The following is a 144,179-nucleotide window of genomic DNA, read 5'->3' as shown; positions in this document are numbered from 1 at the left end:
ACTAATGCTATGGAATGCCGTTGGCGTTGTGCGTTCATTCCAACCATAGACCGTGAATTCCAACGTAACAGTCTGGCCCTGTGCCTCATGCCAACATGTGGAATTCAGTTTCATGACAATTTCTTTGCACTGAAATTAAATTGGCCTGCCACATCTCCAGTACCACATTGTATGATTGATTATATTAGTTTTGCCCATAATTACTCTATACAGTGAGCATAAGCAATATTTGTAACTGTAGTAACCCTCTTAAAAGAGTGAAAATCAACTTATCAGCTTGTTTATAAACCTTGGTGAATGAATATGGCCCACATTCCACTGAAGACCAAAGCTTGTCATCTCATCCTGCACATTCCCCTAGACTTGTGAATGTTTGAACTCCCTCCAAGACACTTGTATGGAGAGAAAAACAGCAATAACAGCAAATAGGGGCAGTAATCTTTTATCAAAGTGGGTCTCCACATTTCTGGAATGGGAATGCTCTTTGACATAATGTGATCCAGCTTTGGGAAACAAGTGGAAAATGACTGGAGGCTAAAAACAACTAATGAATACTTACACTGAGACTGAGAGGTCTGGTGCAACACATGTTTGTAGTGGGCAGCTACTGAGTGAGCAGGGTGAGAGAGAAGCACTTCTGAAGAGTTCATCATGCTCTGTGATTGATCCATGCATGCATGCATGCATGTGTGTGCAATGTGCATGCACACAGGCAACAGGCATGGCATGTGTCATAGAGTATGCACGTGACGTATACAAGCCACCATGCCATTAGCCTGGCTAATAAGGCTATAGTATGTTGAGGAGTGTATTTAATTAAAGTGTAATTAATTAAATCAGGCACCAACAACACAACATACATTGTCATATCGAGGTGGTGCTTTTTAAATTATAACAGCATAATTAAAAAAAAAATAGATACAAGGAAATAACACTAGTGGTGACTATAGTCTGTGATTAAAATTTCAGACCGTGGTTTTCAGTCAGTCAGTTATGATTTTGAAGTCCTACTCCCCGCCCCTAGAGGTCGACAGTCCAGCCTTGGCGACAGTCGTGATCACGGATGCCCTGTGACCGTGTAGATTTGTTGTTAAAGGAAGTGGCCCTTGTTGGCGAACAGAAAAACAGTTGTGTGTTTTTCATGTCAACAACATGAAAGATAGATAGGGCCGCGGGCGTGCTGTCTTGCGGTATATCTAACTCCAGCGGTTCTACCTATATAACAATCGGGTTGGTTTGTCACTTTGTCTGATCCGGGCGGACATTATATTCAAAGCAGCGAATGCTGTTGTCCTCCTCCTGACCGAGTCGCAGCGAACGACGGGACAAAACGACGATCAAAGTCATGAACGAGAATTTCGACAGGGCTCCAGGAGCGGGACGATCCCGAACCCCACAGCCCGTGATGAACCCTGCAGATGGAGACCGGTTCAACCCCAGGGAGCCGCTCAGACAGCCCAGGACCACGCCGCCCTTACTGGACAACAACATCAACACCAGCAGCAGCAGCAGCGACTTGTTAGCTGGAGGAGGTAACACGGTGCTGCTGTTGTATGTGTGCCTGCCAAACATGTGTCTTGTTTATTTATGGTCGCGGACGACTTATAAATACGCATTTCCAAATGATAAGACACTAGAAACCCGTGCACGTTGTTGTCATTTGAAATGTCATGTTTTGGTCCTTAAATGGACAATTCGTAATTTTCTCTCTCGAACGACGTGAGGTTATAGTTAAGTAAGTTCACTACACACAGGCCACTCCTGTTTATATTTATCAGAATAAACGCATCATTTTGTAATTGTTGTATTTAGCTATTCAAAGTTCTATCCATATGTAGGCCTACTATCTAACGTAGCCCAGGCAGTGGTTCTCAATCTCAACCCTTTCACTTCAGGCCTCGACCACCCAAATTAATCATCATTTGAACTGGGGGACCCCCTTCCCCCATCATGACAAGCATTTGGAATGTAAGTTGTAAGAATGAGTTGGGCCATTACATTTTGTTTGACTCGGTTCCACAGTCCTATTGTGAAAATAGCAGATCTACAAGCTGACAACGCCTCCCAACGAGGAACTGTGAGCTTGTAGAATATTAATTTTGCAGTTTGCTTTTTGCCCTCCTCTGGGGGTCCACTCCAGAGTCCCGACCCACATGTTGAGAACCACTGACCTAGCCTACCGTGCCTTTAGCCATATCAGCTAATGAGAGATATAACGTTGGCTAATGTTAATGTTAGCATGATGGTGACACAGTACACCTGTTGGGTCTGCCACAGCAACTAAATAAAGCTCTCAGTCTCACAAATAGTGTCTGTCACATGGTTAGTGTTTGCTTCATATCTGATAAATATAGACCTACTCTAACTTGGCCAAGTGGCATTCACTCAGTGATGCGCTGCATAGGAGCTAACACATTAACTTGCTTTAGTAGTTACTAGTTAGTCATTATGTCATGATCTGGTTGGGCCAAAATTAAGCAAAAAATGTCCCCCTGCTTTTAGACACTAGAAGACAGACGAAACCCCAACCTAACACATACAATAGCAGCACTGCTCCATCCAAAGGATGTAATGTGGACAGCCTGGTGGAGTCATCTAACCTGTCAGCCACCGCTCCCGAGTTTGTACCAGCAGGATTTGGCTATTATGAGGTAAATGGGATCATGCAAAACCATCACTGACCTACACAACCATATTAAATTAATAATACATGTGTGCCACCATTTTAGCTGTTGTTGGGTTGTTGCCTGTAGTTGCACATACTGTACCTGGAAACCTGTCCTCATAATAATAATAAGTCATAACCCATCCTCCTAACTATTAGAAGCAGTGGGCACATATTGAACTGTGCATGGGGAGCTGTTTGGGGTTCAGTGTCTTTCTCAAGCAAGGACAACACTAAAGCCCTGCTCTGAATAAACTAATTCAAGAAAATCATACATGCCTGATGTAGAACCCACTGAGCGTTCAGAGGACTAACCATGTTGATCTTGGCAATGGCATATGCACTTTTATGTATTTATTGTGAACTGATTTACAATGCTTCATTCAGTGTCTTACATTTAACTGATCACCACCAACCCCTTTCATAGGAGCCTAATTCTTATGATGATGCTGACAGCGAAGGCTATTACAACATGCCAGCTATTACGCTGTCTGACATGGTGGAAGACATCCTGGGCCACCTTAGCTCCTCGCCAGGCTCCTTTGAGTCGGACATTGACGATATTGCCAGTACACTCAACTCCTGGGTTACCACTGAAGACATGCTGAAGGAGCTGGTGGAACTCATCTACACTCAGGTGAGCTGATGCTTAGGCATAGGCATTGACTGTCCTCCACTAGTGGTCCGGTCTCTCGAGACAGAATGTTGTCTCACAGAAATTTCAAATGCTTTCAGAAGCCACCACCTAACGGTCTGTACAGGATGTGCTGAACAGTCTGCAGCCGATCTCCGGCCTCCCCCACTTCCAATTTGTCTTTGCAAACGCATATACAAGTCCTACTGTAAATAAAGTCAAAGCGTATCTAGCTTGCTGCTTAGCAGACATGAAAATGCAAAAATATATAGTAAAGATCACTTTAAAGTTTAAAGTATATTTTCATGAACGGAAATGACAGATGACAGCTTCCGTTCACAACTTTAAGAAGGTGGAGTTACAGACTTAATGTAACATTCAAACAATCTTTTTTTCTTCCCTTGCAGTCGACTGCCATCCCAAACTTTGCTTACACGGGTGCCAGGCTTTGTAACTACCTGTCCCATCACCTTACTATCAGTCCACCAAGTGGTAACTTTCGTCAGCTCCTCCTAAAAAGGTGAACTTCCTATCAACTCTCACATTTATAGTTGTGTTCATATGCGGTATATTTTGTTTTACATTCATCCCCTCCTCATTCAGTTTCTCCCCCTTTTAATCGGCTGTAGGTGTCAAAGAGAGTATGAGCAGCGGGATGTGGCTGTGAAAGGAGACAAGGAGAGACAGAAGCAGTTTCACTCTTATGTGCTTTTCCTGGGAGAGCTCTATCTAAATCTGGAGGTTAGGTCTCATGTTGTTGTGTTGACTCTTGACTGTCATGGACTGTCAGATATATATGCTGCTTAAGTGGTTAAATTCAAGATTATTTTGCTGTGTTGTTTTTGTTGCACTTGTTCAGGTGAAGAGTGGGAAAGGGCCTCCGACTCGAGCTGTGATCCTCCTTGCTGCTCTGAGAGAATTGATGAACTGTCTTCTCTCCAACCCTGTAGATGCAAACCTCATCTGTGCTGTCAAATTGCTCAAGGTTAAAAACATCCCCCCAGTCCAAGCTTGTAGCCACAGTTAAAATGTTACTCTCAATGTGTCAATGGATGAGCAGGAATTACAACGCATTTTCACGTTTGCAGTTGACAGGCTCTGTGTTGGAGGATGTATGGAAGGAAAGTGGGAAACCACATATGGAAGAGCTTATCCAGAGAATAGAAACCGTTGTACTAGATGCCGACTGCAGCAGGTAATGTAATGTCTACTGCTCTCATGGTTTTTTGCACAACTAATTTTGTCAAGTGAATAACATTAGGTACTGTATAGCACGGACGGACACACAACACAACACACCACACACACACACAAAATTCACAGTTCAATACACTATTTTGGTGTCACAGTTTGGTACTTTTTCAATACAGAAAAAAAGTAGAACAAATGGTAACAATTGGTTTTGTTTTTTTGAAGTTGAAAGCTGCAGCTAGCCTTTTAGGAGGAGCTGCTGAGATTACTAAAGAGAATCGCGACCATGTTGGCCCATTACATTAGCCCGTTATCTCTGTGACATTGTCTCTGTGGGATTATGTTGATTTTAACCAGATACAAACAGCCCATGGATATAATAGATTTGTGCCCGTGAATGAGTCTCAAACCACAGTAGGAGCATGTGTTCACTGACATACTCAACCCTCACTTCTTTATTTTTTATTTGACCTATTTTACCTGTCTCAACACGTTGAGACAGTTTTCAAAGTCACACGCTCACTGTCTCTTGCCTGCATCATTGCAATTGATTGATTGCATTGTTAATGTTCTCATGTCCATGAAAAATGAAATACATTTATTACAAGATGTATTTATATCAGCGAGGTCTAAACAAAAAACTCCATAGCAGTCCATAGCAAAAAAAGAAAAAAAGGCTTCTGTCACAGGCTTGCCACATGAAGTCCGAGATCTACACTGGAGCCATGTCTGAGATCAGGATTTTGTATGCTTTATTGTAAAATCATTAAAAAACTTTGACTCATTGCCTGCCACGCGCATGCACAGTCTAATGGAGTTCCCTGATGCCTGACTTACATTATTGCACAGTTTAACAGGTCACAATAATTGTGGACTCTTTCAATGTATAACATTACAAAACGTCTGTTTCTCATCAGGGATGTAAGACAGATGCTTTTAAAATTAGTGGAGCTGAGGTCCAGTAACTGGGGCAGAGTCCTTGCTGCTGCAGCGGTCAGCAATGCCACTCCAGACAATGACCCCAACTACTTCATGGTAAGTTTAAGTACTACTCACACCTTTTTGTGTAATAATTATACTGTACGGACTGAGTTTCTTGGTAGTAATTGTTGTTTTGTTTGTGTTTTATCTGTGCATTCCCCTCTCAGAATGAACCCACATTCTACACAGCGGATGGCACTCCTTTTACAGCAGCAGATCCAGGTGAGCATAATTAACAGTTATCGCGCCATTCGCGTAGATCTACAGCAATTAATAAATGCTACGCTCCACGCCATTGCCGTTGCTCTTTCATATTGGGTTTTTTTTTTTTTTTTTTTTGCATTCGCTTTCGCCTTTATTTTATATATTTCTTATAGAGGGACAGACAGTAAGTTGGCTGACAGGAAATGGGGGAGAGAGATGGGGGAGTGACATGCAGTAAAGGCGGTCGGGATCGGGAGTTGAACCCGCGGCACACTGCCAGCCTCGGGCTACTGGCCAAGGTGCCTGGACCGCTGAGCCACGGCCCAGCTTATTGGTGTTTTATAAATTATAGTGCTTTTGATTGATCAAGTCATAATGCTACTCACGTTAGCATCGGATTGCTACCTGGTGTTGTCAATAACACAGGATCGCACCATCATGATCGTCGGGCCCATAAACATCCACTCTTATCTGTTTCTTTCAATCGCCTATTCCTTGTCCCAGATGGCATTTTTGGTAAAGAAGGTTTATTCCACGGCCCAGAGCAGACTCTGTGTGGCCTTCTATTAGACTCTGTTATCTCCGCCTGATAAACAGCACGTGATCATTCAACTTCCTAATATATGATCAACACCGGAAGTCTGGAAATGTGTTTTCAAAATAAGAGCTGAACAGGGAAAAATTCTGGCGTGAATTAGCCCTTCACTAAATCCCACCCCAAAAAGCGATTGTCCAATGCCAATCCAAATAGTTTAGCAACGGTTGCTAACTTGCTATGCAGGTCAAGCTTTCTTCGCTGCTAACGTGCCAAGGATGGGTTGGGGAGGGACTTAGTGAAGGGCTAATTATATCACAGTTATCAATAAATGCTGGCGTAGTTTGTGTTAAATGACCATAGCGATGTTTTTGAATGATTTATCACATTTACTGTTTATTGTAAAGCTTAATACATTTGATATCACACACGCCATACGCACTTTCACCAGCATTTCTTCTTTAAATAATTGAAAGAATATAAAAGAAATTGGCTCAACCCAGTTGTATGCATCATACTATGTTAATACTGTTATAACAAATGTAGTGTTCGTGTCTTTGAGTCAGGCTGACTGAATTGCTAGATCCGCAACATATTACTACAACTAGCAGAATAATTTGATCTCCCTCCCAACTTGGAGGTGACCGACTGCTTGACGAGCAGTGCCATGGAGTGCTCCCTCCATGCCTCTCGCCACTAAATCGCATTGACTTTATTTTATCGCTATTATCGCTTACACAAATACTTACTCCAGTATTTCAAGAGGGAGAGATCACACACAGCAGTAGACATCCTTAGCCGCCTTCTTCCGCACTGGGAGGAGAAGGAAAACTGCAGCTATAGGTTTGATAGGATACATTTTCATTATGTGAGTGAGTGACGTGACTCCTTTTACACTGCGTCTTATGAGCGGCCAGCCTGTGCCCTTTCATACGTCACAGATTGCGTGGGAAAGGGGAGTTCCAATACACAAAATCACAAGAAACCCAAACCATAATCATGTTTAGTATGTCCTCAACTGCACGATGACAGTTTTGGTGCCCCTTTATTATGAAGTTAACCGACATGTTTATGTCATGCATGCTTAATTTTGATTGTGGCTTAGTCATGGCTTTTACTGAGTCTGCTTTGCACTGGTTCCTCAAGGTCAAGGACATGGTAAGGTAAGGTAATTTTATTTATAAAGTGCCTTTCAAAACAGTTGTTACAAGGTGCTGTACAATAAAATAATAGGAATAAAACAAGAACATCACAATCAGAGATAAACCAATGATGAAATAAGAGACGGCAGCAAAAACAGTACATAGAAATGGAATGGATACATGAAACAGAACAGTACTTAGAAATCAACATAAAATAGAAATAATCACTAAAGCAAACCAAAATGTTTGCGGTACAAATGAGTTTTTTTCTTAACAGACACAGCATTTCTCAAGTAAAGTGGTAAGTCATTCCACAGCGTAGGTGCAACAAATGCGTAAGCTCGATCTCCTTTGGTTCGCAGCTTAGTAGTGGGCATAGTGAGAAGACCTTTGTCTGAAGACCTAAGGTGTCTCATATGGTAGATATTCTGCCCACAGAATGAACTTTTACTTAAATATGCCGGTGTGTATCATAGACTGTAAAAAATATGGACAAAGCGTTCCCCGGGTCTAACATGGGCATAAAATGAAGCCTGTAATTCCTTGCACTGTAATTCGCCATATTTCTAGATCCGTTTGGGCCAGCTGGCCATTGGCTGGCTCCGTTTTGGCCCAGCTGGCCATTGGCTGGCCCAGACAACGAGGCGGGACTTCCCCCCCTTACTCTTCATTGGTTTTTATTTTGACTGAACGGGGGGTGGCTCCCGTTCATAGACTGTAACGGTAGCCACGCCCCTCAGAACATACGTGACTTTATGGTCATTTTTTAAATAAATGGGACCATAATTTTCCAAAAAGAATATTACCGGTATGTCATGAGAAATGAGACTTTAAACTAGTGACTGAAAGCAGAAAGTATTCATGACCATGTTTATTAAGGTAATACAGTCTAGGTGAAGTTGGGCCCAAATATATGGGCCTCTATGGAGCTATGGGATTTTTTGGGCCCAATGACAGCGCCACAACAGGCCCATGGAACTTTCAGGAAGTCCCGATTTCCTTAGTGGCTTCACGAAATATCTGTCTGACTGCCCCCCTGGTGTGTATTCATCACTCTTCTTTTGCAGAATATTCTGAGAAGTACCAAGAGATTCTCGACCGGGAGGACGACTATTTCCCTGACCCGTATGACGAAAACGGAGATGACTCGTAAGCACTTTTACTAATACAGCTGTATTGAAGTGGTGTGATGATACTTGTACTGTGGATCGTTTTTCAGTGGCCCCTCCCCTTCCGTGGGCCTCTGAATTTCACTTATAGTTCTAGAATGTTTCCCTACAGAGACAGCCAGGTAGTGGCTTCCAGGTCACTAAGGTCACCTAACTGAATGCAGTTGTTGTATACAATTGAAACTCCAGCATATGTGGCAGGCATGGCTTTCATCCAAAGGTTAAAGTTAAATGCTACAAACCACCTCCCTGTATGATTTGACGTAAAATATGACTTGATAACAGCACTTGATTATTGGTTTATAATCATACACCACTTTATAAAATAACACATTGACATCACAGAGAACACCCTTTTGACCGTAAAACCCCTTTAGATACCCCGTCACTCTGGCCATATATTTCTAGTCATGTGACAGGGTAGCAGCTTCACCCAGGTCACCTGACTACTATGTCTGCAAACGGTCATTGACCTGTGGGCCCCTCAAAACCTGGTGGATGTGATTGTCTGGCCTATAATGCACCGGGGGTAACCAGGGCCTCAGATTCAGTGTAGTCAGCAGATGGCTATGAAAGAGGGCTAAGCTTGCTTCTACTCTCCACTCGTGTAGAATTGTGTGTGTGTGTGTGTGTGTAACTTTTACCTGCATACACTAGGTTTTAATTTACGCCACTGTGACTGTTCATATAGGTTAGGGTTACACAATGAATTGAAACTCAAAGGTAATCGAAAGGCATTTTAAGTATCCCAAAATAACATTATTTGGTCAGATGTTTCATCTTGCATTGCATTGGCTTCTCGGCATTACACAAGCAATAACGACCATTGTACAAGCTATCTCGCCATCCATCAGGCACAATACAATTATTACACATGTTCCTGTTCCCTGGAGGTTGAAAGCTAAACGTATCAGTGAACCTATAGTGCCACCTGCAGGCCAAAAGGTCATGGGGTGGATGGTAGCCAAAGCTATAGCTGATTGGGTAGAGAGGCTGTCTGGGAAACGAGATCCCTAGTTTGTGTCCCGGTCCTCACTATTTGTCGAAGTGTCCCTGAGCAAAACTCTTAACCCCTAACTGCTCTGTGGGTGCTGCCCCTGGAAGCTACAAGTAGGATGGTTTAAATGCAGAGAACATGGCAAAAATCCATGAATCAATTCCTCTCCTTTTTTTTGTTCACAGTTTAGTCTATGACTCAAAGCGGCTCCTTTTTTGTGTTCACAGTTATGATGATGAGATGGACCCCGAGATCGAAGAGGCTTTTGAAAGTTTCTGTTTGGATGCGGAGAAAAAACGACAAACGAAATGACACATATATATATATATATATATATATATATATATATACATATATATATGGGGAAACAATTGCGAGAGACTGAACAAGGCACATACAGAACTTTGGTAACAAGACTACTCGCCCCGTTTCTGTTTTCCTCCCAGAATTTTCCCCAGTGAGGGGTGGGAGAGGCTGGATGTTTTCCTTTAGCATCCAAGCATTTTAGCAAAAAATAAATAAAACCTGGCACGTCAGGTTTAGTTGTTTTCCTGATGGAGATTTGTGTTTGTCACTATCGGGGACAATCAACTGGATCCGTAAGCCTGATTTATGCTAACTCACAATGTGTGTCAAGATTGTAGATTGGCCAAAGCAAAACACTGGGACACAACAAAGTATAAATCAGGCTTTATTCTGAGCATTTTCTCTGCTGCTGTTTTATGATGAAAGTTATGTTGCTTTTTCTTATTTTGGAAACACTTCTTCCCTCACTTCTCACTTCTTTCCCTCACTCCTAAAGTTAATGCCATGAGGGAAACTGTGTGCTGTGGATATTTTTTGTGAATGGCAGTATCATGTGTGGAGAATACTAATGTGATTTATATTTTTTAAGCTGGAATCATTTTGGAGTTGTGCAAAACATTGAGGTGTGTCAGGGATAGGAACAAAATGTTGGGGACAGAGGAATTGTTAGATTGCATCTCCTGTGTTCTGAATGTTTGTCTTAAGTATTCTGCCCTCTTTTTATTTATTGTACATCTGTTAGTGGCCTGGAGCTATCTTCAGTCCTGAACCACTATGCATCTGAAAAAGCAGTCATGAAAACGGAGGGTCACAAAAATAAATGGCCAGTAAGTGGTCAAACATACACATTTTAAATTTTAATTTGTATTTAGTTATTTGACAGAATTGTTGAACTATATATTATTTCACCATTCTGTTTGTCTCTTAAATGTAGCTTTAAAGTCCCACTGTGTAACATCCATTTTAGTAGTCTATATGGCGACACCTCCGGTAGCTCCCTGTCTGTTAGAACTGCGATTCCCAGAATTCAGTTTGAAACTGGAAAAAGTGCTCGTTGGAGCACAGGTCTCTGCCAGGTCATGTGTCGTTGATATTATGACAAATCTTAACAGATCCATCTTGATCACATGACTTTAGAGATCTGTGTAGTGTGTACCGATTTGTCCACAGATGTACCACTCCAAGACTTGGAGGTTATTTTGAACTCGACAGCATTCTCAGAATTGGTATGTTATATCTTTAAAATGCGTAAATACATTTCAGGCACATTTTGATGCCCGTTTCATTTTGGCACCATTTTGGACACCCGCTACTAGAAGTTGTCAAAAAACACATTTAGCTGGAATGGTTATTGTGAGAAATATACAAGTGAAAGATTGTATAAACAAATAACTTAACTTAATTGAAAAGGTTACACAGTATGACTTTAAGCATTTCCCACCTTGCTAGCCTGATATCGGACTGAATTGTCAACTTGTTTGCAGTCGGCCCAGTGGAGTGGGTGGCATCTATGGTCTGGACCTACAGTAGGCAACCGCCTTGCCGTTTTCTCAAGAACGCATTCAGTTGAAGCTAAGTTCAGTTTACAGAATGTTGTTAATATAGTTTGTAAATATTCTTTTTAGCATTGTTTGCTTGCAATAAATTCTTTTGGTAAATGCAGGAGATTTACAGTGAGTGTTTTTAGACCGAGTGACTTGACATAACTTATATTGTCCCAATACACTTCTTTCGTTCCCGATTCCGATACAGATACCAGTGTTGTGATGATCTCGTGTTGTGTATATAGCTATATATCTTGTGTTGCGTTTATAGCTATTTAGCTATATATCTCGTGTTGTGTTTTGTTTATAGCTATCTATTCTATATTGGAGAAGTTGTACCCAACACATGGCAAGAAACCCAAAGCCACAACAGCTACGTCGCTATTGCAACACCCACAACACCATCTTACACACTACACCCACACACACACACACACACGGCAGTGACGTCACACACTTACCTTCGCAGTGTTCGGGACCTATCTCCTCCTATCGCGCCGAACGCCAAAACTCGACACCACCCGCCTGGCACTGGCACTGCCACCAAAAATGCCTCCCTTCCACACTCACGCCGCCAATGCATTTGTTTACTACAAACATTATCGCCCGAAGCACCCACACCCCCGGAACACTGTTGCCCTTTCACCATGCTAAATTCGCCAGGTCTATGCAAGTGAGCAGTGCACAAATGACATGTGAGAAAATTCATTCACAAGCCCACAAATGCCATTCAAATGCCATTCAACACACACTACGACTCGCTTACAATTAGCAAACCTGGCAACACTGCCCTGTCTTCTAATAGTCCCACACTAGCTCTCAGAATCTGATTCTGATCTCCCGCAGGAGAAGAGAAACAAGGAAGGGGAGAGGAATTGTAGCCTCACGATTTTGCTTATTCCTTCTAAATCTCTGTATATAAAATTTAAATCACTCAGCGAATCTCTTAGTTACATCAACATTGTTCTTTGTCAGAAGTTGGTTTGTGCTAAGTATTCACGATTACACAGATCGCATTGGGCTATTTTGCCTGCAAGCCATACTGCAGAGTACTTTTGATTGCGCACACGCACGCCTGGCTTGCACACACACACACACACACACACACACGCACACACACACACAGGAATAGGGCTGTCAGAACGAATTTCATAATATGAAAGAAATTCGAATATAAAAAAATATATATATATTCGAAAGCTAAAATTGTAAAATTGCCATTCGAATGGAGCTTTTATCATTTATTAATTCTATTTAATATTTTTATTTTGTTTTATGTTATTTTATCCGCTCACTAAATGTATTGAGTAACGAATCTACCGCTGTGAAATCTCCCCGGCCGCTTCCACTGCATGTGAAGAGCGAATGTGGGCCGGGTTCCGGACCCCGTGGCCTCGCGACAGTAATAGAGACGGCTTAGTGGCCCGGTGATAAATGAGCGGAGACTAGCCAGCTACACGAAGGTGACAAGGGCACCGATTGCAAAGGCTGAGCACGCGGTCAAAAACATCGAAATGTCTCGAAAATATTTTCGGAGGCTCGATTTTCGTGCGTTCAAGGCCCCGTGGCCTCGCGGTACCGCCGCTGACAAGCCCGCGGTTCCGTGGGTCCTGAGCGGGCCGACGAGGGCTACTCCGCATGGTCAAGCCCGTCGCGCAGAACCCAGGCGGTACCCCCGAAAAGTTCCGAAATGTCCGGAGGAGCGGCGGCGCTTAGTGACCGCAATGACATGACATAATGTCCGTGGAAACACAAGCATTCGGTGGGTCTCGCGCTAGGCCTGTCGTTTTACGTTTCACGTTCACTGTAAAATGCATTTGCACTATAGACAGACAACAATCTTACCGTGCTGAGTGCACTGTGCTCAATAAAACAGTTTAAACGCTATTTTGTGCCGTGAAAACCATTATTGCTGTGTGCTGAAACTGAAAGTACTGCTTTGACGTTTGGAAGGGGGGGCCCTCTAGTGGACAGAACGTGCATCGTATTATATTCTGTGTATTATTATAGGCTAAATATGAGCTAAAATAAACAATGTAAATATTCGAATATTTTCGAAAATTACAAATAATGAAGCAATGAAATTCGAATTGGATTATAGATGTGAACTGACAGCCCTACACAGGAATAGCCATGCAGGCTATACGCGGCGCCAGCAAGACAGGACGTTATAATCTTGAGTTTCATTAAATAACTGTCTTTCTCCGCACGTGCGCACACAACATTATTCAAGTCAAATTAAAATTATATATATATTTTAGGGCCATGTCATGTGCTCTACCAAAGCCTTTGTGATCTATAACTTTTGGGCACCGCTTGACGTCAGATCAGGGGTTTTGTCGGCCAGCGCCAAAAATGCTCCCCGACAGCATAATCGGAGCAAATAACGGGCAGTGTGTATGAGCCATAACGTGTTGACTACACTACACTACACTAATAAGGACACATAATAATAACTAATAACCCATCCGTTACTACATGTGGAGTCAACTCCCGCAATTTCCTTCCCATAGTGCGCGGCAACGTAACTCTGGGATGAGCGGCCGCGAAATTCTAGTTTAGCTATATATCTCGTGTTGTGTTTATAGCAGACTCCTCACTCGTGCACTTTCAGCTTGGGCAACTCGAAAGCAAACTCCACATGCCCCAACTTTGTATTTACCTGCCATGGTGTCTACCCTTGCCCCTGTGTCAGATCGGTGGTTAGACTGGCATTTTCGCAGATACCGATATGACCCGATATGACAAATAAGAGCCGATACTTTTCCGATATCGATATAGTATCGGGACATCTCTACTTGGCATACATGACTTGGATTCATACTCTCATTGGGGGTACCAATGTGGTTCAAAAGTCCACTATCTGCTTTAATTTTGCAGTTTTATGATAATTTTGTAAATGTTTTCAAAAGCGTTAAGGTAAATTAAGTTTATACTATAGTATATGGGTAACCACTACTAACCAGAGTAAAGTTGTGGTCTGACAACCCACGAACAGACTTTAGTGTCTGACTTTCAGGGATTCTCTCTAGCTTTCTTTTGCCCCATCAGTGTACCTATATAATTCAGAGCAATCTATTTACTTTTAGCTGAAAAATGATATAATCTGTACTTGTGTGTGTGTGTGTGTGTCGCACAGTAAAGGATATATTAAATCTAAGATTCATGCCTAATCTCAGGAGTGCTACTAGGAATTCTGGGCCCCAAACAGAGAATATATCATAGTGCTGCAAAATAACCCCATTAACCCTGAGGTATGGGGGGTTTCCTCCAGCTTTGACACCCCTGACCTAATCTCATCAAACAATATGAACTGACATGTAAATGGTTTTCAAACACTTGGACCCACAATTTCGAACTTTGAACTGACTTTTGTCTTGACAGTTTTGACAAAGCCCTGTTTTTCAGGCCGCTAACATACAAGCCTTTAGTGTCCCTATTGCAGGGAGCTAAATTATAAGCAACATAATCTCTACGTTTACATACAATTAGTATAGAGGGCGACAATGTGTGTTATCTCTTGAATAATTTGCAGACTCATTTAAAACATCCTATAATACATCTGTTGTATCACCAAAGTTTAAATCCCAGCAAATAATTGTCAATCATACACCATCATACTGTATCAGTCTAAAAGCAGACATCGTCACAGTTTGAAAAAAGAAATGGATCATCATCATCATAAATGGACATCATGGATGGAGATCCCTGATGTCATAAATATTAAGCCCATATATGGAGATCCCTGATGTCATCAATATTGGCATCTCTACATCTGAGATCTGACCTCAAAATCTTAGATCTTCATATATGGAGCTGACCTGTTCTGACATTCCATATGTTGATCCTTCCCCATCCATCCTTCCTCTATCCTTCGATGTCTCCCTTTTGACTGATACCTGTCCATTTAAACTCTAGACGGGCCAGCCCCAAAGTTATTAGCGCAGCCGTGCCCGGCAGCCGGCGAAAATAGAGTTCTTAACAGGCTCGAAAATAAAGATCTTACCCCCCACATGCCAAAGCGCCAGCCACAAATGGTATATCTTCAGGCTCACAACTAAGCATATTATATTAGACTTTAGTTGTTGCATGTTGAAGTTTACAGTGGCTATATAATAACTTGGTCAAGTTGAATAGCCTACTGTATTATTAGTGTACAAGACAAGTACATTTTAACCAAAGATAGCTCCGTTGGATTATCACCTGTTTAGGGGGAAGGGTCATTTCCTCTCCCTTGGCCTGCTGAAAGATAGATTTTCAGGCCTGTCTGGCTACCAGTGATCATCATCGGTAGGACTATTATAGGCTGGTTTTGCAAGAACAATCGCATAGATAGATGATCACAGCATGCTAATTTTCCAGGAAGATGACATGACTGTTAATAAATATAACGTGTTGTTTCTATTAGCTTGGAACCCCATTGATGATGTCACTGGACCAATTATGAAGATAAGTTTGGAAATGTGAAGTGCTCGCAAGTAAGTGTAGGCTAGAAAACTATTTGCAACTGTGCATTGATAATTAATTAAAGTTATATTTCGAAAGTAAACCCCAAACCGTGCTCGGCTCCATAAATCTTATTTTGTGGATGAAAATAATTCAAAATTTGACAAACTCTGCCACCATCTGCACGGTGACATCTGGTCTGCAGCTCTAATAGGCCTATACATATAAATGCTTGGCTGTTCAGTGGTTATGTTAGGTATATTTTTATTTGGATTACCCTTAACTTTAGCCAGGTTAACCACTCCTCAACATTTCATATGTTTGTCAGTACTTAAACAATGGTGTGTGTTAGCCTACTGTGTAACCTATGTTAATATGGTAGTAACACATGGTGATTTCTCAGATTTCACCGCTTGGTGGTGCACTTATACAACAAAGTAGCTTTTGTCCTGACTCACTTGGCGAGAGATGGCGTTCTACGTAAATTACCCACTGGATTAATTAAATATTTATATATATTTACATTAGCTTAACAGTTTACATTTAACTTAGATTCTTCTATTTTGGAGTGGACAGTTTAAAAAAAGGGGAGTTGAAAAATCTGATTTTATGAATCAGGACAGTCCTTGTTCAAAGCTGTAAGTAAGCCTATGTTGATGTCACACTCTAGCTTATACCACCATCTGCTGACCAATATAGGATATGGCAAACCGTTTGCCATTCACCACACCATTTATATTAAAATATATTTAACCTGCAGGTTTTCTTTTCTGTGAATTGTATTTCGTAAATCTGTTTTATTTTTTAAATAAAATTGAGAAAACAAGAAAATATCATGTTTTATTTTTAAACATGAAACAGAACACAGGCCTGTTTTTCGTTATTCTGAATGTCTGTAAACCTTAGAGTATAAATACTATAAGCTGTAAGGTCAGGGTACTAAAGGGTTTCCTGCATGAGGTGCACACATCAGAAAAGGAGAAAACCACTCAATTTTTTGTTTTCTGCATTATGTCCACAGTGGCAAAAACCAGAAAACCACTCTATTTCTAAAACGAGAAAACAATCCATTATTTCCTTTCCCCTTACAAAACAAAAAACGAGAAAACAAACCCTTTACTCCATTTCTACTTTTCTTTTTAAACCAGAAAACCACTCGATTTCTCCTTTTCTTTATAGGGACCAAATGAAAATAGAGAAAGTTAGACTTAATAGAAAAAAACAATCCATTATCTCTTTTCCCCTTACAATACAAAAAACGAGAAAACAAACCCTTTAATTCCATTTTCTACTTTCTCTTGCAAAACAAAAAGAATCACACCCGTGTGAACCGAGTGGTACAACTCCCCTCTCTCTCCCCCCCCCCCCTCCTCCTCTCTCTCTCTCTCTCTCTCTCTCATTAGCAGGCAACAGCGCCCCTACTGGTACTCATTATATGACGCTCGTATACATAGGTGAACGTTACATACATACATACATAGGTGAACGTCACATACATAGGTGAACACGGACAAAGCTGTTCCTTGGAGTGGTTGCACCACTCAAAAAGGGAAAACGGACCATTGTCATTTTCTCCTTTCTGACCGCAAAAGGAAAAAACGGATTTGATTGGTTATTCCAACGGGCGGGCTTGCTCCTGATTGGTTAATGCCCTCCTTCAAAATAACAGTTCCCCCATTTCCCTGTAATATCCTACATATTACTAATATTTATATTTATTTAAATTAATTAATTAATTAATTCATTATGAAAATGTATTACATTATTTTGTATAAATAATTAATTAATTGTAATCAATAAATAAAAAACACTGGGCTTTCAAATGTTTTATATATAATTGAATGTCACCCCTAGGATACTGTATACACAAGTAGAGACCTCCGTCACCCTATTATTGTCCAACACTCACATTCTGTGCTGTCATTTATATACATTAAAGTGCTGTATGTTTTCAAAACACTGGACGTTATGTTAAAATCCAGTCCCTGCTTATGAAATATTGAAAATGAACATAGATTGTATGCTTTGATGTGGTGGACATACCATTACAATACTAAATAGGATGTTATTTCAGTATCACTGTTGTTTTACTGTGCCTCAATTATAATCTCACGGCGTATGATTAGCTTAGGAATGGTTGTTACTCTTAGTGATTTTCTAATACCAAAATTATGCATCAGTTTAGCATGACGATTATTTATCACAAATACTTCCCATCAAGCCATTGGTGACAGCGTAAGGGATATTTACTTTTGAATTGAATTTTACAAGATAATAAAAGATCATTGTATAAAGACAATTATGTCAAATCCCTTTTCCTATGAGGAATCCTTTTTCATAACCAGTGTTAAAGAGATATTTCACTTTCATGTTGTTTCATGTTTCAAAGTGAAATATCCCTTTAAGCATGCTCTGTCAAGTGTAGGAAGTTAATTGGCACATCTCCTAAAGGTTACAAAATAAGTACAGATGTTTCATTCATCCGTGATTCATAAAATGCATCAAAGCATCTTTCCCATGTCTTGAGGATCAGAATACATTTTAATGATATCATTCTATAATTCCAATTATTGTTACGCATTTTCCTTCAATCATAAATTGTTTTATTTCACAGCTAACTTGAAGAAATTACGATGCCATTCAGTGGTGTGCCATACTGTTTACCATTTATCCATGTACAGTAGATGCCTATGAAGGCTGCAAACGCTGTTGTTTCAGCTCTTTAGTTGAGATTTAAAAAAACAACATCCTGGGATCAAAAGTTGGATCTTCATGCCCAGTCATGTAGAATGCAGCTGGATAGTGAAATGAAGTGTTCTGTAGAAAAACATTGACACTACTATGATATGATGATCAATGTCCCTGTTTTTCATCAGTTACTCCTGTTTTTCAGTTACTGGACTGAATTTCACCATACATGAAGGTCAGAGGTTATTCAGAATTGATATACCAGAGTGACAGCAGACTGCTGGGAAAGCGCTGGTGCTTTGGCATGGGGGGGTCAGATCAACATCTGGAATGAATTCTGTACTGGCCATATATGGAGTGTGTCTTGAGTGTACAGGGTTTGATGAGGTCGGATCAACATATGGAATGTCAGAACAGGTCAGCTCCATATATGGAGATCTAAGGGTGGCAGCGGGGGCAGTGTCTTGAGTGTACAGTGTTTGATGGGGTCTGGCCATATATGGAGTGTGTCTTGAGTGTACAGGGTTTGATGAGGTCGGATCAACATATGGAATGTCAGAACAGGTCAGCTCCATATATGCAGATCTAAGGGTGGCAGCGGGGGCCACTCGCCCTTAGGCATCTTACTGGTTCTATATTTCTGATGTATGTGGCATGTGTATATTGAACATTGTTATCAAAAATGTACAGTAGTTTGTGGCTATTTATAAAATAGCTCATAGCTCTGATACTGGTTGTCTGGGTTAGGACCCGCTGCAGTGGTGTCCAACTAGGACTTAAACCAGGATGGAAGGCCTTCTCCCTTCTCCCTGGAGCAGACCCTTGTTATATATTCTCCGACTATGCTTGTCACGATGACTAAGCCAGTTAGATCTATCCATATATGGGTTCTACCACATCTATCTGATAGATCGGCTAGGTCGGCTCGGGCCAAATACTGTGGTCTTGTTGTCAGTAGTATACAGTGTGTTTGTATACTATAAGTATAAGAGATGATATGCTCTGAGTCTGCACCAATTTCACCAGGACAAATTCATTTGCAATAGTACAGGTACACGGAAACTCACTTTGATCATTTTTCTTTGTCAGATTAGTCTATTTGTAGTTGCTGTATGTTTTAGCAGATTATTGCAATACAAAGAATATAAAGTTGTTGGCAGAATTTGTCAAAAGATCGGTTGTTGGAAGGAGTTGCGACTACTGTAGTTGCATTGGTGTGGTCTGACCTTTAAAGGTCAGTGCAGTCTGCCATGCCATTGCCTGAACTTGTATCATTACACAATCCACAAGAAATTACACAAGAAAAAAGGTACGTCTCATAAAGAGCTGTGGATATCTTACATTTGTCGCTTAAACTGATACCACGTAAAAATAACCTACAAGATCATTTGGATGTGCTAATCTCAACAAAAGATAAAGAGCTAGGATAGAGCTAGGTTACCGGTAATTCTCACAAACAACAAACATTTGTTTAGTGCACCATTCAAATCAAATAGCAGCACCAATATAGAAATTCAGATTGGCTGTTCAACATTATGCCATATAAACTGTTACCGGTATTTCATAAGTCAAGTCATTGTGCGTGCGGGCGTGCGTGCGTCCGTGTCTGTGAGTGTTTGTATTATGTGCATATATGCATGTCTATGTGTACATGTGTGTATGCGTGTGTATGGAGGAGTGGAGCTATAATTCAACAATGTCATAGTTTTTCACCAAAACAGATTTGTGGGACAGTCAACATATTTCACCTACAATATTTGCACTTTATTGCAAAAATACAGCATTATTAATTAGAAATCAGAAATGTGTTTAATTCAATCGTTGTCAGCTCAGAGTACGTCACTCACAATGCTAAGAGTACTCAGCCGTACACATAACCCATGGCTGTCTGAACATATCAGTCAGTGTGACTATTGAGTCAGCAATTCAGTAGCTGAGTCAGACTGCTCATTGTTTCATTCTGAGCACCCATACCTACTCAATCACTACACTACAGGGCCCGAGAATGAGAAGTAAATCTGGTGTCCCTATTTTGGGCATGTATATAGACAAAGATCACAAATAACATGCTACAAATGTATGGAGATGGAGATTAACAAACTGCTCTCAAAATCTGTTGTGCTATTTCATGTTGATGTGGCACTGAAAATGCAGTGATGAAGCTTTTGTCAAGCTACCCAGCTATATGGTGAAACATATAGCTTACGGTACTTGAAAGCTACATCTTTCTGAAGCTACCCAAGCTACTATGTTAAACTACTGAACACTGGTCACTGGTATTTGGTAATCTCAACAAAAACATAATGAATCTCACCTCTTCATAAATCATTTTCACAGTAAAGATCTTGACACAGCTGAAGATAAATAATAACAATGATAACCATATCATTGACAGTGAATGTTGTTCATTTAATTGATTACTGTCTGTGTGGCAGCAGTAAATCTACAAGCTCACAATGAGTCGCTATTTCTGAAACTTTTATAAAGTATAAAATAGGCCTATGGTTTAGTTGTTAAACTTTTTATTTTGGCATTAATAATACAAATAAGGGTGCCCCAGTGGAAGTTGTGGGTTCAAATCGGTTCAAATCCTACATGGTGGTGCCCCTGGTTTTGTTGAGCGTCTATATGAACACAATTGGCCCGTGTTTGGGTGAGGGAAGCCGGGAGGGGAGGTTGAAAATTGTCACTCCAAGTTATAGGGGCTGGGGCGGCACCTGTCAGCAGGGAGGATGTAGTAGCCTACGGCCTCCCGGTGGGGGCTCCTCACTGGCAGGTTAGTCAGTAGGATACAACAGCAGTGACAACACAGAAATCTTTGTGGGGAGGCATACATTGGTATAATGACTACATTGGAGAGAAAAAAGCTGTAAAAAGTAATAATAATAAATTAATAATACAAATACAAATTTTTTATTTATTTTCTTCAATAATAGAACTTCCTACTGACCATAGGGGGTGCATGAGATATTTTTACATTTTATTACAGCCAGAGAAATCTCAATTACTTCTGTCACTCAAACAATGATATGCCCCGAGGCCACAGCTGATTACACAGTCTTCTCCTCTACATCTTTCTTGTTGAGGTTAATAGACAACAGAGTCGAGATTCAGCATTGTTATCTCTCCCTGACTCCCCATCTTCAAATAGTCCAGTGGCAGTGACGGAATAGTTCTGTGCTGGACATGTACTATATACTATGACCTTTTGACTCTTTGCCAATAGGCAATTTCTACAAATAGCCTGATGTAAATATTATATGTAAATATTATATTATATATTCACTGATCGTTATACTATGTATTCAAAAGACAATAAATGGAATGAATTGGACTTAAAACCATTGTTTAAATTTGATGGCATTTGGTCTCCATGTGTCCTCAAACACCAAAGGTCAAGTGGCCTTGCCCCTAAATCGGTGAAATTCCAGGCCTGACCCTGATGGTCACACGGCTAGACGCAAAGACGAATGGGACGAATATCATTTGGAGCAGATACATGCATCATTGTGTCTTTGCATCGTCGCTGGCTTCCATTGACAATAAATGGTAGACTGCGTCGTTGCATCTGCCCGTGTGAATGCAACATTAGAAACAAGATAATGTAGTTACCAGATTATTGATCACAAAAGGTTGTATCATGAAGTTGTATCACAGAAGGCTGTGTGTTTGTTTGCCGAGTGGGACTGGTGTTCGATCCCAGCTCGGTGCAAATCATTACATGGAGGAGGTTCTCGCGTCCGGGAAATGAAAGTGCCTTGTTGAGCGTGTATTGTGAACGGTGTAGCTGTGTGAAGCGCGAGGACACGCTCCCAAAAACCGAGGGGGTAGATGTAGTTACTAGTTCCCCACACAAGACCCGTGCCACAACTCTGCCAATCGGGCTCAGCTCTATTGGCACAGAAGGTTGTGTGTTGGTTTGAGGAGTTTGATCCCAGCTCGGCGCAAATCACTATAAATGCATTTGTGATGATCTGAACTAGGGTGTTCTATTCTGTGGGCTTTGGAACACATACTCATACTGTATTATGAGTGTACACTGTACATCTATCGTATAATGAAAATGCTCACCTTTGTTTGTCCCAGCCAGCTTGTTCACGAGGTAGGACTATCCGGTTCAGCACAGACCCACTACTGACACCACAACCACTTTCTGCTCAATTGTAAAATCCTCAGAGCACTGGGAACCACGCGCAGTCTCCCTTTACTGTCACGCTCTATCAGACATACTGGCTCCTTCATTGATGCCACGATGGGCACTGCTAGTGGAGAAAACACACACAAAACACAGAGAGACACGAGGATATTATGTACACGGCTACCTAAACGATTATGGTATTAATGCTTTCTTTTAAAGAGAAACATCAAATATATTACTGCAAGTGTGGTTGCCACAACACAAGCCATGGGTTGTGGCTGTCAGGACTCAAGGAATTTCAAAATACAAAAACATAAATAGCCATGAAACACGAAACAATATAGAAGTAGCAAAAGACACCGTTTTCACATTAGTACCCTACGACTATGTGACCTTGTCGGGAGATGGCCCGGATATGGGCATTTCCCTATACTTTCTACTTTTGATACTTTAAGATTTCTTTTATACCAATACTTTAATTATGGGGCTTTCGAATTGCAGCCTTCCGGTGCCCTTTGGGAGTGCATGGTTTTGAAGGAGTCAAGGGATTGATTACATCACATGTCTTAATGGCTGTTGGTAGGGCGTTCCACATTTTAGTGGAACTTTGAATTTAATTGATATGCTTAACCTTTACACCCCGCCATCAGACACAGGAGCTCAATACAATTGTAGCCTCATCTTAACCCATATGGATCATTTCGACAATCTAGTCCCAAACATTCTTTTCAGATAACTCAATTTTCACTGGAAGCATCGATATCCTATAAGTAGAAAAGTATAATATAAGTCCAGTAAGTCCACTGTTGCTTCACCAGCATACTGTACGTCAAGTAGGCTACAGACCACCGGGACGCTGTAACTCCCACCCACCCACCAGTCTGATGTGAACGGTAGGCTACGGTCACTCAACACTGTCACACAGTAGGCTACACAACCTGGAGTGGGGCGCTTGGAACAAGTGCAGCGACTTTTATCAATCAATCACGCACACATGGAATAACGCAAGAATGGAACACGTCGTGGGGAATATGTTCGTTATCTTTTTCTTCATACGTAAGTATTCATCTTCGAACAAAGAATGTTACTGTCTACTACAGCATGCGCAATTTTTCAAAGTTTTCCCCGATCGAGTAGCCCATGCTCCATGAACGGACTATTTTAATTGATGTTGTCATGTTCTCTCAACTTGAGACTTCAAGATAATGTTCCAAAATCTATGTGTTTCAGTTACGCTGACGCCGACACACAATATGTTCATTGTTGGCTTAGGGAGGCTATAGTTTTGCTCGTGCCGTTTACGTTATTGTCATAGCCTGCTAATTCTTTAAATGGCAATTTCTCGTTGCACCTCGATCGTATCGCCTTAGCCTTGGATCAAGATTATGATTTATAGGCCCTACAGCCTACATAACTACATTTGATCGATTTTGACATGTGCATATACGAAAACTATCTCCCCAGGTAGGTTTACCTTTTTACCTAATGAAGTGGAAAGATGGAAATATCTATAAAGAAATAGCCTATGTATTTTTACATTGCTAGAAATGTACTAGCAATGTAGGCTACAGTTCTTATGCTCTCAATTTGTCTTAAACATTTCACAACTCAGACACTAGTCTAATTCATTTGATTTTAGCCTAATTGAATTAACTACCATTTATTTAGGCTATCTTACTGCATGTTACAGTATGGCCACAAATCGCAAGATTTGTTACAGTACATGTAGAGAGGCTTGCAATAAGAAACAGTAGTAGGCCTATCTGTCTGAGGGTATTATGCATTTCATTGCACAGTTTCAGAGACAAAACCCTACCATTTATTATGCCACACCCTGATGATACTGCCAGGTAATGGCATAACAGGACAGGAAGTGGTGCCAATGCCAAGGTCTTCTTGGTCAAGTAACCATCCACAACACATTCCTCTGACTGCAGAGCACAGTTAATTTGCAGCTGAGCTTTGACATGCATGGACTTGTGGATACAACACAGATAAGAGGGCTAAATTCCATGCCCTGAAACTGTTCATCATTGCTGTCTTTGTGACTTTTAGATCGTGTCTAGAGACCATGCTAGAGACACACAACCTCAAAAGACAGCTCTTCATGCAAACTATAGGACTTGATAGAGGGCTTATAGGCCTATTTTATGTGAGGATAATTTGGTATGTTGTCCTCTCTCCATGTTGACTCAGACTGATGTGGCCGTCTGTAAGATGATTCAGAAAAAAAATCCCATTGACTCAAAGGGGAAGTCGAGGTGCATCGTTGCTCTCTTGTGGAGAACTATATTTTTATTGGATTTTAACAAAATGAATTAATAACATAATAATATTTATTTAGTCCTGGCAACTTTTTGATTGATTAACAATGAATAGAGAACTACAAGTGTCTGCGCTTATGCAGTAAATTCTCTCCAGTTGACAGGATCTGCTACTCTCAGTCTTTCAACGTGGGCACTGCCGATGCCAAGATCTTCACAGGACCACCAGGTGAAGAGTTCGGCTACACTGTCCAACAAGTGACAAATCATCAGGGCAAATGGTATGATCATCCGCCAAATCACAGTTTGATGAAAGAAGCCATGATTTATGCATTCAGTGGGAACGTCCTTTCATAGTGCTTGCATGTCAGTAGCAAGTACAGTGGTCAAAATGGCCTGTTAATCATACTAGCTCAATGCAATTCAATTTTATTACAGTGTCGAAACAAATTGACTCAAGATATTTTATGTATAGCGCAAAGCCCCCCCCCCCCCCCCCACACACACTTTTTTTATGAATATATTTTTTATTTTGACAAATCTGTATGTTAATATGATATAACTGACACAACATATTACAACTGTGGTGGTTGTATTTGGTCTTCCTGCTGTTCTAAGATTAGATACTGTGGTAGGTTATGGCCATTACTGTTGTCCCCCTCCCCACCCCCTTTCTGCCTGTGGTTTGCTAAATCTTTGAACGCTTCGCCACAAATAACCTTGAAAAATGTTAAGACAATACATGCAGGCAACGCCTGATGAATAACTATTCCTTATTCACCAATTATTTGCAACGCAAATTAATTGACAGGGGTCTCTATACTGTACTAGGTCCCGTCCTTTTCCCCTCTGCACCAAATCCTTTTGCGGAAAATAGCTCATCTACTATCTTTCTCCAAATTTTCACAGAATGCTCGCCAATAATCACGGAATGTTCGCCTACTATGACATGCCCAGAATAGGGATGCTAGGGTTCATGTGGTTAACAAGCATCTTACTGGATGCAATTGACTGGATGTACCCATAGAGCTAATGTATAATATGCTTGTACTTTCTACAGGCTGTTGGTCGGTGCCCCTTGGAGTGGTTTCCGTCAAAACAGAAAAGGGGATGTTTATAAGTGTCCTGTCTTAGGACCAGTCACCAGCTGTGACAAACTCAATCTTCAGGGTAAGTCACCTCTGACCCTCTCCTTCAAACATTAGTGGAGGAATTCGTAGAAACGGATAACTTCAAATGTTCCCAAATGTTGAAACACTGTCACCCCGCTATACACTGTAAAAATCCTGAGTGATTTTGTGGGTTAATTTAAATCTGAGATGGTATCCTCCATGTGGTTCCATTTGTAGACTCAAATTAACACTGAGGATTTGTATTGTGTATACTAGCTTTGTTTATATTTTGATTCATTGAAGTTGTTTTACATTACTCTCTTAAGGTGAACTGACAATGACACGAAACAAGGAATGACATTGTGTGATAGATACAGAATCCAAAAGTGAAGCACGCACATCTCAAAAGATTCTACGGGTGCTGAACAAAAATACGGACAATTTAGGACTTAAAAGTTAATTACTTCCTTCCTTCTAAATTGTGTGATAGCCATGAATGTTACACCTACTGTAGCAGCTTAATTTACGGTTTTATGTTTTATGTGAAACAGAACAACAGATACTAGTTTTTTTTTTTTAAGTTAAAAACGCTTTACGGGCTTGCGGGGTGACTAAACTAAAAATGTGGAACAAACAAGACTGTGGAAGGAAACAACCTGTATATGCACACACCATGAATAGCAGACCACATACCACAACGAATATATACAATATCTTTCCAGATTTCCATGTGGTATTTAATCTGCTATTCATGGTGTCTATAGATATGATTTGGGGAATTGTCCTCGTGGGTTATTTTCAAATTTCTATTATTATTCCACCTGCTCGCCTATTATGTCACTTGCTATCCTTGTTTTTTCACGATTGGTTTTTATAGACCTCATACTTAGTTTGGATTTCTTTACTCATCTGTCAGAAAGACGCACTCCTTCTTACTAGTTTAATAATGTTGCATGTATAACATGCAATGCAACTTGCAACTACTTGTAAATTGCAACCATTATCCCCAATGGAACTTGCAAGGAGTTGCATTGGTGTGTACTGGGCTTAAGTTAAAACTGTTTTGTTGCAAGGAGTTGCGACTAGTTGCATTGGTGCAGACCTTTAACAAACACAGTTCATTGCAATGGAGCAACCACATTCAACAGCATTGTCATTGTCCTTACAGACTCTATTAGTATCCCAGATGTGAGAAACATCAACATTAACATGAGTCTGGGTTTGACTCTCACCCGGATGCCCACAATTAACGGTTTAATGGTAAGTCTAGTGTACTGAGTGCTATGAGTGAGTGAGTGAGTGAGTGAGTGAAAAACACTGTAACGTCATGTTCATAATAGTAAGATTTGCACAATAAAATCCTCAGTGTTACAAGATTATCCAAGTGTACAAATGGAACCAAATGGACCATTAGGTTTAATCTGTACACTCTTTTTTTTTCTTTTTTTTTTTTTTTGCGGCTTACGCCTTTATTGATTTTTTAAGGGATAGAAAGTAGGCTGACAGGAAACGGGAGAGAGATGGGGGGATGACATGCGGTAAAGGCCGTGTCGGGTCCGGGAGTCGAACCCGCGGCACACCGCGACTGGATCACCAGTCCGGTGCCCAGACCGTTACGCTACGGCCTGGGCCAATCTGTACACTCTTAAGACCCGTACACACTGGAAGCGTTTATTTTGTGAAACAAATTCACATAAACTGCTGTTTGTGTACATATAGCTCATCAATGCAATTTTCTTTTTTTTTAAATGACGTATTTCCAGATGGTATTATTCCGGTGTGTACAGGCCTTTAGAGTTAAATGAACACTAGCACTCTTGAGTCTGGATTTTACAGTGTGGTTCTCTTTCCAGGTGTGTGGTCCTCTTTGGGCACAACAGTGTGGCACCCAGGACTACTACCCAGGGGTGTGTGCAGGAATCGACCCCCTCTTCAGACCTCAACCTGCTTTCTCCCCCGCTGTCCAGAGTAAGAATATCCTCTCTCCGTCATACCTGCATGTCAGCTTATCAGCATGCTGATTCTGCTCAAAAAACTAGGATATTGACTTAACCCATTTAGGCCCGATGTCGAAATTAAAAAAAAGCCTTCTGAAAGAATAATGTTCCATTTTCAGAAGAGTTGTGCCGCATTTTCACGATTTTTCAAAAATAGCAGACCTACAAGCTCGTAGCGCGCCACTCGGTGGCGCGCTATGAGCTTATAGATCTGCTATTTTTCAATAGCTAAATTATAACATAATGTTTAAAACACCAAAAGTGGTTTCCGCCCCAAAATGGGTTAATGGAGCTATTAATCAGGTAATCTCTCAAGAACAGATTCTGAGCTGCAAAGGAAACAAACAGCGGAGGGCACTGTTTTTCCTTTTTTTTGCCACTGGGTTCCCAGATTGTAAATAAGGTGGCAATATAAATAGTCAATTGGGGGTACTGATTTCACCCACAGAAACTGTCTCTTTACACAATGACATTATTTTGGTGCAGGGTCTGATGGAAACACATTTGAGTAGTAGAGATAGACCTCGAATGTGTTTTGTAACAATTGTCATAATAATAATAATAATGTGTATGTTACTCACATTTTGTTTCAAGGTTGTGGAGGTCCTATGGACATAGTGATTGTGTTGGATGGGTCCAACAGCATTTATCCTTGGTCTCCCATGAACGCATTCCTCATGAAACTAATACCGGCACTGGACATTGGGCCACAAAGCACCCAAGTATGTGCCAGGATCTTCAACTACTGTATCTCTAATAGAAAGTTCATGAATAAATAAATGGAAGGATGGATAAATGAATGGACGGACGGACGGACGGACGGACGGACGGACGGACTTTCTGACTGACTGACTGACTGACTGGCTGAGTAAACTGGGTAAACTTATTTTTGAGTCATTTAACTGTTTGTGATATTTATCATGACATTTATTATATCCAGGTCAGCGTCATTCAATATGCAGTTGATCCAAAGATTGAATTCAGCCTCAGTCAATACAAAACCAAAGATGAAGTGGTCGCCGCAGCCTCCAGATTAACACAGATGCATGGACAATTAACTAATACCTTCCATGCAATCCAGTATGCCAGGTTGGTATTGTAGTAGATATTTAAGCATTAATGATTATTAATGATATTGAATAAGTCACTGTAGGTGACTTAGGTAGGTACCCTCACAAAAAAACATGCAGTAATCCTGGTCTCTAAACTACCTCCCCCTGGCCAGCCTGATGGAGGGGAAAGGAACTGGTTGGAATAATGTGTTCCTTCCACGCGCTACGTCCAACCAGGGAAACTCCCCCCTGTCAGGTGTAAAGGAGCAACTTGGACACTCAGGCATGAAGGAAGCATGAGTTCAAGTCCGTTGCTCTCCCCAGGTTGGTGGAGGGTGTGTAGAGCCCAGGATCACATTAGATAATTGACACAGGGGTGAAAAATGGGTTACAAAATCGTGGGATAAAAAAAAGAATAAGAAAGAATAAGTCACTGTACTTATTTGGAAGTAGTATGGGTCCATTATTAGATTATAATAATATGAGAAACCCTGAAGCTGTCTGGGTTTGAGTATGACACCAGAATTATATTTACTGCAAAACATCAAAGTTAGATTTATTGTTTGTGTTTTTAACATAATGTTTTTGGTGATAAAGTGAAATTATGGATAGCAGAAATATAATATTAACTTTAATATTGCATTTTCTCTCAGTCAGTGGGGCTTCGATTCATCTATGGGCGGTCGTACTGGCGCTGCCAAGGTGATGGTCGTTGTCACTGATGGGGAATCCCATGACAGTGACATCAGGGACAAGGTCATTGAAGAATGTGAAAAACTAGGAATTACCCGTTTCGGAATTGCTGTAAGTATTTACTACACTGACTGGTTATAATGTTAGTCTGTCGGTTGGTCGGTGGGTCAGTCCATCCGACTTTGTTCCTGATCTGGATGGATTGCCATGATAGGTCCCGGCAGCTCGTGAGCCTCAAACCCACACTGTTGACGTGCCTGCAGTTTTAAAAGCATTCCTCTCCCCAACCATACAAGGGAAAACAATATGGCCTCTGTGGCCATATTGAGCATGTTGAGTGAGGGGTGCTGCCATGCAAAATTATAAGCCACGATTGTAACCTTGAATCAGCAACATATTATATTCCCCTTTTCATTATATTCGCTGCAGACAATGATTAATTTATTGTGATGGAAGTCACACACACACACACACACACACACACACACACACACACACACACACACACACACAATATAATAGTAAAGAATAAACATAGTGAGCTGTCCGTGGTGCTGGGGGTACTTTGTAGGATGTAGAGAGTGTCTCAGGGGGTACATAACTGTCAACCATTTGGAAACTACTGCCATCAACCCCCAGGACAACCCCCAGGCCAAAATGTCAACCCCCCCCCCCCACCCCCCACCCCCCACCCCCATTTACAGTGTAAGTAGCAGCACAGGCTCTAATGGTCACTTGTCGGTCAATATACATTAGGATCCTTAGGCTTTCAGGAACAACACCTGCATATTGTGCATAACAACATTTAAAGTGTCCTAAGAGTGGCTGTATGATGATGAAAGACCAATAAAACCTTCTATAAATCCACTGGCAATAGGTTACCAAAATAATTTAAGCAAGTGAGATATTATGGAGATTTGAATATTTGAATAGATCAACTATTGTCTTTTCTTGTGGGTTCGTTTTTAGGTCCTGGGTTACTATATTAGAAACAACATTGACACCGACAGTCTGATTGCGGAAATCAAGTCCATCGCCAGCATACCCTCACAAAAGTTCTTCTTCAATGTGTCAGAGGAGGCTGCGCTCTCCACAATTGCTGGAGCTTTGGGAAACCGCATCTTCAACATAGAGGGTATTGTACACATAATTATTTCAAAAAGCCTTTCTATTCCACTCTATATATTAATTATTACATTTCCCCCCCATTTTGTCTCCTATTGGCTGAGATATTTAATCTTCCTTCCTCTCTCCTTCTAGTTTGAGTTCCTTCTGACATTGTACTATTTTCCCCACAAGGCACTGGGAAAGGGGGTGAAAACTTTCAAATGGAGATGTCCCAGGTCGGATTCAGTGCACATTACTCCAGTAAACAGGTCAGTACAAGGCCTTGTATTCTACTTCACGTTTTACAGGGATTTACACATGGAACAGTTATGCCTGTCTTCGCTTTAGGGATCATGGTTTGGGTCATAGCACCAGTTCCACATAGATCAACATGATGCCAAGCCAAGGCTGTGTGCATGCCATCTTTAACCATCTTTAATGGTTTGTTGAACTCCCTCTGGTGTTGTGGGTGTGAACTTCGTTGACATTAAGGAAGTATTTAGACAGTTACATAGGTTTCTTGGTGGTGTAGCGAATCTTGTGGACTAGACCCATTTGCAAGATGCTGTACTCTGTCGCCAACCCAAAGCCATTCCAACCTGCCGGTTTGTTTTGGGAAGTCAGCCTTGTTTTTCAATGGCCTTTGAGGTGCTGTGGTACCAAGAGGTGCATGCATAGTCGAAGAAACCTGGTACGAGGGCTCCTGTTAAGGTCTTCAAGGTGTTTTTGTTGAGGAGATCCTGTATAGGAATCTTGTTCTTTGGTAGACTTTTTTGATTACGTTGGTGGCCATTTTATCACCGGAAAGATTTGCCTTCAGGATGGAACTTACAGTAGGTACAGTAGGTAATTTCATCTTTTTGTGTGATAATAATATTGTCACCCACTCAAACCAAGAAGCCATCTGCCTTGCTGAGATACTATTTGATCCAAAGAGAATGGATTTGGTTTTCCCCAGATGTAAAGTTATGAATAATTTCACTTGATATCATACACTACCTCTCATCTTCCATCCAGCTGTTTGTTTTTATGCAACTATTGTAGGAACACCATGAATTGGAGCAACCACTTTGAATACAGCCCCAAATATCATGCACCTGTATACCGTAGATTGTTGTGGCCCTGACTTAACCCATTTTGGGCGGGAACCCCTTTTGGTGTTTTAAACATTATGTTATAATTTAGCTATTGAAAAATAGCAGATCTACAAGCTCATAGCGCGCCACCGAGTGGCGCGCTACGAGCTTGTAGGTCTGCTATTTTTTTAAAGTCGTGAAAATGTGGCACAAATCTTTGAATATATATTTCAGAGCGAACATTTTTAACTAAAATATTGGCTTCCCTTGGAACTACATATTTTGAGATGGGGGTCCGTGTGGCCCAATAGAGATAATTCTGGGGGTCCTTGACATGAAAAAGGTTGAGCACCACTGACAGGGTTTTTCTGAAAAAATGTTTTTTCTAAAAAAACATTTTTCAGAAAAACCCTGCCTTTTCTTTTATCGACCTCAGTCCAAAATGGGTTGAGTAAGGAACTTGTCTGTTGGTGTCACGTCCTGTCCTATAGGACGTACCACGCCTGGACCGCCGTCCCTACCTTTGCCCCTCTGTTGCCTTCCCCTGGCTGATTGTGAGACTGTGTCCACCTGCGCTTCTAAGCTGAAGAGACTTTTGTTAATGAGCATGGAGGTATATTAGGGACTCTGTGTTATTGGTTAGGTTGCTCTATTATAACACTGTGTTTCCCAAGAGTGGGACTGTATGTTATGTATGCCCTGGGAGGGTTTTCTAAGTTACAAATGCTTGAGTGCAAGTCTTTGTTGCCTGGATTTCTGCATACGGGTCCAAATACTGAGGTGTTCCTGACAGTTGGGTGACCTTTTCCTTGTGTTCTGGTAGAATGTGATGATGCTGGGGGCAGTGGGAGCGTATGCCTGGAGCGGCACAGTCGTCCACCATGACCACACCGGATCCAAAGCAGACATTCTCCCGTTCTCTGCCTTCGAGGGAACCCTGCAAGACAGAAACCACAGCTCATTACTGGGTAACGATTGGTATTCTTTCTTTCTCAACGTTTGAGAATGTTATTTGAACAAACCTCCCTACAGTATGTGGTTTTGTTAGCTCTTGGTATTAAAAGGCCCACTGGCCCAGCAGCACAGAATCTCAGAATCAGAGGCCTGCATAATACGCCGTACAACGAATGCCACGCCCATGAGCGGGGAAAACAAACTCCTCCAACTTTATTTGATGATTCGTCTAAGGATTAGTTGAGTAGTCTCTCTCCTTCATACAGAGTCTGGTAGATAGAAAAACAGAACAATGTACTGTAGGCTTAGAATAGTACCTTTTTCAACAATTTGCCTCAAATACTATTATATAAGTATGTCTGCATAGTGCATACCAGCATGGAATAGCCTACCACAAACCACTGCGTGGGCAGGGGCCGACCATCATACAGTGTTAATAAACATTACAAAATTCCGATCATCAAAATGCTACTAGATAGATTATATATACAGTGAAATGTTCTCCACTGAAGCTTACTGTATCGGGCATTAATGTACTATCACTGCCCAGTACATGGTGAAAAAAGAAAAGTTCAAGAAATAATCAGAACCGTAAAAGACAAAGTTAAAGACAAGAGAGCACAAAATGTACACATTCTATAGACTTTCAACATAGGCATACATAAAAATAAATAAAAAAGTTCACAATTGTGAGTGCTAGTTTATTTGAAGTGGTCAACTTTTTATCTCAGAAAAAAGTCACTTTTATCTTTTGCCACCCTCTAGCATTTTCTGAATGGCTCCCTCTGTAGTATATTAAACTGAATGGCTCCCTCTGTAGTATACTAAACTGAATGGCTCCCTCTGTAGTATATTAAACTGAATGGCTCCCTCTGTAGTATACTAAACTGAATGGCTCCCTCTGTAGTATATTAAACTGAATGGCTCCCTCTGTAGTATACTAAACTGAATGGCTCCCTCTGTAGTATATTAAACTGAATGGCTCCCTCTGTAGTATATTAAACTGAATGGCTCCCTCTGTAGTATATTAAACTGAATGGCTCCCTCTGTAGTATACTAAACTGAATGGCTCCCTCTGTAGTATACTAAACTGAATGGCTCCCTCTGTAGTATATTAAACAGAATGGCTCCCTCTGTAGTATATTAAACTGAATGGCTCCCTCTGTAGTATATTAAACTGAATGGCTCCCTCTGTAGTATATTAAACTGAATGGCTCCCTCTGTAGTATATTAAACTGAATGGCTCCCTCTGTAGTATATTAAACTGAATGGCTCCCTCTGTAGTATATTAATAATGGCTCCCTCTGTAGTATATTAAACTGAATGGCTCCCTCTGTAGTATATTAATACTGAATGGCTCCCTCTGTAGTATATTAATACTGAATGGCTCCCTCTGTAGTATATAAAACTGAATGGCTCCCTCTGTAGTATATAAAACTGAATGGCTCCCTCTGTAGTATATAAAACTGAATGGCTCCCTCTGTAGTATATTAAACTGAATGGCTCCCTCTGTAGTATACTAAAACTGAATGGCTCCCTCTGTAGTATATAAAACTGAATGGCTCCCTCTGTAGTATATTAAACTGAATGGCTCCCTCTGTAGTATATTAAACTGAATGGCTCCCTCTGTAGTATATTAAACTGAATGGCTCCCTCTGTAGTATATTAAACTGAATGGCTCCCTCTGTAGTATATTAAACTGAATGGCTCCCTCTGTAGTATACTAAACTGAATGGCTCCCTCTGTAGTATATTAAACTGAATGGCTCCCTCTGTAGTATATTAATAATGGCTCCCTCTGTAGTATATTAATAATGGCTCCCTCTGTAGTATATTAATAATGGCTCCCTCTGTAGTATATTAAACTGAATGGCTCCCTCTGTAGTATATTAAACTGAATGGCTCCCTCTGTAGTATATTAATACTGAATGGCTCCCTCTGTAGTATATAAAACTGAATGGCTCCCTCTGTAGTATATAAAACTGAATGGCTCCCTCTGTATTATATTAAACTGAATGGCTCCCTCTGTATAGTATATTAAAACTGAATGGCTCCCTCTGTAGTATATAAAACTGAATGGCTCCCTCTGTATAGTATACTAAAACTGAATGGCTCCCTCTGTATAGTATACTAAAACTGAATGGCTCCCTCTGTAGTATATTAAAACTGAATGGCTCCCTCTGTAGTATATTAAAACTGAATGGCTCCCTCTGTAGTATATTAAAACTGAATGGCTCCCTCTGTAGTATACTAAAACTGAATGGCTCCCTCTGTAGTATACTAAAACTGAATGGCTCCCTCTGTAGTATACTAAAACTGAATGGCTCCCTCTGTAGTATATTAAACTGAATGGCTCCCTCTGTAGTATCTAAAACTGAATGGCTCCCTCTGTATAGTATACTAAAACTGAATGGCTCCCTCTGTATAGTATACTAAAACTGAATGGCTCCCTCTGTAGTATATTAAACTGAATGGCTCCCTCTGTAGTATATTAAACTGAATGGCTCCCTCTGTAGTATATAAAACTGAATGGCTCCCTCTGTAGTATATTAAACTGAATGGCTCCCTCTGTAGTATATTAAACTGAATGGCTCCCTCTGTAGTATATTAAACTGAATGGCTCCCTCTGTAGTATATTAAAACTGAATGGCTCCCTCTGTAGTATATTAAAACTGAATGGCTCCCTCTGTAGTATACTAAAACGGAATGGCTCCCTCTGTAGTATATTAAACTGAATGGCTCCCTCTGTAGTATATTAAAACTGAATGGCTCCCTCTGTAGTATACTAAAACTGAATGGCTCCCTCTGTAGTATACTAACACTGAATGGCTCCCTCTGTAGTTGGTTTTGTCTGTATACCCCTGTGTTACAAAGTAATTCACCCCATCACTGGCTTTATTCTTTATTTTAATTGGAGGAATATTTCACTCTTAGCTAATATGTTTGATGGGTGTTGGTGCAAGCATGTATATTACAGTATATGGCATTTGAAAAATTTAAAATGTTCTTTGCAATTGTTATAATGTGTTTCTATTACGGTTTGCTTTATCACTAAAGCAAACCGTGATAGTCCATCATAGTCTCTCTGGACATTTCAGTGAGATAATTTTGAAAACAAAGTCTACCATTCGACAATTTAAACAATAAAAAAAAGATGTATTATCTTTTTTACAAAAAAAATAAAACTGACAGTTCTTTCTGTAGTTTGTCCAAAGTTTGAATTTATGTTACAATAAACCAATGCTAATGGCTGTTTTTTTGTGGAATTCCCAGGTTACTCTGTGACCACTCTGAGTGAGGGATCCACAGAGTATTTTGTGGCTGGTGCCCCTCGCTCCAACCACTCTGGGCAAGTGATCATCTATACTGTCAATTCACAGAAGAAAGCAACCGTCATAGATTCAGCGAGAGGGAAACAGGTATGAATGAGCTTTCTCAACCCATTTAGGCCTGACGTCGCTCTGAAAGAATATATGACACCTATTCAAAGATTTGTGCCGCGTTTTTACGATTAAAAAAAAATAGCAGACCTACAAATTCATAACGCACCACTCGGTGGCGCGCTATGAGCTTGTAGATCTGCTATTTTTCAATAGCTAAAGTGTAACAGAATGCTTGAAACAGGGTACTTCCCGCCCAAAATGGGTCAAATAAAGCTGCCAAAAGAAATCCTTAACAAACTCAAACAGTTAAAACACTCTGATTGCCCGGGGTTATTTAATCCATGAAATCCTAGCGGCCCGGCAATTTATATTAGCGGAGCACTTTTACCAACGGACCGGATGTTATCCTGGATGTGGCTGTAGCAGCTACATGTAGCCAAATCACGCTAGAGCCGATCGACAACAACGGGAGGTATGATTAAATCGCTGTGGGCCGTCAAAGACAGTGGTTCCCAAACTTTTTCAAGTACCCCCAAATTGATACTAATGAACCTGCGGACCCCCATTTGAAAAAGATATGGCAGGGACTCTCCATAAGAGAAGATTTTGACAGCTCTAGCGGTGATTCTCAACCTGTTTAATTTCAAGGACCCCCAGTTTGACATGCATTAGTCTACAGACCCCCATTTAATGGCATTTCTATCTCTGGGACCCCCAATTTATATTGTAAAATCAATGCTAATTTAACTCTGAGAGTGTACAAATGGACCCATAAGAGTCCAGTTGGTTCCAAACTATCATTTAGCTGGGGACCCCCTGGAACTCCTTCAAGTACCCCTGGGGGTCCCCGGACCCCACTTTGGGAACCACTGGTCTAAGACATGATCTTTTCTTAGAATTGGACGGGATGATTTAGATCAAGAGTTATTAACGTTTTAAGATTTTCGGTCTCGTCGGCAAAACAGGGGGGACATTTTCGATGACGTCCCACTGTTACGCAACATCGAGTGTTGCGCAACAGGCTCTCCCAGGCTGTGGTGCGATGCGATCGGCTTTGATATCAATAACCTCCGTCTTTTTGATAAAACTTCCGTTCTGGGCGCTTAATTGAAAGGACGGTGAACTTCGTCCCGGGGCGATCTGTGTTAACAGTCAACATCTGTTGACTAGAACTGCTGCTTTTACATGATTATCTCGTTGAATAGATGAGAGAACCACCCACATTAGATGAATATATAGCGTACGTTAGATTAATTTAATAGATCAGGAATTTTGTTACAATCTCCATTATCAGATACCAACTGCTGATACAAACATTCATTCAGACCATGATTTGAAGAGTTAACACGGTTTTATTACAAAAAAGTTTGAAAGTAAAGCCCTTCATATATCGCAGCATCGATAATTTTAATGATATCGAAGAGTGTCCAATCTTTTCTTGTTCTAGATCGGGTCCTACTTCGGCAGTGTCTTGTGCGCCCTGGACGTGGACAGAGACGGGGTGTCAGACCTCCTGCTGGTAGGGGCACCCATGTCCATGAGTGTGCTGAAGAAAGAGCAGGGCAAGGTCTACCTCTTCTCTGTCACCAAGGTAAACACAAGGCCCATGTCACAGAGTCACTGCATATCTCCACATACGGCTTTCGTGAGCAAAGTACTCACCCTTCATGATGTTGAAATTAAGGACGTCATACTTTGTGGTCAAATTGCATCTTCAACCAGCTGACGGCTGCATGCCCAGATGGCTTGGATGAGCGCATGGGGGGGTGGGAGCCTGGGGGAGGGGGGCTGTTAAGGGTTAAGTGTCTTGCTCATCGACACTTCGACTAATTCGACATGTCGAAGCAGCTACCTTTCCCATTTCCAGATGGCCTCTCACTTCCCACTCAGCCACGGTCATTCAGCAGTGGCCACAGTGGTTGGTCTTCACCGTTCACACGTCTCTCTGAATTCCAAAGGGCATACTGAACGAGCAGGGTTCCCTCAGTGGTCCGTCCCCGGCCGAGAACGCCCGCTTTGGGATGGCCATCTCCGCCGTGTCTGACCTGGACCTCGATGGCTACAGTGATGTGGTCGTTGGAGCGCCCCTAGAGGACAGCGAGAGGGGTGTCATTTACATCTACAACGGGGAGAAGAAGATGCTAAAGAAAAAGTTTTCACAGGTGCGAGAATACAAACGTCGCCTGTGTTGTTGTTGTTGAATGCGACAAAAGAAATTCACACTCATGTGAAGTGAGGGGCGCAGCGAGGGCAGTATTTATATCACCCCGATGCCGTCTTACGAGACTTGCGATGTAATTTACTACCCTAATAAACATTAAAGTCCATAGACTTGGCTGCCACATGAAGTAAAACAATTTTTTTTAACAAATAATACATTTTGGGCCCAAAACAAAGGAGGTCAACTTAAACAAACTGAACTGAACTTAACATAAAAGGGGATTTACAAAGACTAACATTTAAACAATATAAACCACTACATCACTAATTCATATTGAATAATGAAATTACAAACAACTGAAATATCTTCAATAACTAATAAATCTTATGTCTATAGGAAATTAACCGTGGTCATAATCCTTTGCTCTTTTCCAGAGGATCCTTGGCTCTAAATTGGACCCAAATATTCAGTACTTTGGGAGATCGCTTGATACCTATGGAGATCTGAATGATGACACCATCCCTGATGTCTCGGTTGGTGCGCATGGTAAAGTGGTCCAGCTGTGGTGAGTATCCATGCATTCTGAGATGAATGGAACCAAAAACATGTACAGTGCACACAACACCTGCAAACGTTTGATGTCAATCTTAGCCTACCACGATAGAATATGCTAAATCAGACAGATCCGCCTTTTGTTTTTGGCTTTTCTGCCTTTTATTGATAGTTTCAAGTGAAGACAGATGGGAAAGCGGGAGAGAGAGAAGGGGAGAGACACGCAGCAAATGTCATCACGAACGGGACTCGAACACGCGACACGCTGTCAGGCCATAGCCTATTCAGTATTTTAGCTGTGACGTGAGCGCCCCCTCCTGAGATACTTCCGGGTCCTACCTTTGTGTCGCTTTTGTGTCCCCATAGAGTTATACTGTGACGCTCCGTCGGACTAAATCTGAGACGAAAACAACCACGAAAGTCTCATTTTACCGCTTTCCTCGCAACAACAAAGCTGCGCTGCTCTCCCAAATCTGGCAGTGACAGGCACATTTTTTTAATTGTGTCAACTAAATCCTCATTAATGCAAACTAGATTCAACATACTCCAGCCTGCACACATTCTAAATATGCCCCCGAAATATTTTACCGAGCAAATGTTGCCACCTTCAATAATAATGATGATAATAGTCTTTATCGTCTCCACATCATATATTTTTAGTATGTTTAGATATTCTATTTACAATGAGATGCGGACGGGAGCTGGTGCCACTTGGACCCGGACGTAACGTAGCACTACAAAATGACGTCGGATTTAAATACTGTGGCATGCGCCTGGACTACTCGGCTAGCGAGCGCCCAGACAGATCCGTCTTGATCACATGACAAGGTTATGTGTATCGATATTCGTGATAGTTGGATAAAATCTGAAGCACAAAAAAAAAATCAGTTTAACATAAGTCTGCCCCCTGGTGGCCTTGGCCTCTAGGGAGCGTGCAATGCGTGCATTCAAACTTTTATGCAGACACGGTGCAGTTATACATTTTTCAAGTGACATTTCTTTCTTGGCCTAGTGGGAATGCGTGTGCAAAATGTCACGGAAGTCGCATGCTGTGTTCATAATTTGAGGCATTTTGTTCAAAACAGAGCACTCCTGTGAACTTTGGAAGGCAATCTTAGCCAATCAGGATGGAATATGAAAAAAACAAAGACCCATTTGGTTTAATGACTATAGAGATATTGTGTACAGATTTGCGTGATTTTAGGACAAAATCTGTAGGAGTACTGTCTAAAATGTGTAAAGATCGGCAGTAGCGGTCCGGAGCACATTGATATGACGTCAAACTGGTGGGTTTCTTCCCAACCCACACCACAGACCAATCAGAAGCCACGGGTCCATTTCACCCTTTTACATCGGCCTGGTGGAGACAATTATTAAGAGAGATCCATCTTCATAAGCTATAATTATGTTGTTTGTGTTTTCAGGTCCCGCGGTCTAGCTGTCATCACTGCCAAAGCCTCATTCACACCTAGTAAAATCAGCATTCTTACTAAGAATTGCATGATAAACGGACGGAAGCTTTTCTGTTTCAGCGCCAACATCTGTTTCAGTGCCACATTCAAGCCCAAGAACCCAGTTGGACCTATTGGTAAACCTTCTTATTTACTATAAATGTGTTGGCTTTGTGTCAATTACTCAAGTCCTAAACGCGTTGTTTTCAATGTTAGGTAAGCTGTGACAGAATCCATCTCTCCCTTCTTTCAGATCTATCTTATAACTTGACTCTGGATGCTGACTTGCAGTCTTCCCGTGTGACGTCGCGCGGGTCATTCAGTACAAACAATGATCGTCTCCTATCTGGAAACATACAAATATCATCCATGCCTTTGTGTCAAGACTACCAAGTCTTTGTTCAGGTACAGGATCTGTGGATTATTTTCTTTGTCTTTTTTCTTTTTGAGGGGCTCCTATATCTAGCTTTTGGTTACAGTCCACAAACTTCGTCTTAAACAAATTCCCATTGACAATGAATGGAGAATTCTACGTCATAGTGTCTGAGCAAATAGGCATAGTGTCTATTTTACGTCATGATGATGTACGATGATAAGAGCACCCCTCACTTCACACGGGTGTGATTTTTATATTTTCTTTTGACATTTTTGAGGGGCGCTACTACGCTAGCCCCTCCTATATGCAGGTTTAATGTTTGTTTTTAGTTCAATGTTTGTTTTAAAAACACCATTGACAATGAAGGGAAAATGTATGTCATCTTGTCCCTAACGCAACCATTAAATGACATTAACAATAGAGATTTAAAGATATGTAATGTTTGTGTTGGCACCGTTTGTTTTACATCAACATTACATATCAACATGAGTTAGACACACGGGTGTGATTTTGATAATGTGGAGGACACATACAGTACAGTAGTGTTATACAAAGGTCCTGTACATGTTTGGTATATGCCACTTACCCTTTTACAGGCTGTAAATCACATGAAATTAACTCTTAAGGTCATTACACACTGGCGAATTGGCGACGCGATGCGATTAAGCGATCTGAAAATGCGAAATATTCGCCCGGCGAATTTATTTTATTTCGACACCAGAGCGAACAAATAAAGAGCGAAAACGGTCGCATTTTCGCATATTCGCGCATTCGCCACTGATGTGGAAGCTTGCATTGACTTCAATTGTTGTTGTTTTTTAATGCGAATTATTCACACGAATAAATCGCGTCGCCAATTCGCCAGTGTGTAATGACCTTTACTCTTCATGCCCATCTGTTATATTTTCAACAGGAGGCTCCAGACTTTGTCAACTCTCTCAGTTTGAGGGTAGACGTCGCCCTACAGAATCCAAACGCAAACCCTGTCCTGGATGTGTTCTCTCCCAGTGCATGGGAATTCTTCGTAAGTGTGATGTAGCATGTAAAGGAAAGGTACTATGTTTACCCAGGGTAACTGGACTAATCTCATGAACTTGTTTACAGCCAGGCCCTGCTCATAGAACATTTCATGGTAGGGGTTCAATGCCTTGTCCAAGTGGTCATTTTAACGTGCCGGTCCGGGGATACGAACTAGCGACCTTCCGATATCAAGACCGCTCCGCAATCCGTTCGGCCACCGCTGCCCCATGTCTTATTTTATTTAGACCTGCATGGAACCATATGGCATCGACTAATTAAAATAGAAAAACTGAATCAGCATACTGAGTTTATTCAATTACCACCAAGATGATCAGACATTCAAAAGTATGTTTTGCGACCGTATCGTGACATAAAAGGGAGAATAAAATTAATAAAATTGAATGGTCAATCATGGATGTTTTCTTTGGCATGTTTCGAAAAGAGTTCTGCAGTGCTCCCAGTGGAGTAACTGGAGTAAATAAATAATAATAATTGGAGAACAATAACTGAATTAATATTAGGGATATATAAAAATACAATGTGAACATGTCAAAATGGAATAAGCCTTTCCATAACTCTTCCAGGTACCCTTTTCTAAAGACTGTGGTTCTGATGAGGTGTGTGTGAGTGATCTAGTGCTGAATGCGAAGAATGTACCAAAGGTCTCCAGGTGAGTGAGCTATATTAACCACTTGAAGCCTATATAGCCTATTCAGAAAATAGCCAAAAGCCAGACAAGATTGCAACACGTCAAAACATGATGCCTTATAGATCAGCTATTTTCAGCAAGGACAATTTTGTTATTGTGGGGCGGGGGCCTCTACAAGCTACAGCGCACTATGAGCTTGTATGTCTGCTATTTTTGAATAGCCAAAGTACAACATGACAAAGATGCTTTCACGGTTTTAATGAGAGATGAGATGTACTTTATTATCAACCAGACGCAGGCAGACAGAAACACATCAGACACATAAGGTGGACGTAATCACATCAAGACCAGGGCAAACATAAGCATTGAGGGAGAACAGTTCTTATGTGTTGTTATATAGAGCGTCGCAGTCCCGCCCCCTCGAGAGACCCGGAAAATAAATCCCTGTTCATTTTCCGCATAGACTTTTCAGAAAGTATTCATTTAAAGATGTTTACGGCGCGGACAAAGCCAACTCTTGTCGTGACAAATCATGACAACAAACACAATTTTTCGGGGCTGAACAAATAATTAGAAAGAAGAAGAAAAACATTTTTTGTTTGTTTTTATTCTTTGTAATTATTTGTACGACAAGAGTTGGCTTTGTACGACGCTTATAAGGTCTTTAAATAAATACGTTTTGAAATGTCTATGGGGAAAATGCATTGGAAACTATTTCCTGGGCCTGGCGTCGTCATGAAAGGGGGCGGGACTGTGGCGCTCTATAGTCTCATGGCAGTTGGCAAGAAAGAGAGTCTACTCTATACCACTCTGTGTGCATGTTCAGAGGGAAGGTCCATGAGCCTTTAAAGAGTCTACTCTATACCACTCTGTGTGCATGTTCAGAGGGAAGGTCCATGAGCCTTTAAAAAACCCCACTGAGAGGCGCTTCCCCAGCCCGTAGGAATTTGCGAAGCGACAAAGATAACCCTCTCCACTTGGCTTTCCTCTTCTGAACACGGGCCAATTGTGTTCTTATATAGACGCTTGTCCAAGCCGCATGCACCGCAGATTCAAACCCCTTGACTCCATGGTGGGGTCTATAGGGGTTGCACCACCCGAGTGCAGGTGTAAAGAGCAGAAATGTATTCTCAGAAAGGTCTGTGCGATTAAATGGTCACTAGTATGCATTTCTATACAATCTATTAATATTTAATATTTATGTCATATTTTAACACAATGCAAAGGAAAGTTCTGTGACGTTTAAGGCAAATTTTCCATTGTGGTTGATCTCTCCAATAAGTGTCATACGAACCCTTATAACTATTACAACATTTTCTATTTTAATCCACTTTATAAGTCTGTCTTAATTGTAAATGGCTTCATGGCATAATGAAACACTGCATTTTATACAGCAATCAAGCTCATAAAATGGGTGGGTCGGATGAAAAGAAAAGTTTGGGGTGATATTTACTCAGTGAAGGGAAGCGGTTGAAGAGATGTGGGGGAAAAACTAAATTTCACAAGGCCTGCTGCGACCCCTATTTATGGTTTTTAGTTCACAACTGGTTTATGTGTTGCTTTGGTTGCTATGTGAAAGATTATGACTTAAACAAAAACGTGCTATAAAACTTGTTTTTGTTTTCTTTTCGTTTTCTGTTTTCCAAATTGTAATCATTGCCAATTCCCCCTTTGTATATAGATCCCTGTCACTACTCACTATAGTCACAACCGACCCTTACTGTTGGTCTGTGGGAGGGTGTAGAGTAGACAACTCAATGTCTCCTCAGGCTCTGATATGCATGGAGTTGCCAGACTCTTCTTTTCACCTGACAGTGAGGAATTTCACTGGGAGGACGTAATGCATGTGGAGGAAAGGAACCCACTGTCCGTCCCAGTTCCTCAGAATGCTGAATAGGCACCCTTGCTGACCTGTAGTAGAGCAGAGGTTCCCTTTTAGCTTGAGACCCAAAAGTGGAATTTGATGTCTCTCCAGGGCCCAAAACTAGTGAAAATAGACGATCTATAAAACTCAACATTTTCACTACTTCTTAAATTTTCTTTTTTAATATATGAATTTCTTTAAAAAAAATACAGTTTTTGTTTCTTTGTTAATCTTTTGAAATAATTATAATAAAAAAAAGAAATAGGAAACAGAGGGATATTTACTTGCGACCTGTAATAAAATAAACTAGCTAGTGCAGCGACACCCCAGTGTGGTGGACATGACAAGTGTTGTCTTTATCAATTCATTCCAATATAAATGGGGAATCATTCAAATGAGGGAGTTGCCTTTGTTCTTGCCATAGATACAGTTGTATAACCCTAACCATGAATCTGAGTGTAAATCATCAGGACTCTTGTTTTTCAGCTCATCCCCCCTCCTGGTCAGATTCAACAACCAGGGCCTTTCATTTGAGGTTGCTGTCAAGAACAAAAAAGAGAGCGCTTACAACACCCAAGTCTTGGCCACGTATTCCAGCAACCTCTTCTATGCCTCCATCATCTCTCCTGTGAGTTGAAAACATTAAGACTACGAGAAAAAGATGTTGATGTTGACAAGGCCACTGTTAAAAAAGAAAATTGATCAGAAATGAATTACTTTTAAACCACCAGAATTCATTAGCACATACACTCAAGGCCCTGACACATACAAAGTGTCTTGACCTGGTGACCTTCTGATTACTAGGCCTCTCTATCCACTGCTTCAATTGTAATAAAAAAATCACACCTGTGTGAACTGAGTGGTGCAACTCCTCTCTCTCTCTCTCTCTCTCTCTCTGTTTGGCACAACAGCGCCCCTACTGGTACTAATAGTCATACTCGTCAGTTGTGCTCTAGTATAAAGCGTAAATAGGTTTTTACAATATCCACATTTGTAGAGTCATGTAGTACATTATTCACACGCCATGGTGTGAATAACACAATTTTCGAGTTTCAATGGAGTGTAAACAAAGTGGTCAGAATGAGTGACTGGAACCATGTCTTGAACTGTTCACAGAGCGATGGTACAGTGGTGAAATGCACCTCTACAAAGCAGACACGCGTTGTTGTTTGTCAAGTGGGCTACCCAGCTTTAAGAAGAGACCAGGAGGTGGAGTACATATCAACCACATGCAATACATTATTTTGTGGTTTTGGTGACATGCTGTACTTTGTTGTTCTGATAACCGATTGTGGTTATTCCATGAAGTATACATTTGCAAGTCATACAGAAATGTTTTACATGTTTTCCTCCTTATCGGTAGGTCAAATTTTGGATACATTTTGACTTTAATCTTGCCCAATTGCAAAACCAAGCGCACGTGAACTTTGAGGCCAAAAGGTACACACATTTGTCCTTTAAATAAATACACCTTTTTTCCCTTTCAAACAATATACAGTATGAAACATTGTGCTTCTGTTATTTCATTTATAGCGACGGTAAAGAGGACAGACCGGCAGACAACAAAGTGGACGTATCAGTCCCTGTCCGATACGATGCAGAGATTGTAATGTCCAGGTGATCCAATCCTCTGATTCAGCGCATTCTTACTACATAGATATTGTCTAGTATTTTGTCAAGCAACATAACTATTGCATTCCAGCTGTTGATTGATAACATATCCATCGCAGCATTGATTTGTAATGTGTGTTTGTTTGTACTGTCAGGCATTCAAATATAAATTTCTACGTGTCAGAGGAAACCAACAAAGTGATAACAATGGTGAAAACCCTAGACGATATTGGTCCAGAGTTTAAGTTCTCTTTAAAGGTACAGTAAAGGAATGTGTCCCTATAACACCCTGTCCTTTTCATAAAAATGTTGAGATGGGTTATTGAAATGGTCTGTGAAATATGTGTACAGATTTCAACAGGTAAATTCCCTGCCAGCCTGCTGTATCTGACCATAGCTCTACCTATGGCAACCAAAGCTGGTAACCCACTGCTCTATGTTGCCCAGTTTGACCAACAAGCGGTGAGTATTCAGTATTAATTTACGGTACACTAAATTGCAGAGAGTTTCACATTTTGTTTAACCTCATGAGTGTCTTGGTTGATACGCAGCTTGTCTGATAGCAGGCCCACACGTGTATCAATATATAAAGTTTTATATATAAGACAGTGGTTCTCAATGTCTGCATGGGAACCTCTAGGGTTCCTTGAAGTGGTTCCAGGGGGTCCCCAGCTAAATGAGTCAATAGTACAATCAGTTTAACAACCCTAGAGCCACTCTAGAAGTTCACAGCGCAACGCAACGCAATGAGACACGTTTGTAAGCTTGTACATTGTGTATTTTTTTTCAACTTGAAAATCTTTGAAAAATTGGGAATATTATGGAAACATAGGGGTCCCTGGCAAAATAAAAAATATTTTCACATGAGGGTCCACGGCCAAATACATTGATATTTGGCCATTAATTTGGTGGTCCCACTAATATCAGAGCATACAGTACATGCAGTACAATTTACTACTACTAAACGTAAATCATTTTTGCCTCCCTGAGTTGTATGTTGAACATAATACAGTAGTGTAGTAATGTAGTAAATTAACTGTGATGACCTCTCTCTTCACATCACGCAGGGCAGCTCCGTAAGCTGTGATGCTTCCAGCCTGATCAACCCACTGAAGATTGGTGTGAAAACCCACACAGCTACGTTTTCTAAAGAGAGTCTCAGAGGCACTACAGTACTGGTCAGTCACTCAAAATACCACATTCAGTCAATATATATATATATATATATATGAGACAAAAAAGGAACTCCTGCACATCCAAAAAGGCCCGTAGGAGGTGCAAGTCTAGTTAGCAGGCATAGACATCAAAAAAGAGAAAAACCTTCCAAGGAAGGGACTCGTTTCGCCGTGAGCTTCGTCAGGTGCACCTGACGAAGCTCACGGCGTGCTGATAAATAAGTTGATGCAGTAAGTTGTCCGTCTCTGTTCCCTGGAGTGTGCAGTCCCTTCCTTGGAAGGTTTTTCTCTTTTTTGATATATATATATATATATATATATATTTGGCCTTTGTATTGGAAAATAAGTGCGCACAAAAACAATTGATAACTTTTAGCATAGTTGCGGTACTCTGTTTGGGAACCAGTGCAATCGACTATCAAATCTAGCAAGAGATGTCATGTGTGTGCCACATGATGTCTGAAGTTACTAGTGCTGTCATATTATGATAAAAATGTCAACGGCAGGTTTTTTCTTTCACATCTATCTAAATGAATCTTCTAAACATAATATTAGCTCATTGCCCCCCATTAAAATGCAGCACATTTACCACAATGAGCTTCAGCGATCTCATATCACCAGTACATGGTGCAGTTGGCCATCATTGCCACCTGGGGCCGCCATTGTACACAACATTTGAAAACTCTCCAATGCAGATTTGAATGTATAATGTAATTATCCAACTACAATAGATGTCATATAACATTACAGTTGCACTATTATTTCTAATGCTTATTTCTTTATTTCACAGGACTGCAAAAATGCAAACTGCAAATACATAAAATGCATTCTCAAAGACCTCCAAGAAAGGAGTGAGTACTTTGTCAACGTTACAACCAGGATCTGGAGCGGCACCTTCACTTCCGTAAATATATTCATTAATAAGCCTCAATTTTTCATCACGATTCTCAGTTTTGTCAGCATATTGTGTGTGACACTATACGTGTGTGTGTGTGTGTGTGTGTGTGTGTGTATATATGTATGTCTATATAATATATATAATGTATTTTTCACAGGCTACATTTCAGAACATTAAGCTTGCTTCCACTGCAGAAATTGAGAGCTCCCAGCCTGATTTACTTATCATCAGCGTTAAGAAGCTACCGGTAAGTTCATATTTTCAGTCACTTGCTCTACTGTTGAAATAAAATACATAATTATGACAATATACTGTGTGATATTTTCCATTTCCTACACTTCTAGTATATTACCGTAAATCTATCTCTGTTCATGACAATGTTGGGTGTTTCTCATAACAAACGAGTTCAAAAGAGGATCAGTCTATCTATCTATCAGTCTCGGATAACTGTGGTCTACTCAAGATTCAAGATTTTTACACAAGATAAGATATTTAGTCTTTTGTCCCTCAACTTTGTAGCAGCAATAATAAACAAATAGGCTAACGAGAAATGATAAAGAATAGCAGTAAATGTGCGAAAGAGAATAAGAAAGTTAAGTATATCAATTGGTGTACTGAATATAGAAGAATCTTGTTTTAGTAGCTGGAATTATAAAAGCAAAAATAATCATTTATATAAGATTGTTGATGGTCTTTATGATCAAAACGGTCTTCAATAGAGATAGATGTTTATCCACCATACCAACGATGATCACATCACCAGTAAGACGCCCTGAGGGGCGGCGGTGGCTCAGGGGTAGAGTGCCTGGATGTGCAACCGTAAGGTTGCCAGTTCGAACCTGGGCTCCCCCAGAGTTACTGTCGAAGTGTCCTTGAGCAAGACACTGAACCCCTAATTGCTCCCGATGTGCTAGTTGGTGCCTTGCATGGTTTCCGCTGCCATCGGTGTATGAATGTGTGTGTGAATGGGTGAATGTAATGCACAATCTCTGTAAAGCGCCTTGGATAAAGGCACTATATAAAATGCACCATTTACCATTTGATAAGCGTACACGCATCCGCCTGGGTGACAGCAGACTGCTGGGCGAGCGCTGGTGCTTTGGCATGGGGGGGTCAGATCAACATATCGAATGAATTCTGTACTGGCCATGTGGGGAGTGTCTTGAGTGTATAGGGTTTGATGAGGTCAGAACAGGTCCGCTCCATATATGGAGATCTAAGGATGGCAGTGAGGGCAGTGTCTTGAGTGTAGAGGGTTTGATGAGGGCCCAGGTAGGGCCGGGCGACCGGGCCTTAAGTTTCGGGCCGGTTGAGAACTCTAGTTTTCGCCGGCTGCCGGGCGTAGCTGCACTAATAACTTTGGGGCGAGACCGTCTAGAGTTTGAATGGACAGGTATCAGTCAAAAGGGAGACATCGAAGAGGAAGGACGGGTGGGGAAGGATCAACATACTGTATGGAATGTCAGAACAGGTCAGCTCCATATATGGAGGGGTGATGTCACGAGGCGTGACCATATATGGAGGTGTGATGTTACGAGGCGTGATGTCACGAGGCGTGGCCATATATGGAGGTGTGATGTCACGAGGCGTGCCCATATATGGAGGCATGACCGCGACACACGGAAATGCAGGTTTTCATAGTAAATGCGAGCTACGGTCGCGATGATGATAACTGAAAGCACCCTCCAGCCAATTTTACGTCCTGTTTATTCCCTTAATTTCCTCACCAAACCATGTACACAGTAGTGGTTTGAAATGGCATACTGTGTAGGAAAGTACTGCAGGGAGGCTTCAATGACATGCAGAAGAACAGCATAAGCCGCTGTGTGTGTGACCCCCCACTCCCTTGCCCCACAGGTGGTGCTCCTGATCAATAAACCTGGAGAAACAGCAGACGTCCCGGTTGGGGTGATAGTGGGCAGCGTAATTGGAGGGCTGCTGTTGCTAGCCCTGTCTGTTGGACTACTGTGGAAGGTGAGTGAGTGTCTGTATATGCTAAGGAGTATACTGTACATATATATTTAGAGCATTCACTTGTCGCTGCAGTCAAGAGTTGACCAATCAGTGCTTGTTAGCATGAGCAACATGCTAGAAACAGCGGAATGTTGAGTCTAGACTTCCCTTTCAAATAATCAGGGCCTGATTTGCCTGATTTATTTTATATATTTATTGCAATCCAATTCAAGTGAGATCATTTGTGTTTAGTTTTTGTATATTTAGTTTTATTAGGGTGATTTTGCCACTCCCCCCAGACTTTTTCGGCTAAAACAAACACTGGCGTGGCCGTAAGGGCCCGGTTGTCCTCAAAAGGTACTCTAGCCCAGGGGCCTCAACTCCTGTAAATCCGGCACCGCAAATAATGTATGTATAAGTAAGTGATTCAAGTCAATAATAACTTTATTAATAGGACAGACAAGACAGGACGGGATATGATAGGAAATAGGGATGACACCGAAACTATTCGGCCGGATAGTGGCAAAAAAATTATATTCGGGAAACTGTTGATTTTAGAGCCAAAATCGAAGTTACCTTTCGTAAAATACTGTTTTATTTGTTGTGATGATGTGATCAAAATGTAATCATGTCTTATGCAATTATCATGTAGCTCTACAACACAATTGATATAATATTAATCATATTCAGCTATTCAGTATTCGCTTTTCGGCCAACTGTTTCCTATATTCGGTATTCGGTTTTGGCCAAGAGTTTCCCATTCTGTGCATCCCTAATAGGAAAGGTCAGGTTAGGATAGGATTGTATAGGTTTCCATAGGAAAGGCATTGCATGAGATTGTGTCGGGATGAATCCCACTCATTCCATCATCTACAGCAACACTACTGCATCTCCACAGCACACAGCTGTGCACCTGGAATTTCGTTTATCCAGAGCTGTGTACCTGAATATTATCTTTTCATTTTCTAGTTTGGCTTTTTCAAAAGAAAATACAAGCAGCTTCTGGCAGATGGAGGTGAAGAGGATGAGAACATTGCACTTGAGGAGGATGAGGGTCTGTGACCTGGAGAGCACCCGGTCTCCTTTTTGGTGGACACTCAGGATGAATGCTACTGTTACTCAGACGTTCTCAGGGTTGGAATGGACATTAGCTCAACTGCTGGGTTTGGGGTAAAAAAAAAGAAGATATTCTCAATGGCACTATTGTTGATTTCTGCAGCAGCCTGTGGATAACTCAATATTTGTTTCCCCTTACAAATTGATTGCTGTTAATCTATACATTTTTGTCTGGAGTCCTCTGGACCATACTGTACATTGACCAATTGTTGTTGCGCACTGGATTTGAATAAATGTTTCTAAATCTTTATATCAATAATAATGGGGGAGAATCTGCACTTAAGCATCATTTTCATTTTCAAAATGACAGTTTGTGGCATGCCTCTTGAAAATAAACTTTCTGTATGCACCTTTTCAATCCGATCCTAATGCTTACTTGTTATACAATTTACAATTTTGACATTTAGCGGCCACTCTTATCCAGAGCAACTTCCAAGAGCAACGTTCAAGAGCAAGATCTGAATAAGCAGAACTCTAGTGACTAAACGACAAGGTAAATAGTCACATAGTAGAGTTCAGAGAGTGAACAATGTAGTGCCTCAACTACACTAGCGCTTTCCATCCCTTTGGTGAAAATTTTTAAAGGTAGTGTAAGTGATATTCTTTGGTTAAAACAAAAGGTTTTTTGTTAAAAGGTTAAATCACTATATTCTGATAGTAATCATTGCTATAGAGTTTGTTCAGTAACAGGGGTCTCCCTGTCTCTCCAGCTCTTTAATAAACAGAAAATACATTTTCAAGTAGGTGACAACTTTTCAGCCAATCAGGAGAGAGTACCGGTAGCTATTTATGAGCTTAATTTTCCAGTTCCAATTTTGTCTGCTCATTTATTTTTGTCATCACCACTTGTTGTCTCCACCAGGCCGAAGGCATGTGGGGAGAGTATGTTTTGCACTCCGTCCGTCCGTGTGTGTGTCCGTCCGTCCGTGTGTCCGTGAGCAGCTAATCTCGGCCACCGTTAACCCGGTCGATGCCAAATTTTGCACACACACTCCCTGGATGCCAACGATGAACCTCTGCCCCAAACTTTCCACAACGGCCTGTTATAGCGCCACCAGGAGGCCGCTTTGTGCAAAACAAGTTTTTGCACAGTACACCTACAGATTTTGTCCAAACATCACGCAAATTGCTACAGTCTCTCTAGAGCCATTCAACGAAACCGCTCTTTCAGATTTCTCAGTGCTCAGTTTCAAACAAAATGCTGCAAATCATGAACACATCGCGTGATTTCCGTGAAATTGTGCACCCACATTCCCACTAGGCCGAGGACAAAATGCCACATGAACAATTTCAACTCAGACTCAAGGTGGCGCTATAACTGGCTGAAAAGTGCTTTTACCTCTAACTGCACGGCTCTATGGATAACTTTGTATGCCAACTCCCTAGAGGCCAAGGAAAAACCTTTGCCTGGAATTTTTCACATCTGCTCTTTATAGCGCCACCAGGAGGCCGACATATGTAAAACACATTTTCTATTATTACTCCTTCAGATTTTATCCAAATTTCACGCAAATCGGTATACACTATCTCCATAGTCATGTGATCAACACGGAGCGGCACCATTTCCCATCTTCCATCCTGATTGGCTAAGATTGGCTTCCAAAGCTCACACGATTCGTCCATTTCGAAAAAAGGCCACAAATCACAAACACAGTGTGCAATTTCCGTTAAATTATACACGCACATTTTCACTAGGCCGAGGACGACATGCCACAATTTTTTTCCTCAAAATCAGCCTCACGGTGGCGCTATAACAGGCCAATTCCTTTGACGACTTTTTGTCATTTTTTGTGTACAAACCACCCTCAATTATACTAACCGTAGGCGGGTGTTGTTTCCGTAGGTCCATGAACTAAAACAGTCAAGAAATAAAACTAATCCAAGTAACAAAAAAACCAAGTGACCAAGATATACAGTAGCTGCATACGTAGCTATACTAGTATCTATAGAACAAATGTGACAAGGCCGGTTAAGCCAATCCTAGTTACTTTGCAGCATATCCTTACTCTCTTAGCACTCTGGTTCCACTTAATCAAAAAGGTACAGCCATACAACAATTTTTAATAAAATGTAGTTTTTAACCTTTTTTGAGGGGCGCTCCTATGCCCATAGCTTTGAGTGTCTGTGTGTACCACGGAAATGATTTGATTGGCCGAGCACGGAATGTGATGTATGATGATAAGAGCGACCCTCACTTCACACAAGTGTGATTTTTATGCATCACAGCAACAATCAAAGGAACAAACGTGTTTCGGCCTTCATCAGTGTTTGAACCGTGTGAGTGGACATGACCGACAGTATTGAAACTGTCAGTATTCCACAGTCAGAAATATTAAAATACTGAGAATAATACTATGACATCTCAGTAGTACATAATCACCATAATATACTCTAGGCAATAATAATAATGATTTTGCACTTTACATTTGGGTACATTTCAAAGTGCCAATACAATCCAACATAAAAAAAACAGATGAACAAATAAGATTATTTATAAAATACAAACGATGAAAGTGAAAATTGCACGGCTGACAAATTAACCATGAAAATCCTACATGACATCATTGTTTCCCTCTACACCTAAAATAGCCAACCTACAATCTCAAAACGCACCACAACAAGCTTGAAGAGCTGCTATTCTTCGGCCAATGGGAAGAATTGATTTTATGCAGTGCATAAAACCTGAATGCTGCATCTTTACATTTAGTTCTCACGCTGGGTCCACAAAGCAGTCCTGGATGGTTCATGGTGTAGGAGCCAAAAATCAGAAATGTATTTCCACCATGAACCATGGAAGACGTGTGCGACGACCGCCTTTTATCAATACTGATATCAGTTCACAACGTCACGTGAAGCTTGGCCAATTAAATACAAGTATATTTTTCTGTCTTTTTTTATTTTTTACTTATTCTAATTTTAAATATAATCTGTCTTGAGGTCCTAATGTTTTGTGTAAAGCACTTTGAATTGCCTTGTTGAATATATTCCGTGGCTCTTTCTTACTGCGACCTTGATTTGACGAAGCAGGTTCTCATCCATTTTTAGGATATTATAAACTCCATAAACGTTTTCTTTCTTCTAATGAATGTGATCTTCTGCTATAGGAAGAGGAACGGCAGGGGTGTGGATGTGAGATTATGAACAATAATCATACACAAAAAAACAAAAACTAATTGCAATAGGCTAAGATTTTGAGATGTAGCACTGATGGATCCAGTAGTTTGTTAGATTAGCTGCAGACAGATACACAACACTGACAGAGAAATGCTCTTCTAGAAATGTGCATTCTCTTGCAAAAAGTGGAAATTAAGACACTCATTTCATGAATTTGTAATGCTGGTCTTGGAGGATCTTTGCAGAAGACTTGGCATCGTAAAACAGCTGGTTAATTTCCTCCACCTGTTCCCGTTCAACACTATCTTTGCCCTGGACACGCCCGAGCAGACTGGCTGGGGTCAATAAATACAATGCATACCTGAGGGTGGTCTTGTCGCCAATCTCTCCCAAATGAGTTAGTGCGTCGTCGCTGACTTTGATGCCCTCAATCTGAGCACGGATCTTGATGATCTGCTTCATTTCCTGTATCGGGTACGGCATGGTACGGATAATCATGACTCTGTCCAGTAAGTCCAGAGGAATTCCGTGAGGAGAGCTGATGTCCTCTGTCCCCCTGACGAGGCAGTTGCCCCTGTTGGAGGCAAAGACAACAATTGGGGCAATGGTGCTCTCCAGGGCCCGATGGAGGTACGTGAAACATTCAATGTCCAACATGTGCACCTCGTCCACAAACAGCACTCCAGGAACTAAGTCAGCCACGCCCTGGTCAATGTAGCGGTTCACCACCTTGTTAATCTCTGCACGCAGCTTGTCTGTGATCTCGGTCTTCTTGGGCTTCATCAGTTGTCCCATCAGGGACACAATGTCCTGCCCTCCCTGGGGTCTGGCATTGGCTATGTCCAGGTCATGTAGTGTGACGTCTTGGATGATCTCTTTCTTCTTATGGGCGTCACCTTTTGGCAGTGGTACATATTCATCTGCCTCCAGGTCAAATTCTGTGGCAAATGTGTCACAACGACCTTGTCTCTTGACGGCTCCACTGTTGGCTTCGATGTAGATGACGTCTCCCACTTCCACGCGCTCCTTTTGCAGGCTCTCATAAATACTGGGATCCAACTTGAGTTGCTTGGTGCCCTTGGCAGTCTTTAGCCCAATGATAACGTGGCTGATGGTTTTTCCATCACCTCCCATGGGATGCTTTGTCTCACTGGGAGTCAGCTCTGTCACCTCTCCCTCATACACCTCCTTTGATTCCTTGATACGCAATCCTATGGCCCTCCTGAAATTCTCCATGAGCACCTCTGTTTTCTTTATCTCCGATGAGTAGACCTCACTGCCTACCATGGGGCAGAATGGGACCTTGTTGCCCAGCTCCTGTGCCATCGCCAAAGCAAGGGCAGTCTTTCCTGTGCCCGGAGGCCCCGCAATTAAAATTGCCCTTCCTGCCATCTTCTTTGAGCGGATTAACTCAACGATGATACCGCAAGCCTCCCTTGCCTCCGCCTGTCCCACGAGGCCGGCTGCCGACTGCTTAGCATGACCGGCCTCGTCTAAACCGAGTCCTTTCACGTGACTGTGTGGCGCAATCCGCTGAGTCCTCGTGGTGCTTTTCACCTCCTCGATCTTCATGTTTACTGAGCAGAGTTTAGTTGAAGAGCTGATCAAACATAATGTCATGACACATCTTTTATGTTCTATTTACATGAACATTTGATGACGTCACTGCTCAAACATGCTCTGATTGGACGTGTGTGTGTGTGTGTGTGTGTGTGTGTGTGTGTGTGTGTGTGTGTGTGTGTGTGTGTGTGTGTGTGTGTGTGTGTGTGTGTGTGTGTGTGTGTGTGTGTGTGTGTGTGTGTGTGTGTGTGTGTGTGTGTGTGTGTGTGTGTGTGTGTGTGTGTGTGTGTGTGTGTGTGTGTGCACTGTACCAATCAACATTCAGCACCAATACTTTCTTGTGCCAGTAGGCCAAGAAATGACTGGGTCTGCCGCTTCAGTGCGGGGAGCTTGAGCAGACTGCTGACCACATAGCCTGAAAGAGACCTATGTATGCCAAACAGATTCGTCTGGAACCAGGCTAACCAACCAGGGCCCAGTATTATGGGGCTGGACGTTGCAAAAACAATCTAACACTGAGAGTGATGAGACTAATATCCACGCAGTGATATTAGTGTCGCTACACGAGGGTATCGAACTAGCGCTGGAAACCCACGCCAACTACCTATTGGTTCACAAAGATATGTTCCCGCCTCCCCACCCCAATGCGATAATGTTTTAAAGGTCCACTACACAGCGGAGAACTCTGACGTCAACACATTTGGAGCGACGCGCCTCTCTGCACTCTTATTGGTTTAGCGAAATTCCAGGTTGACTCCAACTCCTGTCCTATGCCACTTTTCCTGCTGGGCTCGCCCCGGCTTTTTCTTTTCTCCCGGAAATTAAAACGCCTGCGGTTCCAGAGGCTACTGTCCACATAATAATCACTAAGGGGGCCAGCCTCTTTGATGTGGGACCTGAGACAAGGACGTGGCTGCACGACACTAAGCTGGGCATCTGATAGAAGAAGCCACAGAGGCCATCAATCCTCATACACTTGGTTTAAAGTGTATGAAGACACTGGATTTACCTTCTAATCACCAAAGCCTCACCATATATACCCTTCTTCTGACATGACCTTTAATTATGCAACAAACTTCTACCCAAATACGAAGGCAGAAGGTAATCTATTCCAGATGTAATTGTACAGTTTCTCCACCAGGTGTCAGCATGGTATAGGCCCTGAGCATCTGTTCACCATTTCTTCATTGCTCATGGAAAATACCATCCTGGAAACCCTAGTTTCTATCTCTAAAGGATACCATATCCATACCAGGATGCAGTGCAGTCATCCAAATATTTGGGTTGGTATTATAGATATGATAAATTAGCCTAGGTCAATGATTCTCAAATGTTTAGAGGCCCACAACTCTCACTCTCAGAGTGAAAGACCTGTAAGGGCCCATTTGGAATGCCCCCAATGAACCCTGAGGGTCCCTTGACCACACTTTGGGAACCACGGGTCTATAGACAGATCTGGCAAAAGAGGACCTATAGCTTTTATAATATATTCACTATCCACTATAACAAATAAGGTTGATATACCGATGTCGGTCACAATCAAAAGGAAAGAAAGAGTTTCATATCCAACAGTAAATGTAAGGTGATTTTTGTTTTGGGAAAACACAATTAAACTGGGCATGACTATTATATACATTATAACATATTTGATTATGTTTTGGGGAGCAAACCATCTTTCCATATCATTTTGGAACACCTGTATCATGAGATGAGCTCAGTTGTATATGCATGTGTGCCTACACGGCACACATCCTCTACCCTCCTCCTAACCCTAGAAAACATGGCCTAAGCCTTTCTTTGTATTGGACACTTCTTTCCATGGACTGTAATAAAGTTGATTCTGATTCCGTATTACACTATGTACAATGGTAATCTAATTTTAAGATTAGGAATAATTATGTTTAGGGTTAGGCAATGTTTTACCGACATGACGTTTAGGAATAAGGTTAGGTTTAGGCATAGTTTGCTGAGGTTGCCGGATTTGATCTGGGGTGAGCTTGTTTTGGGGAGAGTGTTCTTGTATTTACAACAACTTTAACTAATATAGGCCTAGTAGGAAGAATTGTGACACTTAATTGTCTGAGATATTTTCAACTTGTTTACAGCTGCTGTACTTTCTATATATCAAGTGTTTGTGTACTTTGAGTCTCAGCAGTGGTTCTCAAAGTTGTCCTTAGGTGTTCCAGGCGGTCCCCATGCAGCCAAATTAATTATTATAGCATCCAAATCAGTTTAACACTTAACCTATTTTATACTGGGATATTCAATTCATAATTTAGGAGAATCTTGACAAATGTTGAATAGGTTTAGCACAAATCTTCTCTTATGAGGGTCCCTGGCACAAAATCTTTTCAAATGGGGGCCTAATATGTATGAATGTGAGGGTCCAAGACTAAAATGTTTGAGAACTACTGCCTTACAGTATATTTGTTCTTAGCTCTCATGCATGACTAACACTAAATCCTGTCAACATGCTCTACAAAAATAGGTAGGAATAATAATATGGAAAACACAATTCCTTTTGGAAGAAATTAAATTTAACTGTTTTTTCCTATTTATTTGAGATGTATAACCGATTTGCTTACTGTGAAGATTTAGGTATTGCTAAAGTCCTAATCCTGGATATTGTATATGTGCTATTAACAATTCATGGTTTATAATTAGCCGTATAAAGATGTTTTGACACCAATAACAGAGAGATGCTGTACTGTAGGTATACAGGTGTACATTCATCCTTTGTGGTTAATTGTAATTATAGACTGTCACCAGGGGTATCCCTCCTGCTAAAGTGTTATGAAAGACACTGGCATGTCAAAGTAAACAGTGGCCTTCATATATTCTTTGGTAAAGAATGGTGCACTTTGAGAATTCACATCAAAACAAGCACATGATAAAATTTCACTTGTGCATGCATGGTCAATGTTATGCACAGTAACTGTGAAATATGGTTTCCCAAGTTACCTACAAGTTAGCTACAATATTTCAGCATCAGGTGTTCCAAAGTTTAAATTGCTGTGACACCCTGTTATGTAATCTGGTAATGAGACTTGTGATTTAGGAAAACATGGGTGATTTTATTTATAGTGCTGAGAAATGTTCAGGGGGGAAGACATATTGAAATATTAGAACGTATAATAATGCTCTAACCCTCTGAATCTAAGTGAATTATTTGTGTGATTTAATATGTTCTAGTTAGCTATAGGCCTCATTTAGAAAACTATTATGTTTAAGAAGGTAGCTTCCAACCTGCAACAAAATTGATTTGGAAACTTTAGGTGCACCACCACCAGCACCTTGCATGGATTAATACATCTAATCAAAAGTGGCATCACTTTAACTCCCCCACATGGCACAGGCCAGACAGAGTAGGATGCGGGTGCGCGCACGCACGCACGCACGCACGCACACACACACACACACACACACACACACACACACACACACACACACACACACACACACACACACACACACACACACACACACACGTCATATGCCACTGTATACCATCATGACTTGGTGTGAACTTGCCGCGTTGGAAGATCATAATAGCCCTCTAGCAGCAGCAGTCAATTGGGGATCTCAGGTCTTCATAATTGCCTATAGGTCTATCCACGCCAATTCCTTCCGGTGTTTTGGCCTATATGTTCTTTTTCTAGGAAATATGGCTATTGCTTCCGTGTCTAATTAATGTCAAGCCATTGCTCTTTAGTTGTGTAACCAATGATTCGCTGAAGAGGTCGCCGGCGGACTTCTGAAAGAGTTTGTGAGGGGATCTTTTCGTTGTTTCATTCAGTGAAATCTAACACTGCTCTCTTAAACTCAACCCCCTAATACATCAATTAATAAATACAATATTGACCCAGGAGAGGAATTAAAACAACACAACTTACACAACACATTTCTAATAGCCTATTAATGCGGCTGAGGGAGAAATGGGCCTATAGCCTACCGTTATGAACCAATTCCAATAGAAGATTAACAATTGTAATTGGTGGGAAGAAAAAGGACTGCACAAAAATAGGTTTATTTTAATAGGGCCTAAATTAATTGCTATGAATGAAAAATAAGAAATAAAATAAAACAATGCAAGAGCCTAATTAATTTGATCATAAGCGCACATAGATTTTAAATAAGCACCATGCTTTCGACTACTGACTATAGTGCAGTGCTAGTACTGTGTGGCCCATACTTCATAATCGTTTTTAATTAATTAAATCATGCGCACCATCAAAACTAGATTGATAGCCTATTAGCCTATCCGTCGCATTTGGACCATTTGGTTTGTTCTGTGGTGTAGGCTTGTGCTTTAAATCATATATGCTTTAACACATCGCTCTACACATCGTATAGGCTAATATATTACAAACTTGCAAATTTTTCATATTCTTAAACTGTTGTGGCGAGACGAGAGAAAGTTGCCTCTAACGATGTCACCTGATTGGGATTGAGGGGGGAAAAAAAGAAAAAAGAAATCTCCCCACCCCCACAGAATAGGAGACCGCCCACCAGAGACAGTCAACCCGAGACCCCTTATAGATTTAAAAAGAGAGGCTGCATTCTCAGACTGACACTTATTCAACACTGCCACCTTAAGCAGATTACTTTTGCGCTGCCTGTGTCAATATACGTGGTTCACTTTGCCTCTCCATCATGCTTAGGATGCTGAAACACCATCTTCACCCGGGCATTATTCTATTGCTTGTTTGGCTTTGTCATCTCATGGAAGATCAAAAAGTTCAAGGTAAGCACTTCATCATTTTGGGGGTAATCTTCGCATTTTGCAAAACTTCGACTGTTGTCATCTCCAGGTGGCTGGGTGTGGGTGTACGGATATGGAACCATTTCTGTGTCCAAACTTTTTAAAGTGCAGAGTGTTCATTCCCTCCAACAGATAAAACTCCCCCAGACAGTGCGTGCGTTAAGTGTCCATAACAGGTGCCATAGCCTATGGGACACTTTAAAGTGATAGGCTATAGGATGGCAAGTTTTGCAGCCCTTGCGAAGTGCACAGACCTGAGCCTACAATTCGAGTTGAAAGCACCGGCTTTCGATATACTTATAGCCTATTCGAGAATTTAATTTGCAGTGCAAACATATAGCCTACTTTTTGAATGGCTTGCATTTAACATATAACCAACTCAACAAACAGATGAAAACCACATGCATATAGCTGCATAAGTTTATGTAGCATATGCTTCTATAAATTACACACTGACTTCCTTGTCTGAACATAATTATTTGTCGTATAGGCTATTTGCTTGAAAAAAGTATGACAGCTGTCATTTTGTTTGTAGCCTATTGATTACGGGGTCAATAATTATGTTATCAAAATCCGTATATGCGCCCCAATTCCTTCCCCCAATAACTCAATTTATGATCACTTGGTCTGCCTGTGCGTCTGTATTTAATGCTGTTGTCTCTGAGCCCACGTTGCCTGTGCATTCCATGGTAATAATAATGTCGTCTTTTATTACCTGTCTACATTTTCATTAACGTTTGCTTCGGTTGGGAGTTTGGGTCTATAGGCAGATCTAGAAAATGATTGTCTAGTAGTAAATGTCTGGGCGTTTAAGACGGATGTGGGTTTAGCTCTATCACCTAAAGACAGCGCGTGTCTGATAGGCTGTTATTTCACACTGTCTAGACAGTGCACACTCCACTTTCTGCGCAGTGATAATGAGGCCAGAAGAATAAAAGAACAAATATCCCACCAAAATATTCTCACATTTTGGTTATTTCTTGGCATTGTAACTGTAAGGGCTGTCAGTCATGACTGCGCACTGAAGACACGCGATGGGCAAGCGTTATAATAACTGTCTCGCAGAAACAAATCAGACAAAAATAATAGCGGGGAGGGTGAAAAGTAGGGGGGGGGGGGGAGCGTCTCAGATAATGCAGGCGGCACGTGTACGCGTCTGGGTCAGCGTTTCCAGACGTTAAATACGACAGTGTTTTTGTTTTTTTAACAGCTGGCAACTGCTGGTTGCAGCAAGGGAAGAACGGAAGATGCCAGGTGCTCTACATGCCTGGCATGAGCAGAGAGGAGTGTTGTCGAAGTGGACGACTGGGGACGTCATGGACAGAGGAAGACGTCCCCAATAGTACCCTGTTCAGGTGGATGATCTTCAATGGTGGAGCCCCCAACTGCATACCTTGCAAAGGTGGAGGTGCACTCAATTCCCCCATTTCAACATAAACACAATTAGCTTTGCATTATAGTCATATTAAATATGCCACGTTTAAATTATCGGCAGGTCTAAATGACAACATTTGTTTAGGTTCTCTTTTTGCTGCATTAAAGTGCACATCTTTATTTTAGCGCCACGTTAAAGTAAAAATCAATCTCCTTTTATCTTTTAGAAACCTGCGATAACGTTGACTGTGGACCAGGAAAGAGATGCAAGATGAACAGACGGAGTAAACCCCGCTGTGTGTGCGCACCAGACTGCTCCAACATCACATGGAGAGGACCGGTCTGCGGCGCTGATGGGAAGACCTATAAGGACGAGTGTGCTTTGTTGAAGTCCAAATGTAAAGGACACCCGGACCTGGAAGTTCAGTATCAAGGGAAATGCAAGAGTAAGTACATTCTACTTGAATGCTTGCCTTGACTCCAGTGGTAATTTACAAATACAACCATGCAAAATGACCGTTAGATTGTCATTGTTCCATTTGTAGGTTGCACTTCTGGGAGTAACAGACCTGTAAGAGACCATTTTTGGTTCCATACACACTACACAGTTACATTTACATGGAGGATTTTACTGTTTTGTTGGCTCATTTGTTAGACATAGTCGAATGTCTTAAGTCCAGTGCCCTTCGCTTGTAAATTCAAATAGAGCCTTAATTTAGCTGAAGTTTACATCTCGTATCATGTTAACAAACACGCCCCATTTGTCTTTCTTGGCTTGACAGAAACGTGCCGTGATGTCTTGTGCCCTGGCAGCTCCACGTGCGTTGTGGACCAGACAAATAACGCGTATTGTGTGACGTGTAATCGGATTTGCCCTGAGGTGACGTCGCCTGAGCAGTACCTGTGTGGAAACGATGGGATCATCTATGCCAGCGCCTGTCACCTGAGAAGAGCTACCTGCATTCTTGGCAGATCCATCGGAGTAGCATATGAAGGAAAATGCATCAGTAAGTCTGCAACAAGAGCTTCGGCATGAGACTGTATTCCCTGAGTGTCGCCTCCTTTATTGGAGATGGTTTGAGAGCATATTCCTCTTGGCCAACTTTGCAGTTATTCAAAGTCCACTTTTTTTCTCCAACATTCCTCTAGGAAGGGGGTCTGAGAGTGTTCTGTAGTTTTTGTTCATGTTTGCTCAAGACATGATGGACATCTTATTGTTTCCTGATGTTGGCAGCACTCATACACATGCACTTTGTGCAAGCACGCGCACATACACGCAAGGAGAGAGGAATGGAGAGAGCTGAAGACAAGGAGCTTCAGGGTGAAGGAGACATGCAGTCAGCCAATATCTGAGTTAGATGGATGATTATAGTAGCGAATCTAAACATGTGCAGCATTAGTCATTGTGACACCAGGCATTGCCAAGTATATGATATAATGCCTTTTTCACACTGTAAGGCCTAACCCTTATAAAACGCGATGCAGGGTTTTATTGCAAGCTCAGTCCTTCAAGGTACACCGCAAGCGTACATTTAGCAGCCCATAAAACAGTTTGTGGCGATCCGTCTAATCAGAGGTTTCCCCCTGTGATGAATTGTCTCGTTCTACTCCTAGAGGCCAAGTCGTGTGAGGACATTCAGTGCAGTGCAGGGAAGAAGTGCCTGTGGGATGCCAGGATGAGTCGGGGACGCTGCTCAGTGTGCGACGAGACCTGTCCGGAGGGTCGGACAGATGAGGCGGTGTGTGCCAGTGACAACACCACATACTCCAGTGAATGTGCCATGAAGCAGGCTGCATGCTCTTTGGGGGTGCTGTTGGAAGTGAAACACTCGGGATCTTGCAACTGTAAGTAAAATGACAAAAAAGAAAAGAAAAGAAAATAAGAGAACCCCCCCCCCCTCCAAACACCACCACCCACATCCCTGCCGCCAAGCAAAAGACAATATTCTGCGTTGTTTCCCCCAACACAACCTCCTCTCCAAGAACCCCCCTTCAACCCCTCTACCCCAACCTCGTGCAAACTCCCACCCCGCCCACACCAAGCACAGCTTAAGCAAGCAGAAAGGACATGAGAGTGGAAGAACTTGCATGATGTTGTCTTTGTTGCTGGCTTTTGTTGACTCTTTTTTTTTTATCAGCAATTATTCTGCAAAACAAAATAACAGAACAGTGAATAAACAACCATACATCTATATATATATATATATATATATATATATATATATATATATATATATATATATATATAAAAAAAAAGACTTCGTCGACGGACTCTATTTTGGGAGTCTGGGAGACACTAACTTCATCAAACTAACACAAATAATAAAGGAGACTAACTTTTGTTTGCAGTGGAACAATCGTGATATTTAAAACTTTAGTCAAGTTTATGACCATGCTAGTGACCTGCCTGAGCAGGTTGCCTTAAGTTTCATGCATTTTTTTTCTTTTTTTTTGTCAATAGTGTTTTTTATGATAGTGGTCATATCTTTACAGCTTGTAAATTCCATGGTCACATTGCTAATTTCATAGAAAGTGTATTTATGTTTTTGTTTGTTTTTTGTTTTGTTTTTTGCTTTTGGCTGTAATCAATCAACTCAAAATGCACTGCCTCTTGTGACATACACCGCACTGCCAACATGTCAGTAAGAACAGAGTACATTTGCCTATACTCATATAATGTGCATAAGGTGATTGTAACTTTGGTACCACAGTGATGCAAATAGCCTGCATCCTGCATCCGTAGACTCACTAAATTGAGAAAGGACGCAATCAAGTCACCTGTGATGCAATACTGTACTCAGTACTGTACTCTAACAAGACCATCCCTGGGTCCGGGGACCCATTACATTGAAAACCTATTTACAGCACTGGTGCCATTATATAAATGATGGATTTGGAAGTTGATATTCATGCAGACTACCTATTTCTATAACAGAGAATTTGGGGCAACCAAACAAATTGATCTGTAGCTTCAAGGAGTTATCAAATTTACATTCCAAGTTGGTATGACTATCTGATGAATCTCTAGATTTCCATTGTGAACTCATTGTTGTTTTATTTTCTTTCTGACTGAGTATCTTAATGTGACGTGCCTTAAGGTATATATAATTGAATCCAAGGGACCAACTTTATGATCACCTCATGAGTCAAATATAATGGCATTTTACAGTATGCAGGATAAGCATAAGGAGCTTGTAGAACAACGTTCTTACTTCTCATCATCATCATTAGAAAAAAATTAACATCTATCAGCTGACTTTTGTTGTTTGTGCTGTTTCTAGTGAATGTGTTGTCTATCCGAATATGTATCAAAAATAACGAATCCTTTTGGATTGATGAGGGACTGCCTGTTTTATTTTGTCGTTTTTTTGTATTGACACTCTCGCTATTGCTTGTGTGCTTTTTTTTTCATGTCCAATGTAAAAAATAATCTGTAAAAAGAAAAGAAAATACCTCATTACTGTGTTGATGTCCTCTGACCTGCTTGCTAAGGTCAGGCTGCGACACAGAGAGCCGTCCCACCTAGTAGCAGCAACTGTATGTTTGAGTCCGAAACAAAAGCTAATAATCATAATTATACAGTATAATGATAATAGCTACCATAATTATAGTAATAATTATAAGGAAAGAAGCAAATCCTGAACCACAAGAGCACTTTTGTGTGTTATGTGTATCTGCTTTCAGGCCCAAAAGAAACCTGAGCCATTGGACCCGTCCCCCAACCCCTTTCCAATCCCACCACCACCCCTAAACCACTCCACCCCCATCCTCCCTTCCATCTTCATTGCTTTTTTCTCTTGTCGCAGCCCTGACTTGCTGGATCATGTAAATGGGAGTTGTATAAGTGGGGATCGCCACACTAAATTGCAGACTGCCAACAATACATCCCATGCACACGTAACACACATGTACACACACATAGAACAGGTAACATGTACACACACATAGAACAGGTAACATGTACACACACATAGAAGAGAAAAAGAGAAGGGGGGCTTTGTACTGGAGGCTTTGCAGTGGGAGTTTTTTTCTTCTTCTTCATGCTGCAAAAACATTCAGTGATAATCTCAGCTGTTGTGGTCCATATTCATACAAACAAACAGCTACCATGTATTTTCCCATATAGCCATTACAGAAGACCAGGAGGAAGATGAGGAAGATGAGGACTCAGACTACATGACATTTGTCCATTTATCTTCTATACTGGATGGATAGGCCACCGTCACTATAGTGGAACAGCCCTAGGGCAAGGAATCATGTCCATACTGTACATTATGTGTATGCTTATTTATTTTTTAAAGAAAAAAGGAAGTATACATATAGTTCAGTCTGCTAGATGTTTATTTATACTGTATTTTGTGTTTTATAATTTATACATTTACAATGTCAGGCTTACTATCTACCACAATATATTGTGTTACCACTCATTTCCCCTCCCTTTTTGTTGTTGTCCCCTTTCCTTTCTTTTTTTATGATGAAGAAATATATTTGTCCAAAGAGAAGCAGTGTTATTTATTTGTCATGTTACCGTGTAAGTATCCTCTGCAAGCTGTAAATGGCATTCCCTGAGCTGTACAAATCTGCTTGTTGCTGTCAAATCTTTATCACAAATGTTTATGTCACACATACGTAAGATGCATGTTTAGGCTGTGTGTTTATTTATTGGGAATATATCAATCATTTTATGTACAGAAGTGTTTCTGGTTTGTTTACAACTCATAATAACTGACCAAAGGGATTCTCTCAATGGTTCTGCAAAGGCGCAATGTGCACAGTGAAATCTTCAGCGTTAATTTAACTGAGAGTGAAGAGATGGGACCAAATAATGGACCGATAGGGTTCCATTTGGTTCAATTTGTACACAGTTAAACTGACACTGAGGATTTTACAGTGTAGATGCTGCAACACGGTGGTAATGGAACAAGAGAAAGAAGAGCCATTTGTGTGTGTGTGTGTGTGTGTGTGTGTGTGTGTGTGTGTGTGTGTGTGCACGTGCATATATGTGTGTGTGTGTGTGTGTGTGTGTGTGTGTGTGTGTGTGTGTGTGTGTGTGTGTGTGTGTGTGTGCGTGTGCGTGCGTGCGTGCGCACGCACACGTACGTGTGTGATCGTGTGTAGGTGTGTGTGTGTGTGTGTGTGTGTTTCTGTTGTTGATTTTTGTTTACTCTTCAAGACTCTTAAGTCCTGTAGCTTTGTTTCCATATGGAAATGTCATAGATGTCAACCCTTGACATTATTCACTATCATTGTTTTTTTATTCTCCACAGTAGTTCAGAGACAATTTATGGATGATACTTGATTTATTTTCTCCATTGATTTTTTTTTTTTTTACAAATATATGTGCCATTAACATTTGTGTGCTGTGTTCTCGCCAATGTTTTTCTCCATATTGCTCTCGCAGAGCTAAAATAGGATAACATACCGCAGTACTTAACATTATATCAAACTTTATCGTTTTGCTTATTTCACACTTTTCCCCTCAGAATGCATATTTTTTTATTTTTAAACATCACAAGAAAAATACAAAATTCAGTTATGAATATATAGTTTTGTATTTTTTATGTAAATGTCATATGTACATACAAAGTTTGACGTATTTGTACAGATATGAAGAGTGAAACAATAAACGTTTTTTTCCTTATTCGTTTGCCTTTATTGACTACATCCATAGACACCACATTATTGAGTTATAAGACATGACATGTGACTACATACGTAATAGAACAATAAGTAGTTCATATATTCTGTCCAACGCTAGACTGTTACATTAGGATATTTTAGTTTTCACAGCATACAATAACAGTCACTATATTACAGACTACACTTTAAGTGACTGGGATTTGAGCAGAAACATTATATATATAGACATATATATCCTTTTTTTTCCTATGTGCAATTACATAATTATTATATGTGTAATTGTATAAACAGCCAATTATTCTATAGTTAATGCACATTGCTATTTTGATTCAAGCATTCTGTGGTCAATTTAACCCACTGAGAGCACAGGTAGGCCTACCTCAAAATGAATTTAACCAAATGATTGCATAGAGCCCATAGAAACAATTAACAATCTGGGTTTTATATACATTTATATATAATTTTGCTGGTATATAACATATCAAGATACTACATCTTCATTATAGCCTATAATATTTAAACAGGTGTAGGTGTAGGCAGTGGGCAGAGGCACCCTGCATATCATTTTAAAGTAAGACATTCAGATGGAAACTTTAATAATCTGAATTTCTAAATGTCTTGCTTTAAAAAGAAACACTCTTTGGATTACTGACAAATTGACAAATTGACAAATTGACAACAATGACTGTATGTAATATGTCTGGGGTTAATATGAGCGGAATGCAATGGTCATTTTGAACATTTGCTTTTTGGCCTCGCCAGACTCCGTACCTCTGTGTTGACAATAATCATGGCGTCCTCAATGTCACTTCTAGGTTTGGGACGTATATCTGTGATCAACTCAGCCACAAAAGTCTTCCTGAATCCCGCCAGGTAATTGACAAATATGTTCAATTTGGCTATTTATTTTGTGTGAGTCGGTGATTTTTATTTCTGTCGACGTAGACTGTGTAAGTGAAGCAGAATGCTAAGAATGCTATGTTTTGTAGCCTAGCTAAAGTTAAGTAACAGTTGTTACCGACTCACGGTTAGATAATACATGGTGGTTACGATATTATGTCTTGTGTTTGTTTCTAAGGAAGTAATCTACTGAATAAGAATGTGTCTACTATCTGTTAAGCTATAGCTGGGCAGCTAACCGAGTCGTTTTTTGTGGGTACAACTAGATAGTTTTTTTGCTGAAAGGTTGACATTCTGCTCATTACAGGGCTATAAGCTCCTTATTCATGAGAATGTTGCATTGCCATAATGTTCAATGTATACTAATTTGGCCACGTTGCCAATTAAACTCGCTTGAACTTGAGTAGACATCAGCCCACAAATAACCTCATTGCAGGGTCAAGGTGACGAGCTTTGGTGATATTCAGGCGTCTGACCGTCGTATCTTTCTAAATGGGAGCATGAGTTTACCCCAGTTGTGGCTTGACGTTAGCCCTCCAAGCAGAACCCAATGGTACTGATCTTTCTGACATTTTTGACGGCACAGACCATGGGGTCCTGTTGCAGCAGTATCCTGCCACCTGGTACGCGGACATAATAAAACATAAACACCGTGTTTACGGCCTGTCTGCGCTCTTTGACGACATTCTTTCGTGTGAGGGCTTCTGAATATGTGAAGTATAAGCAGGGCTCGACAGTGCGACTAGGTACTCGCAATTGCGACTAAAAATATCACCGTGCGACTTGTAAAATTAAATTTGTCGCACAGGTGCGACTACAGGATTTGACCATTCAATCGTGATAAAGACAAGTCTCTGTCTACAGCAAGTGCACATTCTATAGTCGCGGTTCTATACCAAAATTTATATTTCTGAACGGCGGTGTCGTTCGCCAAAAAGAGAAGACCTACAAGCTAACAACGTGTCGAGGCTCAATGCGGCGTTCATTTGTAGATCTGTCCCCTTTGCTCCCACCGCCCCTCCCCTCACTGTGTTGCTGCTCCACGGAGCGGAGCTTCCCTGTCAGTGCTTTCTGTCAGCAGCGGCAGACAGAAAATAAGTCAGAGCGGGATAGCATTAGCATGATAGCACAGAGTCAGAAGGAATTGCTTGGACCGAGTGCAGTACTTTCATCCGACGGAGCATTGGTCCGAACGGCAACCTACCTCCTCCCTCACCCTAACCCTAACCTCCCCCGGGGCAGACACCTAAACCTAACCGCAACCCTCTCCCGACCCGCAGCAATGCTCTGTCGGATGATAGTATGCCTCCCATGCCTCCCGCTTGGACCCCGACACGACGACACGTTATTTGCAAAGTCTGTTTGTAATGCTCAAAGTTCAAACGTAACTTACTTTTAACCAAACGCGGGTGAAACAGCGTGCAGCCGTGCACGCACGCGCGCACACACACACATGGAGTGGACGGATTGATTTATAAAAAACAAAACTTGCTTAGCGTTTGCTTACAAAAGCGTGTGCCCAGCATAAATGATAATGCGAATAACCGAACTGTCTGGATTACCGTATTAATATCAGTCAGTCAGTCAAAGCCAAGGAGAATGTTACAATACTAATTCACCATCGAGCAGCCTCTGCACTGTCTGAATGTCACACTAACATGATAGAAAACAGAAGGATAAAAACGGATAGCCTGTCAATGGCGTTTAATTTATGTCATATTTAGCAGAATTTTGACGTAATTTCTCTGTTGATTGTCAATGGCTCATTTTGAGATGTGTGGGGACAAAGGCTGTATATAGGAGGGGCTAGCGCCCCTTAAAAATACATCATTTTTCATCGTGCTCCTAAAATAATTTGTGTGCTACTAGATTTTTCAACTTAGGCGCACACGTGCTACTGTACATGGAAAAATGCTAAGCGTCGAGCCCTGAGTATAAGTACCCATACATGCCGCTGCGAATATCTCCTGTGGCGCGGAAGCCGTTAAGTATTTTTAATCTTTGTTTGACCGATTTGGTCGCTTTGATTCTTCTCTTCCTTCCTTGTTTATTGACACCTCATTGTACCGCCTATCTGGCTAGCTAGTGGCGCTATAGCTATGACAGAGCAGATCACAGGCAGGGACGTAGCCGCACAAGCCAACCGCACACCGGGAGGCGGTACAATAAACGGTAAACAAACAAGAAGAAATAAAGCGACCAAATCGGTCAAACAAAGATTAAAAATACTTAACGGCTTCCGCGCCACAGGAGATATTCGCAGCGGTTTGTATAGGTACACAAATTCAGAATAACTTAAACTAAAAAAGGCCGTCAAACGCCGCAGATACAATGTTAGAGAGCATATTTATGTCCGCGTTCCAAAATTCCCATACGAAAATATAGTTATGAACAGGGACCCTACAATAAAGCAACATCAACATTTCAGAAAAGCTTTATGGAGGGTTCCGAGAGGGGCTAGCTTGACGTCAGAATCGAAAAATACCTCTACGAGAGTCTAAATCTTAGGCTAGCTTCTGAGTTGCAATGTGGCTCAACGTTCTGCCATTTAGGGTATTGTGTGCTTCAGGACAGGCCTATGGGTGATGTAGTCCGTGCATATCTCTTTTCAAGTCTCCAGTTAAGTTATAAGTGTCGTTAGTTGTTGCAGAATGCCTGTATTGTTCACAAATCCCTATTTTTGTGGAATCCAAATTACCTCGATCTGTAAAGCTATATTATACTTGATTTGAGTTTGATTGTCTTCACAGCTGGCTCTAGTCTGGACAACACCAAGCAATAACATCATGTTTATTGTTTACAGTCCATATGTAAGATGGTGTGACTGATAATGATGTAATTAACTTTAGATGTAGTTTAACTGAACTAAACAATGTCATGTTTTATTCACTCATCAAAACAAAAGTTTGACAGTAATAATCATATAGGGGAGAAAATTATACATTTGAATGAACTGAAGGCACATTAGGTTAACCCATTCTGACCGGGCACCCATTTTGGTGTCGGCATCATGTTATGCTTTATCTATTGAAAAATAGCAGATCTACAAGCTCATATCGCGCCACTCGGTGGCGCGATATGAGCTTGTAGATCTGCTATTTTTGAAAAATCGAAGAGCGACTGACATTTCTAGAATCTGATCTCAGGTCAGAATGGGTTAATCAGACCAGTGTGTGTCCGGCGGAAAAGCTCGTATGAATCTGATCTCAGGTCAGAATGGGTTAAAACAGTGTTGTGCGCAGGGGTGGACTGGCCACAAGACGCACCAGGCATATGCCCGTTGGTCCAAATGTTAAATTAGTTGTCTGTTGGTTGTGACTGTGTATCATTTATGTTGTACTGTAAATGTGGTGGAGTTAAGGGCTTGTATTTCAAGTATTTGTATGGGCCTCGACCCGGAAAGTCAGTAGAGTATCTGCACGCTGGTTGTGGTGGGCCAGTCTGGGCCAAATTCCAAATTTTTGCCTCAGTCCAGCCCTGGTTGTGCGTGTTGTGATATGAGGATGCGTGCATAGTGCATATCTTTGGGCAACCGTTGTATAGTACCATTGTTAAGAATGATTTTATATCTTTTTTATAGTTCATGTTTTCATCTAAAGCACATGAACAGATGATCATTTAACATTGTGTATGCATTGGTATGCGCAGTGGGTTTATAATGTTATACAGGAAGGTCACAAGTCCAAGACGGTATTGTGACCATACAAGTACAGACCATACAAATCCTCTTAACACAAAATGCATGCCTCTAGTAAATCTAGCAAAAAACCTTTTTCTGAAAATGTGTAGTATTCCTGTTATTAATATTTTGTTTTAAATTGATCTTGACCTTGACATAGCTTTATGGAAAACGTATTAGGACTGCTTTATGGAGTGTGCCACTTTTGCACGTTCATAAAGAGCTACATAGTTCTTGCCACAGGCACTGCTGACAGTTGGCCAGCGAGACAGCATTAAGCACAGCCTGTCATTAGGACACGAGTGGGAGCCTGCCAGAAACTCACCAGACAGTACTAATGGGGGAGAATGTCCCCCGTCTCTTCCTTTTCACTCCCCTCCCCATCACTTACTCCAAGATAGCAAGTCCATTTATGTAATTCTCCTTTTTGTTGTTGGCATGATGTAACATCTAATCCTGGGGTTCCCAAATCTCTTTCAGCTCGAGAAGACCCAAAAGAGGAATTTTCTGTCTTCCCAGGACACAAAATTACAAACATACTTTGACCAGATTGACTATTTTCACTATTAAAGTAAAATTAGTTCAGCTTCACTATTTTTGAAAAATTCTGATTTTAACTTTTTAGTTTTGAACAACAAACGAAAGAAAAGAAAAAAAGGAACATTTGTTAGGAAAGCAGGATATTTAATAGCAACACATAAAAACGGGTCTGTGACCCTATGTTTGGGAAACACACTGATCTAATCAACTCTGATTTTTCAGGTCTACTAGCACATCCGCATGGAGACTGGCAGACAAATCAGGACCAGACACGCAACTTATTACTGTGGATGAGAAACTGGTGAGTGTCCCTCTCCATGTGATGGGTTGTTACTTGTTTCCTTTTCTTCTGTTGCATCAGTGTCCAATTAGGCTATGTTGCATCCCAGTTTGTGTGCGTATGTCTGATTGTGTGTTTGACAATGTTTTTCTAGACAAAGTGTCTAGTGAATGTTTGGCCACTATTCTGCCAATACTTGCCTAACAAGTGGCTTTTAATTTGACAAAATCTTGATAATGCAAGATTTACATTATAGTTATACTAACTCTTTTGTGTCTTCGCCGCAGTTTAAAATGGCAAGTCAGCAAAAGTGACTTCAAACAGTGGATATGTGTTGCGCACAAGTTAACCTGAGCTAATGTGTTAGCTCAGGCCACGTTTAGACCAGAGCGGCCAATGCGTTCCTCCAGGCTTTCAATTTTTGCACCAACAAAAATGAAAGCCTGGTACCGAGGCTACGCACAAGTGTATAATTTTCATAACTTTCATCTTTAAAAATGAAAGTTTTCTCCCCAAATCAAATGAGCTTGAAAGTTGAGTTGGAAAAGTACCAAAGTAAACAAACATTGCTCCTGATGTGCAGGTTGGTGCCTTGCATGGTTTCCTCTGGCATCGGTGTATGAGTGTCTGTATGAATGGGTGAATGTAATGCACAATCTCTGTAAAGCTCAATGGATAAAGTGCATAAATATAGATGCACCATTTACTTAAGAGCAAAATCATGGTTACACTGTGAATATGGTCATTTTCATTCATATTTATATACGCAATACTACCACCGGAACACTTACCCAAATGCTCCCAGAAGTCATATAAATATATAAATATATATCATGAACTCTTGCATTTTGGACAGACATGTCTGTGCTCTTCCACTTTTGATCCTTTTGAATATAAACCACCTCAAGCCCTATACAGTATATTTTGTGAAATGATGGAAATAGCCATTCTAAAAGCTCATGACATAATGATATTGTAGATGTGCTATTTTCGCTATTCATGAAATTCTGTGCTTACTCCAAAATGATTCTGTTATTAGATTATTATTATTATTATTATTATTATAAACACAATATCCAATCATCTAGGGCTGCGCGATAAATTGGGCCATGTCAAATCGATTTTCACTTTAATTAGGGTAATTATGGTATGAATCTCGCTCATTAAAGCCCTATACGATGCCAAAAGTCCATCTCGGTCCTGCCAAAGCCCAAACAATGGTTCTGCAGCCCGAGTTCGACACCAAATGAATGTAATCTCTCTCTCTGACGTGCACTTTCTGCACACAGCTTACAACGCTATGTTTGCTCACTCGCACCGAGACACGCAGACACAGAACATGTCCCAAACGCTGAGGTTAACTTGTTGTTAAACTTGTTGTTGTCACAACCTACTGTCCCGGCGAACTGGAGCGGCGACACTGTGTGTTTCACCTCGACCAGCCAACAAAACACATCTCCCAACTAAGTGAAGCATGACTTAAACTTAGTCATACGACGTGTTGCATGCTGAAATAGCTGATCTGCAAGCTTTACAGGGCATCACGTCCGCGACACGTGAGCTTGTAGATCGACTATTTTCAGCAGGCAGAAACTTGCAGGCTGTGAGACATTCAGAAATATTTGCCTTCACAATAAAAGGCTAAAAGCATACCAGCTGTGCGCCATGGGTGACAAGTTGAAAAGAGCGGCCTTTATTTCCACATGGCCCATATGACAAGATGGCAAAGTGGAAAACAATTATGGATTCGGTGACGGAGGAGGAGATCTCTGGTGGAGATCTGCGCTCCGAGGGGCACACTTTGTATCATATTTTGCTACGGCGGGCAATAAAAGTCACAGATGGGACACAGGCACAGATGCTCAATAGAATATCTGTTTGAGAAATTGTTGAGGGGAAAAAGCAATATTTCTTTGCCCCAAAACATTTCTGTTTATTAGACCACTTCCTGCTTTAGCATAACAAATATGTTTTAGTTACATGGTTTCTTTCTGCGTGTGCTGATTCCTAATCAATGAAAAAAAAAATGAAATGGTAAATTGCAGGTTTAATAGTCAGTATCAAAGCTGTTACACAGTTACGGCAACTCGGAGACAAGCACCACAACTCAGATGTTTACGAGATTGGGAGCCCTGTTTGCCTTTTGAAACTGTGCATGGGCCCGAATGCATAATGTTGTAATGTTACGTTGCATTGCATTGTTGCATGGTGCAGTACACATCAGAAATGCATTAGCCCTATGAAGCTATGTTTTCACATCAGAATGCCACATTTCAGGCCACTTTAGACTATAAGCACTTAAAGGCGTAGTGAAATGAAAAATACGTTTTATACACTTTTAGACCATATCCGTGGTCATCATATGGGCATACCTAACAATGGATGCCAAAAAATGGGCAAATTCACATTTTTGTGTATTTTTATATCAAAGGTCCATAAAAATCTAATTTTTATTACTTCCTGAAAACGTACTGCATGATGACGTGTCGAGGCCCACATCGATAAAAGCCAATAAAAATGAAGCTCACCCGTTTAATTCCCCATATATGAGCATCCGTGCAGCACAGCTGCTACTGATTACAGAAATTCTCAGTTTTTATTCCCATTCCCATTCAAGATAACATCCAGACAGTGTATTACTCGGTTTCAACTTAATCATCACGCTAAAATATGTATCTGAAAACATTATAGGGTAGAAATAAGCCACATATCAGTAAACTGGTACATCTGGCCGACCATCTGACGTGTAAACAAACACACACCATGTGTACTGCGTGTAGCATAGCTATCGTCCCTAGCTACCGTCCCATCGAGTGAAGGGATGCGACACTCTGATTGGTTCAGAAACTTCAAAGCGGTGTTTCAACTTGAAACTGTCTGAAACTTAAAAATAAAATGTCCATTTCCGTTTCACTACGCCTTTAATTTATATCGTCACCGTCAGGGAAAAAACAACCGGTTGCAAACTAATCATGGACACTGCTGGGACTGATCTTTAAATGCACACAACCTGTGGGCCAAGGAAGACACTAAGCACATTTTCTTAAATACGATACAGCCTTTTTACAGTCTGTTCTGGGAGAAACAAGGTTAGGAACAAATGACCTCATGAGTCATGTGACAATGACTGTAGTGAAGAATGTACAAGTCTACAAGATGGTTAAAAAAAGATAGCATGCTCAATATATGTTCAATATAATTCTGTGGATACTAATTTGAGATTATCCTCCAGCTGGAGAGACATTGATTACCGGTATATGGATGCCCCAAATTAAAACTTGATTGGCCCAAATGCACAAAGCTGCACCGTTGCTATTTTAGGATAATCTTGAAAGATTATGAAACTATTTGATATTTGCGTATAATGATGATATGTCCAAAATACTGTAGGAGATTCCATTGTCATGTTTAACGTGGTTAAGTCTGTCTTTTAGATATTTGGCGTTTTTTTGCCTTTATTGATAGGGTACAGCAGGGGTATTCAACTAGATTAGGCCGGGGGCCACAACTGTAGAATGATTGTGTGCGAAGCGTGACAATTTGTGGGTTCTCAAAATGCATTTTGTGCTCAAACATGAAGATTTATATTTCTGCAGAGTAATGAACAGGATATGTCTATACAAGTATATGCTACCTTAGAATAGATAGTAAAAATAATTGCCTTGACATTAACGACCATCAACGAGCACCATGCTGGACACACGCACACACACACACCCACCCACCCACCCACACACACACACACACACACACACACACACACACACACACACCCTCACACACACACACACACACACACACACACACACACACACACCCTCTGTAGTGCTCTAGTCTAAAGTGACTGAAGTCTGTCTCGTTTCTCTCCAAAAGCCCTTGAATATGATTAAGTATGACTGTCATTATGGTAATCTTACACTTCATATCGCACACACCATACCTGTAACTTTCATTAGCCTTTTTATCATTCCCAGGGGCCTGGAGGTGCCACAAATGTGGCCCGCGGGCCGCCAGTTGAATACCACTGGGGTACAGTAATTAGACGGGAAAGGGGGAGAGAGATGTGGAGTGACACGGGGCAAAGGCCGTCGGGCTTGGGAGTCGAACCGTGGCACGCTGTCCGGCTGGCTTGGCAGCCTAGGTAGGTGCCCAGACGGTTGAGATAAGTCTGTCTTTTAATTATTATTAAGCCAATGAAAAGTATTAGCGAGGGCAGGTAGGTAATTGCATATAGAGGCCGTCGGGTAATCAAAATATCACCAGTTCGCCTCCCAGCTTGCCCAGTGTCCCTGACCAGTGTCCCTGACCAAAAGTGTAATGCTTAATTGGGTCGTCCACTCACAGTTGACAGTCTTTGTATTGAGTTTGTGCTTAAAATGTACTGTAAATTCTACAAACTGTTAATAAATATTTCAATCAATCAAAAGACACTTAAAGATGGAGTGCCACAATTCTTCCAGTTTTTCCATGTGTCTATGAGGTGACAGTACTTCATTAGACACCCTGGAGTAGTTTTTATGTGCAATTGTGTGGTGTATTAACTTTGTATTTAGGGTTTCTTCCTGGAGGCTGAACCCTTGACAGTCAAACGGGCCAATGAAATAAACAGTAATATAGTGACATCACATTATCAGCCCCTCCTCTAACCCCTCCACCTTTATCATACAACTACAGCTGTGGGTGCGGCTTCAGTTCAGGTGGATCACCACCCATCACCACCCACCAGGCAAACCAGGCATACTTAATGAACTGGTGGGCGTGCCCACATAAAAACAACATTTTAAGAAATACTGTACACTTTTTTGAAAAAGTTATACCTCCTTGTATAACAATAAGACCTGATGATCCTGTTTTAGGTGGGGGGAAAATCACGGCACTCCATCTTTAAAGGAGAATTCCATGCTAGAAGGCTTTCTTACCTTTATTTGTAGTTGTTACGTCCCCACCAAAGAGGTCCAGGTGTTATTTTGTGCAAAAGCTCCTTATTGGCTATTTCCCCTACCATAAGCCCTACATGAATTGCATTGAATTGAATGGGAATTGAATGGGGCTATGGGGTGTTGTGCTAATTCGCTTATTTCCATCGCTCAAAATTATATATGTTTTGTATATATGCTCTCTTCATAATGTAAATAATATCCCAAGCTGCACAGTTTACTACTTATTTAGATGGAAATAAGCGAATTAGCACAACACCCCATAGCCCCATTCAATTCCCATTCAATTCAATGCAATTCATTGAGCGCTTATGGTAGGGGAAATAGCCAATAAGGAGCTTTTGCACAAAAAAACACATGGACCTCTTTGGTGGGGACGTAACAACTACAAAGAAAGGTAAGAAAGCCTTCTAGCATGGAATTCTCCTTTAACAGCTCCCCCTGAAATCCTGAATGTTCATCATGATCGTCTGAGCAGCCATCAGCTGGTGGACGCTGAAACTAAGTTTCCACTTTGGGACTGATAAAGGTCTGCAAACACACAACAGATTGACTACATTTGGACTTTGGTTCTTTCCCCCCCCCCATTTCCTGAAAAGTAACAGTTTTGGACATCTAATGTTTCCGTCTGACAGCTGTGATATTTTGGTGCACGTGGTTAATTTAACACTTGTTTGGCAATATTTGGAAACTGATAAACCTGATCAAAGCTAAATAGCGGGGTGAATCCACTGCTGCTCTCCACACACATTGCAATACATTGTTTGTAATGATGAGGCCATTATTGTTTGAAACCCTTTCTGTTAAGTATTTGGTGTTATGATGTTTGTTTTAGGCCATCGTCTTTGGTCTCCATCTCTTCTCAAACTTGTAACAAAAAAGACAGCCTAAACAAACAGTTACTGATAAGCCAGTGTTGGAAGGTGGTCAAGGCCAGCAACATCTGCTGATTTAGCATGATTTGATTAAAGCATACAGGAATGTTGAAAGATCTTCCAGCGAGCACCTCGTCATTGAAAAAATAGATAGGAGATATGGAGGAAGGAGGGAGGTGGTGCAGTGGGGAGTGTGGGAGTCTCTTGTGGGCTTTGGGGTTGGGGGGGGGGGTTACTGTGTGTGGGCAGCGTCAGTGCGCTTTTGTCCCAGACCAAAGCTTGACCATACTGGCAGACAAACCTTTGGCTGGGCTGAGTGTCTGTGTCTCTCTCTCCTCACAGTAGGGGCCACTGAGAGGAACGGCAGAGGAGAAAAATAGGGCCTCTCAAAAAAAAGAAAAAAAAAAGAATCAGGGTGTGGAGAAAGAACAGAAGCTTGCATGAAAAAGATTGTGAGACACCCTGAGATTCTCACGAAAAAGACAGCGGCCACTTCAGTATTGTCGGCCACAGAGGTTCCTTTGTGGCGCGCTGTCGCTGGTGGCAGCGGGAAGTACTCTAATGCTCACCCAAACAGGCCAGAGAGGGAGAAAGAGGCCCTCAGCTGTGTACTGTACACTGGTGTCCCTCTCACACAGGGGAATAAGTGGAGTGATTTATACTCAAAGCGCATCGCAGCGTGACACGCTGTGAAGTTGTAGATCGGCTATTTTCGGTGCACGGCACTGGCACGCAACCAAGCATATACAGTACATCATGGGTGAGCCTTCCCTCTCAGGCATTCAGTATCCACACTTGTTCAGGTTATCAATAATGGTGAATTCCTGTTCCCGAAGAGGTCTTGCCTGATAGCCGATAGGGGAGATGGCATGATGATATCTTGGAATATAGGGCATTTCTGAATAACCCGTTTTCTTTATTTTGCTATGGATACATACACTCAGTGGTCACTTTAACCCAATTTAAGCCAAAACGCGATCACGAGATTTGATTAATTAGCATTAATCCATCTTTAAAAAACGTTTTTTATTTATTTATTACATTTTTGTACTCTCATGGTAGAACAGTCTACATCCAAATCCTCTGTGCACACGGCTGTGCACACGGTTATTAGTCGTTGGAACAAAGTACGATGTTTGGGACCTTATGAAACATTAATCCAAGCTTGCGCTATAATAAATCCCCCGGGGCGATCGTCCACAGCCTAGAGCGAGGCTACACTACAGCTAATGGAGGGCTACACTTCCTGCTTGGCTGGATGAGGGCTGCTCTTCTTTGGTTTTTCGCGATCCCGTCTAGGGTAACAGGAGGGAATGTGTTGGTTTTTAGGTACACGCGTTCAAGTAAGGCTGGATATCTGGAGGAATCTCTTGTTATTCCATATGCCTATACATTGACACGATGACAAACGTTTGACAGCTTGTCAATTTAAGGCTTATGGAACAATAAAAACATGGAGTTTTATTTCTGAGTGCGACCATCTTCCATGGTTTGATTTGTTGCAGCTCAGTATATAAAGTATTGTATGCGGAAAGGGCGAATAGGTTCAGTTACACCAATATCAGAATGAGCAGGCGACAAGATCTAAGTGACTTTGAACATGGTATGATTTTTAATGCAAGACTGTGTGCTTCCAACACTTTTAGAAAGGGCTACCCTACAATTGGTTCTCAATGTGGTCCTTGAGGGGGTTTCAGGGGTTCCCCAGTCCAAATTGATACGTGCAGTGGGTGTACTGTGCAATCGCAAAAGGGTCAGTCTATGATTACGTTTGTACAATCCCATGTGGATTTTACTGTAAAATCTGTGGTCAAAATTAAAATAATATTTTGTATTATTGTGGGAATGATTGCTTCCATTATCGCATTGCAATTCTTTCAGGAATAGAAAGCCTGCAGTTTCTATTAGCTTGGATTCCCCATCGATGATGTCACTGGTGGACGGGTTTCTGAACTGCCCACAGCCCTCCCATGAGACACAGACAGAGTAGAAAGAAATTGTGGCATTTTATCATGATCATTAGTGAGAACCAATTATATGAATATAGGTTGAAAAGTGGTGAAGTGGTCTTTTAAGCAATATAACACGAGAGGTTGTAGGAACGAGCCTATAGGCGAGTTCCGTAAGCAGTGCGGAAGTGCCATTAAAGGTATATTCAGCGATTTCACTCAAAAAACCTTAGGTTTCGTTTTTGGCTGGGACCTAAGCCTTTCGTCCAATCAGGATAGAGAGTCAAAAACGAAACCTAAGGTTTTTTGACCCCCAGGGGTTAACTGGGGACAGGGAGGAACTCCTTATATGGTTAGCACACTCTATAATAGAGAGGATTATCACAACAAAACAAAAAAATAAGTGATATTTGAATTAAGTGAAATCACTGAATATACCTTTAATGATGGTAACGCACATCCTCGAGTGTAATAATGCGATTTTACCACAGTTATCCTTATTACTAAGATATTCGATAAAATAATCATAATTGTTTTACGACAGATGTAGTAGCCACTACGGCCTAATATGTCCTGTGTAAACACCTAGCTTAGCTAGTAGCCACTGTCTGCGGGCACAGCACAGCTGTTTTTATGTTTTGATTAGGCTATTTAGAGCTATTTCAACCAATCGGATTGCTTCCTCAAAACTACCTGTGGTATAATAATTAATGCCAAACTGTGGGTCCTTGAAATGGAAAAGGTTGATAATAATCACTGCTGTGTAGTGTTTAGGGTTTACTCAATAGGTGTGTGTACTAATAATAAGATGGCCACCAGTTAGTAAATTATGCAGGCCATCACTCTCGAGGTAGGAAACATGTATTTCATATATGCTTGGGAGGTTCACTGTCACAATCACTTGCCGTGCGTAGTGCGTAATTGTCTTCATAATTTCGTAATCTTATTGCAAAACACGACATTATTGAGTGAAAATACATTGTTTTAATTGAAAATCCCACGGTCGTCGTAATTTCCTGAAGTGTGTCTGGTTCTTTAGGTTTGCCCGTTTACTTTTGTAAAGCAACACCATGGCCAGAAATCATAAAGCAGTTGCAGCTTTTGTAATATGGCGGCTGCCTCCAGGCATCACTTTAGGGGTAGTCTCTTCTCTTTGTAATATGGCGGCTGCCTCCAGGCATCACTTTAGGGGTAGTCTCTTCTCTTTGTAATATGGCGGCTGCCTCCAGGCATCACTTTAGGGGTAGTCTCTTCTCTTTGTAATATCGCGGCTGCCTCCAGGCATCACTTTAGGGGTAGTCTCTTCTCTTTGTAATATCACGGCTGCCTCCAGGCATCACTTTAGGGGTAGTTTCTCGAGACAGACTTCAAAGGGAAAGAGGGCGCTGTTTTTCCTTTATTTTTTGCACATGGGTTCTCAGACTCAGATTGCTTAACCCATTCTGACCTGAGATCAGATTCTAAAAATGTCTTCTACATCCTGACAGTTTTCTGAAAAAGCTATGTTTCGATGTCTGTCGTTCTTCGATTAAAAAAAATTAGCAGACCTACAAGCTCGTAGCTATGAGTTGTAGATCTGCTATTTTTCAATAGCTAAATTATAACATAATGTTTAAAACACCAAAATGGGGTTCTCGCCCCAAAACGGGTTAAAGTTTAGGAGTAAAGAGAGGTACATTTGCACCAAGACAATTGAATAAAATAAAATATAATTGAACTGTGTAACCATTAGTATCAACCGGTTACACATTTCTTAATGGTTACCGGTAATGGTTAACCATTAACATCACTACTGTCGTTTAAACTGTACAGACAATGCACTGCTACATTCACAACTTAACTGCTGAAGCCTAATTTATACTCTGCACACTGCACAGTCTGTAGACGACATGCGTGTGAGTGTGTTCCTTTGAATGAACAAACTCAAAACTAGATGTAGTACAATATTATGAGCATTGCAATTCATTTTTATTTACCGATTTAAATCGTCACGTATTTGAATTGATTTGTACAGTAACTGTCTTGTGATGCATTGTTGTGTTCTTGCTTGCTCCATTGTAAATCACTTTGTTGTTGTGGGAGTTTGGTTGGTTCCTGCACTGTGCCTGTCTTTCTTCCAAACCCTATCAAGGAAATGCATGAGAGAAACTCAAGCTCCTGTAGGCCTGTCACGATTATTATATAATCTCATAATTGCATTTATTCTTTTGCATAATCGTCATGATCATCAATCATTTCCATGTAAAAAATGTTCAAAGGGTTAGGCGATTTGCACTATTAAAGTTTATATAAAGTATAAAAACTAAGTAATTAAATACCGGTTTGTGTTATTTATTATAGCAATTATTTGAGTGACAGTGTATCGTCAAGTAAAATGTCATAATCGTGACAGCCCGAAGCTCTTGTTCTAGATCAAACTATGACCTGCGATGATGATCCCAGTCACTTGGATGAGTGCCTACAGACAAACGGCAGAAATAATTCTCAAACATACCGTACCTGCTATTTTATTTTTCCAAGACAATTATTTTAATTCAAACCCAGTCTCAGTGCAAGACATTATGGCACATAAAGACCTGCGTGATGGAGCCTCAGTGTCCAGAGTTGTCCCTCAGAGTGCCTAGTGCCGGGCCAGCTTTTGTTAGTAATTACTGTTTGATTAAGCATGCTGGGCAGCTCCCAGGGTCTGGCTGGCTGGCCACTGATACACAGCTTTCCACATGGAATGTCTGAAGCCTTCTGACGTTAGAGGCATACTTTACCCAGTAGGACAGAGGGCCACATCACTTTCTTTGCTCTCTCTCACCCCATGTCCACACAATGACCATAAGCCTGTCTTCCGTAGCAAGTAGTTCAATAAGAATTGGGAGAATTAAAAGCTAGACTGCCAGGAGCTGTAACGGTGCCATAAAAGCCCCACCTTCTGCATGGGCTCACGTGTCTTTTGAGTAAGGTCTATCCTGGCCTCTCTCTCCGTGGGCCAAGCATGCTCCCGCCCTTCACATAAAGACAACACCATAATCTTAAAGTGCTTGTGAAGCCTTGTTATAGAGTTGTCTAAAGGCACTAGGGTTTTACGAGAGCAAGGGGGACAGTTATGAGAGCTTGGGGAAAGGAGTGATTTGCAGAGAGAGCGGAGAGAGTATTAAACTGGTTTGATTCCATTCTATAGTTTGGTTTCTTGTATATTTACTGTACTGTGATTACATCTGGTCAATAGATTTAGGAAATATTTTCCATGAGGTAAGGGAGTCTTGGAAGCTGACATTATTGGTTCTGAACAGGGCAAGAATCGCAATTGAGATTGAAAGATCAGACGGTGGTCTTGTCAACCTTTGTTAGACAGAGACGTCAGGGGGGAATTCCTCCCAACTGGTAAGCATTTGAGGGAAACCTGGATAACAAAATATCATTTCATTATTGCTCAGATGTGCTGTAGGTAAGACTGTTAATTTAGTGACCCTCGAGAAGTCAACTTCTCTGTAGAAACGCCCCACCCCACGTCGGGACAATGAAAGAACCTGTGATTGCAACAAAAAGTAAGCAGTGTGGACCGTGGGTTATTTTTAGTGCAAGCCGTTTTAAGTCTAAAGTACAGGGGTGTAAATTCTCTGAGCCCGTCTAGTCTCAGACACAGAATGACCTACAGTGAAACGCACTACATTCACCACCCCCACCCCTGCTCCCTCCCTTTCTCTCATAATTTTCTCCCACCCCTCTCCCCCCGCCATGCAGACAACTTAAAAGACGGATTTATACTTAGTTGCATGCCGGTGTCACGCACAAAAAAAAGCTACAATGCGGTGCACTGCACTACACCACGCTCGGCGAAGTCTTTCAAGCCTTATGTGTCTGTTTTGTCTGGTGGTCGCTCTCGTATAGCTGAGCCATTGGTCACAAAATCTCGGGGCTGGAGTTTGGAGTAGCAGATTAGAGGATATGGCTCTTTGAAGAGCACGGGACGAGGATTTACTATGTATGATCCACTAAATAGTGTTTCATTCATTAACACTGTGAGACTCAAGGCTCACAAATCTTGGTTGTAAGCATCTCACAGTGTCGACAAAAATATTTCCCCTCCTTCCTTTTAGGCTATTCAACAGTCATTTGTTATGATGCTGCTATACATTATTCTCCTCTAAATGTATCTACAGCATTTACTAATCTCATCATGCCATTTATTGTAAAATGTGTGGCATTTGAGATTGCAAAAGAATGACAGAGGAAGAGACTATTTAATCCACACGTTAACCGCACGTGTAACGTACATTGCCTTTGGTTTTGTGCATTCCTCTCTGCCCAGAGGTCACTTGGACCTACCTCTAGACATCTTATCTCAATAACAAACCATACAGTGCATGAATATACAAGTGTCGTCTTGTCCAGCATATTCATAAATGCCCACCCCACCCTCACTTGTCGGTATGTGTAACGTGAGATTTAAGATGGTGTGCCTTAGCATAGCACCAGCTGCTACTTGTTCGCCTGCGCCAAGCCACTCCCACACATGAGCAACATAATATTTGTTTCTATTAGAGACACTCATATAGCCAATCAGTAATTGCCATGTTATTTACACTTCAAAGGAGGTCTGAAGGTTGGAAACCAGTAGAGGGTGATGAGTGAGTCCTTTGGTCTGGGCGTTGGCTGGTCACTGAGGAGGTTAAAGGCTGATGTGTTTGGACTTTCACCACATGCTGATTCTACATGATTCAACTCGGCTGACCTTGTGAGGTCATTCCCCCCCCCCCCCCCCCTGCTGCAGTCTCTAGGCATATGGGTGCTCACGTCATTCACAGAACAGAAACCGGCATCGGACCAATGGGACCATGCTCTCAACTTGCCCCGCCATGACAACATCCTTGTGTCATTGTCTTGTGAGTGAGTCAGGCAATGCCGTAATGTCCTGTCATTAAGAAACAAAACCTGGCTGTGTTAGTGACGATGAATGGGAGAAACCACATGGATGCTGTGACTCGTATCCGGTAATTAATTGTCCTCATTCTGCCAGCTGATGCATTTTAAATGCATTATCACTTAAAGCAGGGGTTCTAAACCTTTTGGGCTGGGGACCCCCAAAAATGCTCTGGCCATGACTCTCGTGACAATTTCCAACCATTCAGTTGCAAAATAATCAACACAATCAAATGCGAAATCAAAACGGCAAATAAAAGGTACAGATAATAATTACAAACCAAAATATACAGTTACTCCAAAATACAATTGAACGGCGTTTCCTGCGATGATTACACATATAATTTTCTTAAATGTTTTAGTAATATTACAGCTTACTCGTTTTAATGAGATAGTTGGGCCTGATTTCAGAACACAGCAGACAAATATTTTTTTGCTTTTGACAATTTAACATCATTTTATAATGGGCAGTTTACGAGGAAGGTAATCATTTACTATTTTGTGCCTATCGGGTTGCAACTCGGATAGGGCTTAGTCGGCTCTTCGCAACGTTCGACACGGCAACTCGCACGCTCGGTGGTGTCTCTCGTGGCTCAAGTTCGCTAGAGACGGCGCACGGTCTTAAAATATACTTTATCTGCCAAAAGAAACTAGTCGGCGGTTGTTGTCAAAATAGTGGCAGCAGTGGGATTCGAACCCGGGAGCTGTGGACTGGGATTCTAATGACTCGGGAGGCACACTACCGAGCTGGCTGCCAGAATGCGGTTTTCAGGCTGTATTTGAATGTGAGAAATGTCCCCCTCCCCGCGTGCCCCCTACATCTTCCTACTAGTAGTAGGGACGGGACGAGTACCAACTGTGTGTGTTATCGGGTAGGAAAAGTTTGATGTCGCTGGTAGGCGACATAAAGCCCTAACCACACCAAAGGGTCACCATGCAACTCCTTGGGTCCAAACGGTTGCAAGGAGTTAACGCTAAAACCGTCTCGACCCTTTGTTGTGGTTTGGGCCATTGAATTCCATGCGTTGAATCACTAGGGTCAATGTGGGTCAACGTGGGTCAACGTGCAACAAGACATATCACAACGCAGAGACGACGCTAAAACCGTCTTGACCCTTTGGTGTGGTTTGGGCTTTAAGTGTCCACAGCCTCTTCGAGGCACAGAGTGAGTAGGTAGAAATGGTACCATCTTATAATGAGCATTAGTAAGGACCAGTCATAGATGGGTTGAAGATGGCTGGACGTTCAGCTTCTTCACATGTTAATGTGAAGAAGCTGAACGTTATTTATTTTATTTATCTTTTTTGTAAATTGACAATGGATCAGCTCCATTTTATTCCTTGGATTAAATCACAGATTAGTCTCAGATGTATGGTTACTAGCTTTGGGAGACAGTCCTGTTAAAATATATTGATTCCACTGTCCAAGACCATAGGGATAACAGATGTGAGTTCTATTTTAGGGTTTATTTTCACTTTAAGATAAAAGAGCCCCAAAGAGAGTATCACATGATGAAAAAGACAGGGTAATTTAATTCAATAAGTGTATGAACAGTAATGTGCCTGGAAGACAAAGTCCTGCTACTCGCCTCTTTTTAATTCCCTCCTCTACATTTTTGTCAAACCTCTCCAGATCCCCTAGTATGAACTGCTATTCAGAAGCCCACAAATTTTCATCAAATTAATCAGTTACACACATTTTACTCTTTAAGAGAAATCTTTTGGACCGCATTCGGCTTCAGCATAGTATATTTTGTCAAAAATAAACTAGTGCTTTCGTTCAAATATTCCCCATTACAACATTGCAGGGCTTAACACAAATGTCCTCCAACTTTCTTTCCATTTGGAGCACACCTGCAAATGCTATTAGAAGGAATATGGAGGCCATATTTTATGTCAGTGAGTGTTTAATAATGGGTTCATTTTGAATAGCAGCTGTACAAACTGATTAGACTGAGATTAACTCCTGGAAATTCACCTGTGACTCAGTCCAAACTGACGAGACATGCTGAAGGATATAGGATCAGCATGGGACCTGTAATGAAAGAACATGCGTTATTCCATCATTGTCAAGGACATTCTGTGAAGTCTGTTTTTCCAAATACACAAATATAATGTTCTGCCATTTAAAATGTCCACTTTAGTTTAAAAAGTTTTATTTGACTGAACATTAGAAACCATGATGATCTTAGGAATCCATATAATCTTCAGAGACCGCCTCCATACACGTTTGCTTTGGTGGTGGGATCTTCAACCTTGACTTACATCAGAGCAAAAGGCCATAGAATGTGTGTTTAAACCACATGGACCCTAGCTTCAATAACACTTTGTGATAATGGTACGTCTACAAGTTCACAGTGCATCACATTGTCCATCTATTTTTGGCAAAGATATTTAGTGTAGAGAAAAACAGAAGGGTGGCCTGGTATAGAGCCCTGGGGGACAACTAAGTATATTTTAGAATAAATGCACAGAATCTTGGTACGTACGTGTGTCTGTAACTTGCGTATCTCGGGAGCCGTTTGGCACAGATGACCCAAGAGATGGTCAAATTGGTTGTCCAAAACCGTCGGAAAAGGTTCTGGGAGTGGCCCAAATTATCCAATTGATTGTCATCAAAAGGGACACAGACAGACGGTTACAACGAGTACTCTGACAATGGGTATAAAGAATATTGCGTAACAGGGTGGTGCTTGCATTTTTGCATCGTTCCCGGCCATTGGTCTAGTAGGGTTTAAACGGCCATGAAAGCTTAGGCTGAATTTTGTAGTTGCATCAATCATAGTGTAGTAAAGTCAATCTTATGCAGCCTGACATGTTTTTACCCCGTTGTATTTTTTTACCTGAACTGCACTGGACAACAAACTACAACAAAGGGTTTCTCCCACAGTTTTCTTTTATGACTCATTTAGGACCAGAGTGATTATTTTCTTCTTTTTGTCTTTGACAAAATTCTCTTACCCCAGGCCTGTTTGGCGCATTAGGGGTACCAGCATTCAAGAACTCTGGAGGGCCCGGCGGCCCCACAGCGACAAGCCCCCAGTGCTCTTTATTCGCCAGGAAGCCTGGAGGTGTCAGAAATATCGACACGCTCTTATGTGACGGAGACTTTGCCAGCCTTTTACCCCCCTGGTCTTAAGCCCGGCATTCTGTCTCCCCAGCCAGGTATTGTAGGGCCCTGTGAAGGCTCTGTGAATAGTGTCAAACTTCATACTTTTCATTTTGCTTCCTGTACGTGACAGAATAAAAAGTGCCCGTCGTGTGGGTTTTCCTTTTGTACTGGCCCTCCCTAGTCTTCCTGGGAACACATCACATTCCGGCTACAATCGTTCCCTTTGTGGCCGCGGGCATTGTGGATGCGTCTGGTGCGCTGATGGCCTTACTAGCTTTCACCTAATGTATGCAAGAATCATAAAAGTCTAGACGAGTGTTTTTACACACAATGCAAGATATCAGGGCAAAGTGTTTTTCAGTACTTTTGGGGAGGGGGGCTCTGTTTGGACACATCGAAACTTCGCAAAGCACCTTTTGTGCTCATCCGTGCATAACTTTGATTTAAGGGCGGCTACATCTGGAGAGATTATTGCACAAGTTTGCCATACATGGCCCCCATGTGTCAGCTATGGTTTATGTAACACACACATATGCGTAACCATAGACTGGCCCGCTAATCCTGAGGGAATAATGTCGAACCCTCGCCTGTGTCTGGTATAGAGATTTTCATGTGTTCATCTTTGGGAGATGCGTTTTCGGGAGGACAGGAGAACAACTCATGGATGTTTTCAGTTCAACCACAAGATAATTGATTTGTCTTCTTTACTAATAATTATATTAAGCTTTTATTCCCCCCCATATTTCCAACTCCCTCTTTGTGTGCGTTATCTTTCAAAATGTTTTGGACAGATTTAAAGCCTATTCATACTCCAGTTTTAGGTGATAAGGTGAAACAGTGGTTAGTAAAAACGAGAGAGATGTGTTTGGGTGAGCAGTTAGTAGCTTACCACTGCAGCCATGTTGTAGTTTTCAGTGGTATGAATAGGCCTAGCTCACTGCTCCCTTCCAAACATTTAATTGGTACAGTAACAGTAATTTTCTGTTAAGAAATACGAAAACTATCTTCCATCAAATTTAAATCTTTATCCCACGGATACTATAGAAAACAACATTATTTATCAGCAGTTGAGTAGAAGTTCTAGTGCTGCCACCAGAAATCAAATACAATTTGTCCATGTTTATTTTGGGCCCTCTCCAACTGCCCCGTCTGATACCATGTCATGATCTGTCTGCCAGTTTCCCCTTTTGGTGAAAAGGACCTGTTTTTCTTATGCTGCTGACAAGGAAGAATTGCCAAGGTTAAGTATATAAGGCAACCGGAAATAATTACCTAGTACTCCAGACGTTTTCCCCCCCTTATCCTTTTCTTTTCATTTGAACAATCTTTTTAATGTGTACATGTTGTTCACGATTAAACACATTCTGGCCCCACTGCGATGTTGGCAAAAGATGTTGTTTCAGTGAAGCAAGCTGTGTTTAAGCAATTGGAGCTGTAATTTACTAGGCTTAACTCTCATTGAGGGGAAAGTTCTGCACCAGAGGGAAGGTGGACTTTTATGTGGAGTTCATGCAAAAAAGACCCCCTTTATACAAATCAACTGGCAGATGAGAGACAATGATGAAATTTTGATTCTTTGAAGTTGTAATGGCCATTGAAATGTGTAAAATTCTTGTATTGAAAGGGTAGCACCCTGGAAAGCCCTCATTCTTGGGTGGCTGCTGCCTGCATGCTGGGAGGTTTGTCTGTGTTTTGTCGCCGACTTCCCATTGCTTGTTTGCTAATTCCCTGAAGAATTGTACGAGATCCTCTATAGGAGCTTGAATGGGTGCAGTTGCCCTGGAATATGCATTTGCTCCCCCCCTCGCGCGCGCGCGCACACACACACACACACACACACACACACACACACACACACACACACACACACACACACACGCACACGCACACGCACACGCACGCACACACTCCTTGCACTGGACATTTCTGAAGGTCTTGAATACTAAGAAAATAATACAATAAAATACATATATATATATATATATATATACATATATATTTTATATATATACATATATATTTTTTAGGTTAGGTGTGTGGTCACCAGAATCAGTATTTAGCAAGAATATTAATGCAATTTTTATATTATTAGTTTTCCTTTTTCACTATTGGAAATGTTGCATATCTTAACATTTTATGTACATAAGTCTTATCTAGTTTGATTAATATAACACAAATATTGGGCTGTGCTTTAATTATAGAATATTTTCTGAGTTTAATATAGGATCTAGCAAACTAGCAACTAGCAAGCTAGTCTCATTATTGGTTATGTTTCAAAATATTACACTGGTAGAATATCCATCGGGTGAATGCTACATCTTTGTTACTTGTCAGATCAGGATGTTTGAAATGTTTTGATTTAATAGCAATTGATAGCAATTACACTTAATTAACTTAATTAAATAATAAATACAAAAAATACAAAAAACATTCCTCTAAACTAGTATTTCTTGGGAGTAATTATTAATTATTTATGTGGAAGCTTGTGATCTGTTGTTGTTGTCTCTATACTGTTTTTTATTTGACCTTTATTTACACGGGAGGTTCGCTCAGAACAAATTATCTTTTTCAGGATCGCCCTGCATTGTTTTAATATGCCACGTATTAATTTCTAGTCCTACTGGATTGTCTTATTAGAACCATGGGCATCTACTATATTGATATATTTTCACTTGTGTGTGTGATATACAAGGACTGACTGACTAGTTCTTCCCCCTATATTTTTGTTGAACTACCTCAGCAGTCATATACATTGCAGCCAGCCTCTGAGAACCTCTTTGTACAGGCCTCAACACTTCATATTGACCTAGTTTACTGGCACAGGAAAAGAAAGACATCAGTCAGCGACTCAAATGAAAGTCAAAAGGGAGATCCTGGCAGACCCTTGGCCAGTCTGTCACCACAAACGGGTCAATTAGTTATGTCCTTCTGCACAACACATCAGTGGTGGTTATAGCATCGGGACGTAGCATAATTGGGAAGCGTTCGCTTTCTTTGTTCTTTGTTTTGTCTCCTGCCTCTGAACCTTCATTCCCGCTCCATGTTTTGTCTTCTTTAAGTGGTGTGGCACTGACCGATTAATTCTCAGCCACTGATCTACTTGATCTATTGTTCATTTGAATGGAATTCATTTATACATTACGGCTTACTCCCACAAACTGGTTTGGGATTTCCTGATTAATTTGCCAGCGATGTAGTCATGAAGAGTCCCAAGACCAATAAATCAAGCCAACTTAACACATTAACTGCCACGTATTAATTAATTATTCAGTGAAGACCCTTATTGAAGGCGTGAACCAGATATAAACAACTGTGAATATAACGGTCAATCGTCTTTTCTTTCGCAGAGAAAATACATTTTGTAACCGCGTAGTACATCATGATGAAAGGCCAAATTTGTTATATGATGTACATGTATCGGTCATGGAAATTCTTATGGCATGGCTTTGTGGCGGCTAGCCCTCTAGGACAGTGGTTCTCAAAGTGCAATCCGGGGACCCCAAGGGGTCCTTGAGGAGGTTCCAGGGTGTCCGTAGCTAATTGATTAACCAAAAAAACACTTACAGGTGTGTAACTCTGACAGTGTGCAAATGGAACCAAATCGACCTCTGCAGTTCCATTTCGATCCATTTTGTAAACCAAACTGGCGGTCCTTGAAATAAAATTTAAAAAAAGGTTTGAGAACCACTGCTCCAGGAGGGAGGATCTGTCTCTGTCCTTGTGTCCGTCTGGTTGTTCACTGTTAAGCGCTAATTTACTTCTGGACTGATCAGCACCATATTTCCTGTGCATGCTGCCAGTAGGACAAGGAAGTACCTCATTATTACATATTGTGTATACAGTATCACCACTGAATCCAATATAGCTTCTTCTTTAGTCACAAGCTCTTGTTAATACCTCATTGGTTCAATCTTTATAAAACAGACAGACACACTTGTGAGGTTAGCGGCGCGATGTGAGGCGGTAGATCAGCAATTTTAGTAGGCTAGTAGGGCATTAATTTATGAAAAACGTTAAGAAATATTTCTGCCCGACAGTGACGATATACTGTATTTTTAACTTAATATTTATAGTGGAAGTGAATGGTGGATGATTCTGGCTTAAACATTTTCCAAATATGGGCAAATATTTATGACTTTAAATAGGTCATAGAAAGTGCAACATTTTCTAACCAATTTGAAAAACTTAGATTTGATTAAAGTTTCTATTTGAGAACATCTTATTGGCAACCATACACAAATTAATAACTTTTTTTTTCACCTTTTTATTTTATATTTTTTATAGAGGGACAGACAGTAGGCTGACAGGAAATGGGGAGAGAGATAGGGGGGGGGGGAGAGTGACATGCGGTGGGGGCCGTCGGGATCGGGAGTCGAACCCGCGGCACACTGCCAGACTGGATTACCAGCCAGGGTGCCTGGACCGCTGAGCCACGGCCCAGGCCCAAATTAATAACTTTTGAATGGATAAAGTATGAAAAGAACATTTAAGTTTCATTATACAACGAGCAAGAAAACAAGTAGATATTAACACATGAACTGAACTTTAATTTAACTACCTATTCGAGCATTTTAATTTATTGCACATAATACAAGCTTGTAGTTTTGAAGTTAGATATCAGGGGAACATTGGCTACGTTAATTGCAGAGACCGATGTAATCAAAACGTCAAATAATGGTCGATAACTCGATACATGGACTAATATGGACGCCTGCTTTTCTCTGTCTCTCCCCAGGACATCAGCACATTGACAGGTGTGCCAGAAGAGCACATCAAATCACGCAAGGTGCGCATCTTTGTGCCAACCAAGACAGCCATGCAGTCAGGAATTAACAACACCAAAAAATGGAAGCTGGACTTTGATACCAGAGAGCGATGGGAGAACCCTCTAATGGGCTGGTCCTCCACGTAAGTACAGCCCACATGCCGGTTTCCAAGTACTTTAATTAAGTTTAACCCATTTTGACCTGAGATCAGATTCTAAAAATGTCTTCTACATCCTGACAGTTTTCTGAAAAAGCTATGTTATGCTATTATGTCCTCGTAGCGCGCCACTCAGTGGCGCGCTATGAGCTTGTAGATCTGCTATTTTTCAATAGCTAAAGCATAACGTAATGCTAACACCAAAAGGGGTTCCCGCCCAAAATGGGTTAATACAGAGAAGGGATATGTAACCACTTTAACCATTATTTTATGCTTTGGCTATTTTTGAAAAACATTGACAAATCTTTGAATATATATATATTTAAACTTTTTAAAGTGAACATTTTTAACTCAAACCTTTGCTTCCGGGGGATCCCAGAAACAAAATATTTTGAGATAGGGGTCCACGGCCAAGTACAAATTATTTTGGGGGTCATTGACATCCACTGATATTATTTAGCACCATATGTTTTTTTCAGACAATTGTTGTGATTTAGAAGACTTTTCTTTTTGTTTGTTATCAAATGTGTTTTATTTAAGACAAAATAGCACAATAAAACGTTAACACCATGAATGAATAAAGAAAACAAAACAAGTAACACGTACAACGGCAAAAGAAAGGAACACAAAGACAAACAAACAAACAATCCCAAGATGCTACAAACCTGCTGTCAAGATTCCTACCACTGTGCAATGGGAAATAAAAATAAATAAAGACTAAATCATGTCCTTGACCAAATCTGCGATATCAGACCAAATATTAATGTTTTCCTCTTTCGCTCTGTGTAATCTTGCCGTTGACATTTCCAGATAATGTCTAGAAACGTTTAAGCCTGATTTATAATAATAATAATACATTTTATTTATATGGCGCCTTTCAGGTCACTCAAGGTCGCCTAACAAAACAGAAAAATACAATACAATAAAGCAAGTTTAAAATAGAGCAAGTTTAAAAGACACACAAAAGGCCTGCAGCAGACTTCTACTCAAGGTGGGAGTAGGCTTGTCTGAATAGGTGAGTTTTGAGGTGGGATTTGAAGGTGGGGAGTGAGTCCATGTTTCGGATGTCGGGGGGAAGGCTGTTCCAGAGGCGAGGGGCAGAGCGGCTGAAAGCTCTACCCCCCATGGTGGACAAACGAGCTGGGGGAACAGTGAGGTTGGTGGAGGAGGCAGACCTGAGTGACCGGGTGGGAGTGTTGATATGGATGAGATCAGACAGGTATGGGGGGGAGAGGTTATGGATGGCATTGAATGTGTTGAGGAGGATCTTGTAGTCTATGCGGTATTTGATGGGTAGCCAGTGGAGTTGGTGAAGAACGGGGGTGATGTGGGAGATGGCAGGGATGATTTAGAAGACATTTATAGGATCGGGTCCTCAGGTCCTCAACTCCCACAATTGTAATGACTTGTCTTGCTTTGCAACGCCGTGAAATAACAATATTAGGAGGCGGGATGGGGGTCAGGCATATGGTGCTCATTTTGTGTAGTTGGATACTTTTTATTGTGTCTTGTGCTTGGTATAACAATATCCTCTATAGTGAGAGTCACCTCATCAGTGAACCGTGAACCCATCAATGAATCTAATGGCTCATTTTGTCTTTCAGGGCTGACCCCTTATCCAATATGCTCCTAACGTTCAGCTCCAAGGAAGATGCCATCGCCTTTGCTGAGAAAAATGGTAAAAAAAAGAAAGGAAAATTATAAGTAATCTTCTTATGCCTTTGTGAAAACATGAGTTTAATAGGAGCAAAATCTTACCAGGCCAAATATTAAAACACAACAAACCTTTAAACTTTACAAACGCTGTGCCAGCTCCAGCTTTTTGGGGAAGTGGTCCACTTTGAAAAGAAAACGAAAAAACAAACAAAACTAACGAACGACCTTGTTGTCAAATTAAAGATCACACTATGTCAATAATGGTCAAATCTATCTATATTTAATTGTCATCTATGAAGCATTGCCCACCACTACTGAAAATGTACAGTAATGTCATTCCATTCCAGCCATTTTCTCGTTGGCAACGGGCTAAAAACAGATTTGTTGCAAAAGATCTGTGAAAAAGTGAAAGCAACACTTTGTTGTGGTATCGATGCCAGTAAATTCTTTGTCTTGCTGAAAAGCAGGTTTTACTCTGGCATACTTTATTACCTACACACACGGCCAAATGGAGTTGTACGCATCATCACAAGCTAGCACCCACTAACCTGGTGGAGAACGAGGTCTCACCATGCTTGACAGTTCAGCAAGATACAGCAGAAAGTACACTGAGAAGTAGATAATTGAACCATCTGGTAAGCTTTGTAGAAGCCGAACAAAGGAAATTGGCTCTCTCTGTTTATTGCACCAGAGCAGAGATTAGGACAGTCCTATCTACAACACTGCCTGTTGATGTTTACAAAACACTTCATTGTGGTTGGAAAGCGTCCAAAATGAATATACGAGATGTTCTCTGCCCTGTTACTTATTGTAAAAAGAAAAAGAAAAAAAAACCCTCTTTACCCACTTCCAGGTTGGAGTTACGACATAACGGAGAAAAAAGAAAAGAAGCCCAGGGTGAAGTCTTACGGATTAAACTTCTCCTGGAACAAGAGAACCAGGAGGTCTGCTAAATAAAGTGATGACACCCGTCTGTTAGTCTGCTTGACCTATATGTGTGCTCTGCAGCAGACCTGTACATTCTCAACTTGTCAATAAATGGATAAATATGTGTGTAAAAACTGTATCTGGTCTTTGGTAATTGCTGTTGCTTCATTAACCTATTTTGGGCGGGAACCCCTTGTGGTGTTTTAAACATTGTTATAATTTAGCTATTGAAAAATAGCAGATCTACGAGCTCATAGCTTGTAGGTCTGCTACTTTTGAAAAATCAGGCCTAAATGGGTTAAGGTGAACACTAGAACTATAGATGATCTAATGTGTGATCTCATTCTGCATAAGTAGAGCTGCATAAAGGCGGTTCAAAGCAGCTACCGAATATAATAACGAAGTAAAGAAGCGTTTACAATGTTTCTTGTGTGAGTGTTCGTCTCCCTCCCATTAGCTGGGACGGGTTTCTGTCCGACAAATACTTTGAATAAGACTGGACAACAGATCTCGGAAAGGTCCCCATTGACCCTATGGAGTTATGAGTACCATCAAATCATCTAGAATTCTATAGTTCGTGGTTATTGGTCCATGTGTGACTTTTCCCTGGGACGCACCACTCCAAACATATGATTTTGATCGATTCACAGAACGTTGTGTGATGGTGATTGTTGAAATTGAGTCTTTGAAAATCACTCAGAACAGTCAACAACTATTACAATAAAACCATCTGTTAAAATGCCATCAGAGACAGTATTTCAGGTTGAAGTATTGGGTATCAGTTGGGGCTCCATATAGTTTTGATGGTGTGAGCCGTTTCTTAGTAATGAACTTTTAACCATTTTCAACCTTATTTTGGGCATGTCATGAATAAAAATGCTCACACCACACATACATACTGTATGCTATTTTTGCTACTATTGCAAGACTGCTTAAATGGTTAATCGCACATGAAAGGGTCTCTATAAAAAGATCCATCCATCCAATATTCCAGCATAGTAAGGGCTCTTTAGCAAACCAGGAAAAGGCACTGAGCCAAACTATTTCATCATCAAGCAAACTGGAGTAGAAGGGGATCTGAAGATGAGGTGTCAAGTGGAAATATCTGTCAGTTCCTCTTGACATATGAGCCATCATACAGAACTGCTGACCAGTTGGCCTGGTGGGAACAAATACATTAAATATGTCTATTTTTAATTTAGTTGAACCCAAGATGGAGAAATAAATTGTGTCGGTAGTAGTAGGCTAAAGCAGCGCTGCATTCTACACCATGAATTATTCTATGGGGCAGCATTACCAGTTCTCTATCCTAAACAGCTTTAAATTGTGAGACTTTTAGCAACACGTTGTGGAAATGTTTTAAATGTTAAGCCATAAACTCCGTTAATTGCCCATAATTGCCCAACTATTTACACTTGGCAGTGAACTTGTTGCCAGTGCTTGTTTACAGCCTTTGTGTTCAGTAAACAGTGGTGTTAGTCTACTCTTCAATGAGTCCCAAACTGCGTGACTGCCCTAATATTGGTGTACCAATCATCGTTGCCTAATTGGTATAACCCTTCATTAATTAACGCACTGCATTGCAAATCGTTCACACTCTTCGCGTTCGCTATTTATTTTGTTCTGTCACTCGGCACATCAGAAGAGCCGAACCAATATGGCCGTGTAATGATTCATCTCAACGCAAAACCAGCAACGGCATGTTGTTTTCCCTTTGAAATACCCACAGAATGAAGACGGGGAAAACTCAATTGGCACAACTTTGTACCATAAAAGTTGAAAGCATTCCAGCAGCTGGCTATAGTAGAATTGTGTATGAGAAATGGGACGGGAGATGGCGTAATGGAATTGTTTGAAGTATTAATAGCACAATGAGGATAGCTGCGTTGACACAAATAATGATGAATCCATAAACTTAAAGGAATAGCCTACATGTATCAGGTTTGTTAAATGTAGCCTATTTTGTTTTCATATCATTAGTAGAGACTGAACCATTTTAATGTACAGAATGCACAGAAATATTAAATAGTTTAGGCCCTGCAAACATTTATTAAAGTGTTCTCATATTTTTTCTATTTTCATTTTAAGTACAGGTAGGCCTACATTTTATCAGAACAATCGCCTAGATGTATTTTCTATTTTTTTATTTCTAAATTGACAATTGTCCTGTATATTATTAAAAAAAATAGGCCTGCCCAGTTACACCACTTGTGAATGTTGATTCTACATGCAGTCAAATTCTATGCTTTGCTGAAGAAAGCGACTCTGAAAATCAAGCTTGAGTGTCAGAGCCAAATTAACTTGGCCTATTGTTTATTTAATCCCACTTGACAACTGTGTGTGTGTGTGTGTGTGTGTGTGTGTGTGTGTGTGTGTGTGTGTGTGTGTGTGTGTATAACCCCCACTGTTTTGGCTCACTCCCAGCAGATTGATGACACCACAACTTCTCTCAGGTTCACAGCATTTATTGCCAACTCTGTCAGACAACATACTGTGTGTGTGTGTGTGTGTGTGTGTGTGTGTGTGTGTGTGTGTGTGTGTGTGTGTGTGTGTGTGTGTGTGTGTGTGTGCGTGTGCGTGTGCGTGTGCGTGTGCGTGTGTGTGTGTGTGTGTGGAAAACTGGAAATATGAAACCCATTTGATTAAAACAAAAAAATATTGCAAACTTTAAATGTTCTCTGGCTCTATAAATACAAATAGACATTATACATTTTGACCACAGTGAGTTGGTGACTATAAACAGAGAAAAAAATCTTACAGGGCGCAGAGACTGAACGGTCTGTGTCTCTTACCAGTGTTTTGCTCAGGTGGACAGGGTTTTGAGGTTAGATTTAGGTATAATTTATGTGAGCTTATACAATTTACAATTTACAATTTAGGCATTTAGCAGACGCTCTTAATCCAGAGCGATTTACAATAATCAAGAACAAAAGCATGGGAATACATCACAAAAGCATTTATCATAAAACATGCGTAAGCTAAGAAAGTAACAGTGGAATATCTATATTATGAGACTATACATATAAACTATATATATATACTACTGTAATATACATATGTACTATGGCGTGCTATGACTATATACAATGCAATTATAGTGCCGTCTACATAACATGCTATAAGTCTGTATCAGATGCTATCTAAGTCTACAGAAATGCTATCTAAGGGGGTAGGGTAAGTGCTATGGGCCATGATGGAGTCTAAAAAGGTGGGTTTTCAGACTACGGCGGAAGATTGGGAGTGATGCTGCAGTTCTGACTGCAATGGGAAGTGCATTCCACAGTTTTGGAGCCAGAAGGGAGAAGAGTTTGGGACGTGTGGAGCGTTGTCCCGGCGTTTTTAGTGAGGGTACTTCCAGCTTCCCTGCGTTGGCTGATCTGAGTGCGCGGGAGGGTTTGTAGGGTTCAATCATACTTGCAAGATATGGGGGAGCCATACCTTTGGTTGCCTTGAATGCCAGCATCAGAGTTTTGTATTCTGTGCGGGCAGCGACCGGGAGCCAGTGGAGGGAGCGGAGCAGGGGGGAGACATGTGAGAATTTTGGCTGGTTGAAGACCAAGCGAGCTGCGGCATTTTGGATCAGCTGGAGAGGCTTAAGTGCACATGCTGGTAGGCCAGTAAGGAGGGAGTTACAATAGTCGAGTTTTGACAAGACTGTTGTCTGGATTAGGAGCTGGGCTGATTCCTGGGTGAGGAACGGTCTAATTCGTCGTATATTATAGAGTGTGAACCTACAGGATCGAGTGACAGCTGTGATGTGAGCTTTGAACGAGAGCTGACTGTCCAGGACAACCAGGGCGTTGTCTACGGAGATAGTTAGCTCCCGCATAGGGCAGGACTTAGCTGGGAAGAAGAGAAGCTCAGTCTTAGTATAGGTTTAGGCATAGTGTTTTTGAGGTTAAGGTTATGGTTTAGGCATAGTTTTTGTGAAGTTAAATGTTAGATGTGCAACCCTGGCGACACTATAGCCTTACGTAGCCATACTACAGTATATCTGGGTGGATATTAGTCTGGTACAAAAAGATTGAAACAGACTATTGGATAGACCTACTGTATATAACCAGTCAGAGCAGCGCAGCCTGCGTCACTCACATACTGTGCCCTGGTTGGTTATAGCCTGGTAAGCCTGCCCTATATTTGTATTCTGGGCCCTGGTTGGTCCTTCACTACTGCTGGTCCACAGAATACGTCCACAATTGATTGACACCAGACTCAATCTGGCTGGGACAATATGTATTGTAAAGGCAGATTGAAGGCTATGGCTACACATAGGCTATAGGCGACACACCAATGAAAGAGGAAGTCCCCACACTGGACATAGGCTCTCACTGTCAAGAGTGGGGGAGAGAGAGCTTAACTTCATGACCAGAATACAAGAACGCTCGCCTCAAAACACGGTCGCCCCGGGTCAAATCCGGCGACCTCGGAATGGTTGCCACATATGCCTAAACCTAGCTCTGGTACATAGCTCTAATGCCTTTGCTGCCTTTGCATTAGAGCTATGCTACGTATGCTCTTCTCTTCTTGAGCTCGCATGAAATGTAGACCAGCCTCTCGTCTGTAGTGAAAATAAAAATAACGTTTTCACTACTACTCGCCAGTAGTAGCATGCCCCATTATACATTTCTCAAATTTGAAAGCACTATATTTCTAAAACTATGAAACATTTCAAAGATTCCTTTTCAGGCAAACATGTCCACTGTACGAGGAACCTAAGTAGGCTAGAATGGGGTTTCTAGGTGTAAGTATGTAGGACTATAGTAGCATGCCAAAGTTTGTGCTATTGCCATTGAGAATGCATTGGGCGTTTAAGTTAAATAACTCAGAAACTACAAAACATTTAAAAGTAAAAAGTTCCAGCATGTGTCTAGGTGAAAGTGATTTTTTGACGTGCCATAGTCTGCCATTGAGCCCCATTATAAATTTCAAAAATTTGAAAGCACTATATTTCTGAAACATTTAACCGACTCAATGCACAAAATGGGATAAACTTATATCGAGATTTATATGGGATGGAAAACGACCTAGGATAAGATATAGTACTCTACAATTACCAGAAAATAAAGGGGGAATGGCACTTCCAAATTTAAAAGAGTACTCATGCAGCACAACTGAGACCGTATATAGCTAAGTGGAAGGACATTGAGGTAAAAGGGTTTAATAGTGATGAAACAATTGAAAGTTGGAAAGGAATTAAATGGATTTCATATGATTTTAACCAGGATGGCTTAGTTTAAGCAATGGAGGGATCTGGGTGTGACAGCCATATGCCTATTGACTCAAAGAGGAGAAATGAAAAGCGTTGAAGAAATAAAAAATACATACGATTTGACTAACAAGGACTTCTTCCGATATTTACAGATGAGAGACTATTATAACAAAAGCATAAAAAAACCGACAGAAGAAATACACCCCATAATACGAATCATTGAACGGGCATATGGTAGAGTCACAGCCAAAGCCATATCTGTTTTGTACTCATGTTTGATGGATTCAAAAAAGATCTCCACAGTATATGTCCAGAAAAAAAGGGAAAAAGAGTTGGGCGAGGACATTCCAGAACAGATGTTGGAAGATATGTGGGAAAAACATCAGACAACAACCCAATCAAAGGAATGGAGGGAATTTGCATGGAAAAACCAAATACGGTACTTTATAACACCCCAAATTAAAAGTAAACAACTTAAGAGCCAACAACCATGTTGGAGAAAGTGTAACCACATGAACCCTGACCATACACATGTTTTCTGGATTTATGCAAAAATACAACCTTTCTGGGTGATAACTGATAATGCATACAGCCATATGTGAGGTAATAGGATACGACATTCCCTGTTCTTGTCTTGTAATGTATCTGGGTCTTATAGAAGAATCTGTACATCCGGGAGACCAATACCTGGTCAAAATCTTCTTAACCGCTGGGAAGAAAGCAATCACAAAGAACTGGCTCAAGACTGATATACCAGACTATTAACAATGGCGAACCATCATGGACAATATTGAAGACATGGAAAAGTTGACATTCAGAAGACCTCTATGAAAAAAAATGGGGAAAATGGTTGCTATATATATGGAAAAGAGATGAAATATAATAGAGTAATGGAATGGAAAAGTTAAAGGTATCCCCAAGTAAAGGTTCTATTTGAGGTTTATTTATTTTGTAATTTTACTTATATGATTCGTTTATTTTATTTTATGTTTTACTTTGTTTTGACCTCTGTATTTCTGTGTGGTTGTTGTGAAGTTTGTCTTTGTACTATGTTGCGTCTTGTTTTTGTTTCTGTGTATTTGAATATATGTCTGTAAACCCTATGAAACATTTCAAAGATTCCTTTTCAGGCAAACATGTCCACCGTAAGATGAACCTAAATAGGTTTGAATGGGGTTTCCAGGTGTAAGTATGTAGGACTAGTAGCATGCCAAAGTTTGTGCTATTGCCATTGAGAATGCATTGGGCATTTAAGTTAAATAACTCAGAAACTACAAAACATTTCAAAGTAAAAAGTTCCAGCATGTGTCTCCACAGTAAGCTGAATTATAAAAAGTGTGAATGGAGTTTCTAGGTGAAAGTGATTTTTTCACGTGCCACTATCTGCCATTATACATTTCTTAATTTGAAAGCACTATATTTCTAAAACTGAAACATTTCAAAGATTCCTTTTCAGGCAAACATGCCCACCGTAAGATGAACCTAAGTAGGCTAGAATGGGGTTGCTAGGTGTAAGTATGTAGGACTAGTAGCCTGCCAAAGTTTGTGCTATTGCCATAGAGAATGCATTAGGCGTTTAAGTTAAATAACTCAGAAACTACAAAACATTTCAAAGTAAAATGTTCCAGCCTGTGTCTCCACAGTAAGCTGAATAATAAAAAGTGTGAATCGAGTTCATCAAAGCATCAAAGGTCCAAGGTCCATCAAAGCATCAAAACCTCAAAAATGATGAAAAAGGGCATGCTATAGTATGCCGTACGGTATGGGCCCATGGTCAAAAATGATGAAAAACGAGGATAAAAGAAATATTAAAAATTTCTAAAAACGATGGGATATAACCCATGTTTACGGTACGTACGGTATGGGCTATAGCCCATGTTCAAAAATGATGAAAAACGAGGTTAATTTATTTTTTCAAAATTTCAAAAAACGATGGGCTATAACCCATGTTTTGTTTGTTTTTTCATTTTTTTTAAATCCTCAAAAATGATGAAAAACGGCGTGCTATAGTATGCCGTACGGTATGGGCTATAGCCCATGTTCAAAAATGATGAAAAACGAGGTTAATTTGTTTTTCAAATTTTCAAAAAACGATGGGCTATAACCCATGTTTTTTTTTTCTCAATTTTTTTCAAAACCTCAAAAATGATGAAAAACGGCGTGCTATAGTATGCCGTACGGTATGGGCTATAGCCCATGGTCAAAAATGATGAAAAACGAGGATTAAAAAAAAATTCAAAAATTCAAAAAACGCTGGGCTATAACCCATGTTTTCTTTTTTCTTTTTTTTCAAAACCTCAAAAATGATGAAAAAAAAAGATCAAAAAACGATGGGCTATAACCCATGTTTTTTTTTTTTTTCATTTTTTTCAAAACCTCAAAAATGATGAAAAACGACATGCTATAGCAGGGGTCCTCAACTAGAAATGATGAAGGTCCACAATTTTTTTTTGAATAAGACCGAGGTCCGGTCCCATGCGCGGCGTCCTTCGGAGAGCGGGGCTCTATGCCCGTTTAGTATGGTCAAGCCAAGCTTATACAAATCAGATCCCCTTCCACCCAACCAATAATGGGGTGCAGAGTGCATGGGCTATAATGTTTTTTTTTTTTTTTTTCAAAACCTCAAAAATGATGAAAAACGACGTGCTATAGTATGCCGTACGGTATGGGCTATAGCCCATGGTCAAAAATGATGAAAAACGAGGTAATTTTTTTTTTCAAAATTTCAAAAAACGATGGGCTATAACCCATGTTTTTTTTTTTTTTCATTTTTTTCAAATCCTCAACAATTATGAAAAATGGCGTGCTACAGTATGCCGTACGATATGGGCTATTAGACGAGCGTCTAAAAATGGGATAAAAAACGTCTAAAAATAGACGTCTAAAACACGTCTAAAAATAGACGTGTTTTAGACGTCTATTTTTTGACGTTTTTTATCCTATTTTTAGACGCACGTCTAATAGCCGGCTATTGCTCAGTGGGATGGTCAAAAATGATGAAAAACGAGGATTAAAAAAAAAATCTAAAAATCTAAAAACGATGGGCCCATGTTTTTTTTTTTTTTTTCATTTTTTTCAAATCCTCAAAAATGATGAAAAACGGCGTGCTATAGTATGCCGTATGGTATGGGCTATAGCCCATGGTCAAAAATGATGAAAAACGAGGATAAAAAAATAAATTCAAAAATTCAAAAAACGAGGGGCTATAACCCATGTTTTTTTTTTTTTCATTTTTTTTAAATCCTCAAAAATGATGAAAAACGGCGTGCTATAGTATGCCGTACGGCTTGGGCTATAGCCCATGTTAAAAAATGATGAAAAACGAGGTTAATTATTTTTTTCAAAAATTAATAAAACGATGGGCTATAATGTTTTTTTTTTTTTAACCTCAAAAATGATGAAAAACGACGTGCTATAGTATGCCGTACGGTATGGGCTATAGCCCATGGTCAAAAATGATGAAAAACGAGGTTAATTGTTTTTCTTCAAAATTTCAAAAAACGATGGGCTATAACCCATGTTTTTTTGTTTTTTTTTCAAATCCTCAAAAATGATGAAAAATGGCGTGCTACAGTATGCCGTACGATATGGGCTATTAGACGAGCGTCTAAAAATGGGATTAAAAACGTCTAAAAATAGACGTCTATTTTTAGACATTTTTTATCCCATTTTTAGACGCACGTCTAATAGCCGGCTATTGCTCAGTGGGATCGTCAAAAATGATGAAAAACGAGGTTAATTCTTTTTTTTTTTTAATTCAAAAAACGATGGGCTATAACCCATGTTTGTTTTTTTTTCATTTTTTTCAAATCCTCAAAAATGATGAAAAACGGCGTGCTATAGTATGCCGTATGGTATGGGCTATAGCCCATGGTCAAAAATGATGAAAAACGAGGATAAAAAAATAAATTCAAAAATTCAAAAAACGAGGGGCTATAACCCATGTTTTTTTTTTTTTCATTTTTTTGAAATCCTCAAAAATGATGAAAAACGGCGTGCTATAGTATGCCGTACGGTTTGGGCTATAGCCCATGTTAAAAAATGATGAAAAACGAGGTTAATTATTTTTTTCAAAAATTAATAAAACGATGGGCTATAATGTTTTGTTTTTTTTTTTAACCTAAAAAATGATGAAAAACGACGTGCTATAGTATGCCGTACGGTATGGGCTATAGCCCATGGTCAAAAATGATGAAAAACGAGGTTAATTGTTTTTCTTCAAAATTTCAAAAAACGATGGGCTATAACCCATGTTTTTTTGTTTTTTTTTCAAATCCTCAAAAATGATGAAAAATGGCGTGCTACAGTATGCCGTACGATATGGGCTATTAGACGAGCGTCTAAAAATGGGATTAAAAACGTCTAAAAATAGACGTCTATTTTTAGACGTTTTTTATCCCATTTTTAGACGCACGTCTAATAGCCGGCTATTGCTCAGTGGGATCGTCAAAAATGATGAAAAACGAGAATAAAAAAAAAAATCAAAAAATCAAAAAACGATGGGCTATAACCATAGACTGTAAAAAATATGGACAAAGCGTTCCCCGGATCTAACATGAACGTAAAATGAAGCCTGTAATAATATGCTAATTCCTGATGTAAGTCGCCATCTTTCTAGATCCGTTTGGTACCAGCTGGCCATTGGCTGGCTCCGTTTTGGACCAGCTGGTCATTGGCTGCCCAGACAACGAGGCGGGACTTCCCCCCTTCTTCTCCGTTGGTTTTTATTTTGACTCGAGTGGGAGGAGAAGACTCTTCAGTGGGAGGGGAATCCCGATCATAGACTGTAACGGTAGCCACGCCCCTCAGAACATACGCGACTTTATGGTCATTTTTTTTATTAATGGGACCATAATTTTCCAAAAAGAATATTATGACATTAGAAATGAGACTTTAAACTAGTGACTGGAAGAAGAAAGTATTCATGACCATGTTTATTAAGGTAATACAGTCTAGGTGAAGTTGGGCCAAAATACATGGGCCTCTATGGAGCTATGGGGCTTTTTGGGTCCAGTCCAGCGCCACAACAGGCCATTATATGAACTACCGATTTCAAATGAGGCTTCACGAAATATCTGGCTGACTGCCCCCCTGGCTATAACCCATATTTTTTTTTCTTTTTTTTCAAATCCTCAAAAATGATGAAAAACGGCGTGCTACAGTATGCCGTACGATATGGGCTATTAGACGAGCATCTAAAAATGGGATTAAAAACGTCTAAAAATAGACGTCTATTTTTAGACGTTTTTTATCCCATTTTTAGACGCACGTCTAATAGCCGGCTATTGCTCAGTGGGATGGTCAAAAGTGATGAAAAACGAGGATTAAAAAAAAAATCTAAAAATCTAAAAACGATGGGCCCATGTTTTTTTGTTTTTTTTCATTTTTTTCAAATCCTCAAAAATGATGAAAAAAGGCGTGCTATAGTATGCCGTACGGTATGGGCTATAGCCCATGTTCAAAAATGATGAAAAACAAGGTTAATTCTTTTTTTTCAAAAATTCAAAAAACGATGGGCTATAACCCATGTTTGTTTTTTTTTCATTTTTTTCAAATCCTCAAAAATGCAGAAAAACGGCGTGCTATAGTATGCCGTATGGTATGGGCTATAGCCCATGGTAAAAAATGATGAAAAACGAGGATAAAAAAAAATATTCAAAAATTAAAAAAACGAGGGGCTATAACCCATGTTTTTTTTGTTTTTTTTGTTTTTTAATCCTCAAAAATGATGAAAAACGGCGTGCTATAGTATGCCGTACGGTATGGGCTATAGCCCATGTTCAAAAATGATGAAAAACGAGGTTAATTTAATTTTTCAAAATTTCAAAAAACGATGGGCTATAACCCATGTTTTTTTTTTGTTTTTTTTTTCAAATCCTCAAAAATGATGAAAAACGGCGTGCTATAGTATGCCGTACGGTATGGGCTATAGCCCATGTTCAAAAATGATGAAAAACGAGGTTAATTTTATTTTTCAAAATTTCAAAAAACGATGGGCTATAACCCATGTTTTTCTTCTTTTTTTTTTTTTTCAAATCCTCAAAAATGATGAAAAACGGCGTGCTATAGTATGCCGTACGATATGGGCTATAGCCCATGTTCAAAAATGATGAAAAAACGAGGTTAATTCTTTTTTTTCAAAAATTCAAAAAACGATGGGCTATAACCCATGTTTGTTTTTTTTTCATTTTTTTCAAATCCTCAAAAATGCTGAAAAACTGCGTGCTATAGTATGCCGTATGGTATGGGCTATAGCCCATGGTAAAAAATGATGAAAAACGAGGATAAAAAAAAATATTCAAAAATTCAAAAAACGAGGGGCTATAACCCATGTTTTTTTTGTTTTTCAAATCCTCAAAAATGATGAAAAACGGCGTGCTATAGTATGCCGTACGGTATGGGCTATAGCCCATGTTCAAAAATTATGGAAAACGAGGTTAATTTTATTTTTCAAAATTTCAAAAAACGATGGGCTATAACCCATGTTTTTTTTTTTTTTTTTTTTTTCAAATCCTCAAAAATGATGAAAAACGGCGTGCTATAGTATGCCTTACGGTATTGGCTATAGCCCATGGTCAAAAATGATGAAAAACGAGGATAAAAATAAAATTCAAAAATTCAAAAAACGATGGGCTATAACCCATGTTTTTTTTTTTTTTTCATTTTTTCAAATCCTCAAAAATGATGAAAAACGGCGTGCTATAGCATGCCGTACGGTATGGCCTATAGCCCATGTTCAAAAAAGATGAAAAACGAGGTAATTTTTTTTTTCAAAATTTCAAAAAACGATGGGCTATAACCCATGTTTTTTTTTTTTCAAATCCTCAAAAATGATGAAAAACGGCGTGCTATAGTATGCCGTACGGTATGGGCTATAGCCCATGGTCAAAAACTATGAAAAACGAGGATAATTTTTTTTTCAAAAATTCAAAAAACGATGGGCTATAACCCATGTTTTTTTTTTTGTTTTTTTTTTTCAAATCCTCAAAAATGATGAAAAACGGCGTGCTATAGTATGCCGTACCGTATGGGCTATAGCCCATGGTCAATAATGATGAAAAGCGAGGTTAATTTTATTTTTCAAAATTTCAAAAAACGATGGGCTATAACCCATGTTTTTTTTTGTTTTTTTTTTTAATCTTCAAAAATGATGAAAAACGGCGTGCTATAGTATGCCGTACGGTATGGGCTATAGTCCATGTTCAAAAAAGATGAAAAACAAGGTTAATTTTTTTTTCAAAATTTCAAAAAACGATGGGTTATAACCCATGTTTTTTTTTTAGTTTTTTTTTAATCCTCAAAAATGATGAAAAACGGCGTGCTATAGTATGCCATACGGTATGGGCTATAGCCCATGTTCAAAAATGATGAAAAACGAGGTTAATTTTATTTTTCAAAATTTCAAAAAACGATGGGCTATAACCCATGTTTTTTTTTTTTTTTTTTTTTTTCAAATCTTCAAAAATGATGAAAAACGGCGTGCTATAGTATGCCGTACGGTATGGGCTATAGCCCATGTTCAAAAAATATGAAAAACGAGGATAAAAAATAATAATCAAAAATTCAAAAAACGATGAGCTATAACCCATGTTTTTTTCATTTTTTTTTCATTTTTTTCAAATCCTCAAAAATGATGAAAAACGGCGTGCTATAGTATGCCGTACGGTATGGGCTATAGCCCATGTTCAAAAATGATGGAAAACGAGGTTAATTTTATTTTTCAAAATTTCAAAAAACGATGGGCTATAACACATGTTTTTTTTTTCAAATCCTCAAAAATGATGAAAAACGGCGTGCTATAGTATGCCGTACGGTATTGGCTATAGCCCATGGTCAAAAATGATGAAAAACGAGGATAAAAATAAAATTCAAAAATTCAAAAAACGATGGGCTATAACCCATGTTTTTTTTTTTTTTCATTTTTTCAAATCCTCAAAAATGATGAAAAACGGCGTGCTATAGCATGCCGTACGGTATGGCCTATAGCCCATGTTCAAAAAAGATGAAAAACGAGGTTAATTTTTTTTTCAAAATTTCAAAAAACGATGGGCTATAACCCATGTTTTTTTTTTTTTTAATCCTCAAAAATGATGAAAAACGGCGTGCTATAGTATGCCGTACGGTATGGGCTATAGCCCATGGTCAAAAACTATGAAAAACGAGGATAAAAAAAAATTCAAAAATTCAAAAAACGATGGGCTATAACCCATGTTTATTTTTTTTTATTTTTTTTTCAAATCCTCAAAAATGATGAAAAACGGCGTGCTATAGTATGCCGTACCGTATGGGCTATAGCCCATGGTCAATAATGATGAAAAGCGAGGTTAATTTTATTTTTCAAAATTTCAAAAAACGATGGGCTATAACCCATGTTTTTTTTTTTTTTTTTTTTTTTCAAATCCTCAAAAATGATGAAAAACGGCGTGCTATAGTATGCCGTACCGTATGGGCTATAGCCCATGGTCAATAATGATGAAAAGCGAGGTTAATTTTATTTTTCAAAATTTCAAAAAACGATGGGCTATAACCCATGTTTTTTTTTGTTTTTTTTTTTAATCTTCAAAAATGATGAAAAACGGCGTGCTATAGTATGCCGTACGGTATGGGCTATAGTCCATGTTCAAAAAAGATGAAAAACAAGGTTAATTTTTTTTTCAAAATTTCAAAAAACGATGGGTTATAACCCATGTTTTTTTTTTAGTTTTTTTTTAATCCTCAAAAATGATGAAAAACGGCGTGCTATAGTATGCCGTACGGTATGGGCTATAGCCCATGTTCAAAAATGATGAAAAACGAGGTTAATTTTATTTTTCAAAATTTCAAAAAACGATGGGCTATAACCCATGTTTTTTTTTTTTTTTTTTTTTTTCAAATCTTCAAAAATGATGAAAAACGGCGTGCTATAGTATGCCGTACGGTATGGGCTATAGCCCATGTTCAAAAAATATGAAAAACGAGGATAAAAAATAATAATCAAAAATTCAAAAAACGATGAGCTATAACCCATGTTTTTTTCATTTTTTTTTCATTTTTTTCAAATCCTCAAAAATGATGAAAAACGGCGTGCTATAGTATGCCGTACGGTATGGGCTATAGCCCATGTTCCAAAATGATGGAAAACGAGGTTAATTTTATTTTTCAAAATTTCAAAAAACGATGGGCTATAACACATGTTTTTTTTTTCAAATCCTCAAAAATGATGAAAAACGGCGTGCTATAGTATGCCGTACGGTATTGGCTATAGCCCATGGTCAAAAATGATGAAAAACGAGGATAAAAATAAAATTCAAAAATTCAAAAAACGATGGGCTATAACCCATGTTTTTTTTTTTTTCCATTTTTTCAAATCCTCAAAAATGATGAAAAACGGCGTGCTATAGCATGCCGTACGGTATGGCCTATAGCCCATGTTCAAAAAAGATGAAAAACGAGGTTAATTTTTTTTTCAAAATTTCAATTTTTTTTTTTTAATCCTCAAAAATGATGAAAAACGGCGTGCTATAGTATGCCGTACGGTATGGGCTATAGCCCATGGTCAAAAACTATGAAAAACGAGGATAAAAAAAAATTCAAAAATTCAAAAAACGATGGGCTATAACCCATGTTTATTTTTTTTTATTTTTTTTTCAAATCCTCAAAAATGATGAAAAACGGCGTGCTATAGTATGCCGTACCGTATGGGCTATAGCCCATGGTCAATAATGATGAAAAGCGAGGTTAATTTTATTTTTCAAAATTTCAAAAAACGATGGGCTATAACCCATGTTTTTTTTTTTTTTTTTTTTTTTTCAAATCTTCAAAAATGATGAAAAACGGCGTGCTATAGTATGCCGTACGGTATGGGCTATAGTCCATGTTCAAAAAAGATGAAAAACAAGGTTAATTTTTTTTTCAAAATTTCAAAAAACGATGGGCTATAACCCATGTTTTTTTTTTTTTTTTTTTAATCCTCAAAAATGATGCAAAACGGCGTGCTATAGTATGCCGTACGGTATGGGCTATAGCCCATGTTCAAAAATGATGAAAAACGAGGTTAATTTTATTTTTCAAAATTTCAAAAAACGATGGGCTATAACCCATGTTTTTTTTTTTTTTTTTTTTCAAATCTTCAAAAATGATGAAAAACGGCGTGCTATAGTATGCCGTACGGTATGGGCTATAGCCCATGTTCAAAAAATATGAAAAACGAGGATAAAAAATAATAATCAAAAATTCAAAAAACGATGGGCTATAACCCATGTTTTTTTTTTTTTTTTTTTTTTTCAAATCCTCAAAAATGATGAAAAACGGCGTGCTATAGTATGCCGTACGGTATGGGCTATAGCCCATGTTCAAAAATGATGAAAAAACGAGGTTAATTTTTTTTTCAAAAATTCAAAAAACGATGAGCTATAACCCATGTTTTTCTCATTTTTTTTTCATTTTTTTCAAATCCTCAAAAATGATGAAAAACGGCGTGCTATAGTATGCCGTACGGTATTGGCTATAGCCCATGGTCAAAAATGATGAAAAACGAGGATAAAAATAAAATTCAAAAATTCAAAAAACGATGGGCTATAACCCATGTTTTTTTTTTTTTTCATTTTTTCAAATCCTCAAAAATGATGAAAAACGGCGTGCTATAGCATGCCGTACGGTATGGCCTATAGCCCATGTTCAAAAAAGATGAAAAACGAGGTTAATTTTTTTTTCAAAATTTCAAAAAACGATGGGCTATAACCCATGTTTTTTTTTTTTCAAATCCTCAAAAATGATGAAAAACGGCGTGCTATAGTATGCCGTACGGTATGGGCTATAGCCCATGGTCAAAAACTATGAAAAACGAGGATAAAAAAAAATTCAAAAATTCAAAAAACGATGGGCTATAACCCATGTTTATTTTTTTTTATTTTTTTTTCAAATCCTCAAAAATGATGAAAAACGGCGTGCTATAGTATGCCGTACCGTATGGGCTATAGCCCATGGTCAATAATGATGAAAAGCGAGGTTAATTTTATTTTTCAAAATTTCAAAAAACGATGGGCTATAACCCATGTTTTTTTTTTTTTTTTTTTTTTTTCAAATCTTCAAAAATGATGAAAAACGGCGTGCTATAGTATGCCGTACGGTATGGGCTATAGTCCATGTTCAAAAAAGATGAAAAACAAGGTTAATTTTTTTTTCAAAATTTCAAAAAACGATGGGCTATAACCCATGTTTTTTTTTTTTTTTTTTTAATCCTCAAAAATGATGCAAAACGGCGTGCTATAGTATGCCGTACGGTATGGGCTATAGCCCATGTTCAAAAATGATGAAAAACGAGGTTAATTTTATTTTTCAAAATTTCAAAAAACGATGGGCTATAACCCATGTTTTTTTTTTTTTTTTTTTTCAAATCTTCAAAAATGATGAAAAACGGCGTGCTATAGTATGCCGTACGGTATGGGCTATAGCCCATGTTCAAAAAATATGAAAAACGAGGATAAAAAATAATAATCAAAAATTCAAAAAACGATGGGCTATAACCCATGTTTTTTTTTTTTTTTTTTTTTTCAAATCCTCAAAAATGATGAAAAACGGCGTGCTATAGTATGCCGTACGGTATGGGCTATAGCCCATGTTCAAAAATGATGAAAAAACGAGGTTAATTTTTTTTTCAAAAATTCAAAAAACGATGAGCTATAACCCATGTTTTTCTCATTTTTTTTTCATTTTTTTCAAATCCTCAAAAATGATGAAAAACGGCGTGCTATAGTATGCCGTACGGTATGGGCTATAGCCCATGTTCAAAAATGATGAAAAACGAGGTTAATTTTATTTTTCAAAATTTCAAAAAACGATGGGCTATAACCCATGTTTTTTTTTTTTTTTCATTTTTTTCAAATCCTCAAAAATGATGAAAAACGGCGTGCTATAGTATGCCGTACGGTATTGGCTATAGCCCATGGTCAAAAATGATGAAAAACGAGGATAAAAATAAAATTCAAAAATTCAAAAAACGATGGGCTATAACCCATGTTTTTTTTTTTTTTCATTTTTTCAAATCCTCAAAAATGATGAAAAACGGCGTGCTATAGCATGCCGTACGGTATGGCCTATAGCCCATGTTCAAAAAAGATGAAAAACGAGGTTAATTTTTTTTTCAAAATTTCAAAAAACGATGGGCTATAACCCATGTTTTTTTTTTTTCAAATCCTCAAAAATGATGAAAAACGGCGTGCTATAGTATGCCGTACGGTATGGGCTATAGCCCATGGTCAAAAACTATGAAAAACGAGGATTAAAAAAAAATCTAAAATTCAAAAAACGATGGGCTATAACCCATGTTTATTTTTTTTTATTTTTTTTTCAAATCCTCAAAAATGATGAAAAACGGCGTGCTATAGTATGCCGTACCGTATGGGCTATAGCCCATGGTCAATAATGATGAAAAGCGAGGTTAATTTTATTTTTCAAAATTTCAAAAAACGATGGGCTATAACCCATGTTTTTTTTTTTTTTTTTTTTTTTCAAATCCTCAAAAATGATGAAAAACGGCGTGCTATAGTATGCCGTACGGTATGGGCTATAGTCCATGTTCAAAAATGATGGAAAACAAGGTTAATTTTATTTTTCAAATTTTCAAAAAACGATGGGCTATAACACATGTTTTTTTTTTCAAATCCTCAAAAATGATGAAAAACGGCGTGCTATAGTATGCCGTACGGTATTGGCTATAGCCCATGGTCAAAAATGATGAAAAACGAGGATAAAAATAAAATTCAAAAATTCAAAAAACGATGGGCTATAACCCATGTTTTGGTTTTTTTTTCATTTTTTCAAATCCTCAAAAATGATGAAAAACGGCGTGCTATAGCATGCCGTACGGTATGGGCTATAGCCCATCTTCAAAAAAGATGAAAAACGAGGTTATTTTTTTTTTAAAAAATTCAAAAAACGATGGGCTATAACCCATGTTTTTTTTTTTTCAAATCCTCAAAAATGATGAAAAACGGCGTGCTATAGTATGCCGTACGGTATGGGCTATAGCCCATGGTCAAAAACTATGAAAAACGAGGATAAAAATAAAATTCAAAAATTCAAAAAACGATGGGCTATAACCCATGTTTTTTTTTTGTTTTTTTTTTTCAAATCCTCAAAAATGATGAAAAACGGCGTGCTATAGCATGCCGTACGGTATGGCCTATAGCCCATGTTCAAAAAAGATGAAAAACGAGGTTAATTTTTTTTTCAAAATTTCAAAAAACGATGGGCTATAACCCATGTTTTTTTTTTTTCAAATCCTCAAAAATGATGAAAAACGGCGTGCTATAGTATGCCGTACGGTATGGGCTATAGTCCATGTTCAAAAAAGATGAAAAACAAGGTTAATTTTTTTTTCAAAATTTCAAAAAACGATGGGCTATAACCCATGTTTTTTTTTTAGTTTTTTTTTAATCCTCAAAAATGATGAAAAACGGCGTGCTATAGTATGCCGTACGGTATGGGCTATAGCCCATGTTCAAAAATGATGAAAAACGAGGTTAATTTTTTTTTTCAAATTTTCAAAAAACGATGGGCTATAACCCATGTTTTTTTTTTTTTTTTTTTTTTTCAAATCTTCAAAAATTATGAAAAACGGCGTGCTATAGTATGCCGTACGGTATGGGCTATAGCCCATGTTCAAAAAATATGAAAAACGAGGATAAAAAATAATAATCAAAAATTCAAAAAACGATGAGCTATAACCCATGTTTTTTTCATTTTTTTTTCATTTTTTTCAAATCCTCAAAAATGATGAAAAACGGCGTGCTATAGTATGCCGTACGGTATGGGCTATAGCCCATGTTCCAAAATGATGGAAAACGAGGTTAATTTTATTTTTCAAAATTTCAAAAAACGATGGGCTATAACACATGTTTTTTTTTTCAAATCCTCAAAAATGATGAAAAACGGCGTGCTATAGTATGCCGTACGGTATTGGCTATAGCCCATGGTCAAAAATGATGAAAAACGAGGATAAAAATAAAATTCAAAAATTCAAAAAACGATGGGCTATAACCCATGTTTTTTTTTTTTTTCATTTTTTCAAATCCTCAAAAATGATGAAAAACGGCGTGCTATAGCATGCCGTACGGTATGGCCTATAGCCCATGTTCAAAAAAGATGAAAAACGAGGTTAATTTTTTTTTCAAAATTTCAAAAAACGATGGGCTATAACCCATGTTTTTTTTTTTTTTAATCCTCAAAAATGATGAAAAACGGCGTGCTATAGTATGCCGTACGGTATGGGCTATAGCCCATGGTCAAAAAAGATGAAAAACGAGGTTAATTTTTTTTTCAAAATTTCAAAAAACGATGGGCTATAACCCATGTTTTTTTTTTTTCAAATCCTCAAAAATGATGAAAAACGGCGTGCTATAGTATGCCGTACGGTATGGGCTATAGTCCATGTTCAAAAAAGATGAAAAACAAGGTTAATTTTTTTTTCAAAATTTCAAAAAACGATGGGCTATAACCCATGTTTTTTTTTTTGTTTTTTTTTAATCCTCAAAAATGATGAAAAATGGCGTGCTATAGTATGCCGTACGGTATGGGCTATAGCCCATGTTCAAAAATGATGAAAAACGAGGTTAATTTTTTTTTTCAAATTTTCAAAAAACGATGGGCTATAACCCATGTTTTTTTTTTTTTTTTTTTTTTTTTTCAAATCTTCAAAAATTATGAAAAACGGCGTGCTATAGTATGCCGTACGGTATGGGCTATAGCCCATGTTCAAAAAATATGAAAAACGAGGATAAAAAATAATAATCAAAAATTCAAAAAACGATGGGCTATAACCCATGTTTTTTTTTTGTTTTTTTTTTTTCAAATCCTCAAAAATGATGAAAAACGGCGTGCTATAGTATGCCGTACGGTATGGGCTATAGTCCATGTTCAAAAAAGATGAAAAACAAGGTTAATTTTTTTTTCAAAATTTCAAAAAACGATGGGTTATAACCCATGTTTTTTTTTTAGTTTTTTTTTAATCCTCAAAAATGATGAAAAACGGCGTGCTATAGTATGCCGTACGGTATGGGCTATAGCCCATGTTCAAAAATGATGAAAAACGAGGTTAATTTTATTTTTCAAAATTTCAAAAAACGATGGGCTATAACCCATGTTTTTTTTTTTTTTTTTTTTTTTTTTTTCAAATCTTCAAAAATGATGAAAAACGGCGTGCTATAGTATGCCGTACGGTATGGGCTATAGCCCATGTTCAAAAAATATGAAAAACGAGGATAAAAAATAATAATCAAAAATTCAAAAAACGATGAGCTATAACCCATGTTTTTTTCATTTTTTTTTCATTTTTTTCAAATCCTCAAAAATGATGAAAAACGGCGTGCTATAGTATGCCGTACGGTATGGGCTATAGCCCATGTTCCAAAATGATGGAAAACGAGGTTAATTTTATTTTTCAAAATTTCAAAAAACGATGGGCTATAACACATGTTTTTTTTTTCAAATCCTCAAAAATGATGAAAAACGGCGTGCTATAGTATGCCGTACGGTATTGGCTATAGCCCATGGTCAAAAATGATGAAAAACGAGGATAAAAATAAAATTCAAAAATTCAAAAAACGATGGGCTATAACCCATGTTTTTTTTTTTTTTCATTTTTTCAAATCCTCAAAAATGATGAAAAACGGCGTGCTATAGCATGCCGTACGGTATGGCCTATAGCCCATGTTCAAAAAAGATGAAAAACGAGGTTAATTTTTTTTTCAAAATTTCAAAAAACGATGGGCTATAACCCATGTTTTTTTTTTTTTTAATCCTCAAAAATGATGAAAAACGGCGTGCTATAGTATGCCGTACGGTATGGGCTATAGCCCATGGTCAAAAACTATGAAAAACGAGGATAAAAAAAAATTCAAAAATTCAAAAAACGATGGGCTATAACCCATGTTTATTTTTTTTTATTTTTTTTTCAAATCCTCAAAAATGATGAAAAACGGCGTGCTATAGTATGCCGTACCGTATGGGCTATAGCCCATGGTCAATAATGATGAAAAGCGAGGTTAATTTTATTTTTCAAAATTTCAAAAAACGATGGGCTATAACCCATGTTTTTTTTTTTTTTTTTTTTTTTTCAAATCTTCAAAAATGATGAAAAACGGCGTGCTATAGTATGCCGTACGGTATGGGCTATAGTCCATGTTCAAAAAAGATGAAAAACAAGGTTAATTTTATTTTCAAAATTTCAAAAAACGATGGGCTATAACCCATGTTTTTTTTTTTTTTTTTTTAATCCTCAAAAATGATGCAAAACGGCGTGCTATAGTATGCCGTACGGTATGGGCTATAGCCCATGTTCAAAAATGATGAAAAACGAGGTTAATTTTATTTTTCAAAATTTCAAAAAACGATGGGCTATAACCCATGTTTTTTTTTGTTTTTTTTTTCAAATCTTCAAAAATGATGAAAAACGGCGTGCTATAGTATGCCGTACGGTATGGGCTATAGCCCATGTTCAAAAAATATGAAAAACGAGGATAAAAAATAATAATCAAAAATTCAAAAAACGATGGGCTATAACCCATGTTTTTTTTTTTTTTTTTTTTTTCAAATCCTCAAAAATGATGAAAAACGGCGTGCTATAGTATGCCGTACGGTATGGGCTATAGCCCATGTTCAAAAATGATGAAAAAACGAGGTTAATTTTTTTTTCAAAAATTCAAAAAACGATGAGCTATAACCCATGTTTTTCTCATTTTTTTTTCATTTTTTTCAAATCCTCAAAAATGATGAAAAACGGCGTGCTATAGTATGCCGTACGGTATGGGCTATAGCCCATGTTCAAAAATGATGAAAAACGAGGTTAATTTTATTTTTCAAAATTTCAAAAAACGATGGGCTATAACCCATGTTTTTTTTTTTTTTTCATTTTTTTCAAATCCTCAAAAATGATGAAAAACGGCGTGCTATAGTATGCCGTACGGTATTGGCTATAGCCCATGGTCAAAAATGATGAAAAACGAGGATAAAAATAAAATTCAAAAATTCAAAAAACGATGGGCTATAACCCATGTTTTTTTTTTTTTTTCATTTTTTCAAATCCTCAAAAATGATGAAAAACGGCGTGCTATAGCATGCCGTACGGTATGGCCTATAGCCCATGTTCAAAAAAGATGAAAAACGAGGTTAATTTTTTTTTCAAAATTTCAAAAAACGATGGGCTATAACCCATGTTTTTTTTTTTTCAAATCCTCAAAAATGATGAAAAACGGCGTGCTATAGTATGCCGTACGGTATGGGCTATAGCCCATGGTCAAAAACTATGAAAAACGAGGATTAAAAAAAAATCTAAAATTCAAAAAACGATGGGCTATAACCCATGTTTATTTTTTTTTATTTTTTTTTCAAATCCTCAAAAATGATGAAAAACGGCGTGCTATAGTATGCCGTACCGTATGGGCTATAGCCCATGGTCAATAATGATGAAAAGCGAGGTTAATTTTATTTTTCAAAATTTCAAAAAACGATGGGCTATAACCCATGTTTTTTTTTTGTTTTTTTTTTTTCAAATCCTCAAAAATGATGAAAAAACGGCGTGCTATAGTATGCCGTACGGTATGGGCTATAGTCCATGTTCAAAAATGATGGAAAACAAGGTTAATTTTATTTTTCAAATTTTCAAAAAACGATGGGCTATAACACATGTTTTTTTTTTCAAATCCTCAAAAATGATGAAAAACGGCGTGCTATAGTATGCCGTACGGTATTGGCTATAGCCCATGGTCAAAAATGATGAAAAACGAGGATAAAAATAAAATTCAAAAATTCAAAAAACGATGGGCTATAACCCATGTTTTGTTTTTTTTTCATTTTTTCAAATCCTCAAAAATGATGAAAAACGGCGTGCTATAGCATGCCGTACGGTATGGGCTATAGCCCATCTTCAAAAAAGATGAAAAACGAGGTTAATTTTTTTTTCAAAATTTCAAAAAACGATGGGCTATAACCCATGTTTTTTTTTTTTCAAATCCTCAAAAATGATGAAAAACGGCGTGCTATAGTATGCCGTACGGTATGGGCTATAGCCCATGGTCAAAAACTATGAAAAACGAGGATAAAAATAAAATTCAAAAATTCAAAAAACGATGGGCTATAACCCATGTTTTTTTTTTTTTTTTTTTTTTCAAATCCTCAAAAATGATGAAAAACGGCGTGCTATAGCATGCCGTACGGTATGGCCTATAGCCCATGTTCAAAAAAGATGAAAAACGAGGTTAATTTTTTTTTCAAAATTTCAAAAAACGATGGGCTATAACCCATGTTTTTTTTTTTCCAAATCCTCAAAAATGATGAAAAACGGCGTGCTATAGTATGCCGTACGGTATGGGCTATAGTCCATGTTCAAAAAAGATGAAAAACAAGGTTAATTTTTTTTTCAAAATTTCAAAAAACGATGGGCTATAACCCATGTTTTTTTTTTTGTTTTTTTTTAATCCTCAAAAATGATGAAAAATGGCGTGCTATAGTATGCCGTACGGTATGGGCTATAGCCCATGTTCAAAAATGATGAAAAACGAGGTTAATTTTTTTTTTCAAATTTTCAAAAAACGATGGGCTATAACCCATGTTTTTTTTTTTTTTTTTTTTTTTTCAAATCTTCAAAAATTATGAAAAACGGCGTGCTATAGTATGCCGTACGGTATGGGCTATAGCCCATGTTCAAAAAATATGAAAAACGAGGATAAAAAATAATAATCAAAAATTCAAAAAACGATGGGCTATAACCCATGTTTTTTTTTTTTTTTTTTTTTTCAAATCCTCAAAAATGATGAAAAACGGCGTGCTATAGTATGCCGTACGGTATGGGCTATAGCCCATGTTCAAAAATGATGAAAAAACGAGGTTAATTTTTTTTTCAAAAATTCAAAAAACGATGAGCTATAACCCATGTTTTTTTCATTTTTTTTTCATTTTTTTCAAATCCTCAAAAATGATGAAAAACGGCGTGCTATAGTATGCCGTACGGTATTGGCTATAGCCCATGGTCAAAAATGATGAAAAACGAGGATAAAAATAAAATTCAAAAATTCAAAAAACGATGGGCTATAACCCATGTTTTGTTTTTTTTTCATTTTTTCAAATCCTCAAAAATGATGAAAAACGGCGTGCTATAGCATGCCGTACGGTATGGGCTATAGCCCATGTTCAAAAAAGATGAAAAACGAGGTTAATTTTTTTTTCAAAATTTCAAAAAACGATGGGCTATAACCCATGTTTTTTTTTTTTTAAATCCTCAAAAATGATGAAAAACGGCGTGCTATAGTATGCCGTACGGTATGGGCTATAGCCCATGGTCAAAAAATATGAAAAACGAGGATAAAAAATAATAATCAAAAATTCAAAAAACGATGGGCTATAACCCATGTTTTTTTTTTTTTTTTTTTTTTTTAATCCTCAAAAATGATGAAAAACGGCGTGCTATAGTATGCCGTACGGTATGGGCTATAGCCCATGTTCAAAAATGATGAAAAAACGAGGTTAATTTTTTTTTCAAAAATTCAAAAAACGATGAGCTATAACCCATGTTTTTTTCATTTTTTTTTCATTTTTTTCAAATCCTCAAAAATGATGAAAAACGGCGTGCTATAGTATGCCGTACGGTATTGGCTATAGCCCATGGTCAAAAATGATGAAAAACGAGGATAAAAATAAAATTCAAAAATTCAAAAAACGATGGGCTATAACCCATGTTTTGTTTTTTTTTCATTTTTTCAAATCCTCAAAAATTATGAAAAACGGCGTGCTATAGCATGCCGTACGGTATGGGCTATAGCCCATGTTCAAAAAAGATGAAAAACGAGGTTAATTTTTTTTTCAAAATTTCAAAAAACGATGGGCTATAACCCATGTTTTTTTTTTTTTTAATCCTCAAAAATGATGAAAAACGGCGTGCTATAGTATGCCGTACGGTATGGGCTATAGCCCATGGTCAAAAACTATGAAAAACGAGGATAAAAAAAAATTCAAAAATTCAAAAAACGATGGGCTATAACCCATGTTTTTTTTTTTTTTTTTTTTTTTTAAATCCTCAAAAATGATGAAAAACGGCGTGCTATAGTATGCCGTACGGTATGGGCTATAGTCCATGTTCAAAAATGATGGAAAACGAGGTTAATTTTATTTTTCAAAATTTCAAAAAACGATGGGCTATAACACATGTTTTTTTTTTCAAATCCTCAAAAATGATGAAAAACGGCGTGCTATAGTATGCCGTACGGTATTGGCTATAGCCCATGGTCAAAAATGATGAAAAACGAGGATAAAAATAAAATTCAAAAATTCAAAAAACGATGGGCTATAACCCATGTTTTGTTTTTTTTTCATTTTTTCAAATCCTCAAAAATGATGAAAAACGGCGTGCTATAGCATGCCGTACGGTATGGGCTATAGCCCATCTTCAAAAAAGATGAAAAACGAGGTTAATTTTTTTTTCAAAATTTCAAAAAACGATGGGCTATAACCCATGTTTTTTTTTTTCAAATCCTCAAAAATGATGAAAAACGGCGTGCTATAGTATGCCGTACGGTATGGGCTATAGCCCATGGTCAAAAACTATGAAAAACGAGGATAAAAATAAAATTCAAAAATTCAAAAAACGATGGGCTATAACCCATGTTTTTTTTTTTTTTTTTTTTTTTTCAAATCCTCAAAAATGATGAAAAACGGCGTGCTATAGCATGCCGTACGGTATGGCCTATAGCCCATGTTCAAAAAAGATGAAAAACGAGGTTAATTTTTTTTTCAAAATTTCAAAACACGATGGGCTATAACCCATGTTTTTTTTTTTTCAAATCCTCAAAAATGATGAAAAACGGCGTGCTATAGTATGCCGTACGGTATGGGCTATAGCCCATGGTCAAAAACTATGAAAAACGAGGATAAAAAAAAATTCAAAAATTCAAAAAACGATGGGCTATAACCCATGTTTATTTTTTTTATTTTTTTTTTCAAATCCTCAAAAATGATGAAAAACGGCGTGCTATAGTATGCCGTACCGTATGGGCTATAGCCCATGGTCAATAATGATGAAAAGCGAGGTTAATTTTTTTTTCAAAAATTCAAAAAACGATGAGCTATAACCCATGTTTTTTTTTTTTCAAATCCTCAAAAATGATGAAAAACGGCGTGCTATAGTATGCCGTACGGTATGGGCTATAGCCCATGGTCAAAAACTATGAAAAACGAGGATAAAAAAAAAATCAAAAATTCAAAAAACGATGGGCTATAACCCATGTTTATTTTTTTTATTTTTTATTTCAAATCCTCAAAAATGATGAAAAACGGCGTGCTATAGCATGCCGTACGGTATGGCCTATAGCCCATGTTCAAAAAAGATGAAAAACGAGGTTAATTTTTTTTTCAAAATTTCAAAACACGATGGGCTATAACCCATGTTTTTTTTTTTTCAAATCCTCAAAAATGATGAAAAACGGCGTGCTATAGTATGCCGTACGGTATGGGCTATAGCCCATGGTCAAAAACTATGAAAAACGAGGATAAAAAAAAATTCAAAAATTCAAAAAACGATGGGCTATAACCCATGTTTATTTTTTTTATTTTTTTTTTCAAATCCTCAAAAATGATGAAAAACGGCGTGCTATAGTATGCCGTACCGTATGGGCTATAGCCCATGGTCAATAATGATGAAAAGCGAGGTTAATTTTTTTTTTTTAAATTCAAAAAACGATGAGCTATAACCCATGTTTTTTTCATTTTTTTTTCATTTTTTTCAAATCCTCAAAAATGATGAAAAACGGCGTGCTATAGTATGCCGTACGGTATGGGCTATAGCCCATGTTCAAAAATGATGGAAAACGAGGTTAATTTTATTTTTCAAAATTTCAAAAAACGATGGGCTATAACACATGTTTTTTTTTTCAAATCCTCAAAAATGATGAAAAACGGCGTGCTATAGTATGCCGTACGGTATTGGCTATAGCCCATGGTCAAAAATGATGAAAAACGAGGATAAAAATAAAATTCAAAAATTCAAAAAACGATGGGCTATAACCCATGTTTTGTTTTTTTTTCATTTTTTCAAATCCTCAAAAATGATGAAAAACGGCGTGCTATAGCATGCCGTACGGTATGGGCTATAGCCCATGTTCAAAAAAGATGAAAAACGAGGTTAATTTTTTTTTCAAAATTTCAAAAAACGATGGGCTATAACCCATGTTTTTTTTTTTTCAAATCCTCAAAAATGATGAAAAACGGCGTGCTATAGTATGCCGTACGGTATGGGCTATAGCCCATGGTCAAAAACTATGAAAAACGAGGATAAAAAAAAATTCAAAAATTCAAAAAACGATGGGCTATAACCCATGTTTATTTTTTTTTTTTATTTTTTTCAAATCCTCAAAAATGATGAAAAACGGCGTGCTATAGTATGCCGTACCGTATGGGCTATAGCCCATGGTCAATAATGATGAAAAGCGAGGTTAATTTTATTTTTCAAAATTTCAAAAAACGATGGGCTATAACCCATGTTTTTTTTTGTTGTTTTTTTTTTCAAATCCTCAAAAATGATGAAAAACGGCGTGCTATAGTATGCCGTACGGTATTGGCTATAGCCCATGGTCAAAAATGATGAAAAACGAGGATAAAAATAAAATTCAAAAATTCAAAAAACGATGGGCTATAACCCATGTTTTTTTTTTTTTTAATTTTTTCAAATCCTCAAAAATGATGAAAAACGGCGTGCTATAGTATGCCGTACGGTATGGGCTATAGCCCATGTTCAAAAATGATGGAAAACGAGGTTAATTTTATTTTTCAAAATTTCAAAAAACGATGGGCTATAACACATGTTTTTTTTTTCAAATCCTCAAAAATGATGAAAAACGGCGTGCTATAGTATGCCGTACGGTATTGGCTATAGCCCATGGTCAAAAATGATGAAAAACGAGGATAAAAATAAAATTCAAAAATTCAAAAAACGATGGGCTATAACCCATGTTTTGTTTTTTTTTCATTTTTTCAAATCCTCAAAAATGATGAAAAACGGCGTGCTATAGCATGCCGTACGGTATGGGCTATAGCCCATGTTCAAAAAAGATGAAAAACGAGGTTAATTTTTTTTTCAAAATTTCAAAAAACGATGGGCTATAACCCATGTTTTTTTTTTTTCAAATCCTCAAAAATGATGAAAAACGGCGTGCTATAGTATGCCGTACGGTATGGGCTATAGCCCATGGTCAAAAACTATGAAAAACGAGGATAAAAAATTATAATCAAAAATTCAAAAAACGATGGGCTATAACCCATGTTTTTTTTTTTTTTTTTTTTTTTTTATCCTCAAAAATGATGAAAAACGGCGTGCTATAGTATGCCGTACGGTATGGGCTATAGCCCATGGTCAAAAACTATGAAAAACGAGGATAAAAAAAAATTCAAAAATTCAAAAAACGATGGGCTATAACCCATGTTTATTTTTTTAATTTTTTTTTTCAAATCCTCAAAAATGATGAAAAACGGCGTGCTATAGTATGCCGTACCGTATGGGCTATAGCCCATGGTCAATAATGATGAAAAGCGAGGTTAATTTTTTTTTCAAAAATTCAAAAAACGATGAGCTATAACCCATGTTTTTTTCATTTTTTTCAAATCCTCAAAAATGATGAAAAACGGCGTGCTATAGTATGCCGTACGGTATGGGCTATAGCCCATGTTCAAAAATGATGGAAAACGAGGTTAATTTTATTTTTCAAAATTTCAAAAAACGATGGGCTATAACACATGTTTTTTTTTTCAAATCCTCAAAAATGATGAAAAACGGCGTGCTATAGTATGCCGTACGGTATTGGCTATAGCCCATGGTCAAAAATGATGAAAAACGAGGATAAAAATAAAATTCAAAAATTCAAAAAACGATGGGCTATAACCCATGTTTTTTTTGTTTTTTTTTCAAATCCTCAAAAATGATGAAAAACGGCGTGCTATAGCATGCCGTACGGTATGGCCTATAGCCCATGTTCAAAAAAGATGAAAAACGAGGTTAATTTTTTTTTCAAAATTTCAAAAAACGATGGGCTATAACCCATGTTTTTTTTTTTTCAAATCCTCAAAAATGATGAAAAACGGCGTGCTATAGTATGCCGTACGGTATGGGCTATAGCCCATGGTCAAAAACTATGAAAAACGAGGATAAAAAAAAATTCAAAAATTCAAAAAACGATGGGCTATAACCCATGTTTTCTTTTTTTTTTTTTTTTCAAATCTTCAAAAATGATGAAAAACGGCATGCTATAGTATGCCATACGGTATGGGCTATAGTCCATGTTCAAAAATGATGAAAAACGAGGTTAATTTAATTTTTCAAAATTAAAAAAAACGATGGGCTATAACCCATGTTTTTTCAAATCCTCAAAAATGATGAAAAACGGCGTGCTATAGTATGCCGTACGGTATTGGCTATAGCCCATGGTCAAAAATGATGAAAAACGAGGATAAAAATAAAATTCAAAAATTCAAAAAACGATGGGCTATAACCCATGTTTTTTTTTTTTTTCATTTTTTCAAATCCTCAAAAATGATGAAAAACGGCGTGCTATAGCATGCCGTACGGTATGGCCTATAGCCCATGTTCAAAAAAGATGAAAAACGAGGTTAATTTTTTTTTCAAAATTTCAAAAAACGATGGGCTATAACCCATGTTTTTTTTTTTTTTTTTTTTTTTCAAATCCTCAAAAATGATGAAAAACGGCGTGCTATAGTATGCCGTACGGTATGGGCTATAGCCCATGTTCAAAAATGGTGAAAAACGAGGTTAATTTAATTTTTCAAAATTTCAAAAAACGATGGGCTATAACCCATGTTTTTTTTTTTTTTTTTTTTTTTTAATCCTCAAAAATGATGAAAAACGGCGTGCTATAGTATGCCGTACGGTATGGGCTATAGCCCATGTTCAAAAATGATGGAAAACGAGGTTAATTTTATTTTTCAAAATTTCAAAAAACGATGGGCTATAACCCATGTTTTTTTTTGTTGTTTTTTTTTTTCAAATCCTCAAAAATGATGAAAAACGGCGTGCTATAGTATGCCGTACGGTATGGGCTATAGCCCATGGTCAATAATGATGAAAAACGAGGATAAAAAATTATAATCAAAATTTCAAAAAACGATGGGCTATAACCCATGTTTTTTTTTGTTGTTTTTTTTTTTCAAATCCTCAAAAATGATGAAAAACGGCGTGCTATAGTATGCCGTACGGTATGGGCTATAGCCCATGGTCAAAAATGATGAAAAACGAGGATAAAAATAAATTTCAAATTTTCAAAAAACGATGGGCTATAACCCATGTTTTTTTTTTTTTTTTTCAAATCCTCAAAAATGATGAAAAACGGCGTGCTATAGCATGCCGTACGGTATGGCCTATAGCCCATGTTCAAAAAAGATGAAAAACGAGGTTAATTTCTTTTTCAAAATTTCAAAAAACGATGGGCTATAACCCATGTTTTTTTTTTTTCAAATCCTCAAAAATGATGAAAAACGGCGTGCTATAGTATGCCGTACGGTATGGGCTATAGCCCATGGTCAATAATGATGAAAAACGAGGATAAAAAATTATAATCAAAAATTCAAAAAACGATGGGCTATAACCCATGTTTTTTTTTTTTTTTTTTTTTTTTATCCTCAAAAATGATGAAAAACGGCGTGCTATAGTATGCCGTACGGTATGGGCTATAGCCCATGGTCAAAAATGATGAAAAACGAGGATAAAAATAATTTTCAAATTTTCAAAAAACGATGGGCTATAACCCATGTTTTTTTTTTTCTTTTTTCAAATCCTCAAAAATGATGAAAAACGGCGTGCTATAGCATGCCGTACGGTATGGCCTATAGCCCATGTTCAAAAAAGATGAAAAACGAGGTTAATTTTTTTTTCAAAATTTCAAAAAACGATGGGCTATAACCCATGTTTTTTTTTTTTCAAATCCTCAAAAATGATGAAAAACGGCGTGCTATAGTATGCCGTACGGTATGGGCTATAGCCCATGGTCAAAAACTATGAAAAACGAGGATAATTTTTTTTTCAAAAATTCAAAAAACGATGGGCTATAACCCATGTTTATTTTTTATTTTATTTTTTTCAAATCCTCAAAAATGATGAAAAACGGCGTGCTATAGTATGCCGTACCGTATGGGCTATAGCCCATGGTCAATAATGATGAAAAGCGAGGTTAATTTTATTTTTCAAAATTTCAAAAAACGATGGGCTATAACCCATGTTTTTTTTTTTTTTTTTTTTTCAAATCTTCAAAAATGATGAAAAACGGCGTGCTATAGTATGCCGTACGGTATGGGCTATCGTCCATGTTCAAAAAAGATGAAAAACAAGGTTAATTTTTTTTTCAAAATTTCAAAAAACGATGGGCTATAACCCATGTTTTTTTTTTCTTTTTTCTTTTATCCTCAAAAATGATGAAAAACGGCGTGCTATAGTATGCCATACGGTATGGGCTATAGCCCATGTTCAAAAATGATGAAAAACGAGGTTAATTTTATTTTTCAAAATTTCAAAAAACGATGGGCTATAACCCATGTTTTTTTTTTTTTTCATTTTTTCAAATCCTCAAAAATGATGAAAAACGGCGTGCTATAGCATGCCGTACGGTATGGCCTATAGCCCATGTTCAAAAAAGATGAAAAACGAGGTTAATTTTTTTTTCAAAATTTCAAAAAACGATGGGCTATAACCCATGTTTTTTTTTTTTCAAATCCTCAAAAATGATGAAAAACGGCGTGCTATAGTATGCCGTACGGTATGGGCTATAGCCCATGTTCAAAAATGGTGAAAAACGAGGTTAATTTAATTTTTCAAAATTTCAAAAAACGATGGGCTATAACCCATGTTTTTTTTTTTTTTTTTTTTTTTCAAATCCTCAAAAATGATGAAAAACGGCGTGCTATAGTATGCCGTACGGTATGGGCTATAGCCCATGTTCAAAAATGATGAAAAACGAGGTTAATTTTATTTTTCAAAATTTCAAAAAACGATGGGGTATAACCCATGTTTTTTTTTTTTTTTTTTTTTTCAAATCCTCAAAAATGATGAAAAACGGCGTGCTATAGTATGCCGTACGGTATGGGCTATAGCCCATGTTCAAAAATGATGGAAAACGAGGTTAATTTTATTTTTCAAAATTTCAAAAAACGATGGGCTATAACCCATGTTTTTTTTTGTTGTTTTTTTTTTTCAAATCCTCAAAAATGATGAAAAACGGCGTGCTATAGTATGCCGTACGGTATGGGCTATAGCCCATGGTCAATAATGATGAAAAACGAGGATAAAAAATTATAATCAAAAATTCAAAAAACGATGGGCTATAACCCATGTTTTGTTTTTTTTTCATTTTTTTCAAATCCTCAAAAATGATGAAAAACGGCGTGCTATAGTATGCTGTACGGTATGGGCTATAGCCCATGTTCAAAAATGATGGAAAACGAGGTTAATTTTATTTTTCTAAATTTCAAAAAACGATGGGCTATAACCCATGTTTTTTTTTTTTTTTTTTTTTTTAATCCTCAAAAATGATGAAAAACGGCGTGCTATAGTATGCCGTACGGTATGGGCTATAGCCCATGGTCAAAAATGATGAAAAACGAGGATAAAAATAAATTTCAAAAAACGATGGGCTATAACCCATGTTTTTTTTTTTTTTTTTTTTTTTTCAAATCCTCAAAAATGTGGACAAACGGCGTGCTATAGTATGCCGTACGGTATGGGCTATAGCCCATGTTAAAAAATGATGAAAAAACGAGGTTAATTCTTTTTTTTTAAAAATTCAAAAAACGATGAGCTATAACCCATGTTTTTTTTTTTTTTTTTTTTTTTTCAAATCCTGAAAAATGATGAAAAACGGCGTGCTATAGTATGCCGTACGGTATGGGCTATAGCCCATGTTCAAAAATGATGAAAAAACTAGGTTAATTTTTTTTTTCAAAAATTCAAAAAACAATGAGCTATAACCTATGTTTTTTGTTTTTTTTTCATTTTTTTCAAATCCTGAAAAATGATGAAAAACGGCGTGCTATAGTATGCCGTACGGTATGGGCTATAGCCCATGTTCAAAAAATATGAAAAACGAGGATAAAAAATAATTTAAAAATTAAAAAAAACGATGGGCTATAACACATGTTTTTTTTTTTTTTTTCTTTTTTTTCAAATCCTCAAAAATGTGGACAAACGGCGTGCTATAGTATGCCGTACGGTATGGGCTATAGTCCATGTTAAAAAAAGATGAAAAACAAGGTTAATTTCTTTTTCAAAATTTCAAAAAACGATGGGCTATAACCCATGTGTTTTTTTTTTTTTTTTTAATCCTCAAAAATGATGAAAAACGGCGTGCTATAGTATGCCGTACGGTATGGGCTATAGCCCATGTTCAAAAATGATGAAAAACGAGGTTAATTTAATTTTTCAAAATTTCAAAAAACGATGGGCTATAACCCATGTTTTTTTTTTCTTTTTTTTTTAATCCTCAAAAATGATGAAAAACGGCGTGCTATAGTATGCCATACGGTATGGGCTATAGCCCATGTTCAAAAATGATGAAAAACGAGGTTAATTTTATTTTTCAAAATTTCAAAAAACGATGGGCTATAACCCATGTTTTTTTTTTTTTTTTTTTTTTTTTAATCTTCAAAAATGATGAAAAACGGCGTGCTATAGTATGCCGTACGTTATGGGCTATAGTCCATGTTCAAAAAAGATGAAAAACAAGGTTAATTTTTTTTTCAAAATTTCAAAAAACGATGGGCTATAACCCATATTTTTTTTTTTTTTTTAATCCTCAAAAATGATGAAAAACGGCGTGCTATAGTATGCCGTACGGTATGGGCTATAGCCCATGTTCAAAAATGATGAAAAACGAGGTTAATTTAATTTTTCAAATTTTCAAAAAACGATGGGCTATAACCCATGTTTTTTTTTTGTTTTTGTTTTCAAATCCTCAAAAATGATGAAAAACGGCGTGCTATAGTATGCCGTACGCTATGGGCTATAGCCCATGTTCAAAAATGATGAAAAACGAGGTTAATTTTATTTTTCAAAATTTCAAAAAACGATGGGCTATAACCCATGTTTTCTTTTTTGTTGTTTTTTTCAAATCCTCAAAAATGATGAAAAACGGCGTGCTATAGTATGCCGTACGGTATGGGCTATAGCCCATGGTCAATAATGATGAAAAACGAGGATAAAAAATTATAATCAAAAATTCAAAAAACGATGGGCTATAACCCATGTTTTTTTTTTTTTTCATTTTTTTCAAATCCTCAAAAATGATGAAAAACGGCGTGCTATAGTATGCTGTACGGTATGGGCTATAGCCCATGTTCAAAAATGATGGAAAACGAGGTTAATTTTATTTTTCTAAATTTCAAAAAACGATGGGCTATAACCCATGTTTTTTTTTTTTTTTTTTTTTTTTAATCCTCAAAAATGATGAAAAACGGCGTGCTATAGTATGCCGTACGGTATGGGCTATAGCCCATGGTCAAAAATGATGAAAAACGAGGATAAAAATAAATTTCAAAATTTCAAAAAACGATGGGCTATAACCCATGTTTTTTTTTTTTTTTTTTTTTTTCCAAATCCTCAAAAATGTGGACAAACGGCGTGCTATAGTATGCCGTACGGTATGGGCTATAGCCCATGTTAAAAAATGATGAAAAAACGAGGTTAATTCTTTTTTTTTTTTAATTCAAAAAACGATGAGCTATAACCCATGTTTTTTTTTTTTTTTTTTTTTTTTCAAATCCTGAAAAATGATGAAAAACGGCGTGCTATAGTATGCCGTACGGTATGGGCTATAGCCCATGTTAAAAAATGATGAAAAAACTAGGTTAATTTTTTTTTTCAAAAATTCAAAAAACAATGAGCTATAACCTATGTTTTTTGTTTTTTTTTCATTTTTTTCAAATCCTGAAAAATGATGAAAAACGGCGTGCTATAGTATGCCGTACGGTATGGGCTATAGCCCATGTTCAAAAAATATGAAAAACGAGGATAAAAAATAATTTAAAAATTTAAAAAAACGATGGGCTATAACCCATGTTTTTTTTTTTTTTTTCTTTTTTTTCAAATCCTCAAAAATGTGGACAAACGGCGTGCTATAGTATGCCGTACGGTATGGGCTATAGTCCATGTTAAAAAAAGATGAAAAACAAGGTTAATTTCTTTTTCAAAATTTCAAAAAACGATGGGCTATAACCCATGTGTTTTTTTTTTTTTTTTTAATCCTCAAAAATGATGAAAAACGGCGTGCTATAGTATGCCGTACGGTATGGGCTATAGCCCATGTTCAAAAATGATGAAAAACGAGGTTAATTTAATTTTTCAAAATTTCAAAAAACGATGGGCTATAACCCATGTTTTTTTTTTTTTTTTTTTTTTCAAATCCTCAAAAATGATGAAAAACGGCGTGCTATAGTATGCCGTACGCTATGGGCTATAGCCCATGTTCAAAAATGATGAAAAACGAGGTTAATTTTATTTTTCAAAATTTCAAAAAACGATGGGCTATAACCCATGTTTTTTTTTTGTTTTTGTTTTCAAATCCTCAAAAATGATGAAAAACGGCGTGCTATAGTATGCCGTACGCTATGGGCTATAGCCCATGTTCAAAAATGATGAAAAACGAGGTTAATTTTATTTTTCAAAATTTCAAAAAACGATGGGCTATAACCCATGTTTTCTTTTTTGTTGTTTTTTTCAAATCCTCAAAAATGATGAAAAACGGCGTGCTATAGTATGCCGTACGGTATGGGCTATAGCCCATGGTCAATAATGATGAAAAACGAGGATAAAAAATTATAATCAAAAATTCAAAAAACGATGGGCTATAACCCATGTTTTTTTTTTTTTTCATTTTTTTCAAATCCTCAAAAATGATGAAAAACGGCGTGCTATAGTATGCTGTACGGTATGGGCTATAGCCCATGTTCAAAAATGATGGAAAACGAGGTTAATTTTATTTTTCTAAATTTCAAAAAACGATGGGCTATAACCCATGTTTTTTTTTTTTCTTTTTTTTTTTAATCCTCAAAAATGATGAAAAACGGCGTGCTATAGTATGCCGTACGGTATGGGCTATAGCCCATGGTCAAAAATGATGAAAAACGAGGATAAAAATAAATTTCAAAATTTCAAAAAACGATGGGCTATAACCCATGTTTTTTTTTTTTTTTTTTTTTTTTCCAAATCCTCAAAAATGTGGACAAACGGCGTGCTATAGTATGCCGTACGGTATGGGCTATAGCCCATGTTAAAAAATGATGAAAAAACGAGGTTAATTCTTTTTTTTTTTAAATTCAAAAAACGATGAGCTATAACCCATGTTTTTTTTTTTTTTTTTTTTTTTTCAAATCCTGAAAAATGATGAAAAACGGCGTGCTATAGTATGCCGTACGGTATGGGCTATAGCCCATGTTCAAAAATGATGAAAAAACTAGGTTAATTTTTTTTTTCAAAAATTCAAAAAACAATGAGCTATAACCTATGTTTTTTGTTTTTTTTTCATTTTTTTCAAATCCTGAAAAATGATGAAAAACGGCGTGCTATAGTATGCCGTACGGTATGGGCTATAGCCCATGTTCAAAAAATATGAAAAACGAGGATAAAAAATAATTTAAAAATTTAAAAAAACGATGGGCTATAACCCATGTTTTTTTTTTTTTTTTCTTTTTTTTCAAATCCTCAAAAATGTGGACAAACGGCGTGCTATAGTATGCCGTACGGTATGGGCTATAGTCCATGTTAAAAAAAGATGAAAAACAAGGTTAATTTCTTTTTCAAAATTTCAAAAAACGATGGGCTATAACCCATGTGTTTTTTTTTTTTTTTTTAATCCTCAAAAATGATGAAAAACGGCGTGCTATAGTATGCCGTACGGTATGGGCTATAGCCCATGTTCAAAAATGATGAAAAACGAGGTTAATTTAATTTTTCAAAATTTCAAAAAACGATGGGCTATAACCCATGTTTTTTTTTTTTTTTTTTTTTTCAAATCCTCAAAAATGATGAAAAACGGCGTGCTATAGTATGCCGTACGCTATGGGCTATAGCCCATGTTCAAAAATGATGAAAAACGAGGTTAATTTTATTTTTCAAAATTTCAAAAAACGATGGGCTATAACCCATGTTTTTTTTTTTTTTTTTTTTTTTAAATCTTCAAAAATGATGAAAAACGGCGTGCTATAGTATGCCGTACGTTATGGGCTATAGTCCATGTTCAAAAAAGATGAAAAACAAGGTTAATTTTTTTTTCAAAATTTCAAAAAACGATGGGCTATAACCCATGTTTTTTTTTTTTTTTTTATCCTCAAAAATGATGAAAAACGGCGTGATAAAACGAGGATAAAAAATTAAATTTTTTTTTTAATCCTCAAAAATGATGAAAAACGGCGTGATAAAACGAGGATAAAAAATTATAATCAAAAATTCAAAAAACGATGGGCTATAACCCATGTTTTTTTTTTTTTTTTTTTTTTCAAATCCTCAAAAATGATGAAAAACGGCGTGCTATAGTATGCCGTACGCTATGGGCTATAGCCCATGTTCAAAAATGATGAAAAACGAGGTTAATTTTATTTTTCAAAATTTCAAAAAACGATGGGCTATAACCCATGTTTTTTTTTTTTTTTTTTTTTTTTAAATCTTCAAAAATGATGAAAAACGGCGTGCTATAGTATGCCGTACGTTATGGGCTATAGTCCATGTTCAAAAAAGATGAAAAACAAGGTTAATTTTTTTTTCAAAATTTCAAAAAACGATGGGCTATAACCCATGTTTTTTTTTTTTTTTTAATCCTCAAAAATGATGAAAAACGGCGTGATAAAACGAGGATAAAAAATTAAAAAAAAATTTTAATCCTCAAAAATGATGAAAAACGGCGTGATAAAACGAGGATAAAAAATTATAATCAAAAATTCAAAAAACGATGGGCTATAACCCATGTTTTTTTTTTTTTTCATTTTTTTCAAATCCTCAAAAATGATGAAAAACGGCGTGCTATAGTATGCTGTACGGTATGGGCTATAGCCCATGTTCAAAAATGATGGAAAACGAGGTTAATTTTATTTTTCTAAATTTCAAAAAACGATGGGCTATAACCCATGTTTTTTTTTTTTTTTTTTTTTTTAATCCTCAAAAATGATGAAAAACGGCGTGCTATAGTATGCCGTACGGTATGGGCTATAGCCCATGGTCAAAAATGATGAAAAACGAGGATAAAAATAAATTTCAAAATTTCAAAAAACGATGGGCTATAACCCATGTTTTTTTTTTTTTTTTTTTTTTTCCAAATCCTCAAAAATGTGGACAAACGGCGTGCTATAGTATGCCGTACGGTATGGGCTATAGCCCATGTTAAAAAATGATGAAAAAACGAGGTTAATTCTTTTTTTTTTTAAATTCAAAAAACGATGAGCTATAACCCATGTTTTTTTTTTTTTTTTTTTTTTTCAAATCCTGAAAAATGATGAAAAACGGCGTGCTATAGTATGCCGTACGGTATGGGCTATAGCCCATGTTCAAAAATGATGAAAAAACTAGGTTAATTTTTTTTTTCAAAAATTCAAAAAACAATGAGCTATAACCTATGTTTTTTGTTTTTTTTTCATTTTTTTCAAATCCTGAAAAATGATGAAAAACGGCGTGCTATAGTATGCCGTACGGTATGGGCTATAGCCCATGTTCAAAAAATATGAAAAACGAGGATAAAAAATAATTTAAAATTTTAAAAAAACGATGGGCTATAACCCATGTTTTTTTTTTTTTTTTCTTTTTTTTCAAATCCTCAAAAATGTGGACAAACGGCGTGCTATAGTATGCCGTACGGTATGGGCTATAGTCCATGTTAAAAAAAGATGAAAAACAAGGTTAATTTCTTTTTCAAAATTTCAAAAAACGATGGGCTATAACCCATGTGTTTTTTGTTTTTTTTTTAATCCTCAAAAATGATGAAAAACGGCGTGCTATAGTATGCCGTACGGTATGGGCTATAGCCCATGTTCAAAAATGATGAAAAACGAGGTTAATTTAATTTTTCAAAATTTCAAAAAACGATGGGCTATAACCCATGTTTTTTTTTTTTTTTTTTTTTTCAAATCCTCAAAAATGATGAAAAACGGCGTGCTATAGTATGCCGTACGCTATGGGCTATAGCCCATGTTCAAAAATGATGAAAAACGAGGTTAATTTTATTTTTCAAAATTTCAAAAAACGATGGGCTATAACCCATGTTTTTTTTTTTTTTTTTTTTTTTTTAATCTTCAAAAATGATGAAAAACGGCGTGCTATAGTATGCCGTACGTTATGGGCTATAGTCCATGTTCAAAAAAGATGAAAAACAAGGTTAATTTTTTTTTCAAAATTTCAAAAAACGATGGGCTATAACCCATGTTTTTTTTTTTTTTTAATCCTCAAAAATGATGAAAAACGGCGTGCTATAGTATGCCGTACGGTATGGGCTATAGCCCATGTTCAAAAATGATGAAAAACGAGGTTAATTTAATTTTTCAAATTTTCAAAAAACGATGGGCTATAACCCATGTTTTTTTTTTGTTTTTGTTTTCAAATCCTCAAAAATGATGAAAAACGGCGTGCTATAGTATGCCGTACGCTATGGGCTATAGCCCATGTTCAAAAATGATGAAAAACGAGGTTAATTTTATTTTTCAAAATTTCAAAAAACGATGGGCTATAACCCATGTTTTCTTTTTTGTTGTTTTTTTCAAATCCTCAAAAATGATGAAAAACGGCGTGCTATAGTATGCCGTACGGTATGGGCTATAGCCCATGGTCAATAATGATGAAAAACGAGGATAAAAAATTATAATCAAAAATTCAAAAAACGATGGGCTATAACCCATGTTTTTTTTTTTTTTCATTTTTTTCAAATCCTCAAAAATGATGAAAAACGGCGTGCTATAGTATGCCGTACGGTATGGGCTATAGCCCATGTTCAAAAATGATGGAAAACGAGGTTAATTTTATTTTTCTAAATTTCAAAAAACGATGGGCTATAACCCATGTTTTTTTTTTTTTTTTTTTTTTTTTATCCTCAAAAATGATGAAAAACGGCGTGCTATAGTATGCCGTACGGTATGGGCTATAGCCCATGGTCAAAAATGATGAAAAACGAGGATAAAAATAAATTTCAAAATTTCAAAAAACGATGGGCTATAACCCATGTTTTTTTTTTTTTTTTTTTTTTTTCAAATCCTCAAAAATGTGGACAAACGGCGTGCTATAGTATGCCGTACGGTATGGGCTATAGCCCATGTTAAAAAATGATGAAAAAACGAGGTTAATTCTTTTTTTTTTTTTATTCAAAAAACGATGAGCTATAACCCATGTTTTTTTTTTTTTTTTTTTTTTTTCAAATCCTGAAAAATGATGAAAAACGGCGTGCTATAGTATGCCGTACGGTATGGGCTATAGCCCATGTTCAAAAATGATGAAAAAACTAGGTTAATTTTTTTTTTCAAAAATTCAAAAAACAATGAGCTATAACCTATGTTTTTTGTTTTTTTTTCATTTTTTTCAAATCCTGAAAAATGATGAAAAACGGCGTGCTATAGTATGCCGTACGGTATGGGCTATAGCCCATGTTCAAAAAATATGAAAAACGAGGATAAAAAATAATAATAAAAAATTCAAAAAACGATGGGCTATAACCCATGTTTTTTTTTTTTTTTTTTTTTCAAATCCTCAAAAATGATGAAAAACGGCGTGCTATAGTATGCCGTACGGTATGGGCTATAGCCCATGTTCAAAAATGATGGAAAAACGAGGTAATTTTTTTTTCAAAAATTCAAAAAACGATGAGCTATAACCCATGTTTTTTTCATTTTTTTTTCATTTTTTTCAAATCCTCAAAAATGATGAAAAACGGCGTGCTATAGTATGCCGTACGGTATGGGCTATAGCCCATGTTCAAAAATGATGGAAAACGAGGTTAATTTTATTTTTCAAAATTTCAAAAAACGATGGGCTATAACACATGTTTTTTTTTTCAAATCCTCAAAAATGATGAAAAACGGCGTGCTATAGTATGCCGTACGGTATGGGCTATAGCCCATGTTCAAAAATGATGAAAAACGAGGTTAATTTTATTTTTCAAAATTTCAAAAAACGATGGGCTATAACCCATGTTTTTTTTTTTTTTTTTTTTTTTTCAAATCTTCAAAAATGATGAAAAACGGCGTGCTATGCCGTACGGTATGGGCTATAGTCCATGTTCAAAAAAGATGAAAAACAAGGTTAATTTCTTTTTCAAAATTTCAAAAAACGATGGGCTATAACCCATGTTTTTTTTTTTTTTTTAATCCTCAAAAATGATGAAAAACGGCGTGCTATAGTATGCCGTACGGTATGGGCTATAGCCCATGTTCAAAAATGATGGAAAACGAGGTTAATTTTATTTTTCTAAATTTCAAAAAACGATGGGCTATAACCCATGTTTTTTTTTTTTTTTTTTTTTTTTTATCCTCAAAAATGATGAAAAACGGCGTGCTATAGTATGCCGTACGGTATGGGCTGTAGCCCATGGTCAAAAATGATGAAAAACGAGGATAAAAATAAATTTCAAAATTTCAAAAAACGATGGGCTATAGCCCATGTTTTGTTTTTTTTTTTCTTTTTTTTCAAATCCTCAAAAATGTGGACAAACGGCGTGCTATAGTATGCCGTACGGTATGGGCTATAGTCCATGTTCAAAAAAGATGAAAAACAAGGTTAATTTCTTTTTCAAAATTTCAAAAAACGATGGGCTATAACCCATGTGTTTTTTGTTTTTTTTAATCCTCAAAAATGATGAAAAACGGCGTGCTATAGTATGCCGTACGGTATGGGCTATAGCCCATGTTCAAAAATGATGAAAAACGAGGTTAATTTAATTTTTCAAAATTTCAAAAAACGATGGGCTATAACCCATGTTTTTTTTTTTTTTTTTTTTTTCAAATCCTCAAAAATGATGAAAAACGGCGTGCTATAGTATGCCGTACGCTATGGGCTATAGCCCATGTTCAAAAATGATGAAAAACGAGGTTAATTTTATTTTTCAAAATTTCAAAAAACGATGGGCTATAACCCATGTTTTCTTTTTTGTTGTTTTTTTCAAATCCTCAAAAATGATGAAAAACGGCGTGCTATAGTATGCCGTACGGTATGGGCTATAGCCCATGGTCAAAAACGATGAAAAACGAGGATAATTTTTTTTTCAAAAATTCAAAAAACGATGGGCTATAACCCATGTTTATTTTTTATTTTATTTTTTTCAAATCCTCAAAAATGATGAAAAACGGCGTGCTATAGTATGCCGTACCGTATGGGCTATAGCCCATGGTCAATAATGATGAAAAGCGAGGTTAATTTTATTTTTCAAAATTTCAAAAAACGATGGGCTATAACCCATGTTTTTTTTTTTTGTTTTTTTTTCAAATCTTCAAAAATGATGAAAAACGGCGTGCTATAGTATGCCGTACGGTATGGGCTATAGTCCATGTTCAAAAAAGATGAAAAACAAGGTTAATTTTTTTTTCAAAATTTCAAAAAACGATGGGCTATAACCCATGTTTTTTTTTTGTTTTTTTTTTAATCCTCAAAAATGATGAAAAACGGCGTGCTATAGTATGCCATACGGTATGGGCTATAGCCCATGTTCAAAAATGATGAAAAACGAGGTTAATTTAATTTTTCAAAATTTCAAAAAACGATGGGCTATAACCCATGTTTTTTTTTTTCTTTTTTTTTTTTTTAATCTTCAAAAATGATGAAAAACGGCGTGCTATAGTATGCCGTACGTTATGGGCTATAGTCCATGTTCAAAAAAGATGAAAAACAAGGTTAATTTTTTTTTCAAAATTTCAAAAAACGATGGGCTATAACCCATGTTTTTTTTTTTTTTTTAATCCTCAAAAATGATGAAAAACTGCGTGCTATAGTATGCCGTACGGTATGGGCTATAGCCCATGTTCAAAAATGATGAAAAACGAGGTTAATTTAATTTTTCAAATTTTCAAAAAACGATGGGCTATAACCCATGTTTTTTTTTTTTTTTTTTTTTCAAATCCTCAAAAATGATGAAAAACGGCGTGCTATAGTATGCCGTACGCTATGGGCTATAGCCCATGTTCAAAAATGATGAAAAACGAGGTTAATTTTATTTTTCAAAATTTCAAAAAACGATGGGCTATAACCCATGTTTTCTTTTTTGTTGTTTTTTTCAAATCCTCAAAAATGATGAAAAACGGCGTGCTATAGTATGCCGTACGGTATGGGCTATAGCCCATGGTCAATAATGATGAAAAACGAGGATAAAAAATTATAATCAAAAATTCAAAAAACGATGGGCTATAACCCATGTTTTGTTTTTTTTTCATTTTTTTCAAATCCTCAAAAATGATGAAAAACGGCGTGCTATAGTATGCTGTACGGTATGGGCTATAGCCCATGTTCAAAAATGATGGAAAACGAGGTTAATTTTATTTTTCTAAATTTCAAAAAACGATGGGCTATAACCCATGTTTTTTTTTTTTTTTTTTTTTTTTTAATCCTCAAAAATGATGAAAAACGGCGTGCTATAGTATGCCGTACGGTATGGGCTATAGCCCATGGTCAAAAATGATGAAAAACGAGGATAAAAATAAATTTCAAAATTTCAAAAAACGATGGGCTATAACCCATGTTTTTTTTTTTTTTTTTTTTTTTTCAAATCCTCAAAAATGTGGACAAACGGCGTGCTATAGTATGCCGTACGGTATGGGCTATAGCCCATGTTAAAAAATGATGAAAAAACGAGGTTAATTCTTTTTTTAAAAAATTTCAAAAAACGATGAGCTATAACCCATGTTTTTTTTTTTTTTTTTTTTTTTCAAATCCTGAAAAATGATGAAAAACGGCGTGCTATAGTATGCCGTACGGTATGGGCTATAGCCCATGTTCAAAAATGATGAAAAAACTAGGTTAATTTTTTTTTTCAAAAATTCAAAAAACAATGAGCTATAACCTATGTTTTTTGTTTTTTTTTCATTTTTTTCAAATCCTGAAAAATGATGAAAAACGGCGTGCTATAGTATGCCGTACGGTATGGGCTATAGCCCATGTTCAAAAAATATGAAAAACTAGGATAAAAAATAATTTAAAAATTTAAAAAAACGATGGGCTATAACCCATGTTTTTTTTTTTTTTTTCTTTTTTTTCAAATCCTCAAAAATGTGGACAAACGGCGTGCTATAGTATGCCGTACGGTATGGGCTATAGTCCATGTTAAAAAAAGATGAAAAACAAGGTTAATTTCTTTTTCAAAATTTCAAAAAACGATGGGCTATAACCCATGTGTTTTTTTTTTTTTTTTTAATCCTCAAAAATGATGAAAAACGGCGTGCTATAGTATGCCGTACGGTATGGGCTATAGCCCATGTTCAAAAATGATGAAAAACGAGGTTAATTTAATTTTTCAAAATTTCAAAAAACGATGGGCTATAACCCATGTTTTTTTTTTTTTTTTTTTTTTCAAATCCTCAAAAATGATGAAAAACGGCGTGCTATAGTATGCCGTACGCTATGGGCTATAGCCCATGTTCAAAAATGATGAAAAACGAGGTTAATTTTATTTTTCAAAATTTCAAAAAACGATGGGCTATAACCCATGTTTTTTTTTTTTTTTTTTTTTTTTTTAATCTTCAAAAATGATGAAAAACGGCGTGCTATAGTATGCCGTACGGTATGGGCTATAGCCCATGTTCAAAAAATATGAAAAACGAGGATAAAAAATAATTTAAAAATTTAAAAAAACGATGGGCTATAACCCATGTTTTTTTTTTTTTTTTCTTTTTTTTCAAATCCTCAAAAATGTGGACAAACGGCGTGCTATAGTATGCCGTACGGTATGGGCTATAGTCCATGTTAAAAAAAGATGAAAAACAAGGTTAATTTCTTTTTCAAAATTTCAAAAAACGATGGGCTATAACCCATGTGTTTTTTTTTTTTTTTTTAATCCTCAAAAATGATGAAAAACGGCGTGCTATAGTATGCCGTACGGTATGGGCTATAGCCCATGTTCAAAAATGATGAAAAACGAGGTTAATTTAATTTTTCAAAATTTCAAAAAACGATGGGCTATAACCCATGTTTTTTTGTTTTTGTTTTTTTTCAAATCCTCAAAAATGATGAAAAACGGCGTGCTATAGTATGCCGTACGCTATGGGCTATAGCCCATGTTCAAAAATGATGAAAAACGAGGTTAATTTTATTTTTCAAAATTTCAAAAAACGATGGGCTATAACCCATGTTTTTTTTTTTTTTTTTTTTTTTTAAATCTTCAAAAATGATGAAAAACGGCGTGCTATAGTATGCCGTACGTTATGGGCTATAGTCCATGTTCAAAAAAGATGAAAAACAAGGTTAATTTTTTTTTCAAAATTTCAAAAAACGATGGGCTATAACCCATGTTTTTTTTTTTTTTTTTATCCTCAAAAATGATGAAAAACGGCGTGCTATAGTATGCCGTACGGTATGGGCTATAGCCCATGTTCAAAAATGATGAAAAACGAGGTTAATTTAATTTTTCAAATTTTCAAAAAACGATGGGCTATAACCCATGTTTTTTTTTTGTTTTTGTTTTCAAATCCTCAAAAATGATGAAAAACGGCGTGCTATAGTATGCCGTACGCTATGGGCTATAGCCCATGTTCAAAAATGATGAAAAACGAGGTTAATTTTATTTTTCAAAATTTCAAAAAACGATGGGCTATAACCCATGTTTTCTTTTTTGTTGTTTTTTTCAAATCCTCAAAAATGATGAAAAACGGCGTGCTATAGTATGCCGTACGGTATGGGCTATAGCCCATGGTCAATAATGATGAAAAACGAGGATAAAAAATTATAATCAAAAATTCAAAAAACGATGGGCTATAACCCATGTTTTTTTTTTTTTTCATTTTTTTCAAATCCTCAAAAATGATGAAAAACGGCGTGCTATAGTATGCCGTACGGTATGGGCTATAGCCCATGTTCAAAAATGATGGAAAACGAGGTTAATTTTATTTTTCTAAATTTCAAAAAACGATGGGCTATAACCCATGTTTTGTTTTTTTTTGTTTTTTTTTAATCCTCAAAAATGATGAAAAACGGCGTGCTATAGTATGCCGTACGGTATGGGCTATAGCCCATGGTCAAAAATGATGAAAAACGAGGATAAAAATAAATTTCAAAATTTCAAAAAACGATGGGCTATAACCCATGTTTTTTTTTTTTTTTTTTTTTTTTTCAAATCCTCAAAAATGTGGACAAACGGCGTGCTATAGTATGCCGTACGGTATGGGCTATAGCCCATGTTAAAAAATGATGAAAAAACGAGGTTAATTCTTTTTTTTTTTTAATTCAAAAAACGATGAGCTATAACCCATGTTTTTTTTTTTTTTGTTTTTTTTTTCAAATCCTGAAAAATGATGAAAAACGGCGTGCTATAGTATGCCGTACGGTATGGGCTATAGCCCATGTTCAAAAATGATGAAAAAACTAGGTTAATTTTTTTTTTCAAAAATTCAAAAAACAATGAGCTATAACCTATGTTTTTTGTTTTTTTTTCATTTTTTTCAAATCCTGAAAAATGATGAAAAACGGCGTGCTATAGTATGCCGTACGGTATGGGCTATAGCCCATGTTCAAAAAATATGAAAAACGAGGATAAAAAATAATAATAAAAAATTCAAAAAACGATGGGCTATAACCCATGTTTTTTTTTTTTTTTTTTTTTTCAAATCCTCAAAAATGATGAAAAACGGCGTGCTATAGTATGCCGTACGGTATGGGCTATAGCCCATGTTCAAAAATGATGGAAAAACGAGGTAATTTTTTTTTCAAAAATTCAAAAAACGATGAGCTATAACCCATGTTTTTTTCATTTTTTTTTCATTTTTTTCAAATCCTCAAAAATGATGAAAAACGGCGTGCTATAGTATGCCGTACGGTATGGGCTATAGCCCATGTTCAAAAATGATGGAAAACGAGGTTAATTTTATTTTTCAAAATTTCAAAAAACGATGGGCTATAACACATGTTTTTTTTTTCAAATCCTCAAAAATGATGAAAAACGGCGTGCTATAGTATGCCGTACGGTATGGGCTATAGCCCATGTTCAAAAATGATGAAAAACGAGGTTAATTTTATTTTTCAAAATTTCAAAAAACGATGGGCTATAACCCATGTTTTTTTTTTTTTTTTTTTTTTTCAAACTTCAAAAATGATGAAAAACGGCGTGCTATGCCGTACGGTATGGGCTATAGTCCATGTTCAAAAAAGATGAAAAACAAGGTTAATTTCTTTTTCAAAATTTCAAAAAACGATGGGCTATAACCCATGTTTTTTTTTTTTTTTTAATCCTCAAAAATGATGAAAAACGGCGTGCTATAGTATGCCGTACGGTATGGGCTATAGCCCATGTTCAAAAATGATGGAAAACGAGGTTAATTTTATTTTTCTAAATTTCAAAAAACGATGGGCTATAACCCATGTTTTTTTTTTTTTTTTTTTTTTTTAATCCTCAAAAATGATGAAAAACGGCGTGCTATAGTATGCCGTACGGTATGGGCTATAGCCCATGGTCAAAAATGATGAAAAACGAGGATAAAAATAAATTTCAAAATTTCAAAAAACGATGGGCTATAGCCCATGTTTTTTTTTTTTTTTTCTTTTTTTTCAAA

The 144,179-nt window shown here is 38.3% G+C and overlaps 5 protein-coding genes across 6 annotated transcripts; 4 read left to right on the top strand and 1 right to left on the bottom strand.

The window, feature by feature from the left end:
- Nucleotides 1-1,117: 1,117 nt before the first annotated feature.
- On the top strand, nucleotides 1,118-11,486 carry paip1 (poly(A) binding protein interacting protein 1). Its single transcript, XM_083783315.1, has 11 exons — nucleotides 1,118-1,532; nucleotides 2,503-2,651; nucleotides 3,093-3,302; nucleotides 3,707-3,819; nucleotides 3,929-4,040; nucleotides 4,159-4,284; nucleotides 4,388-4,494; nucleotides 5,408-5,525; nucleotides 5,639-5,693; nucleotides 8,420-8,501; nucleotides 9,746-11,486. Exons 1-11 carry the CDS (start codon nucleotides 1,346-1,348, stop codon nucleotides 9,828-9,830), a joined length of 1,344 nt encoding a protein of 447 aa, XP_083639441.1. The 5' UTR covers nucleotides 1,118-1,345; the 3' UTR covers nucleotides 9,831-11,486.
- A 12,042-nt stretch (nucleotides 11,487-23,528) lies between these two features.
- Nucleotides 23,529-51,353, top strand: itga2.2 (integrin, alpha 2 (CD49B, alpha 2 subunit of VLA-2 receptor), tandem duplicate 2). Its single transcript, XM_083783766.1, has 30 exons — nucleotides 23,529-23,696; nucleotides 25,062-25,185; nucleotides 25,965-26,074; nucleotides 27,185-27,276; nucleotides 27,870-27,984; nucleotides 28,608-28,735; nucleotides 28,954-29,102; nucleotides 29,719-29,869; nucleotides 30,728-30,893; nucleotides 31,058-31,134; nucleotides 32,765-32,909; nucleotides 36,168-36,313; nucleotides 37,725-37,868; nucleotides 38,236-38,439; nucleotides 38,873-39,003; nucleotides 40,415-40,578; nucleotides 40,695-40,846; nucleotides 41,731-41,841; nucleotides 42,422-42,507; nucleotides 44,837-44,978; nucleotides 45,467-45,559; nucleotides 45,714-45,790; nucleotides 45,884-45,967; nucleotides 46,117-46,219; nucleotides 46,313-46,423; nucleotides 47,029-47,139; nucleotides 47,927-48,040; nucleotides 48,192-48,281; nucleotides 49,892-50,008; nucleotides 50,957-51,353. The coding sequence occupies exons 1-30, from the start codon at nucleotides 23,651-23,653 to the stop codon at nucleotides 51,047-51,049; spliced, it is 3,576 nt and encodes a 1,191-aa protein (XP_083639892.1). The 5' UTR covers nucleotides 23,529-23,650; the 3' UTR covers nucleotides 51,050-51,353.
- A 3,065-nt stretch (nucleotides 51,354-54,418) lies between these two features.
- On the bottom strand, nucleotides 54,419-55,789 carry LOC310872134 (ruvB-like 1; the record flags this gene model as incomplete). The annotated part of the gene is made up of 1 exon (XM_083783847.1): nucleotides 54,419-55,789. One exon carries the CDS (start codon nucleotides 55,787-55,789, stop codon nucleotides 54,419-54,421), a length of 1,371 nt encoding a protein of 456 aa, XP_083639973.1.
- A 4,570-nt stretch (nucleotides 55,790-60,359) lies between these two features.
- fsta (follistatin a) lies at nucleotides 60,360-67,510 on the top strand. 2 transcript variants are annotated; one of them, XM_083784987.1, is made up of 6 exons: nucleotides 60,360-60,521; nucleotides 61,750-61,941; nucleotides 62,141-62,359; nucleotides 62,696-62,920; nucleotides 63,528-63,758; nucleotides 66,040-67,510. In XM_083784987.1, exons 1-6 carry the CDS (start codon nucleotides 60,431-60,433, stop codon nucleotides 66,126-66,128), a joined length of 1,047 nt encoding a protein of 348 aa, XP_083641113.1. In that variant the 5' UTR covers nucleotides 60,360-60,430; the 3' UTR covers nucleotides 66,129-67,510. The 2 variants fall into 2 exon arrangements, with proteins under 2 accessions (XP_083641113.1, XP_083641112.1); XM_083784986.1 differs by having other exon boundaries at nucleotides 61,750-61,947.
- An 802-nt stretch (nucleotides 67,511-68,312) lies between these two features.
- Nucleotides 68,313-96,378, top strand: ndufs4 (NADH:ubiquinone oxidoreductase subunit S4). Its single transcript, XM_083783840.1, has 5 exons — nucleotides 68,313-68,426; nucleotides 72,895-72,973; nucleotides 93,474-93,646; nucleotides 95,266-95,339; nucleotides 96,171-96,378. Exons 1-5 carry the CDS (start codon nucleotides 68,344-68,346, stop codon nucleotides 96,272-96,274), a joined length of 513 nt encoding a protein of 170 aa, XP_083639966.1. The 5' UTR covers nucleotides 68,313-68,343; the 3' UTR covers nucleotides 96,275-96,378.
- Nucleotides 96,379-144,179: the final 47,801 nt, after the last annotated feature.

This window comes from Protomyctophum parallelum (assembly GCF_964188405.1).
Source record: "Protomyctophum parallelum genome assembly, chromosome: 15".
NCBI lineage: Eukaryota > Metazoa > Chordata > Actinopteri > Myctophiformes > Myctophidae > Protomyctophum > Protomyctophum parallelum.
Note: the sequence above shows the minus strand (reverse complement) of the source record. Positions and strands in the feature narration are given on the sequence as shown.

What these genes read in the sequence shown, in the direction of transcription:
- ndufs4 (XM_083783840.1), top strand. Translation starts at nt 68,344, where the DNA reads ATGGCGTCCTCAATGTCACTTCTAGGTTTGGGACGTATATCTGTGATC. An exon ending in GTCTTCCTGAATCCCGCCAG is followed by an intron (nt 68,427 to 72,894) that starts GTAATTGACAAA and finishes CTGATTTTTCAG; the next exon opens with GTCTACTAGCACATCCGCAT. An exon ending in TTACTGTGGATGAGAAACTG is followed by an intron (nt 72,974 to 93,473) that starts GTGAGTGTCCCT and finishes GTCTCTCCCCAG; the next exon opens with GACATCAGCACATTGACAGG.
- fsta (XM_083784986.1), top strand. Translation starts at nt 60,431, where the DNA reads ATGCTTAGGATGCTGAAACACCATCTTCACCCGGGCATTATTCTATTG. An exon ending in GGAAGATCAAAAAGTTCAAG is followed by an intron (nt 60,522 to 61,749) that starts GTAAGCACTTCA and finishes TTTTTTTAACAG; the next exon opens with CTGGCAACTGCTGGTTGCAG. An exon ending in GTATCAAGGGAAATGCAAGA is followed by an intron (nt 62,360 to 62,695) that starts GTAAGTACATTC and finishes TTGGCTTGACAG; the next exon opens with AAACGTGCCGTGATGTCTTG.
- paip1 (XM_083783315.1), top strand. Translation starts at nt 1,346, where the DNA reads ATGAACGAGAATTTCGACAGGGCTCCAGGAGCGGGACGATCCCGAACC. An exon ending in AGCTCTATCTAAATCTGGAG is followed by an intron (nt 4,041 to 4,158) that starts GTTAGGTCTCAT and finishes GCACTTGTTCAG; the next exon opens with GTGAAGAGTGGGAAAGGGCC. An exon ending in CTAGATGCCGACTGCAGCAG is followed by an intron (nt 4,495 to 5,407) that starts GTAATGTAATGT and finishes GTTTCTCATCAG; the next exon opens with GGATGTAAGACAGATGCTTT.
- itga2.2 (XM_083783766.1), top strand. Translation starts at nt 23,651, where the DNA reads ATGGAACACGTCGTGGGGAATATGTTCGTTATCTTTTTCTTCATAC. An exon ending in AAACCACAGCTCATTACTGG is followed by an intron (nt 32,910 to 36,167) that starts GTAACGATTGGT and finishes TGGAATTCCCAG; the next exon opens with GTTACTCTGTGACCACTCTG. An exon ending in GTGAACTTTGAGGCCAAAAG is followed by an intron (nt 45,791 to 45,883) that starts GTACACACATTT and finishes TTTCATTTATAG; the next exon opens with CGACGGTAAAGAGGACAGAC.